General features: G+C 39.9%; 1 protein-coding gene across 1 annotated transcript; it reads right to left on the bottom strand.

Annotated features, from left to right (window-relative positions):
* Window positions 1-22758: 22758 nt before the first annotated feature.
* On the bottom strand, window positions 22759-135620 carry Gng2 (G protein subunit gamma 2). Its single transcript, XM_042677895.1, has 4 exons — window positions 135432-135620; window positions 114767-114807; window positions 35867-35983; window positions 22759-23612 (listed from the first exon to the last, which is right to left on the bottom strand). Exons 3-4 carry the CDS (start codon window positions 35951-35953, stop codon window positions 23484-23486), a joined length of 216 nt encoding a protein of 71 aa, XP_042533829.1. The 5' UTR covers window positions 35954-35983; window positions 114767-114807; window positions 135432-135620; the 3' UTR covers window positions 22759-23483.
* Window positions 135621-142725: the final 7105 nt, after the last annotated feature.

The following is a 142725-nucleotide window of genomic DNA, read 5'->3' as shown; positions in this document are numbered from 1 at the left end:
CAGAGAATGCTATCTTCAAGTTTTCTGCTCCTGGCTACGTCTGTCCTTGGATCATAGAATACCTGCTTAGTATTTTTAATGTATTCACCCATTCATGTATTTACTGCTCCTCCTACATTGCTTTTCTAACTGCTAGTACGAACAGGTCCTTGAAGCAAGTTAGGGATTAGTTGAGAGTGATCCACAGATAAGATGCAACAATAATACTATAGCTTCGAATATCACTAGCTAGAGTGAAGGCAGAAACTGGGATCATCTCTACCTCCCTTAAACCTTCAGTACACACCTAGTAGCAACTTCTGCCGTCCAGTTTCTTATCTCTCAAAACAATCTGGCGTGGCTGGTGCCGCCTGCTTTTACGTGGAGGCTCCCCTGGAGGCTGAGAGCTGAAGATACCGGTTCAAAGCCAGTTCAGGAGGAAAGTATATGAGAGGTAGTCACCAGCCTTGAGCAGTGTCCAGGTCTTGAATTCAAGGCCCAGTACACACACACACACACACACACACACACACACACACGTAAATAAAAAAAAATATATGAGCTATGGCTTCAAGAGTTGAGTTCATTCTGCAGTGAAAATAATAACTTACTTTGAGGGAAGACAATTACAAAACAAGCAATGAATAACAATATGGCACAGGTAGCTAGAACTTCTGGGGCGGTGAGATGGGAGAGAGCAACAGCTAGTGAGATCACAAACGGGCTTGATCAAGAAAGGCCTTGCTCAGGCAGCTGAAGGCAAGTATTGAAGCTCTGGCGGGGAGGGGAGGAGAGGGTTAGCAGCAGAGGGTAAACTCAGCATCTGGGAGGCATACAAGGAGTAAGCTGTAGAAAGCCATTTTCAGGAAGTTTATGTATACTAACAAGCCATTTTCAGGAAGTTTATGTATACTAACAAGTACAGATGTGCAAATAAATGCTTGCAATCTACAGTTAGGAAGTGATGAAAGTACAAAGCATATTATAAAGCCAGAGTATGGCTTTAAAGAGATAGTATGAGATAATCTGTGTTTTCCAATTAAGTTGCTTACAGTAAATCAAGAATCCTAGTTCAAGAGTTTTGCTTCCAACAGAATGTGACCAAAGATGCAGCTATAATCACAGACTATCTTGCAGCCTAGTTGAATAATTAATAAAATATTAGGCAAAATATCAGAAGAGAGATCCGGGAAGGGAAAATAACAGGTGAATATTCATGAGCAATTGCAGATAATGCATTTGTTAAAAGTAGAGATCGTTCTTACCATTTGTTTTCTGACACTGACCCTTTTGTGCAACATCTAAGTGGTTTGTTCAAGGTTTAGTGTTTATTTTTCAACTTCACTAGTTGTCATCTACTTAAAATTGTCCCTAATCATCAGCTCTGGCCACCCACATGTCTAAGGAGGTTGGAGGAAGATTCAGACACAAGATGCTGAAGGGACTTGAACAGGGGAATAAAATATATTTGGGGAAATAAGTATAAAAGATTATAAATAGTCAATGTTTTGTGTTAAAAAATTCTATTTGCCTTTCTTCTCTTCAGCATTTGGAAGCTTTTTGGGACCATCAAAATGAAGCATCTGACTCAACTGTGTCCCAAACAGTCTTCCAGGCACTTTGGAACCATGTGTACCTCCCTATGGAACATTCCTTGACCTCTGGGAGTATGACACCTGCCAAGAGAAGACAAATAATATAATAATATATCAATTATTTACTATTTTAGAAGGTAATGAGAACCATGGGGAAATCATAATGAGGTAAAGAAAGTAGAGAATGGGGCGAGGAGGGGAAGGAAATGGAGCTGTAACTCAAGTGGTAGAGTGTTAATCCACAGAAAGTCAGGAATGGTGCCCAGGCCCTGAATTCAAGCCCTACATAGAGAGAGGGGGGGCGGGGGGGGGGGGGGGGGGGGGGCGGGGGGGGGGGGGGGAGCTTTGTCATCATCAAGTATACAATGCTGGGAAATCCAAGGAAGATTGGAGTGGTAAGAGAATATGAATGAGGTGGAGATTTGCCTGTTAAGGGAGGAAAAGTGAGAGTACAGGCTGAGTATGTCTTGTTTGAAGTGCTTGACCAGAAGTGTTTCAGATTTTGGATTTTGTTGAATAAACATAAGGAGGTATCTGGGGATGGGATGGGATCCAAATGTAAATATGAAATATTCATGTTTCATATGTACCTTATTACACCTAGCCTGAAGATAATTTTATATAATACATTTAGGACACTTGTGTTTGGACCACACCTTGTCATTTGAAGTTAGGTGTAGAAATTTCCACTTGCAGATTGTTTTTTTTTTTGATTAGGGATACATATCCTATAATAGAAGGGCAGAGTCTCACACAGGCTTTATTCTATAAATATAGCAAGTCAAAGGATGTCGCAAACAGGAGTGATACTGTGATTTGGGTTGTAAGATCTTCCTGGCTGCTGTGTGGAGAACAGGATGTAGCTGCTGAGAGGGAGAAGCTGGAAGGCCAACTTTGGAGGCTATTGTGGCGGCTATGGGAGCAGTGGTGGAAATGTCAAGAGCTATGTGCATTGTCTAGAATGGAAGAGTGTATCCAGGTTCTCTGTCTCAGATTGCCCTGGACTCTTTTCAGCTGATTACTGGGCGTCATGGAGAATTAATTGCATGAACTATCTACTATCACAGTTCTCTTTCTCTCTACTCTTCAGCATTCCCAGAAAACTTGGGATCCACAGCTATGTAGATCATTTTTCAATTACAGAAAAACAAATTCTTAGGAAAAAAAAGAGGGAAATATAGCTGCCATCAAGACAGATTTTACCAGGTGCAGGTGGCTCACACCTGTAATCTTAGTGACTTAGGAGGCTGAGACCGAAGATTGAGGTTCAAAGCCAGCCCAGGCAGCAAAATCCATGAGACCCTAATCTCCAATTAAACCAGCAAAAAGGCAGAAGTGAAGCTGTGGTTCAAGTGATAGAGTACCAATCTTGAGTGAAAAACCTAAAGAATAGCACATAGGTCCTGAGTTCAAGTCCTAGTACACACACACACACACACACACACACACAGACACACACACTTAACAAAAAAGGTATAGCTGGGCACTGGTGGCTCATGCCCATAACCCTAGCTACTCAGGAGGCTGAGATCTGAGAATTGCGGTTCAAAGCCAGCCAGGGCAGGAAAGTCCATGAGACTCTTATTTCCAATTAACCATCAGAAAACCAGAAGGGGGCTATGGCGCACCCAGGGACAGCACCCAGGCCCAGAGTTCAAGACCCAGGGCTGACAAAAAAGAAAGAAAAAAACAAAAACAAAAAGATAGATTTTTCTGGCTCATCAATGTGATTAAATTCCAACAGGTTTTTCAGTAAGATGTGGACCCCAGTTCCTCTCTTCAGTTCAGAAAAATTATGGTGGTTTCTCTAGTTCTTAAAAGCCTTCCTGAAAAAATGCATGTGCAATTATGTTGGGGTTTAATAATAAAGAAGAAAAATGGTTGCCCTTTAGACTCATTAGCACATGAACACTTTTTGGCTCTTTGGTTTTTCATGTTTGCTGGACTGTTCCAACTTAAGCTTCAGCAGCTCAGAGCAGCTACCTCCTGGGAATTCAGTCTCAGAACCCAAGGCTCCATGCTGGGCCCAGGTATTAGCGAATGCCTAGAAAACACAATTGCTCTATCCTTTTCTTCCAACTATAATCATTTAGCTTCCCTGATGGTCTTGGTGGAACCTGAGACCTGACTTCATTGGTTCCACTAATGACTCTGTAGGAATAAATAATTTAGATTGCTAATGAGGGTTTGAGCTATTTTCCCCACTGAGCCCAACTTTTTGGCAGCATTAGACTTTAGAGCTCCATGCAAGTGTGTGTTTCTAAAACTCCTGCCATCTTTTCCTCATTATGGAGAAATACGTGGATTTGGTTTTCAGAACAGGGTAAATCTCCCACTAAGAGGCTGTCTTTGATAAGCACTCCTGGAAAATAAAGTAGGCCTTCATCCATCATTCAGACCATTGCTGAAGAGCATGATCCAAAACAGTCCATGACAGACCTAATTTCTGCTTTCAACCTTCTATGGCCAAAGACAAAAAGTAAGTCATTAGCAATTTATGGTGCATCCATTAGGATCCCACTTTGTGATTGCTCCAGAATTTTATGAACGTTCAAAATTCCACAGAGTGGGAGACAGAGAGGAAAGCAGTTAAGTGCCTTCATTGTCTCTCTCTGGCATCCCCTCCGATGCACTCAGTTTTATGCCATCCTCAGTTGCTGGGGCCCAGGTCATTGCATTGCTAAGTCCCTTACACTGCCATCGGCCACACAGGAACATAAGATGACCTCTTGCACATGACATTCTTCTGAGGGCCTCTAGGGCCCAGGAGACATTGATACTCTGCCACTGTGTGGCCAGTGAAACTGAGCAGTACAACCTTTTTTTTTTTTTTTTTTTTGCCAGTCCTGAGATTTGAACTCAAGGGCCCGGGCACTGTCCCTTGGCTTCTTTTGCTCAAGGCTAGCACTCTACCACTTGAGTCACAGCGCCACTTCCGGCTTTTTCTGTGTATGTGGTACTGAGGAATTGAACCCAGGGCTTCATGCATGCTAGGCAAGCACTCTACCACTAAGCTACATTCCCAGCCCCCAAGCAGCACAACCTTATCTGTTTGCCTCAAAGAATTTGCAAACGAAGCCGGGCGCTGGTGGCTCACGCCTGTAATCCTAGCTACTCAGGAGGCTGAGATCTGAGGATCGCGGTTCAAAGCCAGCCCGGGCAGGAGAGACCGTGAGACTCCTATCTCCAATAAGCCACCAGAAAACCGGAAGTGGTGCTGTAGCTCAAGTGGTAGAGCACTCGCCTTGAGCTGAAGAGCTGAGGGACAGCGCCCAGGCCAAGAGTTCAGGCCCCACGACTGACAAAAAAACAAAAATAAAGAAAGAAAGAAGTTTAGGAAGTGGCACTGTGGCTCAAGTGGTAGAGTGCTGGCCTTGAGCTGAAGAGCTGAGGGTCAGCGCCCAGGCCCAGAGTTCAAGCCCCACGGCCAACAACAACAACAACAAAAAAAGAATTTGCAAGAAGATGGCACACATGACCCTCAGGTGTGTTTTGTTTGCTCTGTGCTAAATGTAAAAGAAAATAGAATCTCTATTTGTAACTCAGATGGTTTTATATATTCCAGATTCCTCCCATCTTTTCCTGTCTCCTCTTCCATTTCTCTGAGCCTATAATACTTATATCACCAAAAAAAACCAAAAAAAAAACAGCCTCCTGCTTATGTCTGAATCTACCATTTCCAACTCATTCTTCCTGTTCCGCTCCACATCTGACACAGTATGGAACAAGAGACTTGACAAGCCCTGAACCCTGGTGCTTCACTTTCAAAGTGTTAGCTCAATCTGTCACAGTCAGTCACTGAAGTTCCCCTGATCCACAGGGGATGTGTTCCAACACCACCAGCAGAGCCCTGAAACGTTGGAGAATCCTGAACCCTGCACATACTGGGTTTTCCTCTCTATTCTGCAGCATTGCAGAGTGCCAGAGTAAATCTGTCCAGGTTTCATGCTCTGGTGCCCCTTTGCCTCACAACTCTGTGGGTCAAGGATCCCCTAAACCCAGCACTGTGATACCCACCCAACAACCAAGGCAGCTACTGATGGGCTGCAGCAAGTATGTCCGCCATGGGTATGTTGGCAAAGGCATGAGTCATGTCCTACAAGGGTCACAGTGAGGCAGTATGAGATGCCATCAGAATGTAGCGTTCAGAATGCCACAAGTTACTACTATCTTTCCCTCCCTCCCTCCCTCCCTCCCTCCCTCCTTCCTTCTTTCCTTCCTTCCTTCCTTCCTTCCTTCCTTCCTTCCTTCCTTCCTTCCTTCCTTCCTTCCTTCCTTCCTTCCCTTTCTTTCCTTCCCTTTCTTTCCTCCTTCCTTCCTCATCCCCCTTCTTTCTTTCTTTTTTTTCTTTTGGACTTTTCTGCCTGGGTTGGCTTCTTACAGAATCCTAAGATCTCAGCCTCCTAAATAGCTACGATTACAGGGGTGGGCCACTAGTGCCCAGCCTTCCTTCTTTCTTTTATGGCAATACTGGAACTTGAACTCAGGGCTTTGTGCTCTTGCTTTGTTCACTTGAGGTGCTCTGCCACCTGAGCTATACCTGCTTTTCACTGGTTAGCTGGAAATAAGAGTCTCTCAGATTTGCAGGCTGGGACTGGCTTTGAAATGAAATTGTCAGATTTTAAGCCTCCTGAGCAGCTAGAATTACAGGCATGAGCTACAAGTGTCAGACTTGCTTTCTGGAATTTTCTGTTTTAATACTTTTACCCTAGAGAGATTTGTGTATAACTAAAACTATAGAAAATAAAACTGCAGATAGGAGAGGACTGCTGCACAATAAAAATTAACAGTAGAAAAATAAAACACACATGTATAAATGCAATGTTTTTCAATTATTTGGCTCAAAAGAAATAGAATGACTGTATCAAAGTGCTATATAATTCTTTTTGGTGCATTTGATTCTTTTCCCCTCTAGCTTACAGTAGTTATAGAGAGGGGTATTAATTCATTGTTGCCTTGCCACACATTGCTATATCATTTTTAGTGCTTTTAATTTCTGTACCAATTGTGGATCAGTAACAATTCTACTTCCCTGACCTTGCTTATGCTGTTCTCTGGGATGTCTGTGCCATTACTGGGCTTTCTTTTTCTCTCCATCCTGCTCTGCCATGCCCAGCTTTCAAAGACTGCCTGACCTTTCTAGGCCCTTTCAAATGATGCCTCTTTTCCTGATCTTTGTTGTCATCCATGCTGAGCCTCCCAGGGGACACCGATGACCTTTGTCCTCTTGGCATAGGTTGTGTCCTGTCATCACACTCTACCAAGCATGCAACCCCCTGAGTGCTAGGACCCCCTTTCCCAGGTGCTATTCGCATGGGACCTTATAGGCATTAAGTTTTCAACCTATGATTGCTAAATTTTTTTTTTTCCCTTCAATCAAAAAAGTCAAGGACAGCTAGTTGCTGGTGGCTCATGTCTGTAATCCTAGCTACTCAGGAGGCTGAGATCTGAGGATGGTTATTCAAAGCCAGTCAGGGCAGGGAAGTCTGTGAGACTCTTAGCTTCAATTAATCACAAAAAACCAGAAGTGGAATTGTGGTTCAAGTGGTAGAGCACTAGCCTTGAGCAAAAAAAGCTCAAGGACAATACCCAGGCTCAGAGTTCAAGTGCCAGGCATGCACAAAAAAGTAAAGGATTCCACTGGATTGGTCACAGACTGTTAGTGATAGAAATAAGGACTTTGGGCAAAACTTAAGGATTGGGACTCTTTATTCTTATATATTTAACATTGAAAGTTGAACAGTAGCCCTTCCATCCTTTCTTTCTCTCATTTTTCTCCCCCCGCTTCTCTCTTTGTGTCATGCCAGGGTTTGAACTCAGGGATTCATGTTTAACCATAGGTACTATATTTCTTGAACTATACAGTACTTTCTGCTCTGAGATTCTCTTTATCCCTTCCCCCTTCCCTCCTTCCTTTTCCTTCCCTCCGTCTCTTTCCTCCTCCCTTTCTCTTTCCCTGGCCAAACAGTACTTCCATACCCCATTTATGTCTCCAGTGTTGCTGAGAAGGACCGGCATGTACCACCACACCCAGCAACTGGTTGTGATGGAGTCTCTTGAACTTTTTGCCTGAACCCCAGTTCTCTATGCTCCCCATCTCTACCTCCCTGTATCTAATATTACAGGTGAGGCACCAGCACCCAAATTCATCTTTCTTCTTGACAGATGGGATCTGGTTATGTTGTCCTGCTGGCTCCAAACTCCTGCCTCAGTTTCCACAGTAGCAGGGATGACATGTGTGAGCCAATCCATCAGCTTATCCATTTTTTACCACCCTGTTTAATAACTGATACTTAAACACTGTTTTCACTAATTTATACCAACTTCTCAACTGGGCCCCAAAATTAATGAAAGGCTTGCTGTATTTTGTTTATGTCTCCATTACTTTGAGTCTCTCTCTCTGTCTCTCTCTGTCTCTCTCTCTCTCTCTGTCTCTCTCTCTTTCTCTCTCTCTCTCTGAATCCCTTTTGTAGAAAAGACTTCTGGGTAAACATTTTGTGAAAAATCAAAACTGTCACCCCCCCCCCCCCCCAGGACAATAAGGATGATCTATCCTGAATTGACCTCACCCACACAATCGGGTGAGCTCCATACCTTTGACCAGGACTATTTAATTATGTCCACTTCTCACCTCCTACCCCAATTCTTCCTCTGTTTAGAACTAAAGCTTATGACTATTAGTCCAAAAATGGGCTGAAATGCTTTTTGCTCTCTTCCTAAACGCAGATTGTCTATAAATAAATCTCCTTTCTTTGACCCTTAACATTTCCTATTATATCTTGGGTGAGTGACCAGATCTGATATGTTGAAACCTCTCAATATGGATTATGATTATTATATTATTATTTACCTGTGTATATGTGTGCTGGTCAAAGGGCTTGACCTCAGGACCTAGGCATTGTCTCTAGGCATTGTCCATTTTCCACTCAAGGCTAGCTCTCTACCACTTGAGCCACAGTCCATTTCTGGATTTTTGCTGATTAACTGGAAATAAGAGTCACACAGCTTTTCTGCCTGAGCTGGCTTAAACCATGATCCATAGATCATGAGTAACTGAGATTATGGGCATGGGCTACTGGTACCTGGATGAGATAATTAAACTAAACATAAACAAGGAACTGACACTCTAAATATTTGTGACACCCTACATATACAAGAGACATTTCATTCATGAAGATTCTTTGTTGGTGCTGGAGATTGGACCCAAGACCTAATGCATGCTAGTCACAAAAAGAAAAAAAAAAGTTGAACTTCATATTATAAACAACCACCACATAAAAATCTGACTACAGTAGGAGACTACAGCTCTCTTTAAGGTGACCAAACTTACTCTGACTAGTTTACTTGAATTGGAATGAATGGTTCACACTTACATAAACAGCTCTCTATTTAGAATCCACATGTTCTTTGAAGTTGGTATGCCTTCATTCCAAAGTTGGCAATTCCTGATTCTTTTCCAAGTTTTAAAAAATGAGAGAACTAACAGATAAAAAAGGAGGTTGAAGAGAGTTCATCCAGACCCACAGAGATAGTCCTTGGAAAAGAATGTGTTCCAGGACTGGAAGAATGTTCAAACCAGCCAGCTTGGAGAAGAAATTGAGAACACATGTAAAATCTTGCCTACACATTCACCCCACTTAAGTTGACAGAGGTCAGATCATTTCCATTTTTCAAGGTTTATGTTTGGTTGTAAAATGAGAGAATAGTAAATCTTAAAAAAATAGTAATACCTAGCCAATGTTTAAAATATACCAAATTGGCTGGGTGCCCATGGCTCACACATGTAATCCTAGATTACAGGTTTGAAGCTAGCTTGGGCAGAAAAGGCTCCAGACTCCAGTTAGCCACTCAAAAATTGGAAGTGGGGCTGTGGCTCAAAGTGGCAGAGTTCTAACCTTGAGCAAAAAGAGGTCAGGGACAACCCCTAGGCCCTGAATTTAAGCCTCAAGACAGGCAAAGAACAAAACAAAAATCAAATTAATACTTCAAATATACACATATATGAGAATGCATACATACCTTCCTCCCTTCCTGTCCTCCCTACCTCCTTTCTCCCCGCCCCCCCCCCCCCCCCCCAACCTGGTGCCTTGTGTGTAGAGTTTTTTGTGGAAGTTAAGTCTGTGTGAGGCTCTTTGGGAGTTTGAGAACCTGAATTCAGCCAGAATGTAGAAAGGGAGGGAGGCATGTGGACCTGAGTTCAAACCCTAGGACTACCAAACAAAAGCACACAAAAACACTAGAATGAATGAGACTGATGGGCACGATTTGAATCCAGAGGAAAAAGGGTTGCATGTAGTTTTGGACCATTATGGGCAGGAGACAAATATTTGTAATCTTTGGGGCAGAAAGGAAGGAACGCCCACAATAAACAGCCAGTTGTGTGACTGGAGTTTGAACTCAGAGCCACACACTTACGCTGTTCTCACTTGGCTTGATCACTCAGCTGGTGCTCTACCACTTGAACCACACCTCTAGCTTTGTCTGAGTTTTCTTTTCTTGCTGGTTATTTTGTAGATGGAGTCTATCAGACTTCAATTCCTATGGTTTCCATATCTCAGCCTCCTGAGCAGCTAGGATTACAAGCCTGAGACACTGGCATCTGGCTCTAGTGGTTTTAATTTGCCTGGTGTTTGCTGGTGATTCCTCAGGCTGACATTTTTTCGGAAGCCCAGATACTGCCCTCTTATGGACAGGAGTGTCTTTTTGTTCACTCAAAGTGAACATTTCCAAAATCAAGTCTGTTCCTTGTACTTTCTTATCCCCCAATTTCCTTCAATTTCTGTTGCTGACTCATCTTCCTTGAACATGAGAAATCATCTATCTTCAGTTCTTTCTGCCTAGAATTCCCCTCCCTTCTCATTTTGCCTAGTGCTGCCCACCCAACCCCATGACACCCACCCCAAACTTCCTAGAACAGTCCAGCCCCTTGTTATATCCTTTTCCCCTCTTCCCATTTTACTTTGCACTGTGGTATTAATTGCACTTTGCCATGTAAAGGCCATTCCCATTGTTAGACTATAAACTCAGCAAGTACAGGGACTATTTCTAACTAGCTCACCCTATCTGAGGAACAAAAATAAAAGACTAGGGGGAGTAGCTCAAGTGATAGAATGCTTCACTTGGCCTTGACTTCAATCCTCAGTATTGTAAAAAATGGTCCCTTCAGGACCTTCTTGTTCAGCAACTAAGCCCTGAGCCACACTCCAGGCTCACACCTGCTATTCTTGCATCTTGCACAGCTGGATCCCCGGAGAGGCCATCTTCATTTATAATAATTTCTTCTTTCCCACTTCTATTGTTTCCCAAACCTTTCAGGCATTGAGTTAATTAAATTCAGAGTAGGAAATAGGCCAAATCTCCTGCTCCACAAAAATGAATTACCCTCGCTGTCCTCCTCTTTTCCTTCTACCTGGAGAGCAGGGAGTATTCTCTTGCGTTCTCTTTCTGAGTATGTTCTACTGTGTTATGTCCATCACCTTGAAATGGCTTGTTTAACTGCCCTCCTTCAGAGGAGCTCCAATTTTGTCTTTCTTAGGTTATCCCCTCTTCTGGCTTCCTAGCCAAAGCATCCAAACTGAACATACCATCTTATCTTATTGCATTTTTCATCTTAGCTAATTGAACCAAAGTCCAGTGTGTCATCTAACTAGAATCCCTTTTCTCTTTCTCCTTTCTATATCTAATTGTGAGCAAGCCTGGGAATTCTCTTCTCTATCTCAAACCCACTTTTTTCTTTTTTTTTTTTTTGTGAATGTCTTTGGACTCCTCTTTTTGAAGTCATAGCTTCCTGATCTTTTTACACCCACTTACTGTTTTGAGATATGCTTGTGTTGGTATTGAACTCAGGACCTCATACTCTGGCTTTTTCGTTCTACCACTTGAGCCACTTTTACACTTCTGTCTTTTTTTTTTTTTTTTGGGTCCGGTCGTGGGGTCTGAACTTCTGGGCCTGGGCGCTGTCCCTCAGCTCTTTTAGCTCAAGGCTAGCTCTCTACCACTTGAGCCACAGCACCACTTCTGGCTTTTTTCTTTTTGCTTATGTGGTGCTGGGGATTTGAACGCAGGGCTTCATGCATGCAAGGCAAGCACTCTACCACTGAGCCACCTCCCCAGCCCTCTTTTTTTTTTTGGCTAATTGTAGGTAAGAGTCTTATGGACTTTTCTGCCCTGGCTAGCTTTGAACCTATATCCTCAGATCTCACCTTCCTGAGTAGCTAGATTTGCAGGCACAAGCCTGGCTCCAACTATTCTTGATACTTGTATACTAATATTTTTCATGGTCTCTATGCCACTTCTGGGATAAAGTCCCAAATTTTTGCAAAGAAGACTACCTGCTCTTAAACTTTCTTTCCTGCTCGTGGAATCCCACTGGTGGAATCAAGTAACATGGACTTATTTGCTATTCTCAGAATATTCCGGGAGCTTAACTTTCTTGAACCAATGGTCTGGGGGCCTCCCTACTTCTGTCCTTTCCTAGCCTTATGGATTTCCACTCTCTCTTGAATTGCAGCTCTGACATCAGCCACTACTGTGTTTGCTCCCTGACTTCTCCATGCAGCCAGTCAAGCCTGAGCCCTGTTGCTGTTCACCCTGCTGCTCTCTGATGAGGACCTCTGCAGAGCACCTTCCAAGTAGGGCTGGGCCCACAAGGAACTGTCCCTCTTTTGATGTGACATGCTATCATCTAGCACGGATGCTCAACTTAAACCAGTACAGTGGCCTGACACAGAGCAATCCTTTTCTTGGCAGGCTCGCTAATAGCTGCAGAGCTCCTACAGCCATACCCATTTAGAGTTATTAAGAGACTTCCATTAACGCTAACGAAGTTGGTAGCCCAAAGTGGGCACAGTGTTTCATCTCAAGTCACCATGGACTGGCTATGCCCAAACCACATCCACACTTGTGCTTCTTAGACTTTATGTGTAATTATTGCAAATCTAGGAACCTAAAAACTATTTATGATTACATAGTGATCACTAGTGTAACTATTAGTTTAGAGATGCTTGCCTTGGACAAGCAAAGTAGCAAAGCTTTATTTCACTGTAGAAATTTCAGGAACTTTCATCAAATCAATAATTTATATTTTTGGACTTCCCAAACCTTGCTGTTTACCAATCCTAAACGATTATACCACAATATTTACCTGATTTAAATCAGGCTTCTCTCTTCTACATCGAAAAAGCTGCCTTAAACCTGACCTGAGTCTTAATAAATGAGCCTGGTTATGCTCCAATCAAGCAAGGTATTTCTGGATTAAGCAATAAACTCAGCTAACAAGCTGTCTGGAAGCCAAAGTTCAACCGTCTCCTGCTCTACCAGGGTTGGGCACAGTGGCACATGCCTTTGTTTCTAGATCAAAGTCAGCCTTTGGCTTCCTCCTCATGTCAAAGCCCTTTTATTGTTAGAAACTCCATGATGTGAAGTTCGTCTGAAAACTGGACAGCAGAGGGTGCTCTGAGAAAGACAAACTATCTGGAGGCTTCTCCCTGTTAGGGAACTGGAAAATTCCCACACAAGAGGTAGCACTTAATTTTAATTATTGTAATTAATGGTAAATTCAAGCAGACTTCCCCAGGACAGAAACCCAGAACAGCCACAGAGTGATTGAGGTGCCAACAGCAAGAAACCCAGAGGAGAAACTTCCCCAAGTAAAGTTCAGACCAGGACTTCAAGCTGCTTATAGGGTTTGGCCTTTTTCCTAGACTCTTGAAATAACAGAATTCCCTCCCCACCACCCTGCCCCTCTACACACACACACACACACACACACACACACACACACACACACACACACACACACACACACACACACACACACACACACACACACACACACACACACACACACACACACACACGTAATTCTGAAATTTGGAGCATGAAGGGCATGCCACGCTGAGGTTCTTCAGAACTGCCACTCTGGGATTTCTGAGAAATGACTTCCAATTAGAAAGCTACTCTAAGCCAAGAGTTGGCCATATTTTTCTGTGGAGAGCCAGATAGTTGGGATTTTCACCTCTGAGGGCCACACAGCATCTGTCACAAATTTTTAGTTCTTCCCTTGCAGCTTGAAGCAGGCCCAGAAAATAAGAAATGCATGAGGATACTTGTCTTCTAATGAAATCTAATCGACACTGAAGTTTGAACTCCATGTAATTTTACAACACAAAATATTCTTTTCTCAATCATCAAAAAGTTCTCTCTGTCTCTCTCTCTCTCTCTCTCTCTGTATATTCCTTCACTTGTAGGTCATATAAAACCCAGGTGGATTTGGATGTGGCCTGTGGTTTGCCAACCTCTGGTCTAAGGCAACTCTTAGCCCCACCTCTGTAACAACTCCATCTTTCTGGGAGAATATCTGTGTAAAATCTTCACCAGAGGACCATCTAGAAATAGTCATCCTCCAAGAAAGAGAAAGGGACCAGAATACCTCTTTGAGGTTTGATTGTGCCTATTCCTTAGCAGAGAGAATTATGGAAACTTCTCTATCATGCCAGCAGCTGGTGGTACAAGTATGTAATTATAGCTATTCAGGAGCCTAAGAGCAGAAGGATAGCTGCTTGAGGCCAGCCCAGGCAGAAATGTTTGAGAGACTTTAGTAACAGCAAAACTAGGACTGGAAGCATGGCTCAAGTGATAGAGCCTAGTAAGTAAATACAAGACCTCGAGTTCAAACTCTAGTACCAAAAGTTACTTCTTGCCACCGGTCACTTTCTGTTGCACTGGCACAGAATCAGAAAAGAGGGCTGGGGTTGTGGTTCAAGTGATGATGCACCTGTAAGACCCTGAATTCAACCCTTAGTACTACCCACCTCACCCCCAAATTAAAATTAGTGAAGAAAGCAAAGGTTCAGCTGGGTGCACTAGACTTTGAACCCAAACAGAATGGACAAAGTGGCAAAATGGACATTTTGTACACATGTCTTAAGTTTTGTGAAGTATCGTTTATGATGAGGCATTAGAGAGGACTTCAAAATCCTGAAGTATTGAGGAAGTGGTGCTGTGGCTCGAGTGGTAGAGCGCTCACCTTGAGCTGAAGAGCTCAGGGACAGTGCCCAGGCCCAGAGTTCCAGCCCCACAACTGACCAAAAAAAAGTGTATTAGTTTCTTTTCTTATTGCAGTGATAAAATACCTGACCCAAACCACTTAAAGGAGGGAGGATTCATTCTGGCTCACAGTTTCAGAGGTTTTGGTCTACAGTCCTTGCCTCTGCTGGTTCTGGATCCACTGTGAAGCAGAACATCGTGGCAGGGGCTGGGAAGGTGGCTCAGTGGTAGAGCGCTTGCCTTGCATGCCTGAGGCCCTGGGTTCGATTCCTCAGCACCACATAAGCAAAAAGAAAAAAGCCGGAAGTGGCTCTGTGGCTCAAGTGGTAGAGTGCTAGCCTTGAGCTGAAGAGCTGAGAGACAGTGCCCAGGCCCAGAGTTCAGGCCCCACAACTGGACCCCAAAAAAAAAAAAAAAAAAAAGAACATCGTGGCAGTGGGAGCAGGTGGAGAAGGTTGGCCATTATAGTGGATAGGAAGCAGAGAGGGAGGCAGAAACTAAGCCTTCAAAGCTTTACTTTCCTAGTTTCCACAGCCTCCCAAAGTATCAGCACACATGCATCTGTGGGAGCATATTTCATATACTAACATGGTAGTGTGTAGTACCCAATATATGGAGGTAGGTGTTAACAAGTGACTTGTTTATCTATGAGTAGCAGAGTAGTTATATAAGAGAGAAAGACTATGTAAGAGAGACAGACTGCCAGAGCCCTCAGAGCAGAATGTACACATTTCCTATTTCCCTCGCGGAACATACACATTTCCTTTTTTCCTCACAGAATCTCAATGGTAGGAAAAGCTTATGCTTCCATAAACAGAATGTGCTCTGTGGAGAGCATACTCTTCTGGGTTATGCACTTCTGGTTCTGTTAGAACTGTCTGCCTTTCCTTCTCTTTGAGCTCTTTTATAATTCTGTGTGCTGCCAGTAACTGATAGCAATGCAAAATAGCTCTCGTGTTTAGATGTGTGACTTAATTCTGTCTGGCAAATACTCAACTGATTGTCTCTTTCTTTGGGAAGAAGCTAGTTTTGCATAGATTTGCAAACTCATCAGTATTCCTTATGTATCAATGCCTCTCTGCCCTCTGACTTTCGTTTTGAATCAGTTGGAAAAATCTGCCTAATGTCCTTACTAATAATGAGTTGAATACAATTTTTGACAAGTGTTTAATACCTGGATCAGTCATGATCTTACTTAATTATGAAATTGAATTCAGGAGTGTTGTCCTTGCGAACATTTATATCCTGGGGGAAAACTTACTGCATTTCTCTTTAGTCCCTTTAAATTATTATCTATGCCCATCTATGTTCTATTCATGACTCTACTAGGAAATATCCATATGATTTTGAATGGTAAACTTTCTGTCTGCAAAATGAAGAGTTAGAATAGAAGACATTCTATAAGGTAGCACTTCTCAAAATTTAGTGCCTAAGGACTTCTTTATACTTTAAGAATCATTACAGACTTCCTCTAGAGCTTTGGCTTGTGTGAGTTGTATCAAATGCCACTTGCTAAATTAGAGATTTAAAACATATCATCTTTAAAAATATACATTTGTTGAGTCATTGCAAATAATAATGACAAATATAATGTGTTTCTGTAAAATATATTCTTTTACAAAAACAATGTTTTAATGAAAATATATTTCTATAAAAATGAACATATTTGCCTATAGTATGGTAGAAAGTATCCAGCCTTGTTTTTTAAACTTTTGCAGCTGTTTTAAGTATCTGACTTAATAGAAGATAACGGGATCCTCATATGTGTTTGCATTTGATCTGCATTTGATCTCACCTCAGTATCTAAAATCTCCAATGTCATTCAAGAGAAAATGAGAGTAGAAAGGGAAAAATGACATAATAGTGTAATTACAAAGATAGCTTTGTCATTGTAGATCCTCTGAGAAAGCCTCAGGAATCCTTTTGAGCACATCCCAGAGCACTCTGAGAACTGCTGTCATAAAGTAAACCAAGATGGCCTACAAGTAGGAGTTAGGATGCTTTGATGATGGGATGTTCCAGTGCACTGCTCTGGACAGAGCACGCTTTCACAAGCTTTTTAGAATACCTTTTCTTTGTATCGTGTGTGTGTGTGTGTGTGTGTGTGTGTGTGTGTGTGTGTGAGTGCACGGGTGTGCACACACACATGCAAAGTAAATGTGTGTGCAGCACTGTCTGTTGTTCTGTACCTGGGATTCTGTTACAAGCCTGAGTGGAACTGTGCATGTTCTTGGAGTGAGAACAGGAAATGGGGTGAGGGTAAGAGAATGAGATAAGCACTATTTTATCTTTTCCCAAAGAAGCTCTGGTGAGACCTCAGAACCACATTCACAAGGGTTTCTGTCCAGCTAGTCTTTTTTCTCCAGTCATGCCTAGAAGCATTCGTTGCCTCTTGGATGACCCTGCTTCTCACCCTGAGAGGGTTGATGGGGTCTAAAATGACAGAGAAGCAGTTTTCAGAACAGTAGCTGGAAAAGGAAGAGATCCACCATCCCTTCCACCTCCTGAAAGTCCCAAATTACAAAAATAAACATCCCGAACCTTCTTGCTATAACTATCTGTTGTTTTCCTTGCGTGAGCTCCTTGAGATCAGGAAATGTTCTCCCTGGAAGGTGAAACTGACAACTACTGCTGATGTTTTCTACTTGCCAAATGGAGAAAAGGTAACTTGGAAGAGAAGCCTCATATATATTTTTTTCATTCCAGACAAGTAATCTAGAGGCTTGATTTTTACAAACAATCTGCTTATTTTATACACAACACATTCGTAACTTTCCTTATAGCTACCTTCTTATATATGTGCATTCCATTTCACACTCCAAGATAGTCATGAAGAGTTAAATCTTTGTAACTGAGGCAGATTGAGATTTATGTCTTTCAGATGCCATTTTATAGCATCGTGGATTTTGGGGAAATGTCAATCTTTTTAAACCTCAAAATTCCTGGAGTGAGTGAGTCTTGTCCCTCCCAAAGCAGAGCCTGAATAGGGATCTCAGGTGCAGGAAGATTATTGCAGAGGGTGGTGAGAATGATCTCAGGAAGCAGAATTGTCAGAAGAGGGAAAAATGAGACAGATTTAAGGAGCAAAATCCAACACGATGTTATTACTGGCTTGGTTACTGTTGGTGATGGTTGAGGAGGCTTAATGTTGCTAGGAATGCTCAGCAAGACCATATCAAATGCATCTTTTTGAGGGTAAAAGGTGAGCCAAGCCTTCAGACCTTCCTCCCTTTCTGACATTGGCTGAAGTTCTTCCTAGGAGAACTGAATTCTGCCGGTAAGAATGAATTTGTCAAGACCTTTACTGTAGCTGTGGCTGAAATCAGAGGTGGGTCACACATATGCCGGGAGCCACAGAAGTGTCTGCTTCAAGAGATAAATAATGTCAAGTCAGACAGTTACGATCAGAACAAATGGGAGGTTGTCTATAAAATGTTTTGCATCCTTCCTGGTACATACTAAGGGAATTAATACATGTTTACTTTATTATTGTTATCATTATCGTCGTGGTTATTAACATTTCACTTTCATGAGTGGCAGAAACAAGGGCACATGTATAGCTTTTATGAGTCTCCAGGAATGACATAAAATCCAGCTAGGCTTGAAGCAGGACTCACCCCCCTGCTCTTCAGTTATTTATCAGGCAGTTACTTTGAGGTTCCTGTTACTTGCAACTAAGGGGGATTAATGACTACTCAGGGGACAGGGTTGGTTAAAGGGTGGAAGAGTAGGAGGGTGACCGTGACACACCAGCCAGTGTGGTGGGAATTCAGACATGAACATTGAGAGCCTGAGCCCTGGAAAGGGAGATAGAGAGGAAAAGTGAGATGAGAGTTGGGAAGGAACAGTCTAGCAATCTTCTTGGAAGGCTGCTATCAAGAAGTGCCAGTGATTCTTTATAATCTCTTCCTTCATGTGTTCTTTCTTTCTTGTCTATCTGCCATCCATTCATTATCTATCAATCAGGCTATCATTTATCTACTCTGTAATATCTATAAATCATTTACATATCACTATCTATCTATTATCTATCTATCTATCTATCTATCTATCTATCTATCTATCTATCTATCTATCTATCTATCATCTCTATGTCTAGGAAAGGATGTTCCTATGTAGCCCAGACTAGCCTCAAACTTGTGATTCTCCTTCCTTAGCCTCCTGGGTGCTGGGATTACAGGTGTGAACCATTTATACCCAGCTTGGATCAGGCATTTTGTCCCCATTTTAAGGCTTGAAAGAACTTGCCCAAGGACACACAGGAATTCCGGGGCTATTTCTGAATCTTCAGCTCATGTCAAATTAACTTTTGCTTGCATATTGTATGCGCTGAGGTCACATGGCACCATCTTTCTGTACCTTAGGGCACAGATGCACCTTCCACCTCCAGCTCCTCTAACTAACCTGTAGAAATAGTAGGAGTTCTTGCAGAGGAAAAGCTGGAGAGCGCATGGCCCCCTTCAGTAAAATGAATTCTGCCTGTGTCTTTGCTTCTAAATAGAAGAAAATGTAGATTTGGGACAGAACCGAAGGGAAAGGGATTTCCCTTGGCAAATTATTTGCAATTTGTGGATTGGAGCTGACCCAGCTCCAATTCCCTCTGTCATTGTGAGAGCTGTCTAAAATGTGACCGGCTTATTAAAGAACAGGAGATGGAGAGAGTCCTCCCACAGGATCATAAGGAAACAAGAACAGAGCTAAAACCCATCCTCATCCATCTCATAAGGTCTCAGGCCAGGACTGGCTGGATTGTCACCCATTGGTTACATGGTCACTCACGGGCAGCCAAGCCACTTCCAGTGACTATTCCTTTTGTGCCTTTCCTTAAGCATTCTGTTTTGAGCATGGAAATGAGTGGCCCTCAGACTACAGCATGTGATAGAAAGCATGGTCCTAAGTTACTGCCAGAGAATCTGGACTTGAAGAAGGCCACAGTATTTCTTTTTCAAGAGGGGTTCCAGGTGATTCTCAAGCAGAATCACTAGAAACAATGATGTTCACACACTTCACCAAGTGGCTCCGTCATCCCTGGTTTAGGGATGCTGTTTTTGCTGGCACAAGTCCTGGGAAAGAGCCAGTATTTCTTTACTAGCAAGATCCACTACATACTGTCACAATTTGAGAGACATTTAGAAAGCTTTCTCGACTAGGAAGATCTTCAAGAGCTGCCGAGGCTAGAATTCTAAGGATCTTTGTTCTCTAGCACTCCTTTTAAATCACAGTTTATGGAGGATAGCTCTGTATTCAAAGAAAAACTTTTTTTTTAAAGGAAATAAATCACTGTGGCATATTCACAGCAAGCTGAAATATCTATAGAGCTTATCTGTCTGTATGGTCTAACTGCCATATTTCTTCTTTCCCACAAGCTATTCCTGAGAATGGCTTATAGTCTCAAGTGAGTTATCCCTTTCCTTAGGACTTCTTGGCATCAACAGGCAAAAGAAAATAAACGTGCGCCTATTTTCCCATGCACCTTGCTATCAGAGGGCAAATGAGCTGCTATGGAATGGGTGGGTCACAGGCCTTCACAATAAACTTGATTCCACATGAAATGAATCTGAAAATTCCATTTATTAAAACAAATACATTGCTCATGTGGGATGAAAATGTGCACATCACATTCAGGTTTACCTGCTTTAACATTTTGATATTTCCTTCTATTTAAAAGACATATTTCATAGATCTTATGTAGGAAAATGTGAACAATCCTTGGGCTGTGAAATATTGACATACATGTAACAAGTCATCATTGCCAGGAGTAGCTAGAAGGAAATACTAAGGAAGAAAAATATATTAAAAAAAAAACCCTTTCAGACAGCATGCTTGATTTTCTTAAAATTTCTTACATGAAATATATGTAGAGAAATGATTTTCATTTGACTTTTCCTTTAAATCCTCTGTTTAAAAAAATCAAATAGTACTAGCCTTCAAATAAAAATAATAACAAATTTTCAACTGGCATTCATATTGAGAATGATGCAATTTTTTTCTTTTTAGAGTTCCAGTTCTAAATATGAAACTCATTTTTATTTATTTCCTAATTTCATGGCATATTTTCTTATTATCCAATATATTATACAGGAATATAGAAATTAGGGCCTTCAATAATTAAGCTGAATTCTTCTACTAGTTACTCTTAAAATAAAATTATGCTGGTGAAAATGGTGAATTTCTAAAGGAGATGGCTAAAGTAATCAAAAGACCCCATTTCTCCTTTAATAAACACAAATATCAATAAGCCAAAACTCATATAAGGATTATAACTCCATACTATAAGACATGAAATTATGCAAAAGCCAAACCATTTTTCTTAATTTTAGATGGGCTATGAGTTTTCTATCTTATTTCTCCTTTTATAGCATGAACATATGCAATTTGAACTGAAGTTTTAGTTGCTAGACCTGTGTTTAGGTGCTTCTTAAAAAAATGCTTTTTGTGTATGTGTGTGTGTGTTTATGTGCCAGTACTGAGGCTTGAACTCAGAGCCTGGGGCACTGTTTCTTAGCTTTTTTGCTCAAGACTGGCATACTATCACTTGAGCCACAGGTGTACTTCTAGCTTTTTTTGTGGTTAAAGAGATAAAAATCTCACAGACTTCCTTGTTCAGGCTGGCTTTTGGCCTGGCTCCTCAGATCTCAGTATCCTTAGTAGCTAGGGTTACAGGTATGGTCCCCAGCTTCTTCCTAATCTATTCCATATCTATTATTCCAAAGATATAAATTCACACAGAAATACAAAGAGTCTGTCTGAAAGAAAGAAATGAAGCATACTGTGGAAACTATGTGGACCTTCAAACCATGTCATCACCAGCCAGGGGTACTCTAAGTCTGTTGTTTTTCTGGGATCATATATTCATGTTTCAGCTCATTTTCAACACTTGGATAGTGTTTTAGTTGACCTCACAGTGTTCCTAAGCCAATGGTACAATATTGTATCTCCATCAAAATAAAAAACCTTCTCCAGCATCTCTAGGACTGTATCAAAACCCCAAGCTTTGTTTGGTCAGAGTAGAAGTTCCTGGTTACAAAAGCGTACTTCCACATCTCACAAATATTTCAGTATCTTCAAGCATGAGCTTGAATTGGACATATTCTTTCACCAGCATGCCCACAGAGGAGCTAAGGAAAATATTACCAAGTCTGTTTCAAAATCAGTCCTTTTTTTCTTTTTCTTTTAAAAAAAAATCTTCTCTCTCTCTCTCTCTTTTTGGTACATTAAACAGAAAAACAAAACAGGAGGAAGAGTAATGATGAAGGAAGAGGGGAAGAGGAAAATCAATTTGGAGTTAATGGTCTTTGAGGATTTGATAGCAAACAATCTGTAGGAGACTTTCTCTTTGACCGGAAATGACAGAGATAAAGAGTGAAAAGGGTTTCAGGGCCTGCTATTACTGGTGAAGCTTCTAGTGGAAGGGAAGAATGGGTCTCAATGCCTTATCTTGAGAGAGAGCACTACCTGCACGAGAGATGTAAATAATGACAGAGAGACTCTGATAAGGTAGAGAGCAAAAAACAAAAAACAAACAAACAAGCCACCCCCCCCCCCCCCCCCCCCCGCAACCCGATGGTTCTGAAGAAGAACATCTCAAGGGAAAAACAGACTTGTTCATGGTGGAGCCAGCTGGCAGGAGGGGGTGGGGACAGGGGAGTGCACCTGTCACTCGAAGGATGGGTGGAGTCTAGAGGGGGGTGGTCTATGGGTCTATTTCTGATCATGCTGGAAAAAGGAGGACCACAGATTTCTAGTCAAAAGCTGGAAAGCCTTCTTTCTGTCTAAAATGTCCATGATTCAGGGAAAGAGAGACATGCTTGTATATAGCAAAAACATTTCTCAAATTCATGGCTATGTTCTGTCCTTTCTATGGGGGGACTTGTGCTGCCATGGACACTGGATAAAACAAATTCTGGGAAATTTATTAAAGAAGTACTTATACCACTGGGAACTGAGAGGTATTTTAGGCATGGCTAAGGCTCTCAAGTGATCTCAGTTTTCAAAATACTGAAGGATTCCCCTCCCCCCAGTATATTTTCTTCCTAGCTTTCTAGTTAAAACAACAAATCTTCTGAATGGATGTAACATAGGGACATTGTCATGCAGTATTACTCAAGAAACGGTCACAAAGATAGGAAAGCACCAGTCACAACACATGATTTACTTTTACTTGCAGAGTCAAAGCTACCATGTACAAATATTAGGAATAGTGATGAGAGAACACAGACAACTGGCAATTTTGTTGTTGTTCTTATCAAGATAATACACCACAAGAAACATCTTCCTAAACATTTTGAGTGTTCATTTAAACTTGGAGTTCCATCTTACAGACTAGTCTAGCCTTCTCTTTGTACTACTTTAATGGGTAGGGATAGAAGAAGGGTGAGGGGTAGAGGAAAGGACAAAGAAAAACACAAAGACTAAACACTGATGTCATTACGCTGAACCATGGCTACACTGGACAATTCAGCTTATCAGAAGGTATTCTAAAGACAAGAATCATTTTGAGAAGGTCATACATATCTTAGCTCAGTACAGCTGTCTTTTTCAATGTTTATTTTTATTTTTAAATATGAAGCAGAAAAAGTAAGGTGGGGAGGGTGATAGCAGAAAAGAAGTGACACCAATTTTATTTTTTATACATCCCCCTCCTCCAGGCAGGTCTGCAGAATCAGATCTTTTAAGTCGGGAAGTGGATCGGCTTTCATTTGCCTAAGGGGACCAGTTCTTTAAACATGCACAGCCTGGAGTTTCCAGGATGGTTCTTCTCTCTCTCTTTAAATGCCGTGGACGAGAAAGGTGCCCACTTTGATAGAAACATTACGCCAATGTCCCGGGAACCCCGAGGCTCTTCAGCCTCCGCCTGGAAACTTAAAGGATGGCACAGAAGAACTTCTTCTCTCGAAATGGGTTTTCGGAGGCTGGGACGGGGGTCAGCAGGGGGTCTTCCTTGGCATGCGCCTCACAGTAGGCCATCAAGTCTGCAGCTGCTTTGGAAACCTGGAGGGGAAGACAGAGACCATGGAAATGGATCAGTAGTCAGGCGCTGTCCTTGAGCTTTGGTGCTCAAGGCTAGCATGTTACCATAGGAGTCATAGCATCTCTTCCAACTTTTTGGTGGTTAATTGGAGATAAGAATCTCATGGACTTTTCTGGTCTGGTCTAGCTTTGGAACAGTGATCCTTCTGAATAGCTAGGATTATAGCATGAGGATTTCATGAGCCACTGGTTCCGGGCCCTAACCCTCATCTTGTATGTATCTCTTGAGTTCTGTGCCTAGCAACTCACTGGGTTACAAGGATTAAATAAGTGAGATAATCCATGCAAATCATTTAGGGCTTGGCTTCTAGCAAGATTTCTACATGAACCAGCCATGTTATCATCAGGTACTCAGCCATCTATCTCTCTTGCTTCAGGAATCTTGTTAGGGATGTTCAAAGCCAGGCTGGATTCTCTCTTTAATCAAAACAGATATGAAGGTGCAGATATGTGTGTATGTGTACACTCAGATACACACAAACAAAACTTTATGTAGTACCAAAATGTATGGTCTATATGATTCCAATCACACAGTGCACCTTTCAGGGATGTGTTACTGGGAGATTGTCACTGAGTTTAGTGATACTGACAACTTCCCAGAACATTTCTTCCCCTCCTTGTTAGGAGTATCCAGCAGTCTGACTCATCAGTGACAATGTTTCACTACTTGAGAGGGTGAATTTCATTGTGAAAAATCAACTCATATCTGAGATGTGATGGATGATCCACCAGAAGGATGCCATTTGGAATGAAACACATAAAGCCACGAGCCAATTCTTTGCCCAGTATACTTGCTCTGAAGATCACTCCAAGCCTTTTCACATGAGCTTAACACCACCATATGACTATGGAAGGTTCTCAGAGCCACTGCTACAAGCACAATCCTCTGTAAGAGTGGAGTAGATAGCTGGGATCCAGTGGCTCACACCTGTAATCCTACCTACTCTGGAGACTGAGATCTGAGGATTGTGGTTCAAAGCCACAGAAAAGTCAGTGAGACTCATTGCCAATAAACCACCAGAAAACTGGAAGTGGTGCTGTGGCTCAAGTGGTAGAGCATTAGACTTGAGCTGAAGAGCTGAGGGACAGTGCCCAGGCCCAGAGTTCAAGCCCCACAACTGACCAAAAGAAAGAAAGAAAGAAAGAAAGAAAAAGAGTGGAGTGGATTTATATTATCCCTCAATATATTTCCTATCCCTCCCTACCTGTGAGGAACACATGCCACACCACGTCATCAGCCAAGGCCATGCTACCCATGACATGCTCTACCCATGTACATGAGCAGAATTGAGTAGAGGAGTCAGTGCATCAGCTGCTATGCACTTTCCCCTCTGCTACTGGGTCCAACTGAAGTAACTACTATGAATGCCCTCCATGGACTCAGAGGCTTTCACACACGGAACGGTGGTCACACACTCACCTGTTCCTCATTCCAGGGCTTAAGGATAACAATGCTGATGCTCAAAGGACTTTCAAATTTACCGTTAAGTGGTTGGACATGAAGCTTGGTTTCATCTTCTTGTCCCGTAAACCCTTGAATTTTTGGCTTTTCTCTTCCTTTTGGCACAAACCAGACAGAAGCTCCTGATAGAAGCCATTCTATATGTCATGGGTCCTGGTCACTCTGACATGGGGACACTGGCAGCTGATTGTGCAAGATCTCATCATAGGCCTATAATAATAAACCTACTTCGTTCCAGACATTAAGTTATATTTTTCTCTTTTGATATGTGGCAGGAGTGAGAAGTACATTTTTATTATTGTAAGCCCCAAAGAATTGGAGGAGGTGCTTTCTTTACTACCACAAAAACAAAAACACACACACACACACACACACATACACAAAACTAGTCTTCCTTGACTGATTTGAAAAAGTATAAATATTGGTATGATTATTCTTTTGTTCTGAAAGGTTGCTACAAACTGGATGGCTTTAAACAATACTGCACAGTGGTAGACATTTGTAGTTTGAAATCAAGGTGGGGGAGCCTGGGAATGTGGCTTAGTGGTAGAGGGCTTGCCTAGCATGCATGAAATCAATGTTGGTCCCCACCAGAGACTTGGAGAAGGAATGGGTTCTGTGCTTCTCCCCTGTTCTAGTGGAGGCTGGCAGTCTTCCAGTTTCTTGGCTTAATAATGTATCTCTCTTTTCTCTGCCTCTGTCTTCACATGGTCTTCTTTTCTCTGTGGCCAATTTCCCTATTTCACCTGTCAATTTACTAGGGTCCACATTAATCCAGTGTAACCTTGGTCACATCTAGAAACACCCTTTTTCCAAATAAGGTCATATTATAAAAGTCCAGGTGGGCATGAATTTTAGGAGATACTACTTCACATAGTATACTATATTCATACAAAACATCAGTCTTGTTCTTTAATGGATATTGCAGTGCTCATAAAATATTTATATTGTGCTCCTATTTTGTCCTAGACATTGAGTTGAATTTTTTTCTTTTGATCTTCACCATAATCCTGGAGTAAGAATTATTATCAGCTTTTTATAGATGAAAAAATTGAGGCTCAGTAGATTACTTGAGTTGTTTAGTGTCATATAGCAAAACGTAAGGCAGAAATGGAACTTGGACCCTGATATTTTTCCAGTAAGCCACTGTCATCCATATACAAACTACCCCAATGTGTGGTGAGTTCCAAAGGTCTAAACTAAAATTCTTCATGCATCTTTACTAAACATTACTGTTACCAAAGGAAAGCAAACAGCCTGTTCTTGTCTTAGCTCCTCAAATGAAAGCAAAGGTCAGACCTTTGGGCTGAATTGTAACCATTTGTTTCCTCATGCCTTTTCCTTAGTTGAACAATAGTCATTATTATACCAATCAGGAGTATAGCTGTTAAGCAGCAGAGACTGTAAAACAGTAATACTGACAGTATTGTAGAACACAACAAACCCCAGTAATACTGAAAACTCACCGATTGAGAGGAGATTCAGCACCATCTATTCCTAGTCATTTGCAATGCTCACATACAATCATGCAGAATGAATTTTCTAAATCCTCTTTAATGACATTGAAACACTAAATGGAGCAAAATTTAATAACTTGTTTAGAGTTTTTCATAGCTCACATTTGGAAAAATTAATTGCAAATGGTTATCTTCCCAAAGTACACATCAAAGTTTGGTTACTAGAATTTAGTCATCGAGACATACAAGTCAAACCCAAACTAAATGGAAGTCTAAAATAAATGGCCTATAATTTTCAAAAGTGTCAAGGTCATGAAAATCAAGGAAGCTGAGGGAATTGTCACACAGGAAATATAAGTGTAACACAGTAGTCATGAACTGGGTCTTTTGGCTAACCAGGAACTTATTGTGGTGATTTGTAGCACTTAAGCAGAGTCTTAGCATTTGAAATTAGTAATGTATTAGTTTAAGTTCCTGATTGATAATTGCATCATAATAATGTAGAAGAATATTCTTGGTTGTTGAAAATATACATGAAATGTTTAAATAGGGATACAGGTTGACCTATTGTAAAAAGAAATGTAAAAGACACTATGATGAAAAAACGAACTTTACAATTTAGGTGGGGGGGGGGCGGGGGAGGGAAGGGGAGAGAGGTGGGGGGAGAGGTGGGGGGAAGGGATGGCAGGGGAAAAACAAAGGAGGAGGCAACAATGCTTGATAAGAAATGTACTCATTACCTTGCTCATATAACTGTAACACCTCTACAGTATTTTCACAATAAAAACATAAAAAAATGTACATGAAAGTATTTGGAAGTAATGGAATATTTTTGGACAACTGAACCTCAAAATTTAGAGAAAAAAAGGTAGGCACTGGTATCTTACACATGTAATCCTACCTACTCAGGAGGCTGAGATCTGAGGATTATAATTCAAAGCAGTCAGGACAGAAAAGTCATTAGACTCTGATCTCTAATTAACTCTTATTAACTCCAATTAACTCTAATTAACTCTAGCTGGAAGTAGAGCTGTGACTCAAGTGATAAGGTGCCAGTCTTGAGTGGAAAAAGCCAAACCATAGTGGAAGACCCTTAGTCCAACACACACACACACACACACACACACACACACACACACACACACACACACAGAAATCATAGGTAACAAAATTCTTTGCACAGTGCTTTCAACTTTTCTGAAATTAGTTTCCAGAATAAAAATCTTTTTATAAGCTGGTGCCAGTGGGAGCCTAGGATCTGAGGATTGCAGTTTAAAACCAGCTGGCGCAGAAAAGTCTGAGACTCTTATCTCTGGTTAAAAAAAAGCCAGGACTGGGAAGGCAGCTCAGTGGTAGAGTGCTTGCCTTGCATGCATGAGGCCCTGGGTTTGATTCCTCAGCACCACATAAGCTGTGGCTCAAGTGGTAGAGTACTAGCCTTGAGCACAAAGAGGCTCAGGGACAGCATCCAGGCTCTGAGTTCAAGCCCCAAGGTTAGAAAAAAAATCTCTATAAAGGAAAGAGAAAAGACAAACTAGATGCAATAAATACACACAGTATTTTCAAAGTTATACAGCAAAGGGTAAAAAATAAATGATATAGTTGCTAGAAGAGGACATGGATAGTCAAGGAAAATGTAAGTTTTAGAATGGGAGAAATAAATTGTATGTTGGCAGAAACGATGATGTAAAGAAGCAAAAACTAAATGAAGCAGAATGGGAAGGAGTGGGTATAGGAGGGCAGTAACTGCTTGAACAGTTTCCTTGGTTGGTTAGGAAGAGAGAACCTGGTGCACAAAGGAAGGAATTCATGAGTATGTGTATATGTACAAATTTGTGCATGTGTGTATGTGCATACGTGTATGCATGTGTGTGTTGGTATTGGGTCTAGACCTCAGAGCCTGAACTCTCACTTGGCTTTCTTGCTTCTATAGTGAGTGTTCTACCACTTGATATATGTCTCTAGTCTGACAATTTTCTGGTTAATTGGAGATGGAGTCTCACGAACTTTTCTGCCTGGGCTCTCTTTGAACTATGGTTCTCCAAGTCTCAGCCTCCTGAGCAGCTAAGATTATAGGTGTGAGTCAGCAGTGGCTAGCTAAACATTTCACTTTTGACAGCAACGTTGATTAGCTGTGTCTCAGATCAACAATAGTTGAAACCCATTCACTCAGCAGTCTCATCCAACTAGAAGCAGAGAGGAAGGAGAGTGTTCCAGGCATCCCTAGTAAAAGCTAGCACTAGTGTCTGTAAAGAAAAAGGAATCTACTCTAGATAGATATTTCAAGACCTCTGAGAAGAAGCAGTTGTCAGAAAGGACTGAAACAAGACTTCCCTCACCTTAAGTGGAATGTAAGGATAGAGCCCCATCTTCACTACACTTCATTACACCTTGAAATTGAGGCACATCTTAAAATTGATGTCACAAAATGTGTACAAACCATCATGCAAAGAGATAAACACTGGTAGGTTGTCTCTGTCTATGCACATGGGAAGAACCCATACATTAAGGGCATCAGTCATAAACTTAGCCCTTTGGTAGAGCTGCCTGTATTAATAGAGTCATCCAGGGTTGACATAATTTTAATTTTTTGCTTACAAGAATTATGATTACCCTGATGGAGGATGGAAATGGGGAATATATATCAGGGAAGGCACACTGCTTTCTCCTGCTCTATACTCAAAACTGCTCTCATTGCACCTCTTTGGATATCAGATCTGTGGGTTTTTCCATGCCAGGTTATCCTCTGGCATTCCCTGGGCCCCCTATCCTATCTTCCTACATTGTCTTCCTGGAGACAACGCCAGATCCCACTGGTTAAAAGCTCAATCTTGCCAGGTGCTGATGGCTCACACCTGTAATCCTAGCAACTCAGGAGGATGAGATCTGAGGACTGCAGTTCCAAGCCAGCCTAGGGAAGGAAAGTCTGTGAGACTCTTATCTCCAATTAATCATAGAAAAAACTGGAAGTGGCGCTGTGGCTGAAGGGGTAGAGCCTATCCTTGAGCAAAAGGAGCCAAGGACAGTGCCCAGGTCCAGAGTTCAAGCCCCAACAAAAACAGAAAAGAAAAAGCTCAGTTTCATACAACTGCCTTCATTCCATACCAGTTACATATAACTGGTTTATATATGTATATATACATATATGTATATGTATATGTATATGTAACATTTCCATACCAATTATATATACTATATATAGTGTACACATTATCTATATAAAGTATATATATATATATATATATATATATATATATATTTCTTTTTTTTGTGTCAGTTGTGGGGCTTGAACTCAGGGCCTGAATGCTATCCCTGACCTTTGTTGCTCAAGGCTAGCACTCTATTACTTTGAGCCACAGCTCCATTTCCAGTTTTCTGGTAGTTAATTGTAGATAAAACTCTCACAGCCTTTCTTGTCCTGGGTTTGGCTTTGAACCATGATCCTCAGATCTCAGCCTCCTGAGTAGCTTGGATTAGCTACTATTTTGTTAGGAGTAGCTAGGCTTGAGCCTCCAGTGCCTAGGTTGCTACAGCAGTTCACAGAACCCAGGAAAAGAGATGACTTCCTACTGCCAACTTCTAAAAGAATATAAATGAACAGTCAGATGAAGAGCTGTATAGGTTGAAGGCTGAAAGTATCCCAGGTGCAAGGGCTTCCTCCTCCATGGAGTTGAGTGTGCCATCCCAGTATATGGCCTTTGACTACAAGGACTATGCAGTTTACCCCAACAACAGCTGCAATGCCGTTTCTTAGATGAAGATGAAAATAATTAGTACATTTGGTCAGAATAAGAAAGAGATTCATGAACAAGAGGATATTTGAGCTGACCCCTAAGAAAGGAATAAGATGTGGGCAGGCAAAAAAGAAAAACAAATGTATTCCCATTAGGGGACCCAGAAGTGGGACTTTGCATAGCACATTACTAGAACAGTAAGAAGAACCAGCTGAAATGATCTATTGGAAGAATAAAGAAATTTGAAATTTTTATGAGGTTAATATATAAAACACTGTTTTTTCTTAATTTTCTGTGTGTGTGTGTGTGTGTGTGTGTGTGCGCGCGCGCGCGTGTATATGCATGTGTGCTAATTCTAGGGCTTGAATTCAGAGCCTTCTGATTAATCTCTTCTGGCTTTTTTGCTAGAGATTGATGTTTACCCTTGGGCCATCCCTCTACTTCTGGATTTTTGCTGGTTAATTGGAGATAAGTCTCTTGGATTTGTCTGCCTGGGCTCAGGCTTTGAACTGCAAACCTCAGATCTGAACCTCCTGAGTAGCTAGGATTACAGGCATGAGGACCTAGGGCCCCAGAAAACACAATTGTTAAGAAGCAGTCACTTCAATGAGGCTCTAGGCCTTGACACTCCTTTTTTTTTTTGTTCCAATCGTGGGCCTGAACTCTGGGCCTGGGCGCTGTCCCTCAGCTCTCCACCTCAAGGCTAGTGCTCTACCACTTGAGCCACAGCGCCACTTCCAGTTTTTTTTTTTTTTTTTTTTCTGCTTATGTGGTGCCGAGGAATGGAACCCAGGGCCTCATGCATGCAAGGCAAGCGCTCTACCACTGAGCCACCTTCCCAGCCCAGCCTTGACACTCTTTAGCTCTTACAGCTACATTATTTTTCTTTCTTTTGTGCTGGTCCTGGGGACTAGAAGCTGTCACTGAGCTTTTTGGATCAAAGCTAATGCTCTACTACTTGAGGTGCAGCTCCACTTCTGGCTTTCTTGGTAGTTAATTGAGATTAGAGTCTCTTGGACTTTCCTGCTTGCTGGCTTTGAGTGGTGATCCTCAGATTTCAGTCTCTTGAGTAGCTAGGATTACAGGTGTGACCCACCAGCTCTTGGCTAATGTGTTTCAATTCTGAGGTAAGGTGAGTGAAGCTGGAGTTGTCTCACTGTTGCTGGACAGGGATGCCATTCTACAGCCACAGAATTGAGACAGAAAGGAATGGGCTGGATTTCCATGTGTCTGGAATTGTGAGTGGTACCCTGGGGATTGTCTTGTGTTTGTCATATGGACCTGAAAAAAAAATTCTTCTCAGGAAAAGGCAGTGACAGATAAACAGAGAAACAGAGGCATATGACAGAACTCCTTTACCCTGGTTCTGAGTGGGCTTCCAGTTCTCCTTCCATGGCCCCCCTAGCCAAATTCTGGCTCCTGAATTCTCAGACAGCCTTTATCTTTTATAATCAATGTCTTCTTTCTACTTAAGCTAGCTTCTTTAAGCTTCTGTTGTTAGATACTTCAAGTGTTCTCTCTCTCCCTCTATATGTATATATATATTCTCTCTCTTATATATATGCATACATCAGTGGAGTCGTTCTGTCCTTTTGAACAATTCCCTCCTCTAGTGTCGCGGTACAAGCTATCTTTCATCTCACAGCCTCGTCGGTAGTTGTGTGCTTTATCATTTGCTGTTTCATAAATCACAGTTCACAAATCTCTCTGCCACTCTCTTCGCCCCCTTTCACACTTCCATTTCCCTTTTTCTTTCCTGCATTTTCAAATCTAAAAAGTCTTGGAGTATCATTTAGATATGCCTGAGGTTTATGATCAGATAATGGCTTCATTAGCCCCAATCTCTCAGGATCTGTGATGCAGAGGGATAGAAAACAAAGGAGCTGCAAAACAAAACGGTTTTTCAGATCTAGCACAACAGCCTGCATGATTCTGGAGGCCACCTGAGGGAAAAGGCCACCCCCTGCCTCAGGGACCCTCAGCAATTTCCAATGCCAGCTATACCCAAGCTCTTCTTATTAAACAGCTTACTCTGTCGCCTCTGTGAAGAGCTCTCCACTTTCACTGGGAAATCACAAATCTGCCATCTCCAGAGAGACACCCCCACCTGCTGACAAGGCCATGGCCTAGGAAATGGGTAGAGAAGCTGGACTGCTTGGAGGCCTTGCAGGGACTCCTCAAGAAAGACAGCCAAGCCTTCTACCAGCTAGCTGGCAACTGGGACGCCACCATCCCAGTTTTACCCAACAGCAGTACTAAAAATAATCTGTCACTTCACCACAGAATGCTTGAGGTGTTCACAGACGCTCTGAGGTACAGGACAAATACTGAAATACAGGCTGCTGTATTTCCAATGATGTGCAGGCTAATGACGTCAAGGAGGATGTGGAGATGTGAATGTGAAGAGTGTCCAGGAAGACAAACACGCACGCTCAGGTTATTAGACTAATGGCTCGGCCTGTCATTCAGTAATGATTTATTTGTGTCTTCGAAGGGTAATTAGGATGTGGTGTTGCTTCTTCCTGCTGCCATTTGGTAATTATGCTTCCTGGATGTGTTATTTGTATTGCAATAAGCCTTGTTCAGATTTCTGTAACCCTTTACTAGACTACCAATCTTCGTGTGTATGTGTGTGTGCTGGTCCTGGGGCTTGAACTCAGTGCCTGGGTACTATCCCTTAGCTTTTTTTTTTGCTCAAGGCAAGCACTCTACCACTTGAGCCACTTGTGATTTTTGGTGGCTGATTGGAGATAAGAGTCTCCTGGACATTCCTGCCCAGGCTGGCTTCCAACCTTGATCCTCAGGTCTTACACCTTCTGAGAAGCTAGGATTACAACCACTGGTGCCTGGCCTAGATTACCAATCTCTAACGGCAATGATGTCTTTTAATGTCAATATCTCTAGAACCTAACAAGTCCAGCAATTTAGAAAAAATCTAGTAAAATATATATTAGGTAAATGAATGAATGACTGAATAATGGAGCAAAGAGGAAATATTGAACTTTACAAGGAAAATTCGGGGACATTTTGCAAAGGACCTAATACTTGATCTAAACCTTGAAGGAGTCAAAGGAGTTTAGGGTGAGTAAAACAGAAAGGTAGAGAATCCAAAGAAATAGAAAGTTGGAGGTATTTGAAATTGCCATCAAGCGAAGTAAAAGCAGTTCAGGGTGAGATGTGGGCAAGAGAAAGGGAATGAAGCTGGAGAGGTGGCAGGATCCAGGGGAATCTAAAGAATGGATTTTATTATACAAGTGCTGGGGAATCATAGTACATTTTTTTTAACCACTGGGAAAAGGAAGGCAATAACATTTTTCTCTGGAAAGTTTTCTTTGGTGGCAATGTGACAGGTAATTGATAGCAGAGATGGAGATGGGTTGAGGTAGGACTACACGGATCAGTTAGGCAGCCCTTCCAGTTAGTAATCTGAGTGAGGGATGATGAAGGCCTGAGCTATTTTTGAAAGGTCTATGTGAGTGGTCCTCCTCCTGCTGTCAGTTTTTGCCAGTCATCCACACATCATATCCTCCTTCAGGAACAGTGCCTGGAGATGCTAAGTCAGAGAAAAATGCCAAATAGGAGCTTTTTATGCACATTTATCTCAGTAGGGTCACTCTGAGAGGCAGAATGGTATTTTCCAGAAGGTCCATAGCTGGAATGCTTCTTCACCCATGAATGAATTAAATGTGTTTTTCAGATCCTTGGACAACTTCCTTTCCCTCAGCAGTTAGTTGGTCTACCTGTCACCTTGTACTTTTTCAGCAAGAAAGAAAAAAAGGAAGAGACAAGAAAAGTGGAGAAACAAAAGCTGACAAAGGAACAAGGACTGTGGTAAGGGCCCTTTCTTTATCTTATTCACAAATAATAAAGAATGAAAGCCATTCAAAGAAGAACATGAGTGAATTATCTTATAGCCTATTACTAGCAGTAAAATTTTACAAAAGAAGCTGGATGCCAGTGGCTCACGCCTATAATATTAGCTACTCAGGAGTTTGAGAGCTGAAGCTCATGGTTTGAAACCAGCTTAAGCAGGAAAAGTCCATGAGACTTTTGTCTTCAATGAACCACTCAGAAGCTCAAAGTGGAGCTGTGGCTCCAGTGGTAGAGCATTAGCCTTGAGCACAAACATTCAGGGACAATACCTAGGTCCTGAGTTCAAGTACTCCCCAAGTTTACAAACAATGGAAAATGTACCTGTACATCTGCTTGATGTACTTCTGGAAGAAGATAAGCCCTTCCGTCATTCTCTAGGACATACCTGATGACAGATAGGAGGACTAAACTTCTTGCCTTAGGACAGCAGTTCTCAATCCAGACTATATACCAAAATTAACTGAAGATTAAGAAGATATTATAGCCCAAGATATTCTGATTTGATTGGTTCGGGTATGGTTTGGGAATTGGTCCTTTTCTAGATCCCTTGGGTGCAGTGACCACACAGATAGTCTAGGAATTATTGCCATGCACTCAGGGTTGGCAACCTTTTTCTGTAAGGGTCAGAGAAGTAAATATTCTTTTGGTTTTTGTTGGCTGTGCAATCTCCATTACAATTTACTCTGCTGTTGTACTGTGAATGTAGCTATAGACAATATGTAAATGAGTGAGTGAGTGGAACTATGTCCAAAATATAGTTTATAAAAATAGGCAGTGGTTGAATTTGGCTCATGAGCCATAGTTTATTGTCTCCTGCAGACTCCAAAGGATGACTGGATTGACTAGGTGGCTGAACACAAAGTATGGAGCAAGTAGGAAAAATACTCTGGTTTAAAAAAGTCATTTGGCAGAAGATGCTCTAGATTATTGTTCTAAGTAAAATGAAATATGTTTCTGAGTTCATGGAATGCTTCTGGTGAAGTAAATTTGTGAAGACAGCCATCTATTCATAAATGACATTGTAGGGCCAATTCCACCCTCACAATCTACTAACAAAAATGTGGACTTAACAGTCATTCTTCAATATAAATTTGCCTTAATTTATGGCAAAGCTGACGGGTTAGATCTGGGATGTGAAAGGAAAAGAAAAGAAAAGCAGACTTAATTTGGATGAAACGATTTGGTTTGATGTCTTAGAGGACTTGAAGAAAAAAACTAATAAGGTATAAAGAAAAGAAATCACTAACTTGCAATAATGAAAAACAAACAAACAAAAAAAGAAAGGCACTTAACCTTAGAACTCAAATGAGGAGAGAGAAAGTATCCAAATGGAATAGAATCTTTGTGGTGTCAGGGAGGTGAGCTTGTAGATGGATGTATCTTATGTGTTCTGCTATGGCCTTGACTAGAATTCAGCCACAATACTGTGTTTTGCTTTTTTAAAATGTTATTTTGTTCTTATTTCAACATGGTGACCCAGAATTAATTCATACTATCATTTTGTGCTAGAGAAATGCAGGGATGGCAAAGACACAGAAGAAAATTGAACATCTGCCTAACCATGAAGTTTCTCTGCTATCATTTCTGGCCTTGTTCTTCTCTGTGGAAGAATAATCAGATGACAGATGACCACAGATTATGCTCCTTACAATTCAACCAGATGAGCTATGAGTGTTAGGGTATACTCACCTTTATCCTATCAATGTTGGCTTCCATCTTAAGCTGTTCTACCAGCTTCCTGGCTTGTGCTATGCTGGCGGTGTTGTTGCTGGCCATTGGAGTGCTCGAGGGGGTTTTTCAGACACTCTAGAAAAGAAAACAAATAGAATACTGTCAGGGAATTCATGAGCTGCCAAATGTACAAGTTAGTTCTTTGTGACTGGAGGATTTTAAAACAGTTTTTTTTTTTTTAATCAACCCATACATCTCAGTCAATACTATATCTGTTTAGCAGGTAGACTAGAAGATTAAATTTGCTTTTCCGATTATTTTCCCACCATCTTCTTTGGGGTTGGGGGAGGCCGAGGAAGGTAGAAATAAATGGAGGAAGGGAGAGAGATAGAATGTGCACAAATGTTCCCCAAATTAGGTAGAATAATATGCTCTGCTACATTAAAGAAACAAGACACAAATTACCTTAATTTATAAGATAAGTTTAAAATGGTAGCCGTGACAGTGTGCATTATTACAGTTGTACTTGCTGGAGTTTATTGGGTGCTATTATTGTCAGATACTGTGTTAGTCATACTCACAGGATGAGAAGGGAAAGGTAAACCAAGGGATCAATACTAAAATGTATCTGAGGCTTTGGATGAAAAGGTTGTTTTTTCAGTATTGCTTAACCCAGCATTATTGTAATTTCTCTTCATTCTATTTGAAATGTGATTCAATTCACAATTCTTTGTTTGCATTGCTTTAGGAACTCATCTGTCATGTCAAGGTGGAGGGACTGCTTTGTATAAATTGACAAGTACATTAATTACTTGTATTTTTCCTAAACAAGTATAAAAGACCCTTTTTTCTCAACAAGGAAATACAGCATACATCTTTTTTGCCAGCCTCATGGAGTGCCAACCTTGCCTGGTCCCAGCAGGTCTACTAAATAAACCTACCCCTTACCTGAAAAAAAAAAAAGAAATATGGCAAGTGGAATTCTGTACCTAGGTAGATCACGAGGGTTTCTTTGTTCTAATTGCCAGACTTCCCCTACTTTCAAATGTTGTCTCAATTTTTATTTCTCTTCTAAACCTCTTTTTGACCCATTGTCTCATTTTATTCTTCATATGCATCTTGAAACTATCCTATTTTATTTTCAGTGATGTGTTCTCCCTCCAATTTGGAGTAGGTCTTACTCTATGTTAAGGTGTCATGTACAATTTCAGGGACATTTGTGTTAACTATGGCCCTGCAAGTCACAAACACTCATACTGAGGCAATGTCTGAGAGCTTCAAATTAACTAGAGTGTATGAACCAAGAAATGAGAAGCATTAAATACTGCCTTGGCCAACACTAGTGACATCATATTCTAAAGACATTGTCTGGAAAGTCATGACTTTAGCTGGCTTTGGGAAATCATTTTATCTAGGGATGGAGCAGGAGTCTAAAAGAAAAAAAAGGGAAGAAGAAAAAGAAAACCTGGAGAAGAAATAATAATCCAAAATAAAGAATATGTAAGTTTTAACTACCCACTAAAATGAAGAAATACTTTTTTGTTTTAATTACCCAAAGAGCAAGTCTATAAATCATCTCATTTCATGCTTATTTCTTGATATATAATTCTTCAAGACAAAAGAAGAAATTACACATAATTCTCTGTACAATCCATCCACCAAGATTGTTACTTTATAATGAAAACTGCAAAATAAGCCACCCAAAAGCATTTGTAGCATAACTCGGAAGAAAATTAGCTGTTCTTTTAACTTTTTTTCAAAGGGTATGGAGACAACAGAGTGAGAAGGAAGAATAAAGGGGTTTTTGAAGGCAGAAAGATCTTCAAACTGTAATTTCATATACATGAAGATCAAAGAAGGACAAAATACAGGTAAAAACAACAAGAAATAAAACATGATTTCATTGGCATGGTGAGAGACCTAATCACTCATTTCCCTAGGAAAATTATACAGCTTAGTAAAACCTCATGGGGCCAAGATAGAGTATGGATGTATCCAGTGAGGATAGCCTAACTATTCCCCTTCATTCTAAGTTGGTAGTATCCATGATCTGTAAGCTCCTGTATACTGTTCTGTAAAGCTAATATTTCTGCCAAATTAGAATGTATTCACCATTGTACAATGTGGATCACAAAATTATTATAGAGACCTCATGTAGGATAAGAGATGTGTGGGAGACTGGCCTTGAATCTAACCCAGATCACATAGTAACCTAGAGCAGGGATTTTACAGTTTGCTTCCCCAACATCCCTCAACTCCCCGTTCTTAAAATTAATAATGACATTATCTTTTCTTTCAGGCAGAGATCACAAACAAGCACCCTGAATCTTACCTGAGTAAACTCTGCTTAAGAAAGAAAGAGAGAGAGACAGAGAGAGAGAGAGAGACTAAGAAAGAAAGAAAGAAAGAAAGAAAGAAAGAAGGAAGGAAGGAAGGAAGGAAGGAAGGAAAAGAAAGAAACCAAATGCTGCAGCTTCCCTTGCAGCTAGATATAGTTGCTTGACTAAATATTGGCCAATTAAAAACAGACATGCCCTCCCTTCCATTCCTCCTGCTGCTGGCCATCATAGACATTCTAGGCTGAGCATGAAGGATTTGTCTCCTAAGTGACTGTTTGCAATCTCCATGGCAGCTGTAGACTGGCCACCTTTTATGTGAGAGAGAAATAGTGTCTGTCTTGCTTATAGCCCCATTATTACTGTCACTGTCCAACTAACCTTCTATTAACTGATTAAATGCCCCATTACCTTCAATAGAATATCTAGGAAAGTCTGTGTCCTGATATATTTTTATGTTCTTGGGAAAAGCTGTTAGGTGTCCTAAGGAGACTGTGATAGTGTTAGTTCTATTGTTTGTGTAACTTACACTACAAATTCCGTGGTCTAAACTTCTTTCATTTTTGGAGATCAGAGAACTGAACCAACTCGTAGAAGGCTAAAATCCAGGTGCAAGCAAGGCTATATTCCTTCTAGAAGTTCCTCCTGTAAGCTGTCCTTTCCTCTAGCTTCTAGAAGCTTCTTCAAAGCTGACAAATGTGAGTGGACTCCTCAACTCATGTCTCTCTGACTTCCTCTGAAGTTACCTCTCTCTCTGACTCTGATTCCTCTTTTGCCTTCTTTCCACTTTTGAGGACCCTGTAATTACACTGGAACTATCTAGATCATCTGGGATAATCTTCCTCTCTTTCGGTCATCTGATTACCAGTCTTAATTCCATTCATATTGACAGGTTCCAGGAACTGGAAAAAATCAACATTAGAGGAGAGAGTTATTCTGCTACCATGGAAAAGAGGCCTCTGCACAGGCGGGGAAGAGAAGTTGGGAGGTGGGAGGTAGGATGAAGAAAGAAGATGGAGGGTGCAGAGGTTTAGAACACTGGACAGACAATACATTTGAAACCTAAATGGATTTAAGAGACAAGACAAATGTAGGCGTTGGGTTTCTGGTGTGAGGCAGATTAATCCACAATGCTCTTGTTTTACCATTCTACCCTGGTAGAATCCTGGGGCACCTTTAGAATCATTTAGTGCATTTCCCACTTCTCATAGCTAACTAAATTCCTATAAAGAAGATTGCAAGAGTAATAGAGCTCTAGACTTATTTTTCTAAAATGTGCTTGCAGTGTTTGGATGACGGGTGAAAAATCAAGTAAAAATAACATTACATCTATTTTAGACTTAGAGTCACCTGGTAGGGAATCTTCATCTTCTGGAAAGTAAAAGAGGAGCCACAAACTGGGACTTGAGGGTAGAATCAATTGATGAAGAAGCAGAGCTAGAGGAAAAGCAATCCTTCCCAGGGCTAGGTCAGGGGGAGGAGCAGAACCCCTGAGGGTAGAGCTGAGCCTATATTTTTGAGTACCTCCTTAAAAGATTTTTTTCTTTTCTTTTCTCTTTTAAAAATTTCAGTCTCTCTCAATACCTTTCCTTTTTAAACTTTCCATTATGCAGAAGTGAACACCACATTTGCTGAATTAGCTCCTATTTTTTCTTCCTTCTTCGACTTTCCCTCTATATCAAATAACATGTGGCTATTATTAGTTATTGAGATTTTACCCCTATCTTTTTAGCCATGAATGTGGTCCAATAGAACTCCTGCCTGAATTCCATTCTGAATGATTTGTTGCTAGGTCTTTTAGGAAATAGGTCGTGATTTTTCTGAAGCTCATTTCCCTGGAAGCTTTTTGCTCATGTTGTGACTTACGCAAAACTTGAAGGTCAATAGAGGAAAACTTACATCTCTAAATGTTAAACACCTGCTGTCCTAAAAGCAAGTGGCTTTGTAAATGTCATAGAAGACCACATACGCAGAGCCATGCTTTCCATTTCTGAAACACCATGTGAGATATATTTCTACTCCTGTTAAGTCGCTTAGCTCAAACTTTATGAAGTCAGCTCTTGCAAAATTAAACAAAGAAAAGACACAACAAAAATGTGGTAAAAGGAAGGGAAAAAGCCATTCTCATGTTCAATTGTGGAAAATTAAAAAGTTATCTGTCTTTCAAGTTTGTGGTATTTGGACAATTCAACACACACACACGCACACACACATACACAGAGCTACTGTGAGAGAAATCCTCTATATCACAAATTCTCTTTTTTCCAATTTTTAATTGTAGTTAAACACATCATAAAGTTTATGATCTTAGCCATTGTGTGTGTGTGTGTGTGTTTGAGAGAGAGAGAGAGAGAGAGAGAGAGAGAGAGAGAGAGAGAGAGAGAGAGTGTATGTATCCTGGAGCTTGAACTCTGGGCCTGAGTGCTGTCCCTTTGCTTTTTGTGTTCAAGGCTAATGCTCCACCACTTGAGCCAGAGCTTTACTTCTACACTTCCAGCTTCTTTTTTTCAGTCCTGAGGATTGAACTCAGAGCCTGAGCACTGTCTCTGAGCTTCTGTTGCTCAAGGTGATGATCTAAGATAGGACAGTGCAAAATTACTTTTTTTTGGGCTCAGAAAGCTATCCTGATCCTGGCAATTGGTGGCAGTTGCCAAGTACTGGAGAATCTGGTGACCAAGGTATGGTGGGGGCATGTGTGTGGTTACGTTTTCTGAATTTGAATCTTAATTATAATGCTGAAGCCTTATTAGTGGACTTATAAAGAGAACCAAAAATTAATAATTATCTGGGCACCAGTGGTTTACACCTGTAATCCTAGCTACTCAGAAGGCTGAGATCTGAGGACTGAAGTTCCAAGCCAGCCCAGACAGAAAAGTCTGTGAGACACTTACCTCCAACTAACCAACAACAAAAATAACAGAAATGGAGCTGTATCTCAAGTAGTAGAGTGCCAACCTTGAGTGAAAAAGCTAAGAAACTGCCCAGGTCTTGAGTTTAAGCCCCAGCACTGGCACACCAACCCCCCCCCCCCCAATAATATACCCTCTGGCAATTTCAAATAGTATTCAATATTTTATCCATTCCCTAACTTGACTCACTAGCATGGATACCCAGGCAGTGTCTTGCTTCTTAGGAGGCATTTGGAAATGTGTGGGTTTAGTTTTGGTTATAACAGTAAGTGGGGGCACATCTGACACATAGTATGCAGAGGTAGATGCTCCAAAGCCCTGTAGGGGCCTAGCAACCACAACAGTGTGGTAAGTCCCTTAATGAAAAATGTGGAAAGACATTCCCAGATAGCCACACAGTCATGAATGAAAAGCTGCTTAAAGTACAATATGTGGCTGGACATTGGTGGCTCATGTCTGTAATCCTAATGATTTGGAAGACTGAGAATGAGAGGATCATGGTTTTGAAGCCAGCCCAGGCAGAAAAATTTACATGGCCTCTTCTCAATCAATAGTTGGATACATTCCTGTCATCCCAAGCTACATGGAAGTTTGAGTTTGGGATGGAGGTGCCAGGGGTGTCATGGCAGATAAAGCCATGAGAAGCTAGACGCAAAAGCCCGTTATCTCAATAACAATAGGAACCTTAAAATAGGTGGACCGTGTCCCAGATATGTGCTCAGGCAGATTGCAAGACCTGACCTTTAATCTCAAAATAACTAGTGCAAAACAGTGGTAGAGTGCTTGCCTAATACATGGTACTCAATCAGACTCTAGTAGCACCAAAAAAGAAGTAAAGAAAGAAAAGAAGAAAGAAGGGGAGGAGGAAGAAAAAGAGAGAAAGAAAGGAAATAGGAGAGAAAGGAAGAAAGAAAAAAAGAGCAAGAGGAAGTTCTAGATGCAGAAAGGTCTAGCTCTAGGCTACATTATATAATACCTATTACTTTTCCAGTGATAAATAAGTGCTAATAATTCTCATCTTTATTATTATGCTTTATGGATATTTGGGCTCTGTTCATTTAACATAGAGCTGAATCTCTTTTGTGCAATGTACTACTAGAAAGAGATTTTGCTGGGTTGTATTTGCCAGTAAGCTAAAAAAAATACAAATAATAAAAATCCCTAGAACAATTATGGGGATTATGTTCGAGAGACTGGTTGAACTAAGCAAGAATGTCTTAATTATCCCACCTAAATTCCAAACCAAAAAATAATGCAGAAGGCATTCTATTATATTCAACTTATGGGAGTATTCCACCCCCATCTGAGCAACATGAGAGAGGGGCCTGATATGGAGTAATAACCTTTAGCTGAGATTTCTATGCCTAAAAATATACCCAGAATTTTAGTTGGCTTTAGGAGGAACTTTTCTGTTAAGAAACTATATATTTACCTGTCATTTAGGGCTTTGCTGTAAACACTCAACCCATTATTTTGTGGCACAAAGATAAATAAATGTTTTGATAATGAGATCTTTGCTTTCGAGAATATAGGTTAATTGTGGAGGATTTCATCCTTTTCATCCTTTGTTTGTGTTTTTTTTTTTTTTAAAGTACAAGGCAGACTTCTCTAGGACCTTTAATTTTAATTACAACTGTGTGTTTCTCAGCACCATGTTTTTATATTTGCAGTAGGTTCTGAGGGGTTGTGATTTACTTGTTTTGTAGATTCATGTACATTACATTGGCAATAAAATAAACAAGTTCTTATTGTCTCCCAGACTTGTTCATATCTTTATTTTTACTTGGCATTAACAACACTGGTGATCATTGTTAGTTGCTTTTGAATGAGAGGAGAAATTTTAAAATATTCCAGCTAAGAATTTTTAGAGCTCCTACAGTCAGTTATTTGGATAAATGTCTTTGCTAATTGCTCATACCATAACTCAGTTTAGGTTGGGAAATTTTTTTCCATTTGCTTTTTTTTATACCTAATTTATTCAACAAGAAGTGTTTATACTATTATTAAATTGATTATATTATATATGCTGATTAGTAGGTATACCAATATTGGAATATATGTATAGTTATACAGAGTATAGTTAAATATATGTATATATATATATGTATATATATATACATATATATGCAGACAATATCCAATCCTGTAAAGAGTTCTCACAATCAGAATGTTTATGAATAGTGGTTGCAATGAATTTAAATGATTGTAAAATATCAGTCTTCCAGACTTCAGTCTCCTCTCCTCTCCTTGCTTTTCCTCCCCTATTCTCTCTTCCCCTCTCTTCCATCCTCTTTTGCTCTTTTCTCCTCTTTCTTTGCCCCTTCCCCCATCTTTTGCCCATACTGTGGATTGAACTAAGGTCCAGGCTTACTAAGCTAGCTTGCCCGGGCTGGCTTTGAAGCATGATCCTTCAGATCTTAGCCTCCTGAGTAGCTGGGATTACAAGTGTGAGCCACCAGAGCTAGCTTATATCTTTCTACTCCTAGTTTTCCATTTTGCCCTAAAGGTGCTAAAGAAGCATTTGGGCATAATGGTAGCCACCTATAATCCCAATTACTTGAGAGGCAAACACAGGAGGATATAGAGTTTGAAGCTAGTCTTGGAAAAGTTAATGAGAACCTATCTTAAAAGTAAAATGAAAACAAAAAGTGTGACTCAAGTGGTAGAGTTCTTGCTTAGCAAGTTCAAGGCTGTAGGTTCAATCCCCAAATACTGAAACAAAGTCAAAATAGCAAATAAATCTCTGTTAATCATTGAATACTAATTTCTTTTGATCCCTAGAAACTAGGGACATTTTAAACCAGTAAGAGTTTTATTGTGGACTTGCTACTTTTCCTTCAACTCATTCAGTCCCTGAAAGATCTAGGTTAGAATTCATCTTGTTCTCTCTCTGTCTCCTCTCTCTCTGTCTCTCTGTCTCTATCTCTCTGTCTCTGTCTCTCTCTCTCTTTCTGTAGCTTTCTCCACTCTCCCTCACCTTTCAGCAACTTGATACACTGCAAATTTGGGGGCATCATAATATCTTGGTTTTCTCATCTGTCTTGGCTCATTTTTTGAGCTGTAATGGCGAGACTGAAGTGAACATATAAAAGCTGATGAGAATACACTGGGTATAGGTCTACAACAGGCATAGAGAAGAAGCTTGGAGATAGAGAATGTAGAATAATCATGAACTGGATATTGGCAGGCAGAGCACTGATTGCCTTAGTTCTTCACTTCTAGTCTAGAATTTAGTGTTCTGTTTGCTCCACCTACTCTCCAATACATTTGGGAAATACTCTATCTTGGATGCTTGCTGTTCCTGGGTACAGAATTGGAGGCCTGTGGAACCAATGGAAATCTTCCCAACCCATAGGCTTTGAAGCTCCTTGCAGCCAGTGGTAGTTTCCAGTATGCAAAGAAGCTTCTAAAGTGAAACCAGATCTGAACCAGACAACTTACTCTTGAATGGCCCTGCATTCAGTGCAAATACAGGACCAATTTAGTACACTATGAATTACAAGAGATTGCAACTAGGTTTTTCTCTCTGAGTGGTGCTGGAGAGTGGGCCCAGCTAAATTCCCAGAGGAAATATTTAGCTATTAATCTATATCCTCAGAACAGTGGTGGGAAATAGTATATATCAATTCTGCTATTACCCCATTTGCCTAAACACAGAATAGTTTAGTTGAAAGACTACAGATAGTTAAAGCTTCCAGCCAGCAACTTAGCTTCATATGCACAAATCCAATGCAGAAATGTAGGAAATAAAAAAATCAAACAAAACAAAATCCAAGGCAACCTGACTTCTAAAAGCCAACATAGTGGACTCTATGATAGTGAAGTAGATGAAATCTCAAAGAACTAAAAAAATTATTGTAAATATGGTCATTGAATTTTAAAAGGACATGAATAAATATCTTCATGAATTAAAAGAAAAAATAAATGAGTACAGAATGAATGAAAAAGAATAGAAATGAAAAGCTGATCAAGTAAGAAAGATAATATAGGATATGAAAGAAGAATTCAACAAGGATATAGACATCCACCTCACTAGTTAGAATGGCTAGTTAGAATGGCTATAATCAAGAAATCTAATAACAGATGCGGGAGGGTATGTGGCTAAAAGGGAACCCTGTTGTACTGTTGGTGTGAGTGTAAACTTGTCCAACTACTCTGGAAAGCAGTATGGAGGTTCCTCAAAAGACTTCACATAGAGCTCCCTTATGACCCAGCAATCCCACTTTTGGGCATTTCCCCAAATGATCACAAACAAGACCATACTAAAGCTACCAGCACAGCTATGTTTATTGCAGCATTATTTACCATAGCTAAGATATGGAAACAACCCAGATGGCCCTCAGTAGATGAATGGATCAAGAAAATGTGGTATATATACACAATGGAATTCTATGCCTCCATCAGAAACAATGACATTGCCCCATTTGTTAGGAAATGGAAAGACTTGGAAAAAATTACACTAAGTGAAGTAAGCTAGGTCCAAAGAAACATAGATCCCATGGTTTCCCTTTTTTGCAATAACTAGTATATGTCTGAGTCAATCAGAAAAGGTCAGATAAGTTGATGTTAGGGGAATGAACCCCAAGATAAGTATTCAAGTGTTGTTTTTTCTTTCATGAAGTTATTTCTAACATATTTATAAGATTATTTCTTTGTTGCTTTGTATGTCCCTCCCCCACAGTATAACCCCTGCTTTCACTGTATTTGATGTTGGTATAATTTGTGGAGGGGAAGGGCAAAAACAAATCGTTTAACTAGGGATACAGGTAGACCCATTGCAACAATGAGATGTACAAGTCGTTATGTCGAAAAAGGAACTTCACAACTTTGGTGGGGGCGGGGGAGGATCGGTTGGGGGGAGGTGAGAGTAGTATGGGAAGAGAGGGGAAGGGGAAACAAAGAGGAGGCAACAATACTTGATAAGAAATGTACTCATTATCTTGCCCATGTAATTGTAACTCCTTGTACTGTATTCTCACAATAAAAAAAAATAAAAAATAAAAAAAACAAAAGTAAAAAAAAAAAATCAAAACAAAACAAAATCCAAGGCAACATGACTTCTAAAAGCCAACATAGTGGACTCTATGATAGTGAAATAGATGAAATCTCAAAGAACTAAAAAAAATTATTGTAAATATGGTCATTGAATTTTAAAAGGACATGAATAAATATCTTCATGAATTAAAAGAAAAAAATAAATGAACATGGAATGAATGAAAAAGAATACAAATGAAAAGCTGATCAAGTAAGAAAGATAATGTAGGATATGAAAGAAGAATTCAACAAAGATATAGATATCCACCTCACTCTAGTTAGAATGGCTATAATCAAAAAATCTAATAACAACAGATGCTGGAGGGGATGTGGCTAAAAGGGAACACTGTTGTACTGTTGGTGGGAGTGTAAACTTGTCCAACCACTCTGGAAAGCAGTATGGAGGTTCCTCAAAAGACTACACATAGAACTCTCCTATGACCCAGCAATCCCACTTCTGGGCATTTACCCAATGACCACAAACAAAGACATACTAAAGCTACCAGCACAACCATGTTTATCACAGTATTATTCACCATAGCTAAGATATGGAACCAACCCAGATGCCCCTCAGTAGATGAATGGATCAAGAAAATGTGGTATATATCACATTCTATATTTCTATCAGAAAGAATGACCCCACCCCATTTGTAAGGAAATGGAAAGACTTGGAAAAAATCATATTAAGTGAAGTAAGCCAGACCCAAAGAAACATAGGTTCCATGGTTTGCCTTATTTCCAATAACTAGTAAGTATCTAGGATAATCTTAGCAGATGAGCAGAATAGCTCAATAGCTATGTACATGTGAGCATATAAGATGATGCTATGTGCAATGAACTCCAAGACATGGACACAAGAGGTTTTTCTTTGTTGTTGTTTTTAATGTGCTGATTTTTTTTTGTTTCTTTTGTATGGTCTTATCCCTGTGGTATATCCTCTGTTGTTACGGTATTTGATTTTGGTACCCTGGTATTGTATATATGTTTATTGGAATTATGGAAGTGAAGGGGAACAACAGAATGGTAAGACAAAGGACAAGGGGGGAACCAACGCAACAGCAATATATACAAGACAATATGTTGGAAACAATCTGTACAACTGAGCGGGGAGGGTTTGGGGGGAGGGAAAGTAGGAGAAAATTGAGGGAAAGGGTAAAAAGGTTGACAAGAAATGTTCTTATGGGCTGGGAAGGTGGCTCAGTGGTAGAGCGCTTGCTTTGTATGCCTGAGGCCCTGGGTTCGATTCCTCAGCACCACATAAGCAAAAAGAAAAAAAAGCCGGAAGTGGCGCTGTGACTCAAGTGGTAGAGTGCTAGCCTTGAGCTGAAGAGCTGAGGGACAGCGCCCAGGCCCAGAGTTCAGGCCCCACGACCAGACCCAAAAAGAAAAAGAAAAAAAAGAAATGTTCTCATTACCTTACTTATGTAACTGAAACCCTTCTGTATATCACCTTGACAATAAAAAAATCAAATAAAAATTCTGGAAATAGAAAGATTAATAAGTCAAGTAAAAACTCAGGTGAATCATCAAGACTAGATCAAACAATATCAAGGTATGAAGACAAGGTAGACGTATTAGAACATTAAGAAAAATAAAAAAATAAGGAACTATGAATGGAATAAAACTAGGACACCAACTAGACAATTTATGTCACTTAATTGGAGAGTTAATTCCATCAATGTTGAGAGTTAAGATTGAGAGGTGTTTGATAATACCTGACATGTTATCCACCTTCTTGGAGGCTGTGCCTACTGGGTTCTAACTATGCTTATCTGATTCTTTCTTTGGGGGCTGTTTTTCCTGCCTTCATCATGTTCTTATTAGTTTTCTGTGTATAGGATATCTTTAAGTATCTTTTGTAGGGCTGGTTTGGTAGAGATATATTATTTCAATTTTTCTTTTCTGTGGAAGGTTTATATTTGTCCCTCTACTATGAAGGAGAGTTTAGCTGGGCACAGTATTCTTGGTTGATAACTGTTTGTTTTTAGGGCTAGGGCATGGTATACATTGTTCCAGGCTTTTCTAGCTTTAATGGTCTCTGCTGAGAAATCTAGTTATTCTGATTGGTTTCCCTTTGTAGGTGATTGGTCTTTTCTCCCTGACAGCTTTAAGGATCCTTTTCTTGGTCTCTATTGATCCTGTGAGGATTACGATGTGATGGTGGATGTCCTGTTCTGGTCTGGTGTATTTGGGGTTCTAAAGGATTCTTGTATCTGAATGGGTCTATTTTTTTTGTATGTGTGGGAAGTTCTCTGCTGGGATTCTGTTAAATAAATTTCCTAGACCTTTAGCTTCTGTTTCTAGGCCCTCTTCTACACCCGTTAGCCTTAAATTAGGTCTTCTGATCGTAGCTTCTATCTGTGTGTGGATCTATTATATTTCTTGGATTTGTCTTGAATACTTGTCTCTTCTTTATAATGTCTATGCTGTGGGGGAGGAGTGAAGAAGGTGGGGGAGGGACGGGATAGTGGGAGAACAACAAGGGAAGGGGTAACAATGTTGGACAAGAAATGTACGCATTGCCTTACTGATGTAACTGTAACCTCTCTGTACAGCATCCTTACAATAAAATAAAATTAGAAACAAACAAAAACAAAAACCCCTAACCAAATAACTAAAAACTAGGACACCGCTAAAAGGACAAACATATGAATCATGGGCACATAGAAAGGAGAAGAGGGAAAAGTAAAGGCATATAAAACACATTTGATAAAACAATAGAAGGAAAATTACCCAAATCTTAGGGAAAGGATGGATATCCATGTACAGAAGTCTCTTAGAAACTCAAACAGAGATGACCAGAAAAGAACTTCTGTGTTATAAAACATCTAAACTTCAGATGTACAGAATAAGAAATAATATTGAACGATGCAAGAGAGAAGTGCCAAGTTACATTTAAAGGAAAATCCAGCAGTATAACAGCAAATTTCTCAAGAAAAATGCTGAAAGGAGGTTATGAATGGTATATTTCAAGCCCTGAAAGAAAGTAATTACTAACCTTCATTACTTTATCCATAGGAGATACCTTTCAATATTGAAGGAGAAATAAAAACCTTCCCTGATAAACAAAAGCTAAAGGAATTCATGATTACTAAACCAGCATTATAGAAAAAAAGTTAAAGGAATTCCATATGTAGAGGAGAATGATAATCATAAATGCAAAAATATAAGAAAGAATAAATCTTACTAGATGGTGAGAATCACAAACAAATCAAACACTACAAAACAACTACATGACAGAAATTATTACATATCTTTCACTAATAATTGTGAGTGTTAATGGTGTCAATTTACCAACCCAAAGACACAGACAAATGGGTTAGATTTAAAAATAAGATTTGACCAGCCGGGCACCAGTGGCTCATGCTTGTAATCCTAGCTACTTAGGAGGCTGAGATCTGAGAATCACGGTTCAAAGCCAGCCTGGTCAAAGCCAGCCCGGGCAGGAAAATCCATGAGACTCTTATCTCCAATTAACCACCAGAAAAGCTGAAGTGGTGCTGCGGTTCAAGTGGTAGAGCACTACCCTCGAGCTGAAGAGCTCAGGGACAGCACCAAGGCCCAGAGATCAAGCCTCAAGATCTATAAAAATAAAAAAAGAAGGGGAAAAAAGACTCGACCATTTGTTGCCTACAAGAAACACACTATATTCATTAAGATAAATACAAGTATAAAGTGAAAGGATGGAAAAAGTCATGCCAAACAAATGGAGTCTGAAAACAAGCATGAGTACTGATACCCATTCTCACACACAGGTTATTCAGACAAAAATCAACTAAAAAAAACCCTCAGAATAAAATGACATTTAACCAAATCTACAGACTATTTCATCCAACAAGCATTTTCTCAGCTGCTCATACAACCTTCTCCACAATAGATCATACTTTAGGACATAAAGCAATCATTAAAAAAATACTATAGAGTTGAAAGACCTTCCTGTGTCCTGTGTTTTATCAGACCACAAAGAATAAAATTAGAAATCTGCAGCAAGAGAACCTACAGAAAATATGCAAACACATAAAGAATGACTATAGACTTTAGAATGATCAATGAGTCACCAAAGAAATAAAGAAATCAAACAAAATGCCTGGAATCACATGAAAATGGCAACACAATTTTCCAGAATTTTGGAGACCTAACAAAGGCAGTGGTACAAGACAAAAGTACAGATATGACTGTCTATGTTAAAAAATAATCAGAGAAATTTCAAATAATTAACTATAGTATATCACAAACTTTTAGAAGAAAATAAGCCAAACCCCAAATTAGTAGATGAAAATAAATCATAAGTATCAGTCCAGAAATTAATAAAATGGAGACTAAATAAACAATACAAATAATGAAACCAAGTTCTGGTTCTTTGAAGAAAATAAATAAGATTGACAGTCTCTCAGCCAAACAAAGTCTTCTAGCAAAGTAAAAAGCCCAAGATCAAATAGATTCGGGTTGAAATCTATCAGACCTTTAAAGAAAGATGAACACCAATATACCTCAAAGTTAGTCGATAAAATAGAAAGGAGGGAACCCTAAGAAACTCATTCTATTAAGCTTGTACTAACCTAATAACAAAACTGGATAAGGGCAACTCATTCTATTAAGCTTGTACTAACCTAATAACAAAACTGGATAAGGGCATACAAGAAAAAGAAAGAAAGAGAAAGAGAGATAGAGAGAAAGGAGAGAAAGATAGAAAGAGAGCAAGCTTACACCAATTTCCTTAGTAAACAGATGTAAATATTCTTTAAAAATGTACATGAATTAAAGAACACATTAAAAACATCATATACCATGGCCAAATTTACAAATTACAAGATCATCTCAATAAATGAAGAAAATTCTTTTGAGCCAAGAGGGGAAGCATATATCTGTAATCCCAGCTCTGCAAGAAAAAGAATGGGAGAATTGTAGTTCAAGGTTAGCCTGGACAAAAGAGAAGTGGACAAGACTTTATCTCAAAAAATGACACAAGCATATTGGCACAGGCCTGTAATCCCAGCTACACAAGAGGCAGAAGGGGTGAAAGGACTGCAGTCTAAGCCCAGGCCCAGGCAAAAGTATGAGCCCCTATATAAAAACAAATAAGGCAAAAAGGGCTGGTGGTATGGCTGAAGTGATAGATTGCTTGTCTAGTAAGTGCAGGGCCCTGAATTCAAACTTCAATACTTCCATTAAAAGAAGAGAAGGGTGGGGAGGGAAAAAAATCCTTTAACCAATATTCCTTCATGATAGAAGCCTTAGAAACTAGCAATAGAAGGCGAGTGCCTCAGCATAATAGACTTTATACAAAAAGCTGATAGCTAACATCTTCCTCAATGGAGAAAAACTAAAAGCATTTCCTCTGGACTGAGGAATGAGATAGGGAGTTCATCCTCTTTACTCTTATTCAATATATTAAGTGAATTCTTAGCCACAGCAATAAGGGAAGAAAAAGAATAAAAAACCATGCAAATAGAAAAGGAAGAAGTCAGATACATATTTGCAGAAATCAGGCTTTACCATATTTAAAAAAATCTAAAGCTCCATCAAAACAAACTTTAGGTCTGATAAACTAGGATACACAGACAATATAGAGGTGGATCCTGGTGGCTCACTCTGTAGTATAAGCCACTCAGGAGTCTGAGATCTGAAGAACTGTGGTGGGAGGCCAGCTTGGGCATAAAAGTACCCTGGATTCCATCTCCAAAATAATCAGCCCAAAAGCAGGGCTAGAATCATGGCTCAAGTGTCAAGAGTTCCAACCTATTAAGCTTGAGGTCCTGAGTTCAAACCCTGGTACTGCCAAACAACTAAAAAACAAAACCCCAAATCAACATACAAAAATACATAGCTTTTCTGTATACCATTAATGAATAGGCTGTGAAAGAAGTCAGGAAAAAATTCTTATTTATAGTAGCCTTAAAAATAGAGTACATAGAATAAACTTAGCTAAATAGGTGAAAGACTTCTACAATGAAAACTTTAAAACATTGAACAAAGTTAAGTTCTGGTGGTGTGCACCTGTAATCTAGCTACTCGGGAGGCAAGCACTCTACCACGGAGCCACCTTCTCAGCCCCAAACACATCCATGTTTAAAGCAGCGCTATTAACAATGGCAAGCTATGCAATCAGCTTACTTGCCCATCAGCTGATGAATGGATAAAGCAAATGTGGTATATATATACAAGGGAATATTATTCAGCTATAATACGAACAAAATTATATCATTTGTAAGAAAATGGATGGTCATCATATTAAGTAAAATAAACACTCAGAAAGACAAATACCGTGTATTTTCTCTTGTATTCAAAATCTTGACCTAAAAAAATTATATGAAATGTAAAAGGAGGCCTATTTATAGGGGAGAAGGTAGGAAGGGAGAGGCTAAGGGACAGGGTAATAGAGAAGTAGATATAATCAAAGTTTACTATAGACATGTGTGAAAATAGAATAATGAAACTCCAAATAATTTATTTAGAAAGTGGGGGTAGGGTTGTGAAAGAATAGCAGAGGGAGTGAATAGGATCAAAATATATCATGCATATATAGGAATATAACAAAGAAATCCATTTATACAGTCAATGTCCTCTAATGAAAAGGGAGATAAAGAATGATGTGGCATTCTTTGAGCCCTGGTTTGCATCTGAAGAACAGAGGTAAGGCAAGGTCAGAGAGTGAGATTGTAGGGAAAGGACAGAGAAAGGGCAGAAGGCACAGGAAGAGAGCCCCTCGCCTAGGAAAGAGCCAGAGAATTCACTGGAGGGCCCTATTGCCAATGGCTGGACACCACCATGCTGGCTAAGTTGAAAGATAGATTTGTAAATAAAACTAAGTAGGATGCTTGTAATCCTAGCTACTCAGGAGGCTGGTTCTGTTCAAAGACAGCCAGGGCAGGAACATCCATGAGACTCTTATCTCCAATGTTAACCATCAGTAAACTAGAAGTGGAGCTGTGGCTCGACGTGGTACTCTTGTACAAAAGAGCTCAGGGACAGCACCCCTGGACAGGCTCTGAGTTCAAGCCCCACAATCAACAGCAACAAAAAACATAGGGGCCTTCCCTTGTCTATCTTCTCCTCTATCTTTCAATGTTCCTTATTTCTGGGAAATTGATTTTAGGAGCCAAAGCTCTGTTCTTTCACTAGGAGCCCAGGAGCTCAAGCAAATGTATCAGCCTCTAGACCAAGAGCTCACCATGTACCAGGAACCTGGCCAAGTGCTTTCAAGCATGACTGTATTTACGTCTCACAACAAGGCAGGGGAAATGAGCGCATCTCCCCTGTTGGAGGAAGCTGAGGCTTAGATGAAGGCCACACATCAGTGAGAAGCATGTTTCCAAAGAAATTTCCCCAGGGAAAGATTCTCTTTCAGCTCTTCCTAAATCACACTTTCAGAGCCATCAGACTGATCTTGATCTGGGGTCTATGGTACATGTTTAGCCATTTTCCCAAACACAATAGCCAATTAAACAAAATTTTTCTTCTCTCTCTTTTTTTTTTTCTATGGCTTGTGGGTCTGTGTAGCTTCAGGGAGGGCTAATGCAAATGAAAACCAGCAAGGAAAGCCTTAACAGCCAAACCTGCTCTTGGGTTAAAAATAAAATAAATAAATAAATAAATAAATGAAACAAGGAAGCAACCTATCAATCCTATTTCCATGTGGTTAGGAAGCTGCCACTCACCAAAGAAGAGAAAAAAACCAAGTCAGTAGGAAGCTGTGTTGTGCTGTGTGGAGAGAAACCCCAAGCTCAGCTTCCCTGCAAAATCTCATCACCAGAAACCATTATTGGAAATGACAGCTCTCTGCTTTCCAATAAACTGCTGTTTTTGAAAGCATTAACCTCTACAAGATTTAGTCTTCCTCTCGGAAAGAGGGTCATTGCTAGCTTCATTTTATGACTTCAATAAAAAAAAAGAAAGAAAGAAAGAAAAGAAAAAGAAAAAAGAAAATAAAATCACAGCCTTGAAAAATGTTGACTTCAAAGTCATGAATTTCACGGATTTTGTAAAATGAAACAAATGAATAGGCTGTGTTGCAACTTTAAAAATGACACTGTAAGCTTTCAGCTTTTTATCTGAGCTTTGGAGAAGGAAATGGCTCTTGTACATGAATGGGTGTTGGCATTCTTAGATGCAAAGCAGGCTTTGTTCACTCCAAGGATGGGGGTGGGGACTCCAATGGTGAACCAGACCATGAACCAGTAGGGTTCCAATAAAAGAGGAATAACAGGCTAGTTTCCATAGAAATGGCTCTGTTAACCTTCGGATGTCTACCACTCTGTGACAGCAGGCTCCACAGTTGTGGCAGGCAATGGCCTTCTGCTTCCTTCTGAGATTATCTATTGGTTAATCAATTTTCTTGGTAAGAATCTGGTGCTTCAATCTATATTAAACCAGGATTTACTTCACAAGTCTCCAACCTTAAGAGTCTCCTAGAACTCAGGAGAGTTTGCTGGCTGAACTCCCTTACCGTACCTCCAACAACCCTGGCAGCTTACAAAATGATACAAATCCATAGATAATAGAAATCCTGAGCTCTCCTAATAGGAACTGGACCTCTTCCATTCAGGTTTGGTTTTCATCACTATATTCTTATCTGGGTATTCTCACAGATGCAACTGACAGATGGTACAAGAATGGAAAAGCATGCAATAGGAGACAGAAGAGCTGGCCTCTCGTCTTCACGAAAACTCTCAACTATGTCATAGCGAAAAATCACTTAAGTCTTTCTAGGCCTCAGTTGTTTAGCCATGAAGTGGGGATTGCACCCGTGTATGCCTACTTATTTGTGAGAGCACATTATGAATTATGGATTGACAGAAAGGGGACAAAGGGACAGAAAAAATGACCATCACTGTTACTGAACAAATACTGTGACCTAAAAATATGACATGAATATTTATTCCTTACAACTAAGAACATAGAAAAGGAGCCATGGGACTAAGAAGGGCCAAGGAAAAAGTCTATGGACACATTCAACTATGGTTCTATTAAAAACTTAAATTACCCAGGTGCTGGTGGCTCATGTGTGTAATCCAAGCCGCTTAGGAGGCTGAGATCTGAGGATTGCAGTTTGAAGCCAGCCTGGGCAGGAAAGTTCATGAGACTCCATCTTTAATTAATCATTAAAAAGTTAGAAGTAGAGCTGTGACTCAAGTAGAAGAGCACTAGTCTTAAGCAAAACAGAAGCTCAAGAGTCAGTGCCCAGGCCTTAAGTTCATGTTCCAGGATTGGCACAAAACAAAACACAACCTTTTAGGCAACAAGGGAAGTGTTTTGTGGGAGAGGTTACATAAAGCTTTCCATCTACTTTTGAGATTTCTGACTTTCATGGACCACCTATTAGAGAGATCGTGATTGAAAATCAATTGTGATTCAAATTAGCAAGGATTGATCCAGCGCTTAATGTGTGAGCCAGAAGCAACAGCACGTGTCCCACTAAGTTGCTAAGGAAACCAGCTGCTGAGCTGAGCAGCTGTGAGAACACTGTGGGCCTCCTCAATAATTCTAGGAAGGCACTGTCTCTCATTGTTGTCTTCCGGACGGAAAAACCCATGTCTACATATGGTGTTTGAAAAGGTTTCCTATAGTCATTGAATAAACTTGCAAGCCTAGCATCTGAGGCTTGCATAATTGGCTCCCTTGCTCTTTCTCCTCAGGCCTACATCCCATATGTAAAAGCCCAGCCCAGCACACACAGAAGCAATCTGGCCTGGGTAGCATTGCTGGCTATAGCTCCTATGGCTAATCCTGACCTTAGCCCAATTAGCTTGTTCTGTTTTCTCTAGTGAGTGAGAGATACTGTGAGTTTAAGCCCCAGGACTGAAACAAAAAAAAGTAAGTAAAGAAGAAAGGAGAAAGAAAGAAAGAGGGAAAAAAGGAAGGAAGGGAGGGAGGAAAGGAGGAAGGAAAAAAGAGGGAGGGAGGGATGGAAAGAAGGAAGGAAAGAAGATGAAAACAGGACAAATGCTTTTTTATACTTGCTGGTTGTTGGGGCTTAAACTCAATGCCAGGGCGCTATCCTTGAGCTCTTGGCTCAAAGCTAGCACGCTACCACTTAGATCCACAGCTCTACTTCTGGTTTTCTGGTGTTTAATTAGAGATAAGATTCTCACAGACTTTCCTGCCTGGACTGGTTCTGAGCCATGATCCTTAGATACAGGCCTCCTGAGTAGTTAGGATGACAGGTATGAGCTACCAGTGCCCAGATTCTTTCTTTCTTTCTTTCTTTCTTTCTTTCTTTCTTTCTTTCTTTCTTTCTTTCTTTCTTTCTTTCTTTCTTTCTTTCTTTCTTTCTTTCTTTCTTTCTTTCTTTCTTTCTTTCTTTCCTTCTTTTCTCTTTCTTTCTTTCCTTCTTTCTCTCTCTCCTTCCTTCCTTCTCTTCCTCTTCCTCTTTTTCTTCTGTCTTCTTTTTTTTTTTTTTCAATGTCCTTAAGTACAAGTGTAGACAAGTCATGTCCTTACTGATTCAGAAATTCCCGAGGCTGGTGGGATGGACCCTGTCTCCTCCAAAGAATGAAAAAACTTATTGGAAATGTTGACTTGGGAACCAGGATTTCCTCTTACAGAAACAAGTTAAGCATTCCTAATCTGAAATTTGAAGTGTTCCAAAATCTTCAATTTTTTTGAATGCCAAGATACCCTACAGATGGGAAATTCCACATCTGACCTCATGTGACAGGTCACAGTCTAAACACAGGTGCAACACAAATGGTATATAAAATTACCTTTGGGCTATGTGTGTAAGGCACAATGAAACAGAAAGGAATTCTGTGTTGTTCCTCGAATTCCCTTACCCAAGGTATCTCATTAGATGTATGGATAGATTCCAAAATCCCAAACACCACTTGTTTGCAGATACTAGTGTAGGGAGCTAGTGATCCCCTTTCCTGCTCATCTTCTTTCTTCCCAGCCTGATCTCACAGAAGGAGGTCTTTCCTTAGGAAGAGCAGTTAGCCATGACCATGGGCTGGATCCACCTTACTTAGACTATGGAGTTGATGGAGTTCTCAAGTCTCAAGGTTACAGGAAGTCTATCTGCCCCAAACAGGACTTTTTCTTATCAGCACTGATAAAAGAAATTGTGAAGCAGGTTTAGAAGAGTCCTCCCAAAGTATGGAGGTCAATGTGGCATGGGCTTTACTGTATGAGTTTGGTTCCAGTTTCTCATCCAGCCTGAAGAGCTCATGAAGCAAGCAAGACCCTCTCCAAAACCGGATGGAGGATTTTTCTAGCAATGTCAAGTTAGAAAAAGCATCCTTTGTAAATAAATATATGTCACTGACTTTTAACCATGGCTAAATAGAAGGTGCTTGAAACTCACTGAACATGACCCAATTTTCCCACGTAAAGAAACTCCAAATGGCAGAATGATTATATGAATTACTGTAGGAAATGTAACAATAAATTGGTGTCAAAACCCCAGGCTCAGATTTCAGATACCTGGTTAGATGTACCTTTCTACTGTTTCTTGAATGGCTCTTAATATCATGCACACATATCCCCATTGGACTCCTCAGCTCCCAATGGTGCTTACTGAATAATGGTGACATGTTCTGATATGTGGAGATGAAAAGAATTGGGCTTTTTTTCCCCCAAATTTCAGATTTTTTTTCTGTACTCTTATGAAAACCATAAAACTATTGCAAATTTGACTACAAAGGTTTTCTGATTAGTATGTGAATAGTATTTGTTAATCAGGTCTCTGCTCTTTAATAAACCAGGCTTGATGTTGTGCAGAGGTTGAAACAGCTAATTGTGTGTGTCTCTAGAGAATTTTTTTTAAAGAGGATGCTTCTCTTTTATACGTGTGATGTCTTTCAATGGGAATTTGAAGGGAAAGACAGTGTGTAGCATTAGCAGAGCCAGGAGGTTGCTTAGTAAGGAGTGGTCAGTACTGGCACCCCAAGGTACAGAACTTAAAACATTTAGGAGGAGAGCTGTGGGGTACAGAATTCTGCGGCTGGAGGTCTAGATGTGAGTTTCCACTTTGCTGAGTGATAGTTTCCTCTCATCCTTTCTGGGGCTCAGTTTCCTTCCTTGACAATGAGAGTGCTCAGGCCCTTTTAACCCTGACTCCTGATATGATATGCTGATTCCTTTCCAGTTCTTTGTGTTGGTTGCTTCAGAGGTCTGACTTAGTTTTCTTTCCCACATCGTGTCAGTCAATTCTGTAGCTCTGGGACTTTCTCAACACAGTTAAGTTGCAGGCTATACTCCAAAATTAAACACTCAAGGAGAGTGGATAAGCATGTAGAAAACTCGAAGACCATAAGGATCCCAGTTTAAAAAGGGGATTGCAAACTCTTCCATCTGAGACAGTCTGATTCCTGGCTTGTAGTGAGCCATGATTCTCACCATTCTTTGATTCCACTAGTAGCCCAATCTGCTGAGCATGCTGCCTTTTCCCTTTCCCTCAAAACAGACACAGTTTTGCCTATGCCTCTGGCTTGGATGCTGTGGTCTAACGTGTGGTATGGTCACTCTTGTCCCTTCCAGCAACCTGCCCCTTTCTTGCTCCGTCTCACAGTCTGATTAAGTCACCAGTCCTGGCTGCAGGTACTTTGTACTCCATTCGGGAACAACTAGGTGGGGTTGGTGGGCACCGTAAAGCAGGGATGGGGTATTTCACTGAAAACCCCCAGACCTTAACTTCCTATGGATTTAGCTTTCTGTGCACATTTCCTTAGTCTAATGGCTTTTATCCCCCACAACATCTCTTCTCTCCTCAATCTTCTATACCTATCTCCCCAATCTTTCCTTTTTCCCCATCCTCATTTTTCAGCTGATAACATTTCTTCTTGTTTTACTAAAAAAATAGCAGCATCAAGAAGAGAGTGTTCATGTTCTTCATGACTTGTACTTATGCAAGAACATAATGAAGAATGTAATGTTTATTATTGGATTTAGTGTCCATCTGGACAATCATCCCCTATCAACAGAGACCTTATTTTCCTTATAGATAACCTTTATTGATTGCTAGGGCTCAAACCTGATATCTTTGAATATTCTAGCACCATATAACATGGTGGGTTCTACCCTAAACACTTCCTTCTCTTGGCTTTATTTAACCACCAGCATGTGTCTAAGAGTTTTAATTATAAGTATAGTCATAAGCTATGATGCCTTTTTGTAGCTGATTTAGCTCATATATGATGTCTTTAAGATTCACTTATGCTGTAACCTATAACAGAATTTCTTTTATATAATATTATATATATATATATATATATATATATATATTTCTTGTAAGTCATGGAGCTTGAACTCAGGGCCCAGGTGCTGTGTCTGAGCTTTTTCATTCAAGGCTTGTACTCTACCACTGCTTCTGGTTTTCTGGTGGTTAATTGGAGATAAGAGTCTCACAAACTTTTCTGCCCAGGCTAGCTTTGAACCATGATCCTCAAAACTCAGTCTCCTGAGTAGCTAGGATGACAAGCAGCGCCCTGCCACACACCATCTTTTAGTCATGCATTTGTCAATGGAAGATACTTGGGTTGCTTTTACTTTGTGTTTAGCATGAATAGTGCTGCTATTGAACTGGTGTGCCAATATCCCCTCATGATCCTGCTTTCTATTCTTTTGGATATTTGCTCAGAAATAGGATTGTTGGACAATCCCTTCCCCACTTTTTTTTTTTTAAGAAGGTCTCACTATGTTGCTTAGATTAGTGTTGAATATGTGTGCTCAAGGCTATCCTCCTGCTTTAGCCTCTTCAGTAGCTGGGACTATAGGCATGTATTACTATGCTTGGCTTATTTTTAATTTCCCAAGGAAGCTTTCTAATGCCTATATCATTTTGCATTTCCACCAAGCTGGGCAAGTCTTCTAATTTTTCCATGTCTTTACCAGCATTTGTTATCGTCAGTCTTTCTGGGTTCTTGTCTTACTGTCCTCTCAGTTCTTTTGTTGGTTTTTGCTAGTTACTTGAAGATGAAGTTTTGCAGACTTTTCTGTACAGATTGATTGTTGAATCAAGATTCCTCGGATCTCAGTTTCCTGAGTAGCTATCTCAGTCTAGTCTTTATATAGCAGCCAGAGATTTTTTCTAAGTTATTTCAGAATTATACTGGTCTTCTGTTCATAAACTCTAATGGCAGAGCAAAAGTACAAGTCCTTCAAATGTTTCTCAAGTCCTGACTGATAAGATCTGATAATGTGTGTATGTGACTCTCTCTGGCTTACTTTCCCCTCCCTTCTTTTTTACCCATCGAAAAAAGCTACAATATCAACTTGCTAGTTCTTGAATGCTCCTGTGCCAGGGCCTTTGGAGCTCCTGATGCTTCTATTCATCTAATTTATGTCTCACGTTAGTCAGGTATCTGCTCAAACATTAACTCAGAGGCTTTGCTGGCCTCATATCCCAAAGAACATCCCTTCTTCCTGAAGTTCTCATTCCCTTATCCTGGTTGATATTCTTTCTCATCACTCATCACCACCTGACATATATTTTAATTTTATCTGGCAATACTACTCACTAAATCATAGGTTCTATAAGAGCAGGGGATTGGCTGTTTTCATTATTACTGAATTGTGGTAACTGGGATAGGGCCTGGCTCACAGTAAAATGAATGCATCAACAACGATTTGAATTTCAGTAACTAGCCACACTATGACTTAATGAATGAGAGAATGAATGAAACATACATGATACCTTTGTCCATTTGTGTCATTTGTGAGAGTCATTTGTGAGAAGGGGACCTGGTTCTGTCAATCACTTGTAGATGGGCTTTAAGAGATTGTGGCTTTCTGGACCTTTGTATAAAAAAAGCCAATGGGGTTATGGGAGCTTATTGAAAGTTGGCTTTGGAACAGCTTCTTGTTGGTTTCTAAACATTGCTCTTGCCTATGGGTTAGGGGATTTGATGCTAACTTGATGTGATATTTCTGGGGCTTACTGGTTCCATTTAGTTGTTAGGTCATCAACATAGGAAGTTAAGGTTAGCTTCAAGGACTCATATTGTATTTTCTTCTGTTTGGGGGAAACACTTCCATGGCAAACCAGAAACAGATTTTGCAGTTGAAGAAACAAAAGATCAGGTGACCTGAGCAAGGTCAAAAATTGTGGATTTTCATGCTCTGAGAATTAGCACTTGCAGTAGGAAACTTCAGAGCACAGAACCAGGCAAGAACATAGAAGAAGCAAGGCCTAATCGTTCCAGTGAAAATGTTTCATTTCCCCAAGAAGTGGAGCCGAGGATGGAGCTCGCATCTGGAATCATTTTATAGTGGGGATGAATCACTCAGGCTCATGGTTACGGAACCCCCTTATCACCAAAGCAGGATGGGGCTGCACAAGCAGAGCTGAGTCTGCCTGGCGGAATGAGAATGTTTTAACCATATTTTTACCATACATTCATCGAATAGACCACAGGAAGTGCTTACACAAGAATCATAACAATAATTTAAAAAACCCGAGTTGATGCCTGGCTGGAGCAGCTGAGGTTATACATCGAAGCGAAGACAAATGAGCGCTGAGCCGGGTGGAGACAGTGTGACTGCTGGTCTGCATAGAAACAGATTCTGTATAAAAAGCATCTCACAGAGAGATACTTTCTACTGGGGATTTTAAAATGAGGATTGTAATTTTTTTCTGGCTAATGAAAGGAGATATTATCATCTTAAATGGCTTTCTAGAGGCACTGAGTCTCCTAAGACTTATCTGTCAAACTGGCAGCAGGGCAATCATCAGTGACTATTGTCAGCCTCCAGCCCAACCAGTTCTAAGATGTAGCAACTGTAAGGAGGCTTGTGGGTAAATGATTTCAGTCTTATTTCATCCCAAATAATTGTTCCATGGAAATCAATCAAAAGGGAATAGGAAAGAGAGATAAATCTTGCTTTCAGTTGTGTCTATTATGTGAGTGTGTGTCTGTGTGTGTGAGCCAGGTACTGGGGCTTGAATTTGGGGTCTGGGCCCTGTTATTAGCTTTTTTTCCCCCTTAAAGCTGCCACTGTATCATTTGAGCCGCATCTCTACTTCTGGCTAGTTTTAGCCAGGTTAGCTGGAGATAGAGTCTCATGGAATTTTCTGTTCTGGCTGTCTTTGAAACTTGATCTCCAGGTCTCAGCCTTCTGAATAGCTAGGATTACAAGCATGAGCCACCAGTGCCCAGCCACAGTTTTAACACTCGTATGTTCATTCATCAAGTCCACCCACCCCTATGCACTTCTGGGCTTTAGGCTTATGTGTATGATTAACACCTGTTCGGTTTTTTTTTTCCTTCACCCTTTGCCTGGCTTAGAAGAGCAAATGCTGCCTGAGCTACTAGAGGATTCTGTGATTTATGAGTTCTCATTTTCAGAAGCCCTGGGTGAAAGGCCACATAGTGACTCTCAATTTTCAACATCCTCACATTCTCTTCACGTTGTCAGTGAATGGTAGATGAGTCATGCAGGCACGAGCTGTGTCCATCATGGAGGAGATTGGGACTGGCATGGTCAGAAATGGGCAAGGGCCCCATTACGGCAGCTGTTTACAATCACTGATAGAGCAAGAACAAATAGTCCTATATCTCAGCTACATTATTGCTTGACTTGGTACTCAGGTGAGACCTGAGGAAGCAAATAATCCCAATACATTTGAAGTCTTACTAATACATTAATATTACAGAGTCATTTGTTAACTTTGATTCCTAGGATTGATCTTTGCCAGTGATGTCACTTGCTTATGAAATACTGTGTATATCAGAGTTGTGCAATAACAAACAACAGAAAAAATACTTAAATAAGTACAAAAGCAAGAACCTAGTGAGGCATGGTAGTGAACTCCTGGTAATCCTAGCACTTGAGAGTCTGAAGCAGAACAATTGAAAGTTCAAGACCAGCCTGGGATACACAGAAAGACTCTGTCTTTAAAAAAAAAAGGAAGGGAGAAAAGAAAGAAGGACAGGAGAAAGAAAAGAAAAGAAGAAAAGAAAAAAGAAAAGAGAAGAAAAGGAAAGAAAAGAGTACATAAGCTTTTATACTCAGAACTCTTCTTCTATCTTGGACAGTAGATGATTTCATGTCATCTTTTTCTCTTCAGAGCAACTTAGGTTGGTAGATTGTTTCTATTCCTCTGTGGAAGTACTATGGAATATCCTTCTCAAATGCTCCTTAGTGAGGGTCTGCTCGTGGTCGAGACTGACAGTGGTCGGTGATGGCTGGAGGATTTCTGTTGTGAGGAAGGAATCTCATGCTTTGGCTCACATTCCTTCAAAGGTTGAATAATGGAATGCCATTTCTTCCAGGGGAGAGGGATTTCCCTTTTGTTCTATTTGCAGTGTTGAAGTTGTGCTACAAGACTTCTATGCTGCAGCACCTGACTCCATGAAACTCATACAAACTCAGTAAAATAACTAAGGATTTCCCTTCCCCTAAACCATTCCTAAACTCTAGATTTTGTACGAACTAGCCAGTGGTTTTGGCAAATCATTTGTCTTGGATACCTTTTACATTTCAGTTTATTTGCTTCATTCATATTACACAGGTGTATTTTTGTCACTGTAATTTCTTTGAGGGTAGCAATGTAGACACTGTGAATTTTTTTTAACTCTTGATTATAATACTCTAGGAATTTCCCCTTAAAAGAATGTCAAATTAAGCCAGGCGCCGGCGGCTCATGCCTGTAATCCTAGCTACTCAGGAGGCTGAGATCTGAGGATTGCAGTTCAAAACCAACCCCGGGCAGGAAAGTCTGTGAGACTCTTATCTCCGATAAACCACCAGAAAACTGGAAGTGGCGCTGTGCCTCAAGCGGTAGAGTGCTCACCCTGAGCTGAAAAGCACAGGGACAGCGTCCACACCCAGAGCTCAAGCCCCATGACCGACCCCCTCCCCCCCCCAAAAAAAGAATGTCAAATTAATATAAATAGTGAGACTCACCTGACAGAAACGTAGTGTTAATAAATACCACAAACAGAATCTAAAGCCTTGATAAGAATCTAAGCCAGAGGGGAAGTGTCCTTCCTTTTATTAGAAATATCATCTACTATTCATAAGCACCTAAAAGCCAGGGCCACATTTTATTTGTTGATGGAAAATGTCCGTATCACAGGAGATGCTTTTTGCCTTTTGTCCTTCCAAAGATATCCGTGGCAGCGAGGAAGGGCTTCAAGGCAGAAGCAAAAGCTGACATTTGCTTCTTTCTTTCCTCTTCTTTCTCTCTTCTGAGCTGCAGTACCATCACATGCTAAAGTTTCTCATTGAGCTAACATATGTAGGCCTCACCATCCCACACATCTTAGATTTCCAAGTCACCTCTCCCTACGCCATGCTTTGACATCTATTAACTGAGCTCAGACAGAATGGGTTGAAGCATGATGGTGTATCACTTACCACTGCTCAAATGTGTGTGAGTCAGCTCTCCATCACTGTGACAAAACATGGGAAGAAATTAGCTTACAGGGGGAAGGCCATGGTTGGCTGAAACCACTGTCCAGCCTGTGGTGAGGCAGAGGTAGAGAAACATGGCAGAATGTGGTCGACAGCAAACCCCTTCAGCCCATAGTGGCTAGCGTGTGTGTGTGTGGGGGGGGGTGCTGGGGACATGATATAGCCACAAAGGACTCTAAGATCCACTTCTTTCAACAAAATCTTATCTCCTAAATCCATCACTTCCAATAGTCCATCAGTTTCTCATCCCATCAGTGGAAGAAACCATTGATAAAGCCACAGACTCTACGATTTCATCACTTCCCCTAAAGCCCTACCTCTAATACCAAAGCATTGAGAACCAAGCCTTCGCCATGATTAATGGTGATGCCTTTTCATTAAATGGTTCTTAACAATTGAATAGAGTGCATTGTAACATTTTGGTTTCTCAGCTGTTCTGTGATGTGTACCCATCCTGATGCATTCAGATTAGTAAACTGGACCTAAAATGAATTAACTTTTATTTTGGTTCGCAAAAACTTTTTTTTTATGTCAATACCAGTACTTGAACTCAGAGCCTCAAACTCTCACTTGGCTTGTACTTGAGCCACACCTCCAGCTTGTTGGGTTTTTTTGTTTTGTTTTGTTTTTCTGATTACTTGGAAATAGTCTCATAGACATTTCTTTTGAGGCTGGTGTCAAACCTCAATCCTCCAGGTCTTATTACTCTCAAGTGTAAGAAGATTATAGGTACGAGCTTCCAGTGTGTGCCTGGCAGTACAAAAACTTTGAAGTAATACTAAGTTAGGGACCCAAGCTTCTGATTTGTTCTCTGAAGCCAATGCTGAAGGCAATTCAACCTGAAATGTGAATGACTAATATTTAAAACCCATCAAGAAACATCTGCACTTAAAAAGACAGACCTAATGACATTGTCCAAAAAGAAATGTATTCATTAACCTGACTTATATAACTGTCACCCTTCTGTATATCACCTTTATTATAATACTTTTAAAAGTAAAACTTAAAATGGATAATGAGTCTATAGTTACAGAGTGAAGGCAGAGGAAGGAAATTCCAGCATTTTTGAGCAGAGAATCTTTCTGATTTTTTTTGTTGACTATTTCTGTTTATCTGCACTAGAGGACCTGAGCTAGAATGTCCTGAGAGAAAACAGTAACGCTGTTCTACCACTAGGGAATCTGTGAGCCTGTCCTATCACACAGCATCCCAATGTTGTATGCAATTTGCATTTTAGTTGAAATTTGCCAAACAAAACCTCTTCATTTAAATCCAAATCAAATATGTATTCAGAGAATGGAAAAATGGAAATGTGTATTTGATTATATCTGGAGAAAGTGAAACGTCATTCTATCCCATGGATTCAAAAAGTGGTACGAATCATATATTTGTGTGTGTGTGTGTGTGGTGTGTCAGAACTGGCACTTGAAGCCAAAGCCTCTCACTCTGGCTTTGCTTTTTTCCTTGCTCAAGGCTGGTACTCTACCACTTGAGCCATACCTCCACTCCCACTGGTGTGAATCTCTACCCCAAGTGTTTTCATTTCCATTCAGTTTGGTCATCTCTGGGTCATTGTAAGGGCAACAGGATACTCTGAGAGTGGCTCTATGGTGAATGAAGATTTCCCCACTGGGAATGAAAACCCCAGCTCACCAGGGGAGCCTGGCTAACCCAACACAGAAAGAAACCTCAGACAGGTCCCCACTATTTCCTATTTAATCCCTATTATTTTTTCTGCCCAGGAGTTACTTTGAAATAAGAGAATGTTATGAAAAAAAACCCAATATCAAACCACCCTGCCCACAGTGAACTATAAAATGATTTGCTAGAAACAATTGCTCTACAAACAAATGCACACACAGCCTGTTTAAAGAAGGAGCTGTGGGCGCTGTTCTGAGTCAATGGTGCGCGAGTGGCCCCAGGGCCACCCCTGCCCCCCCTCTCCCACAGCCTTGGAAATGACTAGTTGCCATCTTTGACTGGACTCTAAGGAGGCTGCCACCCCCGCTACCCAGGAAGCACAAACCCGCCTCAGAATGAAAGGGGCCTTTCTTTATAAGCTGGAGTCCGTTATTTCTTAAACAGACTTTTTTTGTTTCTTATTCTTTAGGGAAAAATTGAGTTCTTTCTCAAGTCTGGGGGGAAGGGAGGAGAAATTAAAGGCAGTGGGGAGACTCAGATGGTGCACGGCTGGCAACAGCAGAGTGGAAGTGGGGATTGGCAGAGAGAGTGAACCCTAACACTAAAGGACAAGGTGAGAGTCACAGGGTCCTGTGGCTACCACAGAGTGTGTGTGTGGGGTGCCAGGGTGTGGCTGTCAGGGCTAAGATCTGGTTGGTGCCACCACTTGGGGTCTCCTCCACCCCCCAATGGAGTTATCCACAGTGAGGAAAGGCCCTCATACTAATGTTCTTCAATTTCAAGCAACTAGGTTTTCTCTACATAGACCTAATAGAATATTTTTCCCTTTCGCCTTTTTATTTTACCTAAAAAGCTGTGTTTTCTGTTTGGCAAGATTCACAAGTAATTTCTTCCATTAAATTATTCTAATCTGTCACAGAAAAAGTAATTACTCTTGACTGGGTGCCAGTGGCATATGCCTGTAATCCTAACTACTCAGGCGGCTGAAATCTAAGGATCACAGTTCAAAGCCATCCCTGGCAAGAAAAAAAAAATCCGGAAGTGGAGCTGTGGCTCAAGTGGTAGAATGCTAGCCTGCTTGCCTTTAGCACAAAAGCTTAGGGGCAGGGACCAAGCCCTGAGTTCAAGCCCCAGGACCGGCATACTCTCTCTCTCTTTCCCTCTCTCTCTCTCTCTGCCTCTCTCTCTCTCTCTCTCATACATATACACAAAAGTTCCCTTTCTATAGAAATATAACCCTCTAAACTTTGTCAGGCATTTCAAAGTCATTTGGATAGTAGAGTTTCATTAATTAATTATTTATTTATTGTACAAATGCTGTGGCTTGAACTCAGGGCCTGGGTGCTATCCATTAGCTTTTTCACTCTACCACTTGAGTCACAGCTCTCTACATCCAGCTTTTTGCTGATTAATTGGAGATAAGAGTCTCAGTGGTCTTTCTTGCCAAGATTAACTTTGAACCTTGATCCTCAGATCTCAGCCTTCTGAATATCTAGGATTACAGGTATGAGCCACCAGTGCCTGCTAAAGCTAGAATTTTAGAATTCAATTTACTTAGCTGTCACAAGGTATGTCTGTCTGTTTCTATTCTCTCTCACACACATAGGATAAATGGTATAGTCTTATTTATTTTCTTTTCAATAATTAAACATTTAATAATAAGTTATCATAATTATAATGGAGTCTGGAGCCCTGCTTAGGATGAGAATTCCAAAGATGGCACAAAGAAACACTAAAAAATACAAGAAAATCATGACAAGAACTAGAAACCTGGGTGCATTAAGAAATGATAAGAAGCTGATGTTGGAAAAAAAAAAAGAAGCTGATGTTGGTTATTGGCAAGCTACACCAGCTTTATTAAAACAGAATCACTTCAGGAGACAGAAGCTTGCTGAAGTTCATGCTCATTATCATCACTTTTTGATGATTTTATTAAATGATTTGAAAACATATCCTTCCCAAGATTAATTTATAAAGTCACATGACATTGTTTTAAAGAACAAAAACTCATTGCTTTAAGAGAACCCACCTTCAGCATCTGAAGTAATGACATTTATTTATTTATTTATTATTATTATTATTTTTTTTTATTGAGTCCAGTCATGGGGCCTGAACTCTGGGCCTGGGCGCTGTCCCTGAGCTCTTCAGCTCAAAGCTAGTGCTCTACCACTTGAGTCACAGCACCACTTCCGGCTTTTTTCTTTTTTGCTTATGTGGTGCTGAGGAATCGAACCCAGGGCCTCAAGCATGCAAGGCAAGCGCTCTACCACTGAGCCACCTTCCCAGCCCAGTAATGACATTTATTTATTATTACTATTCTGCTGCTTTGTTTCCTGGTCTCATGTGTGAAAGCAAGATGATGTGAGCACTGGATTTATAACCTGTACTTACCCCATGCCCACAGCTGAATTACTTTTCTATGTCCGAAGGAAGAAGAGAATCCCCGGGGGTATGAAATCGAACCTTCTCTCCTAGCAATAAAAAGTTGCATCTAGCTGGGTACCAGTGGCTCATGCTTGTAATGCTAGCTACTTTGGAGGCTGAGCTTGGGAGAATTGTTTATGCTAGTCCAGAAATACACGCAAGACTCTCTCTCAACCAGTAGGTGAGCGTGGTGGTATGTGCCTCTCAGCCCAGCCACAGCAGGAAGGGGAAAGTATGAGGCTTCTGGATATACCCAGACAGGAATCAAACCCCTGTCTCAAAAATAATCAGCGCAGCCAGGTGCCAGTCTGTGGTTCATGTCTATAATCCTAACTTTTCAGGAGGATTGAGATTGGAAGACAGTCCAGGCAGGAAAGACCATGAGACTCTTATCTCCAATCAACCTGCAAAAAGTAGAAGTGGAGCTGTGGCTCAAGTGGGAGAGTACTAGCCTTGAGCTCAAAAGCTCAAGAACAGGGCCCAATCTCTGAGTTTAAGCCCAAGGACCTGCACAAGTGCACATGTACACGCAAACACACACACATGTGCACGCGTGTGCGCGCACACATTATTCTAAGAGCTTAAGATCTCTGATCCTCACCTAGACCTTTTGTTTATAAATTCTATTTAAAAGAAGTCCTTGCAATTGCTAGCAGGCACTCTACCACTGAGCCACATTCCTAGCCCTCAACTTTAATATTTAAAAATATTTATTTTAATAATTATTCAAAGGAATTTAGATTCTACAAGTCAGTTTATGAATACAATGCATCTTGGTCAGTGTTACCCCTTCCATCCTTCTACCCCATTGTTCCCCTCCCATCCCTACTTCCAAGTTATGTTGAATATAATGACTACATTTGCTCACTGATCTTCCCTCCATTCCTGTGTCTCCTCTCTCATTGTCCCTCCAGCCCTCTGGTCGTGTTTCAGCTTCCTGCTATTCATTTTGTTAAATGGTTCATTAGTTGTCCAGAGTTATACCATTGGACTCCCTTCCTAAATATACTATCTTTTAGACTGTTTGTATATATGTTATCAGTCACGCTTATATTTCAGATCTAATTTCTAAACATGAGAGAAAACATGTGCTGTTTGTCTCTCTGAGCCTGACTTCACTTAATGTAATTTTTTCTAAGTCCATCCATCTCCCTGTAAATGACATAATATTAACATTTCTGATAGATGAGTAAAATTTCACTGTGCTAGGAGCCACATTTTCTTGATCTAGTTATCTAAGGTGGGGGTATCTGGGCTGTTTCCAAAACTTGGCTGTTGTGAATAGCGCAGCAATGAACATGGATGTGCATGTTTGGTAAAGACCAATATCCTGATTTGTAATATTCTAGGAAGATGCCCAAGAGTGGTATGCCTGGATTGTAGGGAAGTCCTATGTTTACTTTTTAGAGGACTCTTCAAACTGCCATCCAGAGTGGTTGCACTGGTTTACATTCCAGCAACAGTGCCAACAGGGCTCCCGCCCGACCCTTATATCCCACCAGCATTTGTTATTGCTCAAATCCTCCATGTTGGCCAATCTAAATGGGGTGAGATGGAATCTCAATGTTGTTTTGATTTGTATTTCCTATTTAGAGCCAGGGATGTTTATAGAGCCATGGGTTTATTGGCTAATCTTACTTCTTCTGAAAAGTCTCTATTTAGTCCCTTTGCCCATTTATCAAATGATTGCTTTTTGAAGGGTTTAGTTTCTTGAGCTCCTTGTATATTCTGTATATTCGCTCTTCTTAGGTGTATGGCTGGTGAAAATGTCTCCTATTCCGTAGGCTGTCTTTTTAGCTTAGTAGCTTTGTCCTTTGCAGTGCGGAAACTTTTTAGTTTGATGTAATCCCATTTGCTGAGTCGCTCTCCAATTTGCTGACCTCCTGGAACTTTACTTTGAAAGTAATAAGTTCTAAAGTTTCTCCCACTCCTTCCTGCAGTAGTTTCAAGGTTTCAGGTGTGACATTGAGGACTTGGACACTTTTTTTTTGTCCGGTTGTGGGGCCTGAACTCTGGGCCTGAGCACTGTCCCTCAGCTCTTCAGCTCAAGGCTAGCGCTCTACCACTTGAGCCACAGCACCACTTCCGGCTTTTTTCTTTTTGCTTATGTGGTGCTGAGGAATCGAACCCAGGGCCTCAGGCATGCAAGGCAAGTGCTCTACCACTGAGCCACCTTCCCAGCTCGACTTCAACACATTTTGAGTTGATATTAGTGCACAGTGATAGACAGGGATCCACAAATTCATTGGTACTAGGATTTGAACTTAGGTCTCACACTTGCTAGGCTGAGCCATGTCTCTGGCCTCTTTTTGAACTGGTTATGTTGAGATAGTGTCTCACTTTTTGCTCAGGTCCATGCTTGAACCTTGATTCTCCTCTTTTGTTTCTTAAAGCAGCTGGGGTGATAGGCATTTGTCACTGCTCCCAGCTATTGGTTGACAGAGGGTCTTGGGAACTTTTTGCTTGGGCTGGTTTTGAACTCCTTGATCTTCCTAATCTCTGTGTCCCAAGTAGCTAGGATTACAAGTGTAAGCCACTGCACCAGTTTGTTAAAATGAATTTTTCCCTGAGTCTCAGAAACAAGGTTAAAAGACAATTGTATGCCGCTCAATATTTGGCCTAATAAACATTTGTTTTTCAGTGCTTGGGATCTCTATCTACTGGACTAGGCCACAACATATTTAAGTTGTTTTGCTCAGAGGAAGTTCCACTGGCTTACAGACCTATACTTTCATCCAAGGTCCAGGAATTACTTGGCTTTCAGTAGATAGGACTGTCTAAGCTGTTACACTTCCATCATTAAACTAAGAAGGAAAAAGATCATTCCATAACATCTCGATTGCAGACTATTATTAGTGAGAAATGTATTAAGATAAGCATTCAAACTTTTTTCTTGCTTGCTATTGTTTCTAACATATTTATAAGATATTTCTTTGTTGCTTTGTATGTCCGTCCCCAACGGTATAACCCCTGCTTTCACTGTATTTGATGTTGGTATAATTTGTGGAGGGAAAGAGAAAAAAACAAATTGTTTAAATAGGGATACAGGTGGACCCATGGCAACAATGAGATGGGGAGATGGGAAGGGATGGGAAGGGGAAACAAAGGAGGAGGCAACAATGCTTGATAAGAAATGTACTCATTACCTTGCCCATGTAATTGTAAACCCTCTGTACAGTATTTTCACAATAAAAAAATAAAAAAGAAATTTATTTGAGGTCTTGCTTGAAAGACTAGAGAAACTAGTTTTTGTTTGCTATGTGCACTAGTTATATGTAAAGAACTATTTCTAAAGATGTTTACAAATAAAATTACTCTTTTAGTATTTTAAACATTGTTCTTCCAGTCCTGTGACAGCATGATTACATCATCACTTGAATTATCTACAAAAAGAGGTTCATTTAATAAATTAAATATCACTCCAATTGTTATCTGAAATGAAACAAATAGTGAATTGGTAGAAGTTTTTATTCTAGCTGAATTATAAAATTTTCTAAATTCTATTTTCCTGATGATGATCTATAAGAATATCTCAAAAACAATAATATTAGTTGTGCACTGATCACTTATGCCTATAATCCTAGCTGCTCAGGAGGATGAGATCTGAGGATCAGGTTCAAAGCCAGCCCAGGCCGTAAAGTCCATGAGATTCTTATCTCCAATTAATAATAATAATATAATTACTATATAATAATAATAATTATTATTATTAAAAATTCAGAAGTAAAGCTGTGGCTCAAGTGGTAAAGTGCTTGTCTTGAGTGAAAAGCTAAGGGATAGTACCCAGGCCCTGAGTTCAAGCCCTAGTGCTAGCAAAAACAACAAAACAAGAACTGGGTGCTGGTGGTTCTTGCCTGTAATCCTAGCTACCAGGGAGGCTGAGATATGAGGATTTAGATTCAAAGTCTGTGAGATTCTTACCTTCACTATACTGGAAAAAAAAAGCCCAAGTGGAGATGTGGCTTAAGTGACAGAGCAATAGCCTTGAGCAAAAAAAGCTCAGGAACAGAGCCTAGGCCCTGAGTTCAAGCTCTCAGATCAGGACAAAAACAAAATAAAACAAAACAAAATCCCCTAACAAACACAGTAATATATTGTTTTTTTTTAACTCTTTTAAAATGAAGGAGGAGGATGCAAGACTGTAGTTTTTGTACCTAAGCAATAATCTGCTTTCATTCTATTTTATAGCTGGTTTTCAAGTAAGAACTGATTTGTCTTACACTCATTAGCATACCTATTTACTTACTTGCATTGGGAAACACAAGTCATTGGAAAAAGTTGCAAATACAAGGCAGACTCCTGAGACCATACTGAAGATGAACAACCACTCTTTTAATTTTAGAAAATACCTTTGTGTTAAGTTGGTATGGGTGGATATTTTAAAATTAGACTCTATCTTTGGTCTCATCTTTGTAAGGTAAAACTGCAAATATGCAAATGATTTTAAGTGGTATTATATGCAATGATATCATAATGTATGATGTTTTTCTTTTCTTTTTTTTCCCCCTGCTTATGTGGTGCTGAGGAATCGAACCCCGGGCCTCATACATGCAAGGCAAGCGCTCTACCACTGAGCCACCTTCCCAGCCCCTGTATGATGTTTTTGAGAAACGCTCTTAAGTGAGAATCTGGTCTGCCTATGGACAACAAAAAACAGTAAAATGAACTAAAAGCTGAGCCTCACAGGACAGAGCAGAGAAGCACTTCTCTAGGTTTGCTATCATGGCAACATAGCCAAAGCTGTTAGGTTATAGCATAGTAGGTGTCTTTGGTTCTATTGGGGATGGATTCTGTCCAACTGTTTTGTCCTGATCATGGGCTGTTCATTCTCCTGTAAATTTTACCTTCTTCTTTTTTGGAGGAAGGTGGGTAGAGTTAGTTCTAATACAATGTACCTGATGACTAAAAAAGACATGTTTGCTGGCAACAGGTGGCTGACACCTGTAATTCTAGTTACTCAGGAGGGTTGAGATCTGAGGATCAAGGTTCAAAGTCAACCTGAGCAGGAAAGGCCGTGAGACTCTTATCTCCAATTAACCACCAGAAAACAGAAAGTGGAGCTGTGCCTCAAAGTGATAGAGTGCTAGCCTTAGCAAAAGCTAACCTTGAGCTCAGGAACAGTGCCCAGGCCCTGAGTTTCAGCCCCATGACTGACCTCCCCATGCAAAAAAAAAATTGTGGGTGGTTGGTGGCTGTAATCCTAGTTATTCAGGAAGCTGAGATCTGAGGATAGGTGTTTGAAGTCAGCCAAGGCAAGAAAAGTCTGTGAGACTCTTATTTTCAACTTACTAGCAAAAAGAAGGCCAGAGTATTTCAAGGAACTGTATTTCAAGTTTCAAGTGGTAGAGCATTAGCCTCAAGAAAAATAAAAGCTCAGGAACAATGCCTGGGCCTGCAGAAATGGCACCATGAAAAGATGGAAAGTTCAGTTTTCTTTCATGACTACACTATCATGGTTGCCTCATACCTGTAATCTTGGCTATTCAGGAGGCAGAGATCTGAGAACCACAGTTCAAAGCCAGGAGAGTCCCTGAGACTCTAATCTCCAATTAACCATCAGAAAGCCAAAAGTGGATCTGTGTCTCAGCTGGCAAGCTTTGAATGAAAAAGCCAAGCAAGAGTATGAGTTTGAGTCCCAGTATTGGCACACAAAAACTAAATCAAATAAAGCAATCACAATTCAAGAACTCAAGGGTATGGTTTTTTTTTTTTAAAAAAAAAGCCTGGCTTTTACTTTCTTATCTCCTTTGATTAATGCTAAGCATCTTTAATCAGAGGAAATTTGGTGTGTTCCAGATTTATTCTACTTGCTGAATGATAGAAAAGATATGGCCCTAATGAACTCAGGCTTGGGCTCAGGCAGTGACTCTAATCTCCTGGAGAATGTGGACGTCACAGGAAGATTACAGAGGTGATCTCAGGGCAAAGACAACCAGTCCAGCCACTGCTGCTCACTGATGTCTGCCAAAAGCAAAGCAGTTTCTTCTCCTTACCTTCTTCCTGGGTTCAGTAAATGCAACTATGGAAAAACCTTTTCTTCCTCACCCTTCTTCCTGCTAGTTTCTAGGTGGGTTCTACTGGGAAGTATGAGATACTCTCTACCATCTGACAGCCCCCTGTCCAGTGCATAGCACCCCTGGAACCCCTCTACTACCCTGGGCATGGTCCAAGGAGATTGGCACTGACCCCAGCATCCTGCAGGTGGCTGACTCCCTATTTTTGGCTCCCTTCCTTGTCAATCACTGGTAGCTCTTTAACCAGCTACAGTCCTGTCAACACTCCACCCTCTACCCCAGGTATTTAATTGGATTAATTTTTTTTCCTGTATTATTTTAGCAGAGAAAATTTTGGATGCTCTAACACTGGCATCTTTGAGGCTGATGTACAAAATAACCCCAGCACAAAGTAGAGGGGCCTGGAAAGTCACTGTGACGATTTCTCACCACCCTCTGCCTGCAGAGCTTACTCCACAATCTCCAGGGGACAGATGCTGGATATGTTCCATCGCCCACTGAATTTCTGCTTTCTTCTGTGTAAAATAATCATCTAAAAATATGACTTTTCCCTCTGAAATTAGTTCTGGGTTAAACTATCAGCTATCACCCAACACCCAGAAATATCAGAATGCAGAAGTGAAATGATTATATGGATAGACAGGTTCACAGTCTCATTCACTGATTGGTGCATTCTCTGTATATTTGCTGTCTCTTGTAAGTACTATGCTGTGCAGAATAGGTCAAAGAAATACATAGGAAGGCATTTCTGCTCTCAGGGCTTACCTTTGAGGCTAGCTTTCCTACCCTATCCTATCCTTTCCTTTCCTATCTATCATCGTATCCTTTGGTATAATCCCTCCCTCTCTGAAAATGGCATGGTCTATAAGCATATCTTACAACAACTGTCATATACTCCCAGGAGAAACTGGATGGGACATCCTGTGGCATGCTTCTGCACCACAAAAGAGCATGTGATTCCTAAGTTCTGCAGCAGGGAACCTCTTTTCTGTTCATTTTCTGGCCATTTGGATATCTATAACTTCATTCTTGGGCCACACAGAATCATCAATCCAGGCAGACAGGCCATGGGAAGACAATGAGAAACCTATGAGAAGCCTACATGTTTGTTCTCACATGTACCAAATGATTTCTCAGGCTGGATATGGCTCTTAATTCCTACATATAGACCCAAGTGATTCTTCCAGGTTGAGCATGGGCCCTTTACAAAGCACTAGCTAAGAGCAATGCCATTTGTTTTTTTTCAAATAGCATTTGTTACAAACATTTTAAAGAATAACATTTTTATGTTAAGGAGAAACATTTAGTTCATAAAGGAAGGATTTTATTTAATTTATCTAATTAATTAATTAATTAATTTTGCTGGTCCTGGGGCTTGAACTCTGGGCTTGGGCACTGTCCCTGATCTTCTTTGTGCTCAAGGCTAGCCCTCTACCACTTGAGCCACAGCACCTCTGGCTTTTTCTAAGTGTTTATTGGAGATATGAGTCTCATGGATTTTTCTGCCCAGGCTGGCTTTAAACTGTGATCCCCATATCTCAGTCTCCTGAGTAGCTAGGATGACAGGTGTGAGCTACCAGCACCAATTTTAAAAAAAGAAATAGAAAGTCATTTTAACTAGGGGAGAAAAGAGATGGCATCTAATATATTATCACATTTGCCCATTTCCCCCTGAATTTTTTCATTTATCCTGAGTTCAATTTGTTTTCTTTCCTGTTGCCTCTTTAAACCCTTCCTCTATCCCAAAAGGAGACTAGGTGTCTTGTGAGCTCCCTTAGGTTCTTTGCTCTATTTATTTTATTTAGGGCAATAGTAGTCTACAAGGAATAAAATACATTATATTAAAATCATCATAATTACCATCCTCTCCTTCACAATGGACCAAAGGTACAATATAATAAAACAGAAATGTTTCAACCAAAAGTTGTCATAAGTTCTTTTACTATAAGGCATTAGTCTAAGGGATGATGGCCTTAATCTAAGAAAAGAACAAGGGAATGAAAGGGAGTTCAGAGAACAGACAATTTAATTAATGAATATACATGAACCCTACCCATAACCAATGGGATATAATGGGAAGCACTTTGGGTTCCATAGTTTTCTAAGACAAAGCAAGCGTTGAAGGAGAAAGAAATGCCCTGCAGGCAAACTCAAACAGGCAGTCATGAAGTAAGTAACAGGCTCCTTGTCCTTCCTGATGTCCAAGTAGGTGACCATTTGCAGGATACTAATGCTTATTGTCTTTGTCTACCTATATCCCCCAGGATATTGACAGGTCCCAAAGATACCATCTTCAGATTTCTTTGAACCGCTATAAATGAGCAGGTGGCTCTATGATAAGATCAGTTTAGTCTGTAATGCATTTAAAACAACAATAGCAAAACAACTCTTGAAAGTGTTATTGGATTAGGCAAACTAGCCCACAGGGACCAGAGCAGCATGTTTCATCAGCAAAGATCTGTTACTGGACCCACTAAGTGAGGACTGCCAAAAAGCTCCCTGACACTGCTTTAATTAGGTATTGCCCTTACAAATGAATTAATTAATTAGAGATAAGCACCTGCAGCACATTATTCTGGCTATCTATTTAAAGCTTTAAATAGATTTTTAAAAGTCCTGCTGATACCACTTATGATCAAGTCCTATTACATGGGATGTAATGCCCAAGGTGTATACCAAGCCTCTTTTCAAAACAATGAGCATTTATTCAAATCCTTCCCCTCCTAGGCAACCTCAGAACAGAGGATTCCTGGGGAAGAGCCAGAGGAAAAGAATGAGAGTAGCCACTATGGTTACTGTGGCCAATGCTTCTTTACCAGCTTTTTGTTTATTTTTGGTGGTACTGAGGCTTGCACTCAAAGCCTCACCACTTGAGCTATGCTCCTCATTCTTTTACTTTTTATTTTATTTCTCAGATGAAATCTTCCACCTTTTAAAAAGATATCACAGGTATGTTGCATTAACAATATCTTTTATTTTGATATCCTTGTATAAGGAGGCTACCATTTCACATGCCCATTGACCTGTCCTCAGTGCATCTTGATCGGAGTTGTCCTTCTGCCATCATTCTCCCCCATCCCATCAGCCACATCGTCACCCACTTCCTTTATCATCTATGGACAATGACTATTATGACTGTGTTCGTCCACCATTCCCTTTTCCATTCATCTGCTCCCTCCCATTACTCCCTTCCCCATTCTAAACATGGAACCACTTTCTGCTATTCATTTTGTTAAACTATTTGTTAGTTGCTCAAAGAGTTTGCACTCCTGTATATACTGTACATTATCCAGGTTGGTCATGTATATATGCACCTTCCTTGTGTGTGTTTGTCTGGGAAGTTGCTATTTGCATCTATGATCCGCCTGTGGGAGAAATAGGTCCTTCTGGGCTGGCTTATATCACTCAATATGTATTTTCCCCTGGATATATCCATTTCCCTGCACATGACATAATTTCATCCTTCCTGATGATTGGATGAAATTCCATTATATATATATATATATATATATATATATATATATATATATATATATACACGCACACACACACATATGTGTATTTGGATATATGTGTATATATATATATATATATATATATATATATAAAATAAAATTATCCTATCATCCAGCACTGTCATTTTTGAACATTTAACTGGAAGATTTCAGGGCAGGATACACTAAAGGCTGCACACCAAGGTTCACTGCAGCAGTACTCACAATAGCCAACCTATGGAAGTAGTCCAAATCCCCTACAACCAATGAATGGATGGAGAAAATGTGGGCCTCCCACTTTTATGTAAACCTGAATCATCTTCTGCCTGCCTCTGGAATACTGGGATTTCAAATGTGCACCATTACACCTGCCCATTCTTTATCATAGACAAATGAAGTGGCCCATTATGGCAGATCTCTTCCATCCTGCCCGGGTCTGAGCTAACCATTTCATGCTGTCTAATGGCTTCTATCCAGCAGCACAGTTATGCCTGGCAGACATATACAGGAGTCAAAATTGAACTATTTACACTCTCAACAACTAGATGATATTACAACTTAAGTACCATCTGCAAAAGTGTACATACACACACACACACACACACACACACACACACAACTCACAAGTAGTATGGTTGTAGTGTAATATCCAAAGTAAAGCTCTTGTAAAGAGCTACCCATGTCATCTTGTTTCCGTGGGAAGTGCCTTTGGTCTCATATGAGATTCATTGACATCTTAGAAGAAAGAATCTAGGCTGGTCACTCTGCAGGGAAAAACTAGCTCTGGAATGTCAGATTGGGTCAATCATGCAGTTCTGCCTTGGGAATTTCACCTCTGGGCAGTTCTGTTGGTTTGTTTGTAGAAGCTCAACAATCATGAAAACAGGCAGGACTTCATTGATAAGAGCGGTTCAGGCCTACAGGTAGTATCAAGTGCCCCAGGAAAGGCCCCTGACAGCCACTACTAGCCAGGGTGGCTGTGGCACCTTCATCGGGTAACATCTTCCTACCTAACTGGAATGAGTAGAAACTTGCTCTGGACACACTGAGATGAAGGGATCATTCAGGTTGGGGTACAGACGGCAGGACCCACAGGCAGCAGATTTTCGTTTGTTTCTGTAGGAGGCTCTGGGATAGGGCAGCCGAGGCTCCCTTCTCAATCATTCTGGACACAGTGACTAGACACTGCTACCTGTACTTCAGCTACATAGCTTGCTTTTGTTTTCTGTGGTGCTCCCTTGAGTGGGAAGTGGCTCAGCAAAAAAGCTAAAGCAAATATTTCAGTAAGACTGCTAAAGTTCTCTTTTCCCCCAGGTCCTTGGACCTGTGTATCAAATACTGCTGCTGTCAAAGGGATACAGATGCTGAAATGGCCAGGGCCAGAGTGTCAGGCTACCTATATGCTACCTCCTTTCAAATGGTGAGGAGAGACATCATTGTGGGAGATGGAGAGAGGAGGAAAGGCCATAAGAACGGTTATTAGATGGAGGAGGACGGTAGGAGGGTATTTGTTCACTATTGTACTCTGTATGTTCATCCACCATGTCTCCTCCATGATCTCTCCCTTCCCTCTTCTAGTAACAACAAAAACTAGCACTTTTTTTTATGACCAAGAAGTATGTGGCAAAATGGTCAAGAGCTTAGACTTTGTGCTCAACGGCTCCAGTTTGAGTATTCTGCCCTCCTACTAGCTATGTGATTGGGGCAAGTGATTTATCCCTTTGTCTCCATTCCCACATCTGGAAAGTGCAGTTGGTGATAAGAAGGGCACAGATCTTTGGGGATCTTGCAGAGATGAACTATGTTAATAAAAAGCATTGAGATCTGAGCCTGACACTGTTAGCTTTTAAAAAAAATTTACTAAGCAATTACTTTATACTAAGGTCTTTTCATGCCTCGTCCCCTTGATTAAAATCGTACCAATGTACCCATTTTACAGATGTGGACAGTGAAGCCTGGACAAATTCATTACATTTCCAAGGTGTTCAGGTTAGTAAGTGGTGGTGGAAGGAGGTGATCTCAGGCCACCTTCTTGCAATTCATCTCTGTGGCTTCCGAAGTCTGGACACAAGGGCAGCTAGTTAGTGCTCAGACATGGTTTTGTTCTCACAGCACACCTTTCCTGCCTTATGATGTCATATATTCTTTCATTCTCCCACCATGCATGTATATGCAAGTATGCACCCCTCTCAGGGTTATCTAGCCCCTCCTATTAAAGCAGGACACCTACTGATGTTATACATTTTGTCTTATTCTCCTGCAGATGTGGATGCTAGCCAGCTGTGCCCGCATACAAGCCCTGACCCAGTTCCCAAGGCCCCAACTACATTCTTCTCATCCCCCATCCCTACCATCACTGGCTACATCAGGCAAATTCTGAAGGTAAGGACACAGGATTGCTTAAATAATGGCTTTTTGTTAACTAACAGTTCAAAACTGACCTGAGTAGCAATCATGTAATTCAAAAGCTAGAGGCAAAGGGAGGAAAGTAGGTTGTTCTGGAAGCTCTGGCAGCGAATTCCATGTAGACAGGTGACCCACATTATGTCAATTAAGTGCTGCTTTGGAGGCATGCTGCCATGGGCTTCTTACAATACGGAACATTTCAGGGAAATGTAGAGATGGATTAAGGCACCAGGGCCTCTCTGCTGTAATTCAATTAATAGAATTGGTATGGACTTTTGTTGGAATCTTCCCAGGTATCTGAAAGGCAAAGTGGGGCACAGACTTTAAATCTACAAGGGTAGAAAGCAGAGCCTCTCAAGTCTGCTTGGATCCTACAGCGGGCACTCTATGCAGCCATGGGTCCCAGCACAAGAGCCTTTTGCCCAGGATGCCCGAGTAGACAGTAAGGACCAGGGGATGTGTGGCTAATGGAGCCCTGCCAGCACCTTCACCAGCTGAGATGCCTCTCCCATCCTGCCCAGTAGTCATTACTTTCCCTTTCCTTCAATGTTGGTGGTCCTAGGGTTTGAACTCAGGACTTCACACTTGCTAAGTGACCTCACTACTTCTTGAGCCACTCTTCTAGTGCTTTGAAATGGGTCTTATTTTATGGTGGAGTGGCTAGGACTGCAATCCTCCTGTTTGTGATTCCCTGTGTCATTGGATTACAGGCATATATCACTTCACATAGCCATTGTGAATCCCTACTATAGCTTGAGATGGCACACACTATCTACTGCAGCCAGTCATTGATTGAGATGGAGAGTCTCCAACTTTTCTGCCTTGGCTAGCCTTGAACATGATTCCCTGATCTCTGCCTCCCAAGTAGCTAGGATTATAGGCTTGAGCTATTATATCCAGTTTATGGCTATTTTTCAAAATTTTCTGTACCTGGAATTTCTTTTTTTTTTTTTTCAACCTATTCCTTCCAGCTGGATGTGTAGTTCCTGTATGATCTAGCTCCTGCCTCCTTTTCCAGTCTTCTCTCTAGAACTGGCCTCCTTCAGTTCAAAGATCCCTGCTCCTCCTGCCTCAGGGGTTTTTGCTTGTCTTTGTTTCGTCTAGTAAGATTCTCCCAGCAGTTCTTACTCACCTCAAACTCATCCTTTAGATTTCTGTATTCCAGCTCATTGAAATACTGCTCATTTCCTAGATGTAATTAAAGTTTGTAAATGTGTATTTGGGACCATCTGGTTATTGTCCATCTTCTTTACTGGACAGGAAGTGCTTCATGTTTTTAACTTGTGATTATACATCCATGTATCCATGACAAGAGGTGTTATTGCCTATGATAGCTGCTCAATATGTATTCATTGTTGAATGACTCCATGAATGAATGAATTTTATTCTTCCAGAGTCCTGCTTCTCCAATTCCTCAGGATGAAATAGTAGCCTTCCTTATATATTAGTTCTATTAGTGACTTTTCTCAGGTGATCCATGTTGTTGGAAGGATCTTATATGTGAGGAATTAGCTGAAGTGCTCGTGAGATTTTTCAGGAAGGAATAGTGGCAGGCTTCTGGAAAGAACTGAGGAAAGCTGGTGTTCAGTGACCCACTTGGCTTCACTACCAGCTACTATTTTCTTCACCAGTGGACACACCAGTGACTGAAGATGTCAGAGTTGGCTCACTGAAGAGAAGGTGGACAAACATCCCCAATGCATGCACACATGGTGGAGACATAAGCTTGGGTTCTGGAGCTATGTGCAGCACTCTGGAGAAGGTACAATGGCCCAGGAGTCAATCTCACAGGAGATTTTCACTCTCTGGTGGAGACTCTAATCTTACCTCCACCACCCTTCCTTCCTTTTCTTTTTCCCTTTCTTCTGCCTTCTTTCCTTCCTTCCTTCTTTCCTTCCTTCTTTCCTCCCTTCTTTCCTCCCTCCCTCCCTCCCTCCCTCCCTCCCTCCCTTCCTTCCTTCCTTCCTTCTTTCCTTCCTTCTTTCATTCTTTCTTTCTTTCGCTTCCTTGCTTCTCATTTTTTCCTTCCCATCTTCCTTCCTTCTTTTTCTTATCGCCTTCTCCCTTTCTCTTTACTTATTTTGCTTACTTTTTGTCTTAAATTCTTCTGTCAAGTAACATCATATCATTCTTTTTTTATTGTGAACATACTGTACAGAGGGGTTACCGTCATATCATTCTTAAAAGCAGGGCAAGTCACATCACAGTGAAGCAGGCTGGGCCTAGAAGACAGATGCTATGAGCACTTTTCTTACAATTGGAAAGAGCATAACTGGGCACAGTATTTTTAGGAGACAGCTCAGCAGTTTCTAGGAAATTCTTAATGCATATATCCTTTCTCTCCAGAATCTCTTCTGAAATTTTACCTCACAGAATTTTCACAGGACATACAAAGACATTTGTTTTTAACAAGATTCTCATTTTATCTAAAAGCTATAGGGAAAAACTCAACTGTCCAGCATCCAACAGTAGCCACTGGAGAGACCATTCTGACAAAGTTCTGTTTGCTACATGCGTTCAGTGGAATATCCAACTAGTGATATCAGACTTCACATGATGACATTAAGACGCATCCACAATATTCTGTTTTTGCTTTTTTTTTTTGTCAGTCATGGGGCCTGAACTCTGGGCCTGGGTGCTGTCCCACAGCTCTTCAGCTCAAGGCTTGCACGCTATCACTTGAGCCACAGCACCACTTCCGGCTTTTTTCTGCTTATGTGGTGCTGGGGAATCGAACCCAGGGCCTCATGCATGCAAGGTCACCTTCCTAGCCCCAACATCCACATGCAAGGCCACCTTCCTAGCCCCAACAGCCACAACATTCTTAAGTGAAAAGAGAAAGATGGAGAATATTGTGAGGTTTTTTTGTGAACGTATTTTGTAGTGATATATAAATACATTTTAATAACTATAAGGATTTGCATAAAACTTCAATTTCTGTATTTTCCTTTCATAGGCAGCAGTTCCAGTATAAAGAATGTCTAGTATATATTATAAAATACTTGATATATATGTATATGTTATCTCAGGTATATTCTACTTTCAACTATTTCACTTCAAAACAAAGTCATAAATTGTCTTCAAACTGTGATAAATTATAGGATGCTTTCATGGAAGGGAGGACAAGGAGTGTGAGGAAAGAGGTTGGAATAGAGCACATTGGTTGGAATAGAGCACAAACATGTGTGGAAATGTAACAATAGAATCCTCTCTACATAACTAATAGAAGCTGATGGAAAGCTCTCAAGTCCTAAGAAGCAAGTACTTTTCACATTTTATACATATACATGATATAATTTTGGAAGGAATATTAGTAGGTGTTAAAAAAAACACTACCAAAACCACAAAAACAAAAACAAAACCCGTGATAAATCATTATTATTATCTTGACCAGGAGCTTGTCCTTAGACAAAATACTGGACTTAGAAAAAATTCCACTCCATGTGATTTCAATAGAGAAGCTACTAGTTTGTACCTGAGATGGTCTATTTCTAAGATGGCTTATAAGAATTCTTGTCCCTGTATTACATCCTATGTGACCAACAGAATGTGGCAGAAATGATGGTGTGTGACTTCCAAATTGGGTTAAAAAAAAGACTGTGGATTCCTCTTTGGGTACTCTGTCAAAGGTCTCAAACAGCTCTCTGGTTGTTGTTGGTTTTTGCTTTTTGGTTTGTTTTTTTTTTTTTTTTGGTGGTGGTGGTGGTGGTGGTGGTGGTGGTGGTGGTGGTGGTGGTGGTGGTGTATATGTGTGTGTGTGTTTCCCATCCTGCATATCCTCTTTTCACTTTCTACAGATCTCACACTGGCTCTCTCTTCATTCCATCACCAATCTGGGTGCTTTGCTCTGTTCTCAAGAGGACCCAACTAGTGGTGAGGAGAACTAGACTGAATGGATCCAGGAAGCGATTTAGTTATCAAACCTTCAAATTCGAGTCCTGTGCTTGGCAGGTACTCCACCACTTGAGCCATGCCTCCAAGCTCTTTATCACATTGGTTATTTTGGCAGTAGGGTCTCACTCATTCCTGTGTTTCCCCATGTTACTGGGGATGACAAGTGCACACCAATGCCTCCAGACATGGAGTCTCTCAGACTTCTTTTATACAGACTGGCCTGGCTGCAATCCTCCAAGTTCTGTCTCCCAAATAGGATTACAGGCTTGAGCCACATACCCAGCTAAGCCTTGTGCTTTTGCAAAGACTTCTGCATTTTTGTCTGACCCAACTAACCCTTACCTTATCAAGACAGTGGTGGCACATTAAATGTCACAGAAAGCAGGATAACAAAGAGAAAAGGCCAGAGCACGGAGAAAAACCTATTACTTCTTTGACGGGTGGAGTCTGATAAAAGAAGACATAGATTCCTTTCACAGACAGGTTTTTCCTTAATGCCAAATGCCAAGTGCCAAGGACTTGAGGTCTTATTGTCATTAAAATCTTTTCTGCTATGATTGTTGGTGGGTTTCTAGCCATTGTCAGTGGTTTTGAAGCCAGACATCAACATCTGTTCAAATAGTTCGTGTGGCTTTTCCTTTCTGTTGAAAATGGTTTGTACCTGTATTATACATTTTTGTATAACTGAAAAAGAATGTGAGCGTGAATCAGCACCTCAAAAATCAGCAGGAGGTCAGGGAAGCATGCCCAGCATGTCCCCAGCGAGCTAGTCTCGCGGCTGTGGCATTGCTGTGCTGCCAGTGTGGTCCAAGGAGCCTTGGCAGCAGCTGTCAGCTTGAATAAAGTCTAGGAGCTGTCACACCTGTGTCACCAGCACAGCTAAATGATACTGGCACAGGGTCTTCCAGCAAACTGCATAGACAATACGTTCTATGCACCTATGTTCTCTTGTTTTCATGATTAGAGGTAGATGGAAGATTGAATGCAAATTTGTTAACAAAAAAAAAAACACCCTTCCATAATTTCCACAGGCAATGCACATCAAAGGTTTATATCCTATCAGTAATATAGTGAGATTTGAACATTTTCGGTGTGTGAGTGGGGGGGGAGGGAACTAGACATTTCCAAGTTACAATGTTAGGAATCATTTTCTAGAGATGTTACAGGGGGATCATTTCTCATTCTCCACTGAAATGTGATTACATTCTAGTCCAGTTAACCCACTTCTTTAAAGGGAAAATTCAGTACATTGGTTGAACCAAATCACGTGCATTTATAAGATAAACATTTTTTTTTTTTTTTTTTGGGTCCGGTTGTGGGGCCTGAATTCTGGGCCTGAGCGCTGTCCCTCAGCTCTTCAGCTCAAGGCTAGTGCTCTACCACTTGAGCCACAGCGCCACTTCCAGCTTTTTTCTTTTTGCTTATGTGGTGCTGAAGAATCGAACCCAGGGCCTCAGGCATGCAAGGCAAGCGCTCTACCACTGAGTCAACTTCCCAGCCCAAGATAAACATTTTTAAACAAAAAACATACACTCATTACCCCTCATTAAATATGGAAGATATACCATCATATCTTAATTCCAAGTAAGTTAAAGAATGTGAATGGTAGCATAGAAGAAAAGGGAGGAGGAGAGAGGGAACAGAGCAGGACCCCTGAAAGTCAGATGGATAAGAAAAGTGGGGTGCAGAAACTCTTTGGAAAGCGTAGATTCTAGAAACTTCTGTGAAAGAGTGACAGCGATAGTTCCCTCTGCATTTGCTGGCATAGAAGAGAGAAAGATAATGATTTCAGTCTTAAAACTCTGTCATATCTGACATCATCCCGATGAAGACTATAACTCTGGTACCATGTGGGACCTAATGCTATGGCCTATTGCATTCTATTCTGTATGTGCTTGTTTGCCATTCAAAGCCAAGGTAACAAAATGCATCCAACTTCTTTAATTTTATTTTTTCGCACATTTGGCTTCTACTTAACTGACACATAAAATGATATGTAACAATAGGGCATTACAAAATTATCTTTTCAGTTTTTATCTAAAAGGGCATGTTCAGAAGTGTTCAGCAAAACTAGGTAGGGGAGGATTTTGGATGGAAATTGTGCTGAGATAATTGAACTGAGATAATTTATCATTTCTATTTTTAAGCTTCTATAATTTTCATTGATATAGTTAAATGACCAGAAAGGACACACACACACACACACACACACACACACACACACACACACACACACACACACACACACACACACACACACACACACACACACACACACACACACACACACACACACACACACACACCCCTGACTGAAAACTAGAACTGCTCACAGTGAAAATTTAAAATAGTTAAACCATGTTTTGAATAGAAAGCTCTTTCTAATGAAGAATTCCAAATGTCTGGGTACTCTGACCAGAATGTTGTGAAAACGGAGATGATAAAGGAGGTGGCTCGTGGCTAGAATTCTAGCAACTCAAGAGGCTGAGAGTCAGGCTTGAAGCCAGCCTAGGTAGGAAAGTTTGTGAGACACTTATCTCAAATTAACCAGTAAAAAGCTAGAAGCCAGGTGTGGTTCAAGTGGTAGAACTCTAGTCTTGAGCAAAAAAGCTAACAGTGCCTAGGTCCTGAGTTCAGTGTTCAAACAGTGTTCACACACACACACACACACACACACACACACACACACACACACACACACACACACACATCATTATTTGGATCCATTATTTCCATTCCTGGGTACAGGATGACTCGGAAACAGCAAGGACAGTATATGATCCAAGCATGTCAAAAGTACCGTGTGCCACTTGCTTACCCCCGCCACCCCCACAACTGCTAGCACTCACAGAAAAAGATGTTTGCAGTTGAAACACTAAATAAAATGCTCTTAGAAGCAATTTTTTAAATGCAGAGGTATTAGGTTTCCAGCACTGTTAAAACCCACCTCATCCAGAATGTTCCAGAACTTTGTGTTCTCTGTGCTACCAACCAGATGGGCAATATGCAGACGCAAACAGAAAAAGTCGAGTATACCAATGGCCACAGTGTTTTTTGAAGAATATATTTAAATGAAGCTGATTAAAATCTTGTTGAGGAAGTGGGCACTGGTGGCTCACACTTTGAGCCACAGGTACTCGGGAGGCTAAGATCTGGAGATCATGGTTCAAAGCCAGCCTAGGCAGAAAATCTTGTGAGGCTCCCATCTTCAATTAGCCCCTCAAAATCCAGAAGTGTGTGGCTCAAATGGTAGAGCATATCTTGGGTAAAAGCTTAAGGACAGCACCTAGGCCCTAAGTTTAAGCCCCAGAACCAGCACAAACTAAACCAAACAACAACAACACCAAAAATCTTCAGTGCCAATATTGACACTGAAGCTTCTTAGGCTGAGTCTCATGGCTTTCTCCTCTGCCCTTCATTTTTTCCACCTTCAAAACACAGCCTGCTTTGCTGTCCTTGACAACTCTGGGGTTGGGTGGAGGATTCCAAACCCACCTCTGGTCACCTTCTAGAATACTCAGTGGCTGCCAGGACCTCCAGTATCTGTGCTGGGCCCCTCTAGGCCCATTACCACCCTATGGTCCTGATGGGGCCATCACTGGGTGGTGTCTCTTCACAATGAAGAGATGATTACTCTTTACCCACTGGCAGATCATTTGAATTTGTTCACAGCCTATGGTGCTACATGCAGCCCTAAGTACTTTACATTAAATGATAATTCAGAAATATAATTCCCATACAAGTATCATCCACTTAGACAATAGACCCTAAGCAGTTTCTTGTATTGTCAATGGTTTGCAGGGCAAGATATGGGAACACATTGGTGTTGTGTTCCACATTTGAGCTTTGCATGCACCAACTATCTAACCTAAATAAACAGAACCTAGGGGCAGCTGTTGAGAGGATTTAAATGCCAGTGGGTACAATTACACCACTGCTTTTCTTCCATCATGAATACTGAGCTGCTCTTTGTGGCAATTAGACAAGCAATAGATCCCAAACCTCTTCAAGGCTACTTCTCTGCATCTGAGAAGTTAGGAAGATGAAAATTGCTCTGTGCTCAGCCTAAAGCTCTACTGTTGTCCTCCAGAGAATATGGAAACAAAAAATCAGGGTTGCTCTCTGGGAGCAGATTGAAATTATTAAATGTATTAAGTGAAATTTTCCAAAGCTCAGAAATAAGTCAGAGGCTGGACACTGATTATTCATAGCTGTGATCCCAGCTACTCAAGAGGTGGAGATTGGGAAGATGGAAATTTGAGGCTAGCCCAAGCAAAAATAAAAAAGGTTGTGAGATTCTTTCTCATTAGAAAAGGCTGGGTCTGGTGATATTTTAACATTCATTGTTTATACTAAACTATATCAACTCTAGCAACTAATATCACCCTATTTATGGTAGGAAGTGTTAATAAGAGGATCATGGTCCAGGCCAGGCTAGTAAAAAAACAAGAGCCTATCTTAAAAATAACCAGAGCAAAAAGATAGTAGGGGGTCTGTTAGCAAATACAAAGTCCTGAGTTCAAATTCTACTACCACAGGAAGGAAGGGAGGGAGGGAGGGAGGGAGGGGAGGGGAAGGAGGGAGGGAAGGAGGGAAAGAGGGAGAGAGGAAGGAAGAAAAGAAAGGAAATGAGAAAGAGATAAAAAGAGAGAAAGGAAGAAAGGAAAGAAAAAGAAAGAAAAATATTACCATGTATCTTTTAGTGCCATACTAGACCCCAGGTTGGTCAGATACCATAAAGGATATATTTTTACTTAATATACAATAGGCTGAAAACTCTGTAAAATTAGATGTTCTCTCATGGAAGACTGATAAATTTTAAGTTAATTTTGTCCAATAGAGATGTAAATTATTTGATTGAAAAATATCTGCAAAGGTTATGGTGGTTTTCTTTTTTGTTTTTTGCCTAGGAAAATAATCAGTTTGTATGGAGCATGGCCTTGTGATTTTGACATTCTTTCTTTCACTGACCATACATACTTTAGCCTCTTAAATTCTTTAAATCGAATTATTCATTGAAATTCAGTCTAATGGATTAATTAAATCTTTGACTCTTATGTACTTGAATATAATTCATGTCTTACCTTTTCCAAAAATTGACAATCATAATCAAATAGGCTTATTCTGATTATTGAATTGTAATCTAACATCCAGAGAGTTACAAAAATATCATCAAAGAAATTGCTAAGGAATTAAGAATGAATAGAATGTGTTTTAGCCTTTTCTTAAGGGATGTTATGAAATATGCTAAGCAATTTAGCTTGTTTTGGTTTCAACACAATTAAAAAAAATTAAATTGACGGATGAAAATAAATATCACCAAAGAAGCAGAATGATTTTCAGCCAGGTAAGTAATCCAACAGATTTAACTTTATCCCATATGATCAAAGAGGAAGAAATCAGTGGATCAGGATGGGAAGCTCTAATAGCAAATGTCCATCCATCTAGGTTCTGAGCAGGAGAGTGTAAAGTCCACTTGATAGATATAGACTGGGTAGTCTGTCACCAGGTTGATGTCATGAGACATAGAAGCTACATAACTAGGTCGTTTTTCTCCCATTTCCATGATCACTAGGTAACCACTGGTAGAAGTGTTTTGTTTTGTTGTTTTTTTCCAGCAGGGAGGCGTACAGAAGTATCTATTCAGTTGGTACTTTGATCTCTCACGGTAAATGAATAAATTGGCAATGCCATGTGGTTTTACATTTCTTTTCAAAACCTGACAGCATGTGTCTATGCTGTACTGTAATCAACTTTGGTTCTTCTACTAGGTCAGGTTTCTGAGCCTGTAGACCGTGGCCTATTCCAGACTCCGACTGCACCAATGGAAATACTAGTAAACAAACCCTAGCTGTGGACATCGTTTTGTGAATTTGTTTGCCTTCAGTTTCCAATGTCCTGCAGACTGATACTATTGTAAATATCCAATAAAAATGTATAACTAGAAAACTGAACCCCCCCTCCCCAAAACCTCAAAGAAAATGTAGACTTAAGTTTTTCATTATTAGGTTCAACAGAGCTCACATTACTCTGTAAAACAGAAGTTTCCTTCAAGAATGTTTGTAAAAAAAACTTTTAAATGCTTGCTCTCAATATATGTTCTTATATTCTGGAGAGCTACAATCATCTGAGACTCATTAGAAAGGTAAGCAGTTGGGCCTTATCCCAGACCTCCTGAACCCAATCACTGGTTGGAGGTCCAGAAACTTATGACTTACCTAAACCTCCCTGTGGTTTTAGTGCATGCAAAGTTTGAGTGTTACGCCTGAAGAGTAAGTCTAAAGCAGTAGCCATTATATTAAAGGGACCAGACCCTTAGAGAAACTCAAATCTGACAAGTTGGGGGAAGGTTCTCTGGGAAACTGGAGTCAGAGTAGCCCAATAGAAATTCTCAAATACACACACACACACACACACACACACACACACACACACACACACACACACACACATCCCTTTACTCACCAAAATGTCTAAAGGCAGTGTGGAACCTGCTCTATCACCTTTTCTACACACAGACTTAATCTCAAACTTGGTCAAATAATGAATTGCCTTTTCCTGGTAATAGTTTAAAACCATAGGATCATAAATCAAATCCTAATTATGTGAACATTTCTTCTTGAGCTCATTATTCTTTCCAACAATCTATATTTCCATTTGTAATTTGAGCTAGGTCATGCCATTTTTGAATTGTGAGATGTAATAATACATCTTTAATATCTTATAAGGGTTGATCTTCCTTGGCTATTTCTCTGATGGTTTGAAAGTTACTTCTTATCAATTAATTTTCATATAATTTTTTGCTACATTCTTCAAAGTATCCCGTCAATATTTCAATTGCAATTGTTAACTTGCTTCACATTAGTTAACTTGCTGACAGGTTAGGAAAGACCGGCCCAGCCCTGCGCCTCAGTGTCTGTGAGATAGGAGGCAAGTCAAGGAGCCTGGGTTTAGGAAATAGCAACACGAAATAATCTCCGCAATAAATTAATAAAATAATGTAGGAAAGGCGAAAGATTTATACGATCTGACGAGAAACCAGAGAATCTTTGTTGTTGTTGTTTTCAGTGTACGATGTGATTGCTTTGTTTTCTTTGTATGTTCTTCCCCCTGTGATATATCTCCCGTTGTCACTGTACTTGATTTTGGTACCCTGCATCTTATGTATACACTTATCTAATATGGGGAGGGGAAGGGAAATAACAAAATGCTGAAACAAGAACACAGGATGACCCCTATCAACAATGATACCCACAAGACAGTATATTGGAAATGAACTTTACAACTGGAGGAATGAACTTTACAACTGGGGGGAGGAATGAGGAAGGTGGGAGACGGAAGGGATAGTGGGAAAACAACACAGGAGGGAGTAACAGTTCTCAACAAGAAATGTGCTCATTACCTTACTCATGTCACTGTAACCCCTCTATACAGCATCTTTACAATAAGATAAAAACTTTAATAAAGGATGAAATGGAAAAAAAATTAAAATAATGTAGAAATCACTGTCTGGATTACAGGTTCTCCAAGACGCCACACTCCTTCTCCTTCTCCTTTTCTAAACATTGCTGATATTTTCTTTTCTCTATCTTATTATTTTTATTTGAGGGAAGAAAGGAATGAAGAATGAACAATATTGTAAGCAGTATATTTTCACTTTTGTTCTTGTTTGGCAATGACCTAATGATTTCAAGTAGAGTTTATTATTACCATTATTATTACCATTGTATATGGAAATAGCATATATGATAATAGTATAATTTGATATAAGTAATGGTAATTTCTGATTCCTCCATTCTTCCTGCAAGTTTTTATGTGTTCAAGAGGATGATACATTTTCCTAATTTTTTATGCCCGAGGGAAAAAGTTTACTTTCCAAAGGAATTAATGGAAAAAATAATTCAACTGAACTACATCAAAATTAAAAACCTTGAGCCAGACACCAGTGGCTCACATCTATAATTCTAGATTCTTAGGAGGCGGAGATTTAGAGGAACACAGATTGAAGACAGTCCAGGCTTTTCTCCACAAAAAATCAGCCTGGAGGCGTGGCTCAAGTAGTAGAGAGCCAGTCATGAGCAAGAAAGCTGAACAATAGTGCAAGGCCCTGAGTTTAAGCCCCAGTACCAGAAAAAAATTAGAGCCTCTGTGCTGGCTTGGGAATGTGGCTCAGGGGTAGAATGTTTGCCTAGCATGAATGAGGTCCCTGGATTCAATTCCTCAGTACCATATAAACAGAAAAAGCCAGAATGGCACTGTGGCTCAAGTGATAGAGTGCTAGCCTTAGGTAAGAGGAGCTCAGGGACAGAGCCTAGGCCTTGAGTTCAAGTTCCAGGACTGGCAAAACAAACAAACAAACAAACAACAACAACAACAACAAAAACCCTCTGTGTTTTGAGGGTTACAATGAACAGAGTGAGTGATCTAAGCTAATAAGAGAATTCAGAATACATGAAGAATTCCTACAACTTAACAACAGTGAGAACAGCAATATCACCCAACAACAAAAATTCAAAACTTGAATCAACATTTCTTTTAAGAAGATATATAACTGACTAATAAACACATGAAAAGATGTTTAATACCACTAATCATTAGGTAAACATACAACAGAACTCGAATGATATTTTCCCAGTCCCATAAGAATGTCTTCATTACAAAAAAGAAAAAGAAAAAAAAAGAAGTATTAGTAAGGATATGGACTGTGAACTTTGGGTAGGAACATAAAATAATGCAGCTGCTTTGAAAATCAATATGGTTGTTTCTCAAAAAATTAAAAATAGAATTATCAAATGACTCAGAACTGAAAGCATAATCTTTTATTTATTTATTTAGTTAGTTAATATATTTATTGTGCCTGTACCAGCTCTTGAATTCAGTGTTTCAAACTCTCACTTTGCTTTCTTGCTCATGGCTAGCATTCTACCACTTGAGCCAATTCCTCCAGTCCAAGAAAGCAAAATCTTGAAGACATATTTGCACAATCATTCACAGTAGCATTATTCATGATAGCTAAAGTGGAGAAATAACCCAATGTCCACTGATGGTGAGTGGAAAAAACAGAGCATGTACAAACTCACTAATGAACACAAATCATCATTCTGCTTATTGTCATTCTCATTCTTATGATTAGTTCCAACTAATATTGGGGCTAGGTATGGTAGGAGCCCTGTGTCAGAGGCTGGTTCAGAGTCTGTAACACTAGAGGCTAACTGGAACTTGGCAGATGCAAGGCCAGCCTAGAGCTGAAGGGCAGAAATAGAATAGAGGAAGGGAAATAAATGAGTCTTGCCAACATAAACTCTTATTTATCAGAAAAGGGTGAGGAGGAAAGTCTTATACACTGGGAGATGGGTCCTTGAAATGGGTTTCTAGACCTCAACATGGCACTGTCAGACATGGAGATTTTAATCACAGCTATACTTTCTCCCTTCTCCCATCTCTTCACCGCCATTGGGTAGGAAGCACATCCGAATCCTAAAGTCTTCATTAATTCATAGTATGGATCTTATTTCTATTGAATCCTCATGGTCTGACAGCAGGAATACAGAATGGAACATTGACAATAGTCAAGTTCTATTGCTGTTTGTTAAGGAAGTCATGGATGGTGAGGAAGTCCTAGCAGAAGCTGGTGGGAACTCTTTCCTGAGAGCAGTAGGGACATCTCTCCTTTCAAGGGCTACAAAGTTACGGAGTGCGAGGATCTGCAGAGAATTCCACATTTGCATTCAATGTACATCTATCATTTTCAGTTATTTTTAATCTAGACAAAGAGAGCTTTGCCTGGTCTTTTGTGGGCGTTTTGTTTGTTCCAATGGGCTTTTGCTGGAGATATTAACAATTCTCTCTCTCTCTCTCTCTCTCTCTGAGTGATTTTTAAAGCTTTATTTCATGTGACTTGTATCTTTCACGTTTAATTATCAGAGGACAAGAAAGCAAGGGAACAGCCATGAGAACCATCTTTCTCTTGGCCAGATCTGTACTCTTTCCATCCTATACCTACTCCAGTCAGACTGAATTAGTGTTTTAGTATCCTGTCTTGGGAGTGGAACATGCTAAGAAACAGGCCACAATGTGAAGTAGTTCCTGTTTTCAAGGTCAATGACAGGGGTTGGTGGGATATGTGAACATCCTTCTTTAGCTTTCCCTAAGGAAAGACCATCTTGCCTGGATAATATTTTTCCATAAATACAGTTGCAGATGTTATTTTATTTCTGTGGGGACTTTGCTGTCTTCCTAATGGCTGCATCTGAAGTCAGTATGTGGAACGTTATGTGGCTTTCTTCCCAGATGTTTTAGAATTTCCTCCTTACTAAGGTTTAAAAAAATGTTAGGAGAACATGTCCTTACATCTTTCTCTGGATGTTAACTAGGAGACTAGTCTTTAATCAACTCTAGAAATACTTCCTACCTTAAACTGTTGACTTTTAAAAATGTATTTTTTGGGCTGGCTCATGTACTTAATCCCTATTATCCTGAAATTAAGAAACTGTGTTTTACTCTAGAAGTAGATCATCTAGCCAAGTATTATTTTTACAAGTTTATTTAATTCATCTAAGTTTTTATTTAATTCTATAATTTCAAAAAATACTTTCCTAGGTAACTATTTAGTTTTCCATATACATTATTTTCTTTATGGCCTCTAGAAATACCCTTAATCATGATATTGCAGTTTTCACTAAATGATTATTATCTTATTCTCCTCATTTAGATTATAGCTAAACATTTTTTAAAATTCTGATTTAGATTTTTTTTTAGTCAGATAAATTTTTATTGTTAAAACTGGTGAAAGTTTAAAAACTTGTTCTTTTATTCTTTTTTACTTTTTTTCTAGTTTTACTCTTCAGAGTCACAACTTTTGAAAACTGAATTATTCTGAAAATTCTTCTTTGACTTGTGGTTTGGATGCTGAAGGTTACTGAAGGTTTTCTTCTGAAGCATTTTCATCGGGATTTTTAATAGGTTGGATATAAAGACTATTCTCCATACTGCTACTTAGGCTATTGACTTAACTGCGGGCAAATTCTAGTTAGAAGTGCATACAGGAAAACTGTACAAAAATAGATGATAAGATTCCTTTAACAAGTGATATTCCCAGTAGCATATATCTTGGGGTTTCATATTAAAATGAGCCTTTCTCCTACAGAAAAAATGATGCTTCAATGAAATCTAAATTTAAATATAATTGTTTCCTCTACTAGGATTCTATGTTTAACCTGATTTGCAGGTAATCTAGAACTAAAAGAAGAAATGACACTCAGAGTGATGCCACCATACAAATGATGTGGTGTCATAGGAGCAAACTTATAATGATCAAGTGACATAAGCTCTTCTTTGATATTTATTTAGTTATCTATCTATCTATTTATTTATTTTTGTCAGCTGTAGGGCTTGAACTCTGGGCCTGGGCACTGTCCCTCAGCTCTCCAGCTCAAGGCAAGAGCTCTACCACTTCTGGTTTTCTGAGTGGTTTATTGGAGATAAGAGTCTCATGGACTTTCCTGCCGGGGCTGGCTTTAAACTGTGATCCTCAGATCTCAGCCTTCTGAGTAGCTAGGATTACAGGTGTGAGCCACTGGTGCCTGGCTCTTTGATATTTATTAAGTATGGTTTGTCATATGTATCCCTGGAGATACATTAAGGATTAATTTGTATTTTATTCAGAGAACAAGTTTTAGCATTAACAGAAGCATCTATTTTCATTTATATTTATCTTACAATCACCATATTGCAAAATTGCCCCATATGAAACTGACAAATACATGCTTTTATGGAGACAGGATCTTCCTGTGTAGCCCAAGCTGGCTTTGAACTCCCAACTTCCAGGATTACAGGTGTGCATCATCATGCCTACCTTAGAAAAATACACTTTAAGAGAAAGTTACATAACTATTTAAAAACTATGATAAAGTATCATTAAAGGATATAAAGCCAGATGTGAGCATAAAGACATATTTTCTAGATGGAAGAAAAACAACATAAAAAAGTTGATCTGGCTAGAGTTGTAACTCAAAAGTTGGAGTGCCTACCTAGCAAATCTGAATTTCTGAGTTCAAATTCCAGTACTGAAATAAAATAAAATTAAATAATAAATAGAATAAAAGGTTAGTGAGACACAGTTGCATTTCTATTATTAACACAATAGTATCATATTGACATGGAACTAGAAAATGGATCTAGGAATTAATAGTACAAAATACAGAAATTAAGAATAGATAGAAATAATATATATCAAAGGTAGCATTTCTTTCTCTTCAGTAGACAAAAGAGATTTCCTTTTTGCTCTTGTTTTTGTCTTTACAGAGCAGAGTTGTCATAGATAGTTACACATTTGGAGGAACAACAATATATTCATACCTTACATCAAATGAAAAATATATCTAGTAGTCAAGTTTTTGTTTTTTGTTTTTTTTTCATTTTTTTTTTTTGTCATGGGGCTTGAACTCAGGGCCTGGGTGCTATCCCTGACCTTTTTTGCTCACGGCTAGTGCTCTACCACTTTGAGCCACAACACCACTCTGGTGTTCTGAGTTATATGGAGATAAGTTTCCTGCCCAGGCTGGCTTTAAACTGCAATCCTCAGATCTCAGCCAGCCTGAGTTGCTAGGATTATAATAATGAGCCACTGGCGCCCGGTTTAGCTTTTCATTTCTATAATGAAATACTTGAGGGAAGCTACTCTATACATAAAAGATGGATATTCTGACTCACAGTTCTACAGTGTAAACATTGTGGTACAGTCTTTGATGAGAGTCCCTTTTATCTGCATCTTATCATGGTGGGAACTCATGGCTATATATCTGTCTTCTGGCTTTTCTCCCATAACACCACCAGAATTCAATCATCGGAGCTCCAACCCAATGATCCAATCCAATCACTTTCTCAAAAGCCTCCAACCATAGGCACCATAGTGGGATTAAGTGTCCAACTTCTTAACACTATTGATATGCATCTTTGGTAGTAAAACATGTACATAATTTTAGGGGCATAGCCATATTCAAACCATAGCATAGATTTAATGTGTCTCTATGAAAAATATATTTTTAGCATAGTAGAAGAATAAGGAGGCCATTTATATTATCTTGGTTAAAGAAAATGTCCCTAAGCAAGACAAGGAATAAGAAATCATAAAAGAGATAGGCACCAAGGGCTCATGCCTGTAGATTCTAGCTGCTTTGGGAGGAACATGGTTGTGGTCATCCCGGCATATAGGTAAGGACCCCCACCTCCAACTAAGAGCTGGTCATGGTGACAGGTGTCTGTCATTCTAGCTTTGCAGAAGGCAGAGATTGGGAAGATCACAGCTTCCCACCAGCCCAGACAAAAGAACCAAAAAAGTTTGTCAGCCTTGATCTCCACAACAGAGTCTAAGACTGGTGACAATGTCAAAACCAAAAAAAAAAAAAAAAGGTGAATTTGGAAATACATAGCTGCATCCATTTTTTGGAGAAAAAAAGGTATTATTATCACTAACATTTGGAGAATTCTCTGCTAACTGAGGGAAGAGTCAACTTTCTAAAAGCATAGGCAAAGGATATGAAATGACAATTCTCAGAAGAGGAAATGCAAAAGGACATTAAAAACATATCAGAATAGAAGGGAATGCAAATTAAATTGAACATCATTCTTTATCCAATGGAGTGGTAATGCGTAGTGATAAGTAGAAGATAGAAAACAAGCAATCTCATACTTTCTAATGGGGCTAAACTGTTAAAACCTTTCTAGAACAAAACCTGGCAATAAATTTTAATTAAGGGACATATGTCCTTTGGCTTAATAATCTCCCTTTGGGGATTCAATTAGACTGGAGCACTGGTGTATAAGGAAAGACCAGTTAGGGAAAAACACAACCAAGAGGGGGAATTGAACAGTATCAATCATTAACAGGAATGAATTAGGTCCACACCTACAAGCTAAGTGAAGGCCTATGATGCTCTTATAAAACCCAACTGCTAATAAGACTGGACTGTTAGTACATGAAAAATACTCAGTGAGAAGGCATGAGAGTGTATGATCAAACGATGTGAAAAGGATATTTTACCTGCTTTTGAGGTAATGGAATGGCAATCTGTCAGGTCTCTGCCTAAAATACATGTTACACATTCATGAACATGAACAAAAATGCGGACTGGTTTATCTAAACATGAACAAGGACTCCTTGGAGGAGGAAACAGACAAAGGAGGAAAGGAAAAATGAACTTTTCTCCATACTCATCGAACTGTTTTTCCTTGTACAAACAAAGACATGTTGCTTTCATCATTAAAAATATCTTGTAGAGAAATAATTCAAAGAAAAAATAGAAAAAAAGATGAGATAAGATGCTCAGGCTGCATTGTAATGGAAAGTGTACGTTCATTTAACGACCATTTAACCTGGTCCCTTACACCAAGAATGAAAAATGAAAGCTCAAGCAATTCTTTTTTACTAAAAAAAAAAAAAAAAAAAAAAGAATAATGACAGGGTGTATCTGCAACAAAACTACTCAAAACATGTATTCAGAGAATGCTAATTGTCAACAAGCAGAATCACAGAAACTCGTTCACAGTGCTAATAAAGAGTCAATTGGTGTGACTGCTTTAAGAAAATTTGTCCCTACCTAATAAAGGTGGACATGTGCATATCCTATGAGCTAACAGCTGATCTCCAAAAGTGCTTGTTCTAGAAAAATAGATGCATATGGCTTAAAAGACTTATGCGGAATGTGCAGGGTGACACAGTTTATCAGAGCAAAAATCTGGAAGCAACTCACGTACCTAAAAAAGAATAGCATGTGATGTAGTTCTAGCAATGGAAGAGCAATACTGCTGCAAGTATTAATGCTAGAACAATGAAAATGAGGAAACGAAAGCTATGGGCGTCCATCTGGATGAATCTCAAATTGTAATGTTGGGTAAAATTCCAATCTGTTTAAAAAACAAGACAACATGACTGTTTAAGTCTCCAAAGTAAGCAAAAGTAAGTAAAAGCAGGGGAATGATGAAGTAATGAATGTAGATTGTAGCTTTCTAAGAGGAAGGACAGGTAAGCTCAGGAAAAGGAATATTGAAATTTTTCAAAGTAGCACGTAAAGATGCAACAGTATGTGTGGTTACCTTATTAATAGATTTAATAGATGTGTGCATATGCCTGTATCATTTTGGATTATGATATATTTTATGCACACAGAAGGTAAAAAAAATCTGGATCTTTTTCAATAAATCCTATCCTCTGACTGCAAAAGCACATGGCCACCTTCCAGGTAGACTCGGTGCTATAGCTGTTTAACATAGAATAAGACTCCAGAATAAGACTCAAAGCAACATCTGGGAGCTTCCAGTGTCAGAGTGAAACAGAAAGTTACCTTATACACCTTTTTTTGGTAGCATGCCAGATGTTAGCGTATAAGCAGAAAACTCAGACTAAACACACACACTGCTATACAAGTTTTTCAAGTCACCGTGGAAAAACGTAACTTGCCAAATGACAGGAAAAGCAAAGTAACAGTTCTCAGCAGAGTCACATTGGTATGACGTTCACATTGAGTAAATAATGACTATCATTACCCTTTAAATTTTAAACTGAATGACACCCAAACTCAAACTTTGGCTAGTAGGATTTTTCAAAATCAGGGGGGAAAAGTTTGTAGCTGTTCTTAGCTGGAACTCCAGCAAACACAGGCTTTCTTGAGTAAAGAACTGGTGGGTCTCTACTTGTGGGCACTACAGTCTTGGTCCTGGTTCAGTGCAGCAGACCCTACATAGACACTCTAAGTAAGGTAGTGAAGAAAGATAATTAGACAGAGAAGTCTATTGTGATTCCCATTCTTTACAGCCACTGGAAAGCCACCCTGGATCCCAACCAAATCATTGAACCACTGCTCATTCTGATCCGGCTCCTCATCCTTTCCAAGGGTCAGTATTTGGATTTCTACTTCATTCACTCTGTTCTAACCCCTACTCTTGGGAGTTTGAGGAATAATGTCTTGAGCTAAGACGCTTGGTGGACAGGATATCCTGTATCTAGTTCACTAAGGCTAGCGGAAAGGGTGATTAGGTAATTGGAATGTGTGTTGTTTTTTAAAAAGAAAGAAAAAGACAAGAAAAAAATTCAAAGTCGCTACAGGCATTTTATCATCTTAAGTAAACCAGAACAGCATGAGATGGAGCTATCTCTGTCAGTAAATGTAGTTTTATTTGGCACGTTTTTACCTCCTGTGGTTAGAAAGTTTTACTTTGTGCTCAAGACCTGGGAATGCAGGTGCAGCTCAAGCACCTGGTAAACAGTGGTACATTTTCTTTTTAGCAACTGAAAAAGAAGGAATGAAATTAATTGCTCTTCTTGGATGTTGTTCTCCCAAGCCAAGTTTTTCATTGTTTTCTTGAGATATAATGTGACTCAGTATATCTGCAAGTATGTATCTATCATTACCATTAAGTTCTTGAAGATTATCAACCACTAACAAAAAGAAAAACCCTATCCATTTGTAGTCAAGCCTGTTTTCTCACCTCTCCCACCAGCTCCTGTAACCCCAAATCTACTTTCTGTCTCTGTGGATTTGTCTATTATGGACACATGCATGAATGAACCATATCATGTGATAGGTCAGGGCTAGTACTTTATTCCTTTTTATGGTCAAATGAGTTGTTTGCTAAGCCATTCATCAGTTGATGGGCATTGTGATATTTCCTCCAGGTTGCTTATTCATGGCAAGGAACAGAAGCAAAAATCAGGATCCAGACTTCAGGTCTGAACTCAAATTAAATCAGGAATTAGTAAACACGAATACAGTTATATCTGCATTTATACCGAAATGTCATTGTACCACTTCTGGAGAATACAAATGGAGATGTCAGCTGTGGGAACACGGAATTGTTGATTTTTTTGGTTATATTATTAATGAAGAAAGAAGAAGAGAAGTAGAACCAAAACTTAAGTCATGTCCATCAATAGGAAAATAAACTACAATAGAATGTTACTCTGTAATAAAAGGAATGGACGTTTGCTAGGTACAGCGTGACTGTATCTTCATGTGACAATGCTGGGTAAGCAGGGGAAGAGGAGATTATTCTGGCACATGAGAAAGCATTTGAACAAAAAATTTGACTGTGCACATGATTCCATAGGTGCAAGCAACCAGAATTCATTAAAATCATACACGTTAAAAATATATGTCATACCAGGTGCCAGTGACTCATGCCTGTAATCCTGGTTACTCAGGAAGTTGAGATCTGAGGATTGCAGTTCAAAGCCAATCCAAGAGAGGAAAGTATAATTCTTATCCACAATTAACTACCAAAAAACTGGAAATGGAGGTGTGGCTCAAGTAGTAGAGCACCAGCACTGAGCAAAAAAAGCTCAGAGACAGTACCCAGGACCTAAGTTTAAGCCCTAGGACTGGTGCGCACATGCACACATGCGTGTGTACACACACACACACACACACACACACAACACACACACAAATGTCATTTATTCTGTATTATACTTTAGTAAGGTTGCTAAAAAGTAATTTTTTACAGTGAGCATATCTACTTATCAAATTAATATGCATTTTGTAAGATAAGGTCATGCTAGGTTAGCTAAGGCCGGCCTGTAACCCATGACATTCCTGCCTCAAACTCTCAAGTGTTAGGATAGTAGGAACGGGCCACTATATCTTGTTCCATTGTATTAACTAAGTACATGCAGTTTTATCTATCAATTTTGCCTTAATGAAGCTTCTTAAAACATGTATATACAGTTCCCCAAATATTTGCATGACTAGGAGATGGAAAATACAGCCTTTATTTTACATCCATGGAGCCAGTTAATTTGATAGCAAGTCAAATTCATCTTATTCTACACATGAGGATAATTAAGATAGAGTTCGGTAACCTGCCCAGGCTCACGATCAGCACAAAGCTGAGCTCTCCTGCTCTTCATATGTGTGTGTTTCCATGCCACACTGCCTCTCACTCTTCTCACAGACTCAACTCTGCTCACCAGTTCCTAAATCAGGGAACTTTCTGGTCTACAGAAAAAGTTCACGCTTGAGGGTGGCATTCTATACTTGCTTTCTTTTGACTGTCATTTCCTCATGCCCAAATTGGTTTCTAATTAAAAGATTTATCAGAGTCTGTTCATTTATTCCTTCTTCATGAATCAGAATGGTTAATCTAGACAGATCAAGGCAACTAATCCTGGTTCCTGGATCAAAGGAGTGAAAATAATTCATCTGACATTAAAAGCCAGCTTGATAAACTCCCAAATCAGCCAGTCAACTCACTAGCTTGGCATTGCATTTGTTTAGGGTAATAGTCACTCCTTGAATTATGGTAGAAACAACAACATGGGTGATGTACACCAGTTTTATGGTGCCCAGGTTCTTTTCTTTGTTTCCTCTTCTCCTCCCTCCCTCCCTCCCTCCCTCCCTTCTTTCCTTCCTTCCTTCCTTTCTTTTTTCTTTTTTATTCTGAGCCAGTTCTAGGGCTTGAACTCAGGGCATAGGCACTGTCCTTGAGCTTTTGTTGCTCAAAGCCTGTGCTTTATCACAGCTCTACTTTCCAGTTTGGGGTGGATAATTGGAGACAAGAGTCTTTGGGCTTCACTACTCAGACTGGCTTCACACTGCAATCCTCATATTTCAGACTCCTAAGTAGCTAGGAACTACAGGTGTGAGCCACCAGCACCCAGCTGCACTATGTCCTCGATTAAGTAAAATTAATAAAAATGTGAAATTTGGGACACGCTGCTATTTCTCTCATAAAAGACATTTGTAATGACAGTTAACTAGATGGACAGATTCCTTTTGCCTGGAAAAGCTGTTTTCATCTGGTTCTGCCCAGTGTTATGCCTTAGGAGACTAAAGTAGACAGACGGCATCAGGCTGGCTCTTTGCCTTCTCGTTGGGTTTGGCCAATGGGGAACATTAGAAGGCCAGAGGAAGACAAGAAATAAGTTCTATTTCTTTCCTGGAACTCTTGTCCACAGTGTTATGATTTGGCTCTTCTACTTTTCTATAGGCCACAGGTCCACTCAGAAGACTCTTGCTAAGCTGAGTGTCTCAAGCCTGTAATACTAGCTATACAGGAGATTGAGCTCTAAGGATTGCAGTTTGCAATTTATGCTTAACCAGCATAAAGCTGGGAGTGGAGGTATGGCTCAAGTGATAGAGTGTTATCCTTGAGTGAAAAAGCTAAGGGACAGTGCACAGACCCTGGCTCTGCATTCAAGCCCCAGTGCTCACACACACACACACACACACACACACACACACACACACACACACACACACACACACACACACATACAGAGTCTCTCTCGTTTTAAATCAGTGGTAAAAGAGCCTTGGGAATCTGCTCTTTCCTTTATATTTGTCCACAACTTTGTAAATGCTCTCTGCGTTGACCTCTGCTACAATTAATGAATTTGGGGTCCCAATTGTTTCCAGTAGTGCTGATATTTTCTGAGATTTGAGAACAGAGAATATGAATGTAGTCAGAATATGAATTTATTCAAACTCCTCCATTATTTGAAAACACTGACTTCCATGGTGTTAATTACAGGCAAACTAATCAAGAGCGATATAGTCTGGAGGGGTCAAAGAGCACCAACTGAACCTGTGCCAATATGTACTGGCGATTGGGTAAGATGAAGGCACACTCATGGAAACTTAAGAGACAGTGAAGATGATATTATACAACTGAACATGTGAGAAATGTGAAACATATTCAGAATGATGGCTCCTGCTTTCTTATGCTCGATAAATCATATTGCCAGAGAGGCTTCAATATTTTTTTTTCAAATGGTGTTATTCTACTAAGATTGAGGCTTTAGATCATCTGAGGGGAGTTCTAAATATCAAATATAAAGAAGGAGATGCTTGCTACAGTAAAAAAAAAAAAAGACTGCCTGAATGGCAATCTGAGATTGCACAGAGGTACCATCTGTTTTCCCTCATTGAGAACTATTATCATATATAGTGAAAAATGTTAGAGCAGTGAAATACACTTCACGTCTCATGGATAAGTTAGCATCTCAAGTAGATTTTGATTACCTAGCACTTAGAGCAAAGCTATGTCCTTTATGGAAAGATGAATCTTGATCCCATGGGAGCCTAAAACAGCTAACATTCCCCGGGAATCACATCTACTCTGTCCTTCCCGTATGAGGTATAACTAGAAGAGCTACAGTAAGTTCTATTTCCTCCATGATTTTTTCTTTGATAATGCCAAATGTTTGTTAGCATATATCTGTAAAGCTCTTTCAAGTGAAAAAATAACTAAAATAAATGTTGGAACGATAATGTGGTGCTTTGTGTGTGAGAGAGACAAAGAGATAGACAGAGAGAGACAGAGACCCAGAGACAGAGACAGAGACAGAGACAAATAGAAAATAGGTCAGGAGATAGAAAAGAATAACCTGCTGAATTAACCTGAGTCAGCAAGGTAAGATATCTCTCCTCATATTCATTGTGAGTAACTATGAGAATGTAAGAATATCTAAAAGCAGATATGAAAAGAAAAAAATCTAGGAAATTCTGGCAGATTCCATTTAATTCTGCATAAGAACAGATGGTTCTCACAGAACCCTTGCTTCTTATTTTCCAAATGGGTGCTAATTTCATTCTTCCAACTTTTCCCAACTCAATGTAACCCATCAGTAACAAATCCCATCTTAGATTTGTGTCACATTTTATGATTTTGGCAGAAACTTTCCAATTTATTACTTTAAGAGATACTTAATGACAGGTCAGATGCAGTCAAGACAACTACTACAAGCCCTGTTTACAGATAAGGAGATGAAGGCTTTGGAGTCATCAGCCAAGATTCTTTTAGGAATAACTTGAATTAGCTTATGTAAACAAATGGAAATGTATTGGCTCATATCAATGGAATTCTAGGACTCTAATTGTACTAGACCACTAGTTTGCTCTCTTGCTTACATGTGCTCCTCCCATCCATTCCTCTCTCCTTTTCTTCCTCCATCCTTTCCTTCCCCTTTGTTCACTGGACATATAGACTGTAACAAGACCTGGTCATGTTGTTGAATGACCAAACATGGGGACTTCTCTTTTAAGTTGAGTTAAACAATCCAGAGGACAACCATCTGATCCCTGCTTGTTGCCTGTCTCCTTCTCAATGAACCCTTGTGGTCTGGGATAGATTATTATGGCTTTCTCATCAAGGGCTAATTTCTACTCCTGTGCCCTAGTATGACCTAAACAAACAGAAGGGGAATCCGATAGCCATTGAGAAAACTCAGGAGAGAGACAGCCACCTTAATTTGGGTACTTCCTTAAATAACTTGCCCCCGAGGCAGAATCCAGAAGACTGCGTTGCCAGAGCTACAGATCACAGTGCCCCCAGCCGGGTCTGTCACTGCAGGGGTCACACAGGTGCTGCTAAGCTTGTCAGCCTAACAGTTACCATGGTGGTTGGGTTCAGGACTAAAAAGTTGGAGAACACTTGGCTTCTAGCCTTGATCTTGTCACCTATCAGCTATGTGACCAACCATGACTGTGGGAAGTTACTTGACCTCTGGAAACCACAGCTTCCTCTCCAGTAAGGCAAACTGTTCCGGTATCACAAGGTCATCAAAAGGATGCAGAAGATGATGTACTCCAGATGCCTTGAAAGTCATAAAAGAACTACAATGGGGGTTGCTAGTGTATCATCTATAAATATGACAAAGGCTGAAATTACACATGCCACTCTTCACTTGTTCTCCACACCACCCTCTCGACCGGCATCTCTCTGACATTTTCACTCTCAGTTCTTAAAGGCACAATTCAAAAAGAAGCATCAAATAGTGGTTTGAAATGAAAAGACTCTGTTCAGAAGAGAAGCTCAGAAGATGGTTCAGTGGCTCTTCACATATTCACCTTCTTCATACAGATTAGCCAGGAGGTGGAAAAGTTCTAGATCATATACAAGAAACAGTCAACATTGGCTACCTCTAGAAAGAAGCAAGGCTAGAAGTTGGTGGGGGAAGTGGTTTTTTTTTGTTCTTAATATATATATTTTTATTGTAAAGATACTGTACAGAGGGGTTACAGTTACATGAACAAGGTAATGCATCCATTTCCTATCAAGCATTGTTACACCCTCCTTTATTTTTCCCCTACCATCCCTTTCCTTCCCACTCCCCAACTCCTCCCTACCCTCCCCCCCCCAGCCTCCTTTCATGCAAAGTTGTAAAGTTCGTTTTCAATGTGGTGTCTTGTACATATAATTGTTACAATGGGTCAACCTGTATCCTTATTTCAGCATTTTATTATTTCCCTTCCCCTCCCCAAATTAGAAAAATGTATATATAAGGTGCAGGACACTGGAATCAAATACAGTGACAACAGGGGTTGTACCATGGGCAGTGTTTATTCTTATTTATGTTTTATTACTTAAACATTCTTTCACATATATTCATTTCCCCACCCACCTTTTTTCCAGTCCAAAGGCTTGAACCCAGGGCCTTGGCATTGTCCCTGAGGGGTTTTGTTTGTTTTTGCTCAAGGGGAAAACTCTACCACTTGAGCCACAGCTCTGCTTTTTGCTTTTTGGTGGTTAATTGGAGATAACGGTCCTATAGACTTTCTTGCCCATGCTGGTTTCCAACTGCAATCTTCAGATCTCAGCCTCCTGAGTAGTTAGGATGACAGCGTGAGCCACCAGCACCCTGTTAACCTATATTCCTTTAATAGTAATTAAAAAATCTAAATCATGGTAGTCAGCCAAAAGGAACACAGGACATATCTAGTATAGTGTTTGATGTTTAATAAGTTTCTAATAATTTCTTGCTTATCGATCAAACTAGACAGTTCTAGTTGTTACCTATCCAGTAAAGTAAATTCAATTCACCAGGATAAAGCCTACTTTTCTTTTCCATGAAAATACATCTTTTCCCCCTAATCATACTGTGAGAAATGCTCACTTCTTTCTGTTGAGGAAATGGTTTTAAACTCTTACACATTCGTACATCAAAAAATGAACTCTACCTCCTAATTTCAGTTATAAAACACCGTTCCCATGTGGCTATTCGCAGCTACATTACTGCTCTTGTGAGCATATTTCCTTATTAAAATCAGAGGAGGCTTCCAGGAACCTTATCACATTACAACTAGAGGTTTGTATGATATTTTCTAAGAAAATAGAGGTTACTTGCATGGCAGTCTATGCCAGTTCTTAAAGGAAGATTAAAATAGCATTTTTTTAAAAAAATGATGCAATAACTACGGACTTTGGATGTGTGTATGCTGGCTAAGTGCTGGACTGGTTGCCTAGTTACATCTCTGCAGAAAGGTTAAAATGGTGGTTTCTAAATCTAGAAGAAATTTTAAACCCGAAGTTTCACAATTAAACCAAGGATTGTTTGTGAATCTTACCGATATAATCATCCCTGAAAACAAGTTCCCATCAGGTCATAATGGCCTTTGGAGATCTAAGGCACTATTTTAATAATAGATGTTTCTATCTGTGAAATAAGTTATCTTGCTCACATTTCATTAATTTTCACATCAGGACTCTTTACATTTTATTTCCAGTTATAATTTACTCCTGTTAGCTGTTAAAAACTTTCCAACATAGTTGATTAACTTCCATCTCATGACAGGTAGAAGAAAATCCAGTGTTTTAAATCATGAATATTAAAATCTGTTTCCAGGAGGATTAGGCCATTCTATAGTAGTAGTCACAATTACATATTTTAAGAATAAATAACTAATGTCTTTATTCTCAGAGATGGTTCTCTTTTACCTTCTGGCAACATCCTTGTTCAGTTTTACTTTACAGATACTCTGTTTCCAAATGCCTTCTCCCAGCAATAGAACAGAAGAGGACAATGCGTATATTAAATTGAATGTAGATTTCTTCCAGAATTTGAGAGTATGAAGAAACAGCATTTTTTCCTTCTTAAAGTTCAATCAATATTTTGTATATAGAGAAATAAAATTCATAAAACATAAAATTATCCATCTTAAAGTGAACAAGTCAATGGCTTTTTAATATATTCACAATGTTGTGAAGATGTTCCCTCCTCTTATTTCCACTACCCAATAGGAAACTCTATACTTAAGAGAAGTAGTCTTAAGAGAAGTAGTCTCTAATTGCTCTTTGGAAAACAGTATCTAAGAAATTCAGATTTAATTAATTACAGTATAAGGGTTTGATCTCCTTTAACTTTTTATAAAACTTGTTGATTCCCCCAAATCAATATAGAGGTTTGAATCAAAAACAATTTTTAAGGGGTTCTATTTTATTTTTGCAGTGCTAGAGACTGAACTCAGGGTCTTACCCATGCTAGACAAGCTACAAACTGCTGCCTGCCCCGCCCCCCCCAGCCCTAAAACTGATTTTAACCAGAGAAAATCAATAAAACCAGGATGGATTGGAAGTTCTAGCAAGAATAAACTCAAGAAATAGTTGAGGAGAAAGTCAAATTCATTCACAATTCTATGAAGGATTTATCCTTTCAAAATCTCAGCTTTTACCTCTTTGTCTGATTGTGCTGATCTTTTTTGAAAAACAAATAAACAGAATAGATTGAAACATTCAAAGAGAATTTCTTAGATCTATCAACTAGCACATTTCAGAAGATGGAAAATGATTATCTATCTATCTATCTATCTATAGATAGATAGATAGATATTAAAAACCACTGATATCCCCTAAAAGTCAAATGCCTGTTCTTGGGGAAGCCAACTTCTTGCTTCTTTCAAGTACAATGAACAACTCTTTTTTTTTACTTAATCCCAATAGATGAGTAAAGAAAAAACTTCCAAATAAAAGCTACAGAAGTAATGAACATCTGTAGTTTCTCAGCTTGGCTTTGCAGGGAGGGAATATGGAAGAAATCAGGGAGAAAAAGCTGAGCAGGTGTCCTCTGCAGAAGTAGCAACCCCAAGAAAGTATCTCAAGACCTACTGCTGGGAGGTCAAGAAGCATTAAGGGATGGGAAGGGGAAACAAAGGAGGAGGCAACAATGCTTGTTAAGAAATGTACTCATTATCTTGCCCATGTAATTGTAACCCCTCTGTGCGGTATTTTCACAATAAAAAAAAAAAAAAAAAGAAGTTCTTAATGCCAGCTAGGAGTCCAAGTCATTCTCCACTCTAATTCCCTCCCTTGGGTACTTAAGTCCCTCTGTCCTAATGCTTCTCTCTTTCTAAACAATCTGTACCGTCTCTAGGGTGGGTTTGGGGGGAAGGAGATTCATTCTGTCATAGAAAAGTCAGGATTAAGTTAAGAGAGCTCTGTGCTATCCTTGCAAACTTGGATTTTTATAAATTCCGCACATGCTGAAGTGCTGACAAAGCTTCAGAGAGGTCCTGTGGTCACCTCAGTGACACAGTCGTGCAAACAAGCTGCCATCCTTAGAGGCAGCTTACAGGAGGGTACTGTTAATACCCAGCTCTGGAAAATTAACAGGCAGGCTCTATCTTTTCCACCCATGGATTATTTCTGGTCCTTCTGAGTTCTGAATCTTAGGGAGTTTTATTTTTATTTGGATTGAACCAACTCTTGATATCTTAGAAGATTGTTTCTAAGACCCCCATGGATGCCAAAAGTCTATAGATATTCATGTCATTCACATATGTGTATATCTATACATACATGCATAAATATATGTGTATCTTTCTGTATATCTCTCTCCCTATATCATTTCTAGATGACTTCTAATACTGAATCCAATGTAAGTGCTATGTATATATTTATGTATATATACATAAGGACATATAAGGACAAGAAAAAATATGCACATGTTCAGTTCTGAAGCAATTAAAATTTTGATCTGGGGTTGGTTGAGCCCACAGACACAGAGCTCACTAGTGCAGGGGTGACTGTAAGTATGGATGGACACAAGTTTACCAAAAGATGTAGATTTACCACAACTTTCACCCCAAACCAGAAGGAAGGTGGCCTTCCTTCTGAGACAATTAAAAGTTGTGTTTTAACAGTTTGTCAACCTGAGAGCTACTTCCCCTTGGAGCCATTTTACTAGACATCTAGAGTGAGCAACTATTCTCATTTCCTGCCATCTTCCCAGTTTCAGTACTGGAAGTTCTGTGTCTTTGAAAATATCTCAGACTGGAGCAAATCAGTATCATTTATTTCTCTAAGCCTAGCCCCAGGTTTGGACTTCTAATCTGCACTGATGAACTTTCTAAAAGTGGGCAGAAAGAGGGGCTTGCTAGAAAAATAGCGAAAATCTCCACCCCAAATTTCTAGTCACAAAGATGGGTTTCAAAAATAAATAAATAAATGAGTAAACCAACAATCTTTGCCAGGCAAGAAATGGTTTCCTTATATTGCAGGGATAACTTACCTAATGTGTGGAGAAAATTAAACCATGACTCAAATCTGCCTAACATAAGTACCCCTACAGTGAAGTTCTGAGATCTTAAATGATCCCCCTTCATTTCCACATTTCTCAGCCTAATAAATAATGCAACATGTGACAGGTAGACATAACAGCATAAAATAAAAACCCTCACATTTCTTTGGTCTTATTCAAAGCTTTGTATCCTTTATGCTCTAGGCAAACTCTTCAGAGCTGGGGAAATGCCAAAAGCAGCAAACCCTCCAAAGGTCACACCTGTAGCACCACAAAGTCTAGCCAGGAAAAGGACCATTAGATTTCAACCTGTCTGCATTGCCAAACACTCGCAGAAAACAAAAAAGGTTCAGTACCTGGACTTACAAAGTGGGACCTACAGATCCAAGGTGAGGACTTGCTTCATTAACTTGGGAATCCAAAGCCTTTTCAATCCTGGATAATTAAATATTACCTGATCCTGTCTGAATTATCTGAAGCATTTCTACCCTTCTGAGTGATTAATCTCTTTGATTAGTAGTAGATAGAATAAGAGGCCCTAAAGATGTCTGTATCTTAATATACAACCTGACCTGGATAAAGGAGTTTTGAAGATGTGATTACATAAGAATCTAGCAATGGGAAGATGATCTTGGTTGATTTGGGTGTGCCCAATCTTAACACGTGGGTCCTTAAGAGAATCCTTCCTGGCTGAGTTTAGAGTTAGAGAGAGAAGTGACTACAGTACAGAGCCACACAGAAAGGCAACATTGCTGGCTTTGAACAGGGAGGAAGGGACCTCCAGAAGCTGTAAACCACAATCAAGGAAAGGGCTTCTCCCTTAGAATATCCATAAAGGAATGACTCCTTTCTGGGTATTTTTAGCACAAGCAAGATCCCTCTCATTTTTTAGCCACCAAGTCTGTAATAATTTGTTACAGAAGCAAGAGAAAACTCAGACATTTTTCATTACTACTGTTGCACAATTGGCACGGTACCTTAAAAAGATTTTGCTTTAGACCTCAGTGTTTGACAGTTTTCTTGCTTCCTGTTTAATATGCTTCTCCAGGCAGACTTAAAAATAATAGATTCAGTATTAGACCAAATATGCTCAAAATCACCCTGACAGTACAAAGCAATGCCTTCTTTTACTCGTCTACTTTGTTTAGTTTCTTCATTTTGTTAGCACAGAGACTACTCACACAGGGAATTCCTGAGCATAAATGAGACGAATCATTTTGCATGAAGGAATAATGTTTTTTTTAAATGAGAGTAGGAAATACCTACTCTCATTTAAAAGGCTGTGTGTGAAGACACAGTTGTTCCTAATATTTCTGGATACCATGAGGACTGAAAGATGCCACAGTCTTTTGTGACTAAGCAGACCAAAGAGCATTATGAAGAATTACCTCTTTCAACACATGAGCATGCTCCATTGAGAAACTCTGCTTTGCTTTGAAACTTTTCAGGGCACTTAGCACAATGAAGAACACAACATAAACATCAGAGGAGAATATTAGATTCTTATGAAATGATCTTATTATTAATAATATTTGATAGATTATAGGTATGTCTTAGCCCTCCCCTGAAAGACACCAGATAATTAAACCAAAGAGCTTGACTATAGGGTAGCAGACATTATAGATGGTTTTAAAAGCATGTTTATATGCTCTCTTTCTTTCTTGTTCATGTTTTCCCTCATGTGCTTGTGTTCTCTCTCTCTCCCTCTCTCTCTCTCTCTCCCTCTCTTTCTCTCTCTCTCTCTCTCTCTCTCTCTCTCTCACACACACACACACACACACACACACACACACACACACACACACACCTTCCTTCTAATAAATTCAAGACCAGAGATTTCTCAGCCATAGCTGCACCTTGGTAGGTACATGTACCCAGGCCTCTCTTCTAAAGATCTTTTACTTAACTGGTCTGGGTAGGGTCTGGCCGTAGTTTTTGCTGCTTCCCAGAGATTCTGATGGGAAGACATGACAGAAGCACTGCTATCTTCAGTAGGAAGCAGAGGGATGAAGCTGCTCCTCAGGTTTGAATCCCATCTCCTCTTCCTGTGCTTAGCCATTTATTACTTCCCATCTCATCTCCCAAAATAAGAAATCTGCCACTTAGATGCTTTCCTATCTAGAATCAGTAAATCCATCAGTTCTCCTAAATCCAGTCTATCACCCTACTGCCTAAAGAATCATCCTTTCAAAGAAATTTCTGATTATAGGCCCTTTTTTCTGTCTTGTCACCCAACAGGTACTGTCTAAGCCTTTGAGTCCCTCCAAACTCTCATGACCTGCTTCTTCAACCACATCTTTCTGGATAGACACTGGCTGGTCATTCTAAATTTCTTAAGGTTCTCAGTGGGCACCATGCCCTTTGGAGACTGCATAGTTTCACACGCAAATCCTTATGCTAGATGCCTTTGCCTCCTCTTCTTATTGAGGGCATATCATACCACTTTGCTGCTGGTACTTCTTGCCACTTGGGCCACCAGACTATACTCTGTGCTCATACCTCACCCATAGAGCTCCTTCTGGGCTAGGCTTTTCTCTTCCCCAAGACCAGCCACGTTGGGACCAGGCCCATATGGTTTTCATCTTCCTATTCCCAGCATCTGGCTCTGATTCTTTTGTTCATTCAACAGTTTTATTAAATATGTAACAAGTGCCAGACATGCTGGCTACATGCTGGAGGCAAAATTGTTAGTAGATTAGAAACCACGCCTGCTCTCTCAGAGCTTTTCTTAAATGGGAGGCAGATAACTGGATAAGCAATCATGATAAAACAGATTCATCCGAGGGTTGGGAGAAGGTTCATTTATATTGTTAAATTTTGCATTTCTGTATTTCGAAGCTGTTATAAAGAGTCAAATATAAGTTTCAAAAATTATGGCATATTTTAAATGTCTACACTTGACCGTTCAAGTTGTATGACAAATGTCAGTGTTTTATTCCCTCAGTGTATCTGTCATGGATTACCTCATTTGGAAATCCCAAATCTGATGACATCATAAATATGAATTGAGGAAAATGGATTCTAAGGGATATTTGAGGCCTAGTAAATAAGCCTTGCTGAGTGAAGAAATGAATAAAGGAATAGTAGTGCCAAGAAGCTGATTAAATCAGGTCACCAGTAGGTTATGCTTTTCCATTAGAATTTTGCTATAGACATTAAACAGTTTTGTCAATAAAAAAACTGAAAATCTAGCCATCAAACTCAAGAGGACACATGGTTCAGCCCAACAGAGAAAGAAGAGGTGTGGGTAAGAATATAAATGGGAAATATTGGCTCTGGATTGATGATTGTTAGAAATGGAAAATGAGGACATTGTAGTTTATTATATTATTATCTCTGTTTCAGCATATGCTTCAGTATTTTTCATAGTAAAGTTAAATTCTAAAATGGTATGAAACATACAAGTCATGGACCCAAGCAAACAATTTTGCTTGAAATAGACACATTATCACTTGTCACATGATTATGGTGACCTTTCAATTCTAGCAACCAGATTCAAGTGGATTTAGCTAGAATGGGGTTTCCAGAAGAAACCCCACCAGCATTAGAGTGACCATTCCTTGTTATTATTGTTGTTGCAAGAAAGGCTTTACGATGTCTACAATCAATCTAGGAGCAGGGGCTACCGTCTCTGCTCTAATTACTCTCCAGTTCTGTCCTGCACAGAGTATGCTCTCAATATCTGCAATCTATCCATCATGCCTAGTGCCATGGGATATTTTTGTTAAAGTAGCAACTTCACAAGTTTGTCAGTGCAGATGTTTAGAAGATAATGGAAAAAATCAGAGTGAAAAATCCAAGTTTAACTAACATTAAAGAGAAATATTTTCTTTACATTTCAAAGTCAGGTCAACATTATTGAAGATTCCATGAGTGTTTCTTTCCTATAAAATACCACATTTGGATAGGGGAGAATGGTGGAAGGGGGGACCCTGATCAAAATTCACCAGACACATGAATGGACATGTTAAATTATGACCCGCATATGCAATCATTTGAAGATTAAAAATACTGTAAAATAAAACATAACAGGCTTAAATGTGCTAGCTCTAAGACTACTTAAGAAGCTTTTTTTGACTTCTGGTTAAGTTAAAGAAGATCCTAGAAGAAATATTTCAGAAGTCTTACCTTTTGAATTCTGAAAGCCTGAAGCTCACTGGCAGAAGTGGCTGTTGAGAAAACAGAAGACATATATTTTTTTTTCCCAGAAAATGTGAAATCGAATAAAACATGAGAAAGAGCAGGGAACTCTTTCTGTAGCCAGGGTTGCTGATAAGGGCTAAATAGTCGTAAGGGCAGAGAGTTGCATAGTCTTATGTTTCAGAGTCTGGAAACATTTAATAAACTATTTTTCTGTTATGAAACATAGTATTATGAACTAGGAGCTCATTTCTTTGTGACATTCACTAATCTGCAAGAAAAAATAAAAATCTAAAAGCCACCTAGGAACCCAGGTGAAGCAGATGACAGAGGCTGGGCACTGTGGGGTGACTAAGAGTAAGATTTCCTCCTAATGTAGAAGGACCAAAGCCACAAAGACAGAACATACTTGCTGGTTGGAAAACATGCAGCTTTTATGTATCTGGCCTTTTAAGAGGGTAGATAGAACAAGTTAGCGGTTCTATCTTTTAGCATCAGCTTCCACAGGTTGTCCACATCTATAACCTTCAATCCTAATACCCCCTGTGAAAGTTGAGCAGAGTTGGTCTAATTAGAATTGGCCTATCATCTGCCGTGGTTCATATCTGTGAAGGTTCCTACTACCCAGAGGAGTTTCCTTCCTCCTGTAAATCTCTAGTGTGCACAGCCCAAAGGGGATTGCCAGAGCCTTGGGGAGCACTTTATCATTCCTGTTTTGTTCTGACTCAGAACACAGAGCTATCTCATTTAGAGGATTATGACTAAGGGAGAAAATGATTTTCACATGGAGGCCTAGGACCAAAAGTACATCACTCTTCCCGGAGATGTCACATTGTTTGAGACTGGTGTGTATGTTAAAATCTCCACCCAATCAACTATATTCCCAGAATACTATAAAGGGTCATATGTTTTAAATGAGCTCAAGTTATTAAAAAAAAACATTATCTCATGATTAATGACAGGCAAAAGGAAAAAAAACAAGCCAAGGGCAAAAAACAACCTATTTTGAGAGAGTGAACCCTGGGGATCACAATGACTAAATGGAACTTGCAGCAAAATAGGCCTTTTCAAGGTGCTCTGAGGGCATCACTCTCAATATTACCGACCATAGCGTTCATGAGCACAGTGTCTCTGGAAAGCAGTCTAGCACTCTTTATCAGAAGACACAAATATGGTCTTAAACATTAGATTAGTGATACCAATTCTTTGTTTAAACAAAAAATGTAGACAAAGAATTACTACCAAGGCATTAGAAATAACCTTGTTATTGATAATGTAACCTAGGTCAAACAGAAACTCTACACGGCAGAAAAAGCGATGGATGCAAGAAATTCAAAGGATGAAAAAAATGCATATGATATAGTTACGTTACATGAGAAAGATAAATATAAAATGTTATCTGTAGTATCACCTCAACTAATTTTTTAATATTTAAATATATTTATTTAGTAAATTTAATAATATTTACTATTCAACTAAATTATATATATGTATACATATATATACATATACAGTGTTTTTTCCCTCTGAGGTTTTGATTTTCCTACATTTCAATTACTTAAAGTTTGAAAATATTCGGAACTGGGAAATTCCAGGTATAAATAATTCATGTGGCAAAATATGCACCATTCTGAGTGGTGTGATGTAAACTCATACTTTTTTCCTCTGTCCGACTCAGGACATGAATCATCTGGTCAGCATATCCATATTGTATAATACTACCCCCCTCTTGGTGACCTGACTTAGTAGCCATCTTGGTTAGCACACCCACTGTTGTGATCTGGTGGAGGGCTTGTGTTCAAGTGACCTTTAGGTGGTAGCTTCACACTCCATCACAGTGGCAGCATCACTACTTCACCTCATTGTATCAGCCATCATAACCATAAGGGTGAGTATAATATAATAAGATACCTTGAGAAAGAGACCACATTCATATAACTTCTATGATGGAACACTGTTTTAATAGTTCTATTTTAGTAGTTCTGTTTAATAGCACTGTTTTAGTAGTTCTATTGATAGTCTTTTAGCTTATTTATAAGCTAAGCTATCATAAATATGGATAAATAGGGAAAAAATAATATATACAGTGTTTGGTACCATCTGTAGATTCAGGTATTCATCAGGAGAACATAAAATACATCACTAAAGATAAGGGAAGATGATGTACATGATAATTTTCTAATGTATATTTTATATAATGTTTCAATATATTTCCTAATGTATAACACATTAGGAATGTATAACACATGTATCTATGTTAATATACAACCTTTATATATATAACATATATACACAGACTACACACAAATATATTATTTTCTAGTGTGCATTATGCCTAATATCTTCAGATGTAATTTTAGGGAAAAAAAACCTGGAAGAAAATGCTCAAAGTGCCAACAGCATATTAGCTTTGTTTTATAGGGTGATGGAAGTGGCAGAAATGGCCCCCCAAATATGCTTACCTCTTCTTCCTATGTTTAACAAAAGTCTGAGCTATTGCGCACACACATGTCAAGAGAAGCTCTTTTCCCTAATGTCCCTTGCAGCTAGGTGTGAGACCAAGTGGCACAGTTCCATGGGATCACAGCAAAAGTGTTACATGGAATTTCTAGGTCCTGCCTTCCTCTTCCTTTCCCCCCCTCCCCAGCCCCTTCTTGCTACCCACATCTGGTTATAGTCAGGTCCTTATGGAGAGCTGCCTTTGACTATGAAGGCAAGTGGAATTCTAGGAATGGTTGAATAATGTGACAGAAGGAGTCTGGTTCCCTGCATGATCTCGTGGAGGAGAGCTGTCTTACTAGTTTCCGACCACCCATCTTTGCATTAAAAATAAGTTCTAACTTCCTTCCGCCACTACAAAAGCAGATCTCCATTATGTGCATCTTCTTTAGCCAATAACTATATTAGTGGTGTTATTCTCAGTTTTACTTTACAACTTTCAATATTTCCTGTGTTTTCTATACTTTTTATGAGTAGTTTGATGATCAGAAAAAAATAAAGTTTTGTTTACTAATGTTAAAAACATCGAACCAGAAGCAAAGTTCAAAAATTTTCTTTCTTTCCACATAGCAGAATAAAAATAAAGTCTACAGTTTAGAAGTAGTTACTGTGTCATACGCCAGAGTATAAATCTCACCCACACAAACTGAGTTTTTATGAATCCTTAATCACACCTCATTTTATTTCAAGCCTTTTGAAAAAATAATTTTAACAAGGAAAAATTGTTCTAACTCCAAGACTGTTTTAAAATTTACTTTAAATATGTTCTAAAGAATAAAATTTCAGCCAGGCACTGATGGTTCACACCTATACTCCTAGTGAAGTAAAGAGGTCAGGTCTGGCCGGCGCCATATTGGCCACATGGTGGATGGTAGGGTCTGGCATCTTGTCTCCATGCTGGGGGTAGGAAGCCCCCCCCCCATTACCTGCCTTCCAGGTAATGGACGTGCCCGGATCCCCGGAGGCAGGGGCAGGCACGTGGCTGATAGGAGGTTACTGAATCTGTCAGTCTAGTGCCTGGGACTGGGAATTTCCGGAGGATCTGCGCCCTGTGCCTAACTATTTAGGCCCGGACCAGCCTAGCCACCAGGACCCCATGCCATGTGTATCTCTGTGATCGTGTCCTGTGTCCTGTATCATCTCTAGTCATCATAGCGTCCCAATTCAGCTCTCCATTGGAGCTGAATTGGCTTGTTGGTATTGTTTTTGTTCTTTCTTTCCTCTTTAGCATGTTTCCTAGCAGGGTTATGTGTATTTGCATGCTGCAGGCCTTTGTAACAACTGGTGGCCTGCAGCCTGTTAACTATATAATAAAGACTCCAATATTCTATATTTTAAAATGTGGCTTCTGGAATGATTTACCTTACAACTACTCAGGAAGCTGAGCTCTGAGGATTGCAGTTCAAAGCCAGCCTGGGCAGGAAAGTCCATGAGACATTCATCTCCAATTAATTACCAAAAAGCTGGAAGTAGAGCTGTGGATCAAGTGGTAGAGTACTAGCCTTGAGCACAAAAACTCAGGGACAGCACCCGTGCCCTGAGCTCAAGCCCCAAGACCAACACACACACACACACACACACACACACACACACACAAAAGGAAGAATAAAACTTATGACAACACACTATAATCATATAGTAAGAGGATTCCCAACTAGGCACGGTGGTATATAACTGTAATCACAGCACTCAGGAAGCAGAGACAAAAGGATCACAAATTCAAGGTTAACCTGGGCTATAGACTTGTAAAGTGAATTTTGCATCAATTTTGTAGGTTTCTACTTTTAATTAAGGACCTTTAATGCTCTTCGTATAGAGTCATAATGGATAATGCCCACAAAATTCCACTTGTTCAAGACCACATGGATGTCAATCAACCAAGTGCTAAGTGTATGCTTTGCCTTTATCTTCCTCTGGATCCCTGACAGATTTGGCAGAGCTCCCACAACTTTGCTGATCTCCTTGGTGAACCATGGGCCTATACTATAAGACCATTGTCCAAGATAAAGGAATCACACTCAGTCAATAAAACAAAGAAAGGATATTGAGTCTACTGAGGAATCAGAAGAGAAACAGTGGCCTCATTAAAACCAGCCTTTAACTATATTAGGGTAATACACTGAGGATCATTTCAATCTGCGATAATGTTAGGCTAGCTGCACTTGGTGCCTTTTAGAGGCTCATTACAGTCCTGTACACGGGCAAACAAGGCACTTCCTTCACCTTAGAGATGTATCTGTAATTATATATGAGCTAAAAGAAACTATTTTGCCCTTTTTCACAAGGGACTATCAATTGGTCCTTTTCTCCCCAGTGAACCACAATACCCAATGCTAACATGGCTAGCCTAGATTCAATAAGAAAGGAAGAATGCCAGAGCTTCTCCATTTCCCTCAGGAGACAGTGCCAGTGTGTTCTCAAGAAACCCCTGAACTCTCTGCTGCAATAGGCAAATAGGAGCCAATAGTCAAAGCTTTGAGTCTGCAGTTTCTCTCCCCCTCTTCTTCTCATCAGGAACATAAGCAAGCCAACTCAACAGGCCTAATTACCATGGTAACAACATGCAGTGTGATTATGAGTGTGTTTGTTTTTTAAAATGACTCACAGATTGTTCCCCCAGAAACCCCAGACATACAGACTCTGACTGGTTTATAAAATCCAAGTAAAGTTTTCTTGTATTTTTTTTACTCCTATTAGCATATCTATGATAGAAAGTTATCAAATCAAATATGCCTTTAAGCATGAAAAAAGTAAAAGAAAAAAATCACTCAGTTTCTTAAACATACTCTAAGTTTAATCAATTTAAACCTCAGGTTTATAATGAAATTAAGTTGTGTCTGTACACTGGAGATAATTAATCTGTTCCTAATTTAAATAATTAAGGTATTTCATAATGTAGTTTTAGAGATCCGAATGAAATAATCAGACAAAATAAAACTGTAGTAAAAAATATATAACATAAAATAAGTCTGGGAGTTTTGCAGTCACATGTGAATTGTTATAAAAGAACAAATGGAAATTTTCATACAAGATCTTTTTAAACCAATACCCAAATTAAAGCTATTTGTTTCTAAAATTTGATCATGAAGGAATCTAGACATTTGGAAGCAATGTGAATGAACTACTTCCTTTTATTTATTCAATAAATACTACTTAAGATGTTCTATGAACTCAGCCCCGTTGTTTATAATTGGAATATAAAACAGGACTTAGGGACACTCTTCTCTGACTGTAAAAACCCTTCATTTCACAAGGCATCATGTGGTGGAGCTCTAATTACCTAAGGATTCTCACCTGTTGAACATGAGGACTTAACCTTGACATTATAAGATTCTTTCAAAGAAAAGATATGCTGATACATTTAGTATGTTGATTTCCTCGATGTGAAGTTGAAACAAACCTTATCCATTGGTCTGTCTGTCTGTCCGTACACCTTCCTGCTTGTCTGTTTGTCTGTCTATATATCAATCTCTCTACTTATATATTTATTTGCTGGTACTGAGGCTTAACTCAGGACCTTGAGCTCTTGCTCATTTTCCCCCCCCCATCATGGCTGGTTCTCTCTACCATTTGAGCCACACCTCCATTTCTGACATTTTGCTGGTTAGTTAAAGATAAGTGTCTTGGGGATTTGTTTGCCCAGGCTACCTCTGAACCTTGATTCTCATATCTTTGCCTCCTGAGTAGCTAATATTATAGGGATGAGCCATAGACACCACCTACAAACCTTATTTTAAATAAAATTTAAATAAATTATTCAGATTAATAAATTTACTCGACTTAAATCCCTTGATGTTAACATGCAATACAACAATGCACACACATTCATACACACAAAATCTTCAAACAGCTATTTTATGTTCACTTAACAATAAGGTAGGTGTGTGTGTGTGTGTGTGTATCTTCTCTAGAGTTCTAAGGGAAAACAAAAAAAATGACTATCAACCAGAATAGGCAAGATTATGCTATAACAAATAACCTGGGTTAAGAAAGTGAAACCTTTCCTACTCCTAGTCCACATCTAGTTCAGCAGAAAGACCTGCCTTGTGTTGTCTTTAAGACCCTCATACCATATCACTATCAATTGCTAAGGAATGTGCCTCCTACAGATAACATATACCTGATATGTGCCCATATGCTGACACATGGCTATGAAAAGTGACAGGGCACGGGACACATTATGAGTTGAAAAAGAAGATTGGAGATAAATACAAATACATATACATTTATACATATACATACACACATATACATACAGCTCAGACCACAGACTTCTCTACAAATGGTACAAATCTGAGACCAAGTTGAAGCATCTGTTTTGATTAAGTCTGTCCTAAGGAAAGAGTCTTGCTTAGTTGATTTCAAATTCCAAAGTCTGAATACTTGGAATTAATGTTAGTTTCTAACAATTACTTCTGTTAGAAATTGGTAAGACATCCTTGAGTAAAATAAGGTACTCTCCTTCAGACTTTCAGCAACAATTATAACTATACATCTTGAAAATAATAGCTATACATCTTGAGCATTACTATAATTAAGGCAACATGCCAAATAAACACTTTATATAATAAGCAATTTTCTTATGGATGAGGAAAGGGAGGCATAGAAAGTTTAAACAACTTAGAAGTGAATGATTCCAGAATAAAGCCCTTCACCCACTTGGCTCGTCTGTAATAACCCTTAAAACATTGCTTTTCTACACTATGACATCAAAATTATATTAAAATTTATGATAACAGGTAGTTTGACACCCTTGGGTATTTTTGCTAATAATTCTCACCTTTCCTTACATTAATTTTTCTTACTTTAAAAGATCTTGTAGCCATTCAGTATCAATGTTTTTTTCTAAAGGAAAAACAGAAAAAAAAAACCCAAACATTTAGTGTAGCTGGGCCTTGGTGACTCATCCCTGTAATCTTAGCTACTCAGGAGGCTAAGATCTGAGGATGGAGGTTCCAAGCCAGCTCAGGCAGGAAAGTCAGTAAGACTTTTATCTCCAATTAACTAGCAAAAAGCTGAAAGTGGAGGTGTGGCTCAAGTGGTAGAGCACTAGTCTTGATCAGAAAAAGCCAAGTAAGAGTACAAAGTCCCTGTACTGGCACAAATCAGATTTAAAAAGTGTGGCACTTAACTGGTATGTGGAAAGGAGACCAAATGGAAGGGGATAGAGAAGTGAAGTCAAGAAGGGAGAATGAAGTCTATGTAGTATTTAATGCATATTCTAATAAACTAAGAAAATGAGGGGAGGGTTTAGGTTGACAGGGATAGGGGAGCATGATGGGAAAGGATGACATCGATCAAGATGCACTGTCCTTATAAACTGATTTGTTGAATGGTAATTTCTTTATGTAACTATTTAAAGATAATAAAAATATAATTTTAAAACAAAGTTAGTCATAATTCCTATTCTCATTTTCTGGTAAGTTGTCCTTCATAACTTTGAAAATAATAAATTTCTTGTTTGGGTGTAAAAAAAAAGTTAGTGAGATTGCCTAATACTCAGCAATATTCCCCAGATATAGCTAACATTCATGAGGTTTACTTTTAAAAGAAAGAACAAAGGATCAATTGATTTTTCCAAGGAAATCCTCAAAAAGGATAGCAAGATTTTTTTTTTTTACCTATTTCAAGTATTTTTTTCTTACACAGTTCTATACAGATTAGCTATATACCCTTCTTATACAGAGCTTTGTTGGCAGAAATCTAAAAATTAACTTGACTTTCCTGCCTAAGAATGCAAACCAAGAGTAGGAGGCATTCCATCATGTATTACAGAAAAAAGCACTCCTACTATTAATGTGAGTCTGTTAGGAGGAAAATGCACAGAAACACGCCTTCCACAGAAGCAGTCAAAACACTGCAGCACAGCGATTCCCCTGAAATCCCTCCTTTACTATTACTGCTGTTCACAGACTCAAAACATACCAACTCAGACAGGGGAAGCCACAAAGAAAAAGCGAGTGGGTTGATCCCATATCTTGGCTATGGTAAATAATGCTGCAACGAACATAGTTATGCTGGTGGCTTTACTGTGGCCTGGTTTGTGGTCAACTGGATAAATGCCCAGGAGCAGATTGTTGGGTCATAGGGAAGCTCTATGTTTAGTCTTTTGAGGAATCTCCATGCTGCTTTCCAGAGTAGCTGAACAAGTTTACATTTCTACCAGTAGTGTAGTTGTGTTCCCTTTTGGCTACATCCCCACCAGCATCTGTTATTGTTAGTTTTCTTGACATAGTTTTCATGGCCATTCTAACTAGGTGAGGTGGAATCTCATTGTTGTCTTGATTTGCATTTCTGTTTTAGCCAGAGATGTTGAATGTTGCTTCATGTGTCTACTGGCCATTCTTACTTCTGAAAATTCTCTCTTTTTCTTTAGCCCATTTATTAATTGGGCTATTGCTTCTTTGAGGGTTTGTTTTTGGGGCATTTAATGTTTTGAGCTCTAAGTATATCTAATATATGAGGCTCTTGTCTGATGCATAGCTAGTAAAGATCTCCCATTCTGTGGGCTTTCTATTTATTTTGGTAGGCTTTCTTTGCAGAAACTCTTCAGTTTGACGCAATCCCATTTGTCCAGTCTTTCTTTGTTTTGTTGTGATTCTGGATCTTGTGAAGTTTTGACTCATGCCTAGGAGCCCTAGTGTTTCATCTATCCCTTCCTGTAATATTTTCATGGTATCTTGCCTTATAATAAGGTTTTTGATCCATTTGGAACTGATTCTGGTCCAGGGTGATATATGAGTTTTCTGCACATGGATAGCCAACTTTGCCAGCACCATTTGTTCAAGAGGCTGTATTTCTTCCATCTTGTATTTTTGGCTCCCTTATTAAATATTAGGCAGCAACCCAGATGATCCTCAGTGGATAAACGAATCAAGAAAATATGGTAAATATACACAATGGAAGTCTATGCTTCCATCAGAAAGAATACTGCACCATTCATAAGGAAATGGAAAGACTTCGAAAAACTATATTAAGCAAAGTAAGCAAGACCCATAGAAACATGGGTTGTATGGTTTCCATCTATTGTAGTAACTAGAATATGCCTATAAATCTACAAGTAAACACAATGGATGGTGAAAGACAAAAAAATTACACTTGGACGTGATAAATTAAACAGGACTCTAAATATTCATACAGTAAGACCAAAGGAGGATATTCTTAGGAGAGGATCACAAGGGCTCAATATCTATCTGTATATGATCACTTAATATGTTTCTCAAAATGAACTCCAATAATGGAAATAAGAGTTTTTGTTATTTTGCTTTTTGTTTTTGTTTTTTTTTCTCCGTTGTCCCTGGTTTTGATTTTTGTCTTGTTTTTAAGTTTACCTGTTTTGAGGAGAGCAAGGGGAAGCACAGAAGTAGTGGGGCAAAGGGTAAACAAATGCATCAGTGATACTCACTAGATATATACTCACTAGGTTGAAAACTAACTATACAACTTTTGGGGGAAATTGGGAAGGAAAAACTGGGAGAAAAGGAGTGAAGAGGCAATACTTCAAAAAGAAATGTACTCATTTCCTGACATTTAACTGTAACTGTCTGTACATTACCTTTACAATAAAATTTTTTTTAAAAAGAAAGAAAAAGCAAGTGGGGACCTATTATCTAAATGACTCATTGCCAGAAATTCCAGAGATTATTTCTCTTAAAGCTTCTGCAATCCACAAAAGGCATGCCTTTCTAGAGAATATAGAGTTTTAAGTCAAATAGATATCAGTCACAGAATAGTAGGCATCTCTAGCTCATTACTCAGCCCAGGGTTGATTTTAGTTAGATTAAGTGGATTTAAATGACCATTGACAAAGATTCAATGTAATAGTATGTTTATTTTTTCAATGTAAGACTGGTTATATAACATAAATGCCATTGCTATTGCTTTTCTGGGACCTAGTATATTTCCTTCTAGAAGATTCTCTGTGAAAGTTATTCTTTGTCTCACTTCAGCTTTCTTTATCTTCCTCTAGGATTCCTTCTCCATCCTATAGATCATCATTACAACATGAATATTCATGTGTGTGTGTGTGTGTGTGTGTGTGTGTGTGTGTGTTGTGTGTATATAGAAGTGTGCATGGGTTTCTCTCAAAGTGACATGCATGGAAACTCTTCATTCCAAAACTGTGTGTTCTTGGTAAGTATTTAACCTTTCTGAGTTTTGGTATTTTCACTTATAAAATAGGAGTAATAAGCTAGGTGCCAGTGGCTCACGCCTGTAATCCTAGCTACTAAGGAGGCTGAGATCTGAGGATCATAGTTCAAAGCCAGCCTGGGCAAGAAAGTCCATGAGACTCTTATCTCCAATAAACTGCCAGAAAACCAGAAGTGGCGCTATGGCTCAAGTGGTAGAGCACTCACCTTGAGCTGAAGAGCTAGGGACAGCACCCAGACCGAGAGTTCAAGCCCCATGACTAACCAAAAAATAAAATTAGGAGTAATAATGGTGGCTGATTCTGTTGATTGCCTACCCCAAAAAAACCATTAAGCCATTTTATTTTCCTGGCAAAAAGAAGTAGACCCTTTAGCTGGGGTTTAGGAATCATGTTCTTCAGAAACGTTGGCCTTGGGCAAATCTTAAATTACCTAATCACAATGGTTTTATCTTTGTGGTCACTAATCCATAAAGCATGCCAATTGGGAGGGGAATTCTGTTGGGGAAGCTCTTCTGCAAGTTTAATGAGAAGAATTCAGCCCCTTTGTTACACTTCTGGGTAATAAAATCTGTCTTTAATTCTGAAATAGCAGTATAGTCATTTCCACATCGCAATGGAGAGAAAAATCAAGTCTGAGGCAGTCAGAGTGGGAGGAAGGAAAGAATTTAGTTTGCTAAGAACACTCACCAGCTACTAAGCAACTAATTGGTGTGGCCCAACTTCCAGGTCTAGAGACAACTTTCATATGGTTTAAGCTATTTGGTAGGACACATTTCCTCTTTTGCCTACAGCAAAAAGTTTATTGTCACCATTAGGATTATTATAAAAATGAGTTTAAAGCACTAGTGAATATAGAAAGAATCTAGCACCAACAAAGAATCAGCAAAACCTCATTGTCAAATTAATTCCCGTAACTTGCTGCTCTTCATCCATTCTGACGTAAGTGAGGTCTGTGTATAGTTTGAGTGATTTGTCTGTGAGGTTTTCCTTGGTTCCTCAAAACAGAATTAAGAGTAGAAATCATTATTATCTCTTTTTTGTTCATCTAAGAAATAATACCATGTACTTCTAGCTATTTTAAACAATAAAAATCATGTTTAATTCAGATAAGCCCCACTAGTAACAGAATAGAAAATAAAATATATAATTAGATAGAATCATCTTCCTGACTGTAAATTAATTTGATCTAAATAAAATCACCATCATCATTCACCCAATCTCTGTCACTCAAAGCAGCACTAGATTTGAACTCAGCCTTGCTCTCGCTAGGCTGGAGCTCTACCATTTGTGCCACATCTCCAGTCTGGCATTTTTGCTGGCTAATTGGAGATAGATTCTCCAAGAATTTTCTTCCTGGTCCAATGTTCAAATCAAGATCCTGTAGATCTCAGCCTCCTGAGAAACTAAGATTAAGATGTGAGCCACCTGCTCTCTCATTCTGTTTCTATCTTAATCCATTATAAAACCCATTGCTATGGGATATTTTCTTTGATCATTATTTGATTTTGACCAAGTTCCAATCCTGACTGGCTTTGATTTAGCTAGTTTGGGGTGAGTCTGGGACATATATTTTTTCAAATACCTCTTTTTATTTCTAGTATATAATTAGATCTAAAAATCCACTGGTGGTGGTGGTGGTGGTGGTGGTGGTGGTGGTGGTGGTGGTGGTGTGTGTGTGTGTGTGTGTTTGTGTGTGTGTGTGTGTGTGTGTGTGTGTGTTTTCCTGTCAGCCCTGAGGCTTGAACTCTGGGCCTGGGCATTGTCTCTGAGCTCCTTTTGTTCAAGGCTAGTGCTCTACCACTTGAGCCACAGCACCACTTCCAGCTTTTTCTGTAATTTAATTGGAGATAAGAGTTTCACAGACTTTCTTGCCCAGGCTGGCTTCACACTGCAGTCCTCAGATCTCAGCATCCTGAGTAGTTAAGATTACATGTGTGAGCCACTGATGCATGGCTGGCTTACATGTTTTATCGAATATGTCTCAAAACTACAATATAAGTTCCAAGAAAACAAAGACCTGGCTTGTATAGTTCCCTGTTCTCTCCCTGGCATCTCAAAAGGCACGTGGCAGACATCCATTTCAGACCTATGGACTGTTGACTATTTCTGTATGTGCCTGCCACCCCCACACCCCATATTCCGTGAATTCCTGGAGGACAAGTACTCTCTATCTCACTCTATATCCAAAATGAGTCACTCAAGGAAGTTCATTAAATCAATGAATAACAAACAAACTTCACTGTATACTATAAGAAAAAGATGGCTGCTATCCTCAAAGAGCTTGCCATCAGTTACAAAAACAAATGGATGCAGAGTATTGTTGTATCCCTACAAAAGCTAACTACTAAAAGTTCTAATGAAAGAACAGAGATTTCAGAGGAGAAGATTATTTCTTATTGGGGATGGGGAGGGAAGAAACTAAAGAAGGCTTCATGGAAGAGGTCACATCTGAACGGAACCTTCCAAGACAGAGGGAACCTGGCTCATCAAAGAAGCAAGATGGTAGGGTGAAGTGTGAATGGGGAATTAGGACAGCTATTCTAGTGGGGAGGGAAGAACACAAAATGACGAGTTAGTCCTACAGAGGTTAGGGGAGCTTGAGCTAGGTACTGACCATCACCATAGAAATGAACAGTGTCTAGATATAGTTCCAAAGATGCTAAGGGCATACTGCAATTCAGGTTCCTTGGGGAAGAAAAGGGTAAAACTGATTTTCCATAATTAAGGGACTTAAACGAGGAGGGTGTTGATCATAGTCATGGAAGCCACGGAGGGGTGGGAAAGCGAGGGGTGAGGGCCAAGCTGGACATGGAAGTTTCCAGTTGGTGGGTTGGATGTTCCCATAAATTTGCTGTGCAAGCTTAGGAAATAGATCAAATGAGAGAACCAGATCTGGGCCTGACCCACACAACCATGAATGGAATTGTGGGATAGGATGTGATGAAGCAATGAGGTGGTAGAAGATTCAAGTCATGAGAACACTCAGGAATTGGAGCAATTTGGAGCCTTCAGAGAGGTATGAAGAGAAGCAAGAGAACTGGGAGAGATGATCACAGTCAATGAGAGCCAGGCATGGTGGGTCACATCTGCAATCCCAGCCCTAGAGAGGCAAAGGCAGGACATTAATGAGTTCAAGACCAGTCTGGTGCTACACAGGAAGATCCTACCTCAAAAAAACCCAAAACTAACCAACCAAGCAAACAAATAAATGAGTTAAGAGGCAGAATTAAGAGAATGGGTTGTTTTATTTATTTTTAATTCATTTACATGTGTATGGGAAAGCTAAGTATGTTTACAGGCAAGGAATAAAGGACTAATTAAGACATGAAGCCAAATATGAATAGGAAAGAGCTAAAGTTACGGTTGAAACCTAAGTCCTTAGTAAGAAGGAATAGGATGGAGAGTCTATGTAGAGGATGTACTCTTGGTTTGAAGAAAGGCTATTTGATCTAGAAAAGGTTAAAAAGAGAATGAGTGATTCTGTGATCTAGATATTTCCTGCCTCCCAATTCATATATTGGAATCCAATCAATGCAATGTATTAGGAGGTGGAGCTTTTGGAGAGGTGATTAGGACATGAGGTTGGATCCCTGGTGCTTGGGATTGGTGTTTATGAAAGAGGCCCTTGGGAGCTCTTGTGCACATACAGAAGGCATCATCTGACGGGAACCAGTTCTCACCAAATATCTCCTCTGCCGCCACTTTGATTGTGGATGCCCCAGACTCTAGAATTTTGAGAAGTAAATTACTCAATCCATTTGTTTGTGTAGTCTCAATAGACAAGACAAATGAAGATGGAGAAATTCTGAAGGAGTAAGCAATGAGACAAAGGAAACCTCCAATAGAGAAAGTAATGGAGAGTAAGGACTTGGATTGAATGGTTGTCGTTGGAAATGCATGGGGAAGAAGAAAAGCAAAACACAAAAGAAATGTGGAAAAGGGTTTTCCAGGAATGGCAATGGCCTGTGACATGGGAAGGAATCCTAAGTCGCACAGATCAGCACAGTTCCCAGCCCTCTTCTCATACCTCTGCATGTCAGGCATATAAGAGACAATGCGGGGAATGCCTTACCTCAAAAACTGGCCAGGATGGGGCACAAGGAAGGCTAGGGACTAGAAGTTAGGAGGAATAGGCTGCTGTTTCAATCTTTCCATTAGGACCTCTACGGTTTACAGTACTTGTCAAGAAATAAAAGGGCTTATCTTGTGTTATCTCTCACTTGACCACACAGTGATACCACTGCTAGGAAATGAACTATTATCAAAATGTGCTAATGGCTTCGGTAATCTTTTAAAAAATGATTTAATGAAGAACTCAGAGTTTGTTTGAACACTGAATCCGATTAAATACTACTTGCTTTCTTTAACACAATGAGTTTATAGGAGTCACAAATGTCTCCGATATACTCTTCAGAAATGTGGAATCTTACTTCCACAGTATCATCTCTTAACACCTAGAACAAATTTGGACATAGAAAACCCACATTTGCATACTGTATTGAATTTAAGTACTGCTCTTTTTTGAGCAAAATAATTTAGGCTTATAATTTAAAGAGTGACAAAGCATAAAGATTTTTCTCTATCTACTTGCCCTAATATGGACAGAAGAAAACTTGAGTTTCTCTTAATGAGTTGAGTAATCAGCTGGGCAACAGCAAATTCTAGCCCTATTTCATTATCCATCTGAGGGGGTTGATATACAGGTAGGTCATGTTGAGGATATTCTATAATGCCCTAGGGCAGGGCCTAAATTGTATTTTTCATTAGCAAGTAATAATTGCATATATTTATTGAGGATGGTACGAATGGTTCCATACATATACACGTTGTTTAATGATCAATTACTATCTCTAATTTTAACATGTCTACTGCTATAGGGGCAAAGTCTTCAAACAACTCTATAACTTTCCTCTTCTACCTATGTCTGGTAAAGGGAAGTGCTTGGGTTCTAGAAATTGTAGAATAAGCAGATTTACTAATTCAATGCAATTGAGGATCATTAGCTACAAGACATCCCCATGCATATCCACACACAGAGTGTGTGCTGACAAACCTGGCAAGGCCAACATCTGCATCCCATCATAAAGCTAGATATTGTTACTACTTAAGAGTCCTCCCCAGAGGGGCTGGGAAGGTAGCTCAGTGGTAGAGTGCTTGCCTTGCATGCATGAGGCCCTGGGTTTGATTCCTTAGCACCACATAAGCAGAAAAAGCCGGAAGTGGCGCTGTGGCTCAAGTGGCAGAGCACTAGCCTTGAGCTGAATTTCTGAGAGACAGTGCCCAGGCCCAGAGTTCAGGCCCCACGACTGGCAAAAATAAATAAATAAAAGTCCTTCCTTCAGCCCCGCTCTCCTTCATCCTACACATAGCCAGCCCACCCTGGTTTCAGGATTAGGGGTGAAAAATCTGTAGTGGAAAATGAAACAAAAAGGTTTTGAATTTGAAAGGAGAAATTGGACTCTAATCTCTTTCTATTCTCAAGAAGTTGTCTCCGAAGTTCATTGTATGGTTTAACCACTAGAGCTCTCTGCACAGGCAAATGTTCCTCATCATGTAAGTTGGAGACCAATTTGGTATCACAGTTCCTCCTCTCTTTTCTGATTCTACTACCTGTCAGACTTTTTCCCAGCCTGAGTAATGTCACAAAGGAGAGGGGACCAGAAGCATCAGCCCTCTGTTAAACAGGTAGATGTGCTGGCCCAGCCTAGGATTTGATCTGCTTGGTAACTGGTGCAACTATTCTTACTTTCTTCTTTGGATTTTAAAAGTTACTTCTTTTTTTTTTTTTTTTGTCAGTTGTGAGGCTTGAACTCACGGTCTGAGCACTAGCCCTGGGCATTTTTGCTCAAGGCTAGTGCTCTACCACTTTGAACCACAACGCACTTCCAATTTTTCTGGTTGTTAATTTGAGATAAGAGTCTCACAGATTTCCCTGCCCGGGATTGGCTTTAAAGCACAATCCTCAGATCTCAGCCTCCTGTGTAGCTAGGATTACAGGCATGAGCCACTGGCGCCTGGCTTAAAAGTTACTTTTGAGAAGAATATTAAATTTGGAGGGAATAAGCCTCATATATGAGATGAAATACAAACATCACAGTCATAATGTAGTGATACGCGTTGAGAGATCCCATCATTTAAAAAGTGTCTTTGAAAAATGATCCAGTTAAAATTGGCAAAGGACTTGAATGGATATTTCTCCAAAGAAGATATACCAATGAGCCTAGGAAAAGACGCTCCACAGCTCTCATCATTAGGAAAATGCAAATCTGAGCATCCAGGGTGACAGCCATGGACAGGAAAATGCAAATCATAAGCACAATGGGATACCACTTCCCACCCAGTAAGATGACTATTATCAAAAACAAACAAAACTCAGAAAATAGTAAGTGTCAGTAGGAAAACCGGAACCTTGTGTACGGCTAGTGGCCTTGTAAAATGGTCTAGCTGTTAGCTCAGGGAAACTGTATAAAGTTCCTCCAAAAAAAATTAAACAGTTGAGCACTAGTGGCTTATACCTGTACTCCTAGATATGCAGGAGGATGAGATATGAGGATCACGATTCAAAGCCAGCCCATCCAGGAAAATCTTTCAGACTCTTGTCTCCAATTAACCACCAAAAAAGCTAGAAATGGAGCTGTGGCTCAAGTGATAGAGCACAAAAGCTCAGGGACAGCAACCAGGCCCTGGGTTCAAGCCCCAAGACCAGCACCGAAAAAAAAAAAAGAAAATTAAAAAATAAATATAAAATTGCTATGTTCCAATGATTCTGGGTACTCCAAATACAAGGACTCTTAACAGTTATCTGTATACCTGTATTTACAGGATTATTATTTATAGCCAAGACAGTAGTCCAAGTATCCACTGAATGATGAATGAATAAACCTATGGTGTTGATATACAATGGAACATTATTCTGCTTTAGAAAAGAGAAATTCTGACACATGCTACATGGGTGAGCCTTGAGGACATTATACTAAATGACTATCATCAAAGGGAAAATATTCTGTGATTCTACTTATGTGAGAAACTTAGTCAAATTCATAGAGACAAAAGTGGGTGATGATGAGAATGGGAAGTTTATTGTTTTTGTTTTTTAATCTACAGAGTTTCTGTTCCACAAGGCTGAGTTTGGTGGATAAATGGTCATGACAAAACCATATCTACCATCACAGAATTGAATGCTTAAAAATAGGTAAAATGGAAAATTACATGCTATGAGTGCTTTTCGTAATAAAAATCTCCTCCAGCCTTGAAAGCAGAGGCAAAGATCAAGAACAGGCTAACTTTTCCTTATGCCACTAAGAAAGAAAAAAAATGACACCTGAGAATTTCCTATTCACCAGACACTCACCTATTCACATACAAAAGCAAGAGTCAAACAAAACCAAAACCTTGATGATAGCTGCCTCTCTCTTCTTTGCAATGAACAAATGAAGGTTCATAAATTAATGTACCAGGTCAAGTAGTAGGAATGGGTGGCAATAGTCAGAGATGTACCAGCCTCTGCAGCCTGTGTTCTTTCATTCATGGTATCCTTTCCTCAGAAATCATTTGTGAACAGGCTTTTAGACTTAAAAGTTGGACTTGCTTTCTAAGTAGATTAAAGAAGTCAGTCAACCAAACACATTCAGTACATGCTTACCATATGAGGCCCAGAGCTGGCCATGAAATAATGGAGTCATGTTTCCATTCAGTCATTGGCCATATGGTGGGGGGGGAGGGGAGGCAGGGGGAGAGGGGGATGGAACAAGAACATACAATTAAATTTTCAGTGTTGATTGCCTCCATAAAAAGCCTCTGAATACCCTGAGCAAAAGCATAATAATGTCATTCAATATTCCATATGGCCAGAATGAGTGCACATAGTTTTATTTTGCAGCATAGGAGTAAATTCATCTTTTTCCTAAACATTCTACCATTGTTAGACCTGCTGTTATTCATGTTCTGCTTCAAGCTGGAGTTCAGCAATTAAGGAAATGTTTTGTGCTATACAGAAAGCAGCCACCTCTTTTTGTTGCTTTAAAAAAAAAAACAGGGGCCCCTCTTGATTCTATGAAGCTTATGCACCAAGGTTTCATTTTCTTACTCTGGTATGAAACACACACACACACACACACACACAAACACACACACACACACATACACTGAGTAACATATATTTTCTATACATACCCAAACAAAGCAGGATGTTGGCATTATCTTCTGCCTAAGACAGATCAATATCAAAGCCCTGTCCTCATTCTTCAGCCCAGATTCATAACTTCTTACTGCATTTAGTGGCATGCAGCTTGACTGCAGGACTCTCAGATCTACCCCAGGTCTCCTATCTAGGAAGATTAGCTTTACATATTTTCATTTAGGATAGGAACTGTGATATCATGACATGACTTGCTTTGCCCATCTGTTTGTTGAAATTCACTGAATCCTTTAGATGAGCACCATGCTTTTAATACCAGTAATACTTTGTTTCTGTGATAAGGTACAGGTTTACTCTAATCAGCAATAGCCTCAGAAAAAGCAGACAGGTTTTTCTTTAATATCAATAAAAGCTCTGTCTCCAAAAATGTGCTGCTAGTCCACAAATTCAGAAGAGCTAAATCAACTTCATTAAAATGGAAATAATAACAACAACAATAATAATAAATCCATAAGTAAACAGCCTTACAGCTCTTCATATGAGAATGGTGATCATTATCTGGGACACATGTACATTCTTAATTGGGTATAATATTTGGTTGTGAAAAACTTGTATTTTAAGAATGCATGAGTGGTTCAATATGCCATTTTATTGTTCTAGACTCATTAAAAACAACTCATTCTTTTTTAAAAAAAAAACCCAAACACCTATCATCTTTCATTATAAAATGCCAAGAAAACCCCTTTTTCAATGACTGCTTTGCTTAACTATACTTTGTGTTGAACATACAAAGACTGAATTAAAAAAAATCCTGCCACACTAGGGTATTAGACTGCTTCTCCTACAGATCCTGCCAAAGAAATCTTACACTCTCATTTCTTGCTCTGAGACCTATTTACTGCACTTTTACATATCATTCACAAATACAAACCAGTCCTATGCTCTCATTAATAGCACCCACTGCTCAGGAAAATTAATGAATAAAAGCGATAGTTTGATTGTTTAACTTCAGTCAATGGCATGTACAGGTAAGGAAACAACAATGTTCACTTTTATATTTTAGCTCTGTCTGAGATTAACGTCCACATTGACCTAGAGATGAAGAAACCCCTAACATAAAACATAAAATCCATACCTAGGGCAGTCAGGGATTCTGGACAAGTTTCTGTCCCTAACCCCTCGGCACTCCTTTGAAGGAAGATGCAACTTTAAGACCGAGTGGCAAAGGGTAGCTGATTTTGCATAGAGCCGAGGAGGAGACAGACAGGGACACCAGTTTCTTAGTGGTAAATACTGCTTCTTAACATACGCAATTCCAGCCTTTGTTGGCAATATCTGAGCACAAAAGGATTTAACACTACTTCCCAAGTAGCCAAATCACAGCCATCATGTGGGCAAAGCAAAAAAGACAACCTAGTGTAACCATCGATTAGAAAGAGAAGACATTTCCCATTTCCCAATACTTGCACCCCTAAACGAGGGGTTGCAACCCCGAGATGCCCAGATCACAGCTTCACAGCCCCATTCAACTCCCTCTGGCTTTTCTTCCCAACTATGCAAACCCTTTCTTGCATTCAGTATGTCTTCCTGGCCAGTCACTAAAACTAAGCACCGAGATTTTGGGGGAGTGGGGTGTGTGTGTGTTGGGGGGGGGAGAATGTGTCATGAATTTGTCCATCATTCTTCAAATCCCTTGTTAAAAGAATCCTTCCTACTTATTTCCCCCAATCCTGAAGCAATGTACCTTGCTTTCCCCCGCCCCCCCCCACCACCACCCAAATTTACCTCACAAGCCCAGGCACGGGTGATTTTTTTCTTCTTCTCTTTCTGTTAATAAGAAGCAATGTGGAAAACGTGTCCCTTACCTTGGCTGATCAGAAGCTTGGGCAGGAACTGCTTCCCCTGTCTCTCTCGAACTGGTCTGTGCAGCAGCCTGGCGCCGCCCGCCCAACCCAGCCCAGCCCAGCCCAGCAGTAGTAGGAGTTGCCCACGGAGGGAGCAAGAGGCAGCAGCAGCAGCAGTAGCAGCAGCAGCAGCAGCAGCAGCGTCGTGTGTATGTGTAGCAGCGGCCGTAGCCCAGGGACTAGTCTCCACCCAGCTTTGTCTTCATGGTTCTAGCTACAGGAAGCAGCGCATCTCCCACTTCCTCCTCTTCTTAGTAGCCGTGAGCAGCTTTGTTCAATTTCTTCTCATGCCAGCTCAGTGGATTTGCCTGCTCCTGGGATCCTGAGGGTCCTTTGACTAATCCCTCGACCCCTTTGTTCCCAGGGTCTCTGGTGCTGTCTGTGGCTTCCTTCCTCCTCCTCAGTCCCCTCCCAACCTGCCACACTGTCTCAGTGGGCCCCCTCCTGACACCTAAGCTGCTTTACTGCCTTATTCTGAACTCTTGGCTGCTTGTTTGTTGTTCCTGCTGTGTTGTTTTGTTTTTTAACGGGCCAAGTGGTGGCCCTGAGATCCAGCACCTGCCTCCACTGCCCCTCCTGATGGATGCTGATTTCTAGCCTCACTGGAGATGAGAGCTTGCGGCTTCTTGCCGCAGCTCTTGGCTCTGTGACCAACTTTGCAGGCACTTCCTTTCTCCAAAGTCCCACTAGCCACTGAAACTTTGCTTAACCCAGATGCTTGAAAAAGAATGGCCATGGCAAGGATCCTTCTGGGGCACAGAGCTGAGCCAAGTCCTGCAATGCTACTATAAGCCTAATGGGGAAGATCTATTCCCCAGAGTCTCCTAGATGAGAGGAAGTGATAGTGTTGAATGTGGTGGATTTCCAGACCAGAGACAGCCCCCTCCTCTACTAACAGAGTTCTCTAGCCTCTTCATTTCATTTATCATTCTTTCATTCCTTCATTCCTTCATTCATTCAGTGTTGGTACTGAAGGTTGAACCCAAAGCCAGGGTGCTTTCCTGCAGCATTTTTGCTCAAGGTTGGAGCTCCTCTACTTGAGCCACACCTCCACTTCTAGCTTAATTGTTGATAAGAGTCTCCTGTTAATAAGAGTCTCTAGCTAGGATTACAGGTGTGAGCCACCAACACCTGACTCTTCCTTTCCTTCATTTTAGAAGGTGGTATAGTGTCATGAATAAGGGAAAAGGTACAAGGTAGTCTGCCTACCAGAGTTTTGATTCTAAGCTGTCATTCCTGACTGCATGAACTTGGACAAATTACTTAATTTGTACATGCCTCAATTCCCTTCATATGCAAAGCAGAGATGATTATAGTCATAACTCCACAGTGGAAACCTGAGAACCAAATAAAACCGGACATAAGGTCTAATAATAGTTCCGGGAACATAGGAAGTATTCATCACATATTATTCAACACAGTATTATTTTTAGAGGTTGAAGCTCAGAGATGACAAGCTACTTGGGTACTCAAGGCCAAACCAAGACCAGAGCTTGCTTTTCCAACCCCTTCTCCCCCGACCATTTTATGTTCATGGCTAAACCCCAATAGTTCTTGGTAGCCATAACAACTTGTCCAATCTGTGAATCTTTCTTCTCTGGTTCCAACAAGATACTTTCAAAAAGCTACAGATTGAACACAGGATCAGGGAAGAGCATCCTTGTTCTGGAGACCAGGCAACACTGTGAGGTCTGTACTCAGAACCAGTGCCTACACAACCAGCTTTCCCAGGCACAGTTCATTCCCAACTCCACTTTTTAAACCACATTTTGCCTTAATCATCCATTGAATAAACTGACCTAGAACTATGGCGTGGTAACTCACCAAACAATCCTTCCTAACACATTTTGGGGATCATAGGTCATTATACATAACCGCCAAGTATAGAATTTGATTTCTATGAAATGTTCTAAGACAGTCCCTGGATAGCATTTGTTTTGATATGATGCTCCATGAACAAACTTTGCTTATTTTCCCCCCTGGAAATCTTTCAATGAAAAGGATTCTGATGTCAATCCTCTAACACCTGAAAATTGCAAAATGGATAGTTCTAAGATGAAAACAAAAGAACTACCTTAGCAAGAGGTCTGGTCAGATATCCAATGCAATATGAGTTACCATCAGCTCAAGGAATATGCCCAGCTGTACCTGTAATCCCATTTCTCAGGAGGCAAAGGCAAGAGGGTCACAAGTTCAAGTCCAGCCTAGGCTACAAAGTGAGACTCCTATATTAAAAAACAAAACAAGAGGGGCTGGGAATGTGGCTCAGGGGTAGAGTGCTTGCCTAGCGTGTATAAAGCCCTAGGTTCTATTCCTCAGTACAGCATAAGCAGAAAAAGCTGGAAGTGGCACTGTGGCTCAAGTGGTAGAGCTCTAGGCTTGAATAAAAGAAGCTCAGAGACAGTGCCCAGGCCCTGAGTTCAAGACCCATAACTGGCTAAAAGAAACAAACAAAAATTCACTAGAGAGCTGGGAAGGTGGCTCAGTGGTAGAGCGCTTGCCTTGCATGCATGAGGCCCTGGGTTCGATTCCTCAGCACCATATAAGCAAAAAGAAAAAAGCTGGAAATGGCGCTCAAGTGGTAGAGTGCTAGCCTTGAGCTGAAATGCTGAGGGACAGCGCCCAGGCCCAGAGTTCAGACCCCACGACCGGACCCCCCCCCCAAAAAAAATTCACTAGAATACTGGGGGCAAAGGTACAGTATCTTTTAAAAGTAATTTACATCTAAGAATGAGTAGCTTGTTATTAATGATCGGAAAGATGATGGAAATACCTTTGGTCATTTTAGACCAGTAGACCCTAACATTAATTATGGATTCAAGTATGTGTGTGTAATATGGCTCTCATATTAATTATCTCCCTTTTAACCTTCAGAAAATGGTTGTTACTTATATGTAATCCTATATGTGGAACCTCTTTCAAATAATAAAATCACTAGGAACTTGCCCTACTGCCTTCTAATCTACTTTTTAATCTCTGGTCATAAAAAGCACAGTAGACTAGTCTGGCCATCCCTGAGAGGTGACAAACCAACTCTTTCCTAAGCTAAAAACTACATTTTAAGATCTTTTCCTCCTTGTCATTTATCTCATTGCTTTCTATTGGTCCTAATGGTCCTAAAAACCTCTTTGTCAGTCAAGTAAAAGGGTATAGATTGACAAGGAGAAAAGATAAGTCTAATTTAGAACTATTAATACAAGCATAGTGAATGCTCATCTCAAGTCTACATAATATTCATATCTTAGAAAATTATGGCATTCATGGGGCTGGGAAGGTGGCTCAATGTAGAGCGCTTGCTTTGCATGCCTGAGGCCCTGGGTTCAATTCCTCAGCACCACATAAGCAGGAAAAAAAACGGGAAGTGGCGCTGTGGCTCAAGTGGTAGAGTGCTAGCATTGAGCTGAAGAGCTGAGGGACAGCGCCCAGGCCTAGAGTTCAGGCCCACGACTGGATCCTCCCCCCACCCAAAAAAAAGAAAAAATTATGGCCTTCATGGAGTGGGAGAAGAGTTTCCTTCACTAGCCATACAATGGACAAGGGTCTCCTATCTAAAATATACTTAGAACTCAAAAAATTAAATCCCCTAATAACAAATCCCCAAAGAAACAATCACCCAATTAATAAGTGGGCTAAAGACTTAAAGAGAGACTTTTCTGAAGAAGAAATAAGAATGGCCAATAGACACATGAAGAAATGCTCAACTTCTCTGACCATAAAAGAAATGCAAACCAAAACAACATTGAGATTCCACCTCACCCCACTTAGAATGGCTAGAATCAAGAAATCTAATAGCAACAGATGCTGGAGGGGACCCTACTGCATTGTTAGTGGGATGTAACCTTGTTCAGACGCTTTGGAAAGTAGTATGGAGGTTCCTCAAAAGACTCCACATAGACCTCCCCTATGACCCAGCAATCCCACTTTTGGGCATTTACCCAGATGATCACAAACATGGCCATACTAAAGCTACCAGAACATCTATGTTTATTGCAGCATTATTTACCATAGCTAAGATATAGAACCAACCCAGACGCCCCATTTGCTAGGAAATATAAAGACTTGGAAAAAATCATATTAAGTGAAGTAAGCCAGACCCAAAGAAACAGGTCTCATGGCTTCCCTTGTTTGCAATAACTAGTGTACAAGCAGAAAAGGTCAAAGACCAGATAAGATGATGCTAAGCAAAATGAACCCCAAGAGAGTGAAATCAGAGTTTTTTTTCTTTGTTGCTGTTGTTTTTAGTATACATTTAATGTACTGTGTGATTTTTTTCGTTTCTTTTGTATGTTCTTCATCCATGGTATAACTCTTATTGTCACTGTATTTGATTCTGGTGCCCTGCCTCTTGTTTATACATTGTTATAATTTGGGGAGGGAAAGGGAAATAACAAAATGCTGAAACAAGGATACAGGTTGACCCATTGTAACAATGAGATGTACAAGGCACTACGTTGAAAACAAACTTTACAGTTTGGTGGAGGGGGGAGGGACAGAGGAGTTGGGGAAGTGGGGAGGGAAGGGATGGTAGGGAAAAACAAAGGAGAGGGTAACAATGCTCAATAGGAAATGTACTCATTACCTTGCTCATGTAACCGTAAACCCTTTGTACAGCATCCTTACAATAAAAAAGAAAATGATGGCATTTCATTTTGCCATGAAAAGTTGATGACATGTTACTAGACACAAGCCTATCCTACACATACATTTGATTGCTGCAGAGACAAAAGTTTGGGAAAGTACACAAACATTCATCAGAGGCCCTTTGTGCAACCATCAATACCTTGCTGCATTTTTTTTTTTTTTCTTTTTGCTGGTCATGGGACTTGAACTGTGGGCCAGGGCGCTGTCCTTCAGCTCTTCAGCTCAAGGCGAGTGCTCTACCACTGAGCCACAGTACCACTTCCGGTTTTCTGGTGGAAACAAGAGTCTCACGGACTTTTATGCCGGGGCTAGATTTGAACCGTGATCCTCAGATCTCAGCCTATTGAGTAGCTAGGATTACAGGTGTGAGCCACCAGCTCCTGCCCCTTGCTGTATTTTTAACATCTCTCTGCTAAAGGAGGTTGATAAGAAGAAGGACATAATTTCAGCCTGAGGTCTCTCCTCTGTTATGGAGTGTTCCTTGGAGTTCTCACTTTCCACGTTCCCCAAGTTACCTGCGTTACTTAGATCCAAAGCCTGCTCCTCTTCTGTATTCTCCATTTTATTTAATGAAACACAAAAGCCAGTTGTCCACAGCAGTAACCACAGAACGATCTCAGAACCTTTTATCTTTGCAAACTCACTTTGATTTATAAGAGTGCTCATCCTTCCATTGCCACCTCCAAATGATCTCTTTGCCCAAGCCTTGCCTCTCTCTTATCCTTGACAATTTCCTAAGTGCCTTGGGTTTGTCCTCACATGACTCCAACATTGTCTATGTTGTCTTTCTACCTCCTGTCATTCTTCCAAGCCATTTCCACCAGTTACAGTTCTAAAATGAAGAGTTGGTCCTGTCACTGCCTTGTTATCGTCCTTCACTTGCTACCTTGCTTATGGGATGAAAGTCTCCATTCCTCCACCTGCTCCTCAAAGCCCTCTGTGATCAGCTGTCTACACTTCAGCCTTGCTTGCCTCCCCAGAGGGTCAATGATAGAGCTTGCTCTTTTCTCCTACACACCTAGACACAAGCTGGCCACCCCCTTGTCCCTTCTTCCCTTATGTGTACTGATGAGCCTCTGTTTATCCGTCAGGGCTTGCACTTTCTCAGAAGTAGTCCTGATCATGTAAGCAGAACCAGTTTCTTTCTCTGTGAGCATGTGAGCAATTGCTTCTGTATCCATTCCAGTACCAACAAAAACAACAGGGTTTGGCAGCAAGTCCTTTTCACCCCTTAAGATTTGGGGGACCCTTAAGATTAGGACCATGTTTTATTCACCTTTGTGTTGGTTTAACACAGCAGTTAGTTCACAGATATACACATATTGCAAAGGCATGATTGGCAGAAATTCTTAAACTGCTTTGGTTTTTTTTTTTTTTGTCAGTCATGGGGCTTGAACTCTGGGCCTGGGCACTGTCCCTCAGATCTTTAGCTCAAGGCTAGCACTCTACACTTGAGCCACAGTGCCACTTCCAGCTTTTTTCTGCTTATGTGGAGCTGAGGAATCGAACCCAGGGCCTCATGCATGCAAGGCAAGCACTCTACCACTGAGCCACCTTCCCAGCCCCTTAAACTGCTTTTGTATTCCTTTAGGTACCTAGGGTATACACCTTTGGGTGGTGATGCAGTGGGCAAGGAAGTTGTTCATGGGATTAAAAAAATAATAATCACTGTATTTACTTTTTGCAAATTGTCTGCAGGAAATCATACTATGTGTACATCAAAATTTGTATATTTATTATAAAAGCAACCCTAAAGAGTTCTGGGGCAATTTCTGGTTCCATTTCTACAATGAATTGCTTAAGGAAGCACAGCCTAGAAACAAAGTAACTTTTTGTGGGTTTTGGTACTGGGGCTTACACTTAGGCCCAGGCATTGTTCCTTAGCATTTTTACTCAAAGCTGAGGCTTCACCATTTGAGCCACAGCTCCATGTACCACTTTTTGGTGGTTACTTAGAAATAAGAGTCTCATGGACCTTTCTTCCTGGGCTGGCTTTGAACTGTAATCCTCAAATCTCAGCCTCCTGAGTAGCCAGGATTTCAGGCATGAGCCACCGGCACCCAACTACAAAAAGTAATTTTTGAGGAAACTTAGAAAGGCCCTGGAAAATAGGAAAGAAAACTATTCTTTTACTTGCATCTCAGAAGGAACTTTACAGAGGACCATTTATAAGCCAGAAACATTTCACACATCCCTTCTGTACTTTCCAATCTTTGCCACTGCACAGCTGCCCCTGAGCTTCTCAGATGCCAAATCCCTAAACTCTTCCTCTAATCTTTTTACAATACAGTTCTCCTCTCCTGCTAAGCCCAGCTAATTCCTTGCTATTCTGACTGACTGGCTTTCTCTAGCAAAGTCCTCTCTACTTTTCCTTCCGTGTCTCAGTTCTGATGTCTCTTTCTCCCTTCTCTCTCATTGTTGTCTCAGAGAGAAGCCACAAGCCATGTCAGCAAAGCTATTCCTTGCGCGTATATAAGAGTAGTGAGGAAGGAAGAGCAAAAGGGGAAGAAGGTGAGTTCACACACTAATACATCTTGTCCACTAATAGATTTTGATGATACATGTAATGGCTAGCATAATGGTTGTGTGCCTTAGTAACAAAGAAGAAATAATT

This window comes from Dipodomys spectabilis, unplaced genomic scaffold (assembly GCF_019054845.1).
Source record: "Dipodomys spectabilis isolate Male_0828 unplaced genomic scaffold, ASM1905484v1 ptg000042l, whole genome shotgun sequence".
NCBI classification, from domain to species: Eukaryota; Metazoa; Chordata; class Mammalia; order Rodentia; family Heteromyidae; genus Dipodomys; species Dipodomys spectabilis.
This window is presented reverse-complemented; position numbering and strand designations above follow the sequence as displayed.

Bases quoted from the DNA above. Each gene is read 5' to 3' on its own strand.
- Gng2 (XM_042677895.1), bottom strand. From the start codon at position 35,953: ATGGCCAGCAACAACACCGCCAGCATAGCACAAGCCAGGAAGCTGGTA. The intron at 23,613-35,866 runs GTGAGTATACCC...CTTCCCCTCCAG, and splicing joins CCAACATTGATAGGATAAAG to GTTTCCAAAGCAGCTGCAGA.